The following is a 144,179-nucleotide window of genomic DNA, read 5'->3' as shown; positions in this document are numbered from 1 at the left end:
TGTATTGAAATTTAGTATTACAGGGACAATTATTTTTATTTAGTGTCACTTTTATTGTCCGCGCTCTAAAGGGTTTGCTCCATCACCTGATCCCTGGACGTATTACATAAGGCATGTTTTTAAACTTCTCCAGGCATGGGAGCCAAATGCCGAATTCTGGGGTGAACCTGAGCATGCTCGTCTCTAACAGGGAACTAAAAGGAACTGAAATATGTTCTATTGTAAACAAGAAAAAGTTTGTTTTGCTTTGCACATTGCCTCTGTACCAAATCATCCCTTTTCAGTATGATGTTTTAAGGGCAAAGTCCAGGGTCTGACTTTTTTTTTTTTCAAACAAGCTCCCCGGCTATAAGTGGGCCTGACACGTCACGACCCAGGTCCCCCGCTCAGACCAGGAAGCTGCTGGGGGACTGGGAACCGGAGCAGAGGACAACAGACGTGATCACTAGAGCTTAGTCAGTGGTGATTCCTGACGAAGTTCCTGTTGGGACGTGACGCATAGGGCATTATGGGTTGCCACGTTTTCTCCTTTCCCTCTTGAAATGGTGATATAAGTCATTCACTTTTAATTTTTTGTGTTCATGTGTGCTGGTATATCTTTTTTCTTCCTCATTTGCACTAGTTCACTATGTTCATACATGATAGGCTATGTTCACACGCCCCCCCTGGCAGGGCCCCCGGACAGTTATACAGTGTTGCCGCGGGACCCCCCACCCTTGCCACACTGCCCCCAATCACTCTTGTGACCGCAAGCAGTGTCTTGCTTGTGGTCACAAGAGGCAATCTTGCCCCCAGCTGATGCTCCTCTCCCTGAGAGGTGAACTTCCGGAACAGAGAGTGTGTTTTTAGCACCGGCTGGTAATCCCCGGGACCCCCCTCCCCCCCGGGAGCCAGCGGTTAGGTGAGTTGTGTTTTTTTTCTTTTTATCTGCACAGGGGGCAATCTATAAGGGGGCATCTATAAGGGGGATAACAGGGGGGCATCTATAAGAAGGCTAACAGGGGGCATCTATAAGAGGAATAACTTGTGGGGCATCTAACGGGGATAACACAGGGGCCATCTATCAGGGGGATAACAGGGGGGGCATCTATCAAGAGGCCATCTCTAAGGGGGATAACAGGGGGCCATCTATAGGGGAGATAACACAGAAGGAAATCTAAAAGGGGGACAACACAGGGGGCCATCTATAACAGTAAATACATGGGGGGCATCTATAAGGTGGCTTCACAGAGAGGGGCATATACTATAAGGGTGGTCACATAGAGTCAGCCTACCCTCTAAATAAGGACACAAAGGGGCCAATCCAGATATGCAGTTTGTAGAGACAGGGGGATGGTGAAGAATGAGGAGCCTAATATGTTTGGTAGATTCTGTGGATTTGTGGCTTGGAAAAGTTCTCATAATGGCCCAGGGCAGATGGAAAATAAAATAAAAAGGGAAAAACTCTGAGAAGATGTCCCCTGTGAGTCACTTGATATAACTGCACTGTAATTTATATGGTGTATAGAACCTGTGTAGAGCTGGCTCTCCCTCTATATGACTGTATGAGGTGATAGTGATCTTTGTACAGAGGATTTTATTCAGTATCAGTGGTGGTGTTAGTCAGCATGTGGTGGTATTATTTGTTACTTGTTATCTGGTTCTGTGTTTTATTGGTTTTAGTATACAGGATTTGGTCAGAAACAGGTATGGCGGTAATATGTATGGTGATAATATTTTCTTCCTATATACTGGTATTATTGGTAATATCGGTATTGATTTATATAAGCAGCATCGCTTGGTCATTAGTAAATGCACTGTTATCATTTATATAGTGTGCAGAGCCTGAGTACCATTGGTGTCTAAATGGGTCAGTGTATGGTTTGCGCTAGTGTACTGACACAGCCCCGCAGTCACTACAGTACACTAATGCCATCATAATTAATCTTGATGCTGGGAGCTCCCTGGTCCAGTCCACAGAAGTGTGTGACAGTATGGTGATAATATGGTAGGGGTAGGTGTTATTGTTCTATCCCCTATTAGTGATGTTCTGGGGTCACTTCCCTACACTGAGCCCCCACAGATCTATGTTTTCTTATATGCCCCAGTGTATAATGCACCTAGGACCAAACTACAACAGCTGCAGGCACTACAACTCCCAGCATTTACTGACAGTCTTCAGCCCTCAGGATATGCTGGGAGTTGTAGTACAGTAAGAAGACAACCCTCTAATAACTGCCGCCATAGAGAGATGTATTGCTGGACCTTCAGGGCTGATGGTTATGACCCCAAGATTGGAGCCACCGGGAGCCTCTGCACACAGTTATTTATTAAAAGGTTGTCCACTCAGTAACTACAACTCCCAGCATACCCTGAGAGCTGTATAAATGTAGGGTGTTCTGAGATTTGTCACAGATACAGATGAATTCAGGAAAGGACCGGGTATGCATGTCATGTCATGTCTCATGTTCTATATTGGTGGGCTCAAAGGATTATTTCCTCTGGTGGGCCCCAGGTACCCCAGTCCGACACAGACGGCCGATAATCACTTGGTGTAATAGGGCCTTTAGTCTCACCATTGGCAGCACGATATGACTTACAAAACACTCAAGGTAAACCCCATACCACAATTCTCCATCGCAGTGAAATGTTGGAAAATTAATATGAAATGAATAGCGCAATGCTCATAACATTTGCGTCTCCTGCAGGTCTTCAAAATTTATTGAGGTAAATGCGGCAAGTTCTAAGAGTATTCCTGCATGAAAACAAATCGGACAATTATGGGTTGAGTTAATTACAGAAATTCATTTGTACTCTGACAGCAATATCCGCACAGGCCATACTGTTCAGGGCACATGAGGATTGAAAATGACTATATTACTTTGCTGGTTAATCAGCTCAACATGTTCTTTATTGGGCGAAATAACACGCCTGGCACCTTTGTACACAGGCTGTATAACACAACCGCTGAAAAACTAATGGAGATTTAACAATAAAGTACAAGACTGAAAGTGTATTTGTTTTGTGTGTTTTTCCCCTTCAGTCTTGGAGGCAGCTGGAACATCTGGATTTCCCATCCAGACCAATATAGAGCCAGACATAACGGCCAAGCTTGAAATTCTCATAAAATCAAGAACTAAATTGAAACCGTTACTATTTTACTTTTGTAGAATATATCAACACATTTTGCAAATGTTTTATGGCAATGAATATTTTGGAAGCAAGTTATTACAGGCAAACTGAGCACAATTGTATGGCCATTTACAAGCACAGGCATATTCTCCCTCTACATGCAAATATTGGATTGTACCACTACGAAATCACGCATGAAGCACACTGTAACATGTTTCTTTTCCCGAATGCCGCATTCTGCCGCCATTCGTGATAAAAGTTACAATAACTCGGATGACTTCAGTTTTATTGTTTTATAAGGCACCTTGGGAGAATGATATAAACACTTCTGGAAAGCAGACATGTGTTGAACATGCACAGAACAGCTATGAAAAATCACTGACCTTCACCCTATCCTACATGTTAAAACTAGTAGACAGTGTTTGAGGTTGAACAATTATGGGGTCTTTAACTAAAGCTTTCTCATAGGTTGTCTCAGCACTTATATTCTTAAAGGGATAATATCCTCAACCATTTCTATATATTATGTTAGCAACCAAACATAGGTGCTAGGTTCTGTTCACATCATATCTACATTTTGGTATATACTGTACGTAAATAAACTAATATTAAGAAATTGAGTATCTTGTATTAGGTGCAAGCCAAATCATGGGAAGACATTCCTCTTATTCCATGTGGGGCAATGCATACCAGTGGTCTGAGGTCAGGTAGGCTGATTCAAAAACAACAACAAATTATTAGGATTGAATTTAACCTTTCAAATTACAAATTTGTTAAGATCAGTTTGGCTTAGGGTGAGAAATTATTACCTTGTTTATTTTTAAAACAATCACAGTCATGAAATGTTTATTTTTTTTCTAATTCATCTTCTAAGTTCTAAGTAAGATCGTATATACATAATTGTAATAAAGTTCACTTAACATCATAACAAAATTTACATAATCGCAGGTGAAGATACCAGATGAACTACTCCATCTGGTGGGGATATCTGGAAATACATCTATATAGGAGATTTTACTCTACAAACACATGTATATAATCGACAGTCATTAACCCCCTAAGGACAGAGCCCAAAATGGCCTTAAGGATGGTTCCAATTTTCAGTATTGCGCGTTTGTTTTTTCCTCCTTGCCTTCTAAGCTATAACTCTTTTATTTTTCCATCTACAGGGCCATGTGAGGGTTTTTTTCTTTCAGGAACAGGTGTATTTTGTAATGGCCCTTTTTTTTTGCCAATAGGTATATTGGTATATTGTGACTCTTATAGCGCTTTTATTTTTTGTACCTATAAGGTTGTATGGGGCATCATTTTTTGCGTCATGATCTCTAGTTTTTATTAGTACCACATCTGTGTAGATTGGATGTATTGATCACGGTTTATTAGTTTTAAATATATTAAATGTAATGAAAAAATCAGCAATCCTGGAGAATTTTACAGCTTTTTATTCACGCTGTTCACCCAGGAAAAATATCGTTTCATTTTATTAGATCGGACAATTACGCATGTTACAGTATATTATATGTTTATTTTATTATTTTTATGTGTTTTATTTATAAAATAGCAAGGGGGGGGGGGTGATTTAGACTTTTATTGGGGGAGGGGCTTTGGGGTATTTTTGAAAACAATTATTTATTTTTTCACACTTTTTTAATCCCCCTATGGAACTTTTACATACATATATTAGACTTCATACACTGATCACTGCTATGCCATAGCATAACAGGGACCAGTGTTATCTGTGATCTGATAGAGCCTGCCTGTGGCAGACTCTATCAGAGGGCAGAAGATCAGACTACACGGAGGTAAGCAGTATAACTCCGGCAGTCAGGCCATGCGATCCCATGGGTCCCGAACAGTTGACATTTGCTCCTGTCACTTAAACATGGTGTGATCTAGGTGTTTAAGGGATTAATGGCGGGCTGCTGCGCAATCGCGGCAGCCCGCCATTGACGGTGAGGGCCTGGCTGCTTATAGCAGCTGGTCCTCACCCATTCTGAAACTAACTCAGCTCCTGAGCTCGCTTCATAGCGCGGCCCCACTGGAGGGCGTACATGTACACCCTGATGTGTTAAGGCCCAGATGGCGTGTACACCATTCGTCCTTAAGAGGTTAATAAATACTTTCTCTAAATAAATAAATAAATGTTCCCCAGAAGAGCTTGCAAAGTGCCAGATTAAAACAGCTCCAAATGTGTCTTTCAGTAGTATTTTATTCTTTTCATATAGTACCTAACATTTAAGAAGCAGAAGTACATGCCACAGAGCAAAACTTATTACTTTTTTTCTACTATAAATCATATAATACCAATAGAGTTGTGTTCAAGAAAAAGTTTGTATAGCCCATATTTCCTGGCTTAACTGATAGTAAATGAAAAATTACATTGTGTGATATTTGCATTTGCAGGTCTCATTTTTAACATGTAAACCATACAGGTTAGGGGCATTTGTATCAGACAGGTTAGGGGCATGCTTCAAAGGAACGCTGCTCTGATATTTATTATGGACTGTGGTTAAGCCACTGAATCCAACCTATTTGGTTTCAGGTATCTAGTTTTTTTTTTTTTTTACGTCTTCTTTTTTGTTTTTTTATTGTTATTAAGAATTTTATTATTTTTTTTCCTTAACAGCTTCTTTACCATTATTCAAAATATAATATAATATACTATAAACACAGCTATCCTTTATACCCCCCCCCATACCACCCACCCCCAGCAGAGGAGAGGAAAAAAAAAAAATTCGCCTCTAATTTACCCACCAATTCCAAACTTTCTGAGATCTCTTAAAAGCTTTTTCCGAGGCCATCTTAGCTAAGTTCAATTCATATGATCTAATTTTATTCATAAGACCTTTCCATTCTTCTAAAGGGGGACCCTTACCCCCAAGCCAGTAGCGAGCTATGATCACTTTAGCTAATACAAATGCTTTATTTAATAGGGATCCTGCTCCACCATCTTCCACATACCCTTAGAGTAACATATCTGAGACCTTATCCCCCACTCTTAGTCCTAGTAGGCTCTCCAGGTGATTCCTCACCTGGACCCAAAATGTCTGTATCTTAGAGCATTCCCATAATGTATGTATGAAACCGACATTCTCTTGTAAACATTTAGGACATTCAGATGATTCTCTGCCACCTCTGAGGAAAAGATCGCGCAGAGAATAATATAATCTAAGCAGTATTTTCAATTGTATTAATCTGAATGGAATGTTAGTGATAGAACTGGCAATATTACCAATAATCACTCGCCATTCGTCTTCAGAAATAATTCCGATCCTCAGCTCCCATTTTTGTCTTATTTTCTCCAAGTGAGCCTTTCCTTTTTCTTGAACTAACACCCTGTATATATGAGCAAGATTTTTTGCGCCCCCAGATAAGCTTCTAACATAATCTATAATATAATGTGAAACAATTTGAAACAATTTTTTATTCTCAGTGCATCTGTAAGCATTCCTAATCTGTGCATATCTAAACACCTGTCCACTAGATAAGCCATACAAGTGCTGCAATTCCGTGAATGATAGCAATCTATCCTCTTCTAATATGTCTGATATATATATATCTGATATCTGATATATACCTCTACCTTCCCAAAAGCCTGAGTCATATATTTTATTAAATTCTAAAAGATTTGCATTGCCCCACAATAGGGAAAAAGACAGGCTACCATTAATTTTACATATTTTCTTAAGTGCTTCCCATATCTTTCTAAACATATTCACTTGTGAAATTAAATTAAATCCCCCAAATCCAGCCTCTGTCGCTCCAAACACTTCCCTATATTTGTGCCCAACCTGATCCATAATATATTTTACCTTCTCCTTTTACTAAGTTTTGAATACCAATTGTGAAAAAATATAATTGAAAATCTGGGAGGGCCATACCCCCTCCGTCTACAGGAAGTGTCCAAGCTTCGTATCCAACTCTGACTTTCTTCCCTGCCCAAATAAAAAAGTTCATAAGCCGGTTCAATTTCTTAAACCAGGATTGTGGAATCTCGATGGGACAGGCATATAGGTAATAAAGAACTTGGGGAAGGATCGTCATTTTGATAATAGCCATCCTGTCTGCCATGGACATAGGAAGCCTATTCCAAAACTCTATTTTCCTTCTTAGTTTCACGTAGAGGGGGTGTAAGTTCAACTCCATATAATTTTCCACTCTCCCAGATATTTTAATGCCCAGACATTCCAAGGGCTCCCCCTCCTTAACCACAGTAACTGCACCCCTGTAACGCCTGGAGTAGTGTATCCACTGGACCGTCACTAGCGATGGCACTAACCTCACCAGGGAGCGGAGTCTAAGGGGCCGCTGGTTTTCACCAGAGCCCGCCGTAAGGCGGGATGGACTTGCTGTGGCAGGCGACCCCCAGGTCGCTACCCCTGGCTTGGTTGCTAGTGACGGCAGGCGAGGCGTGGCAGGAGCAGTAGGCAGGAGATGGTGCTGGCAGAGGTCTGTAGGCGTAACCGCAGGTGACAGGCAGGAGCAATAGTGTAACAGAGGAGCAGGAACAAGGACTAGGGACCAGGTAGCGGACAGGAATCAGGAACAAGGACTAGGGACCAGGTAGTGGACAGGAATCAGGAACAACAGGGAGCTGGGCCAAACGCTATGGGAAGCATGTAGAGGCTCCAACACCTGTAGTGGGGCAGGGCTGGAATTTATAGGAAGTGATTAGTGCACCTTACAATAAGGGGCGGACTGGCCCTTTAAATCTGAGACAGCCAGCGCGCGCGCCGGCCGGCACAGCGGGTGACAAGAGTGGGGCGAGGTAAGGCGCACCCCGGGGCCGAACTAGTAGCAGCGCCGGGTCTCTGTACATGGACCCCGGCAGCTGCATGGAGAGGTCGCGTCGGCGGTCCGGAGCATGGGCCGCGGCCGCGGCCGTGACAGTACCCCCCCCCCCTTTGGCCTCCCCCTCTTTCTTGCTGGCAGATGGAGGCAAATCAGTGATGAAGTCCATCCCTATGTGGCGAGGGGATGTGGATTTGCGGATGAAACCCTTCTGTAAGTTCTCCCGGATGTAAGAGGACATGGCCTCAGTCTCGGGCACTGAGAGAGGGTACACCCGACCTTGTGGAGGAGAAGTTCCAGGAAGGAGGTCTATGGGATAATCGTACGCCCGATGAGGTGGTAGAGAGTCCGCCTCCGTGGCAGAGAAGGCATCAGGCAAGTCTTGGTATTCCGTCGGTAGGCCGGATAGAGGCTTGGCGGGGTCGGGTGACAACATAGAGTACTTGGGCTGAGGTGAACTCTGGACACTGGAACAGTCCTGACCCCAACTAAGAATCTTCCCGGTTCTCCAGTCCAGCTTATGGGCATGTAATCGCAGCCAAGGGAGTCCCAGGAGGATGGTGGAAGAAGAATGGGGCAGGACGTAGAAGGAGATCTTTTCCTTATGTGAAGTGCCCACCTGGAGGACTAGAGGTGCGGTCTGGTAATGCACATGGTCGGTAAGAATCTCGCCCGTGACCGAGGAGATAGTCAGGGGTCTGGCTAGTTGGGTAACGGGTAGCTGCCATCTTTGGACCAATGTAGCTGCAATAAAACTGCCTGCTGACCCAGAATCGAGAAAGGCAGTAGTCTGGTGAGTTTGTCCTGAGGGTGTCTGGATGGAGACTGGCACAGACAACCTTGGAAAGGTGGCATTCACACTACGGGAGACCTCTCCCACCGGACCTAGGTGCTGGCGTTTCCCGGACGCTTGAGGACGTTGGGGACATCTCAGCCGAAAGTGATCCGAACCAGCGCAGTAGAGGCAAAGATTCAGCTCCAGACGACGAATTCTTTCATCAGGCGTCAGGTGAGCCTGTTCCACCTGCATAGGAATCTCAGGAGTCGACTGGGACACCGGAACGTCAGGATTCTGGAAGACCGGCGCCAGCTGGTGATGGCGATGGGACAGGCTTAGTCGCCGTTCATGCCAGACCTCCTCCTCTCTCTCAGAAAAACGAGTATCGACCCTGGTGGCCAGTAGGATGAGTTCTTTCAGGGAGGTAGGTAGGTCTCGGGCGGAAAGCACGTCTCTCACCCGACTTGACAGGCCCTTCTTGAAGGTGGCTATCAGAGCGGCCTTATTCCAGTCTAATTCTGCCACCAGGGTGCGGAACTGGATGGCGTAGTCACCAACAGAGGAGCTCCCTTGAGAGAGGTTGAGGAGAGCAGTCTCAGCTGAAGAGGCTCCTCAAAGACGGAGCGAAACTCGGCCAGGAAGGTTCGGAGATTAGCAGCAACAGGGTCATCACTGTCCCACAGCGGTGTGGCCCAGGCCAGAGCTCTACCTTCCAATAGGCTGATGATGAAAGCCACTTTAGAGCGCTCGGTGGAAAACTGACTATTTAAAAGTTCAATATGCATAGTGCATTGAGTCAGGAATCCTCTGCACAACTTGGGGTCACCTCCATATTTACTTGGGAGAGCCAGTCGTAGTGTAGAAAAAGCAGCAGGAGGTGATGAATGCTGAGCTGTGGTATGCTGCTGTACGACTGCAGTCAGTTGTTGGATCAGCTGTGACTGTTGCTGGATCTGTTGAGCCTGTAGGGCGACCACTCGGGCTACTTCACGGATATCAGGCACCTCGCCGGGATCCATGGTTGGAGCCTACTGTAACGCCTGGAGTAGTGGATCCACTGGACCGTCACTAGCGATGGCACTAACCTCACCAGGGAGCGGAGTCTAAGGGGCCGCTGGTCTTCACCAGAGCCTGCCGCAAGGCGGGATGGACTTGCTGCGGCAGGCGACCCCCAGGTCGCTACCCCTGGCTTGGTTGCTAGTGACTGCAGGCGAGGCGTGGCAGGAGCAGTAGGCTGGAGATGGTGCTGGCAGAGGTCTGTAGGCGTAACCGCAGGTGACAGGCTGAACACAGGAGCAATAGTGTAACAGAGGAGCAGGAACCAGGAACAAGGACTAGGGACCAGGTAGCGGACAGGAATTAGGAACAAGGACTAGGGACCAGGTAGCGGACAGGAATCAGGAACAACAGGGAGCTGGGCCAAACGCTATGGGAAGCATGTAGAGGCTCCAACACCTGTAGTGGGGCAGGGCTGGAATTTATAGGAAGTGATTAGTGCACCTTCCAATAAGGGGCGGACTGGCCCTTTAAATCTGAGACAGCCGGCACGCGCGCGCCCTAGGAGGCGGGGACGCACGCGCCGGCCGGCACAGCGGGTGACAGGAGCGGGGCGAGGTAAGGCGCCCCCCGGGGCCGAACTAGTAGCAGCGCCGGGTCCCTGTACATGGACCCCGGAAGCTGCATGGAGAGGTCGCGGCGGCGGTCTAGAGCACGGGCCGCCACCGCGGCCATGACAACCCCCAAAACTAGATGCATCAGTATTTATAGGAAGTAACACAGATTTCTCCCAATTAATTTGCAGCCCTGCCACTGCTCCAAATTCAGACACTAAATTTATAACTTCATGGACGGCCTGCTCCCCTCCCCTCAAGAACAGCAAGAGGTCATCTGCGTACAGGAGCAGTTTTTCCTTAGAACCCTCCAGACCAAAGCCCTCTACCACTTCAGACTCTCTCACCCCAATGGCCAGTGGCTCGATGTAAAAGGCATACAACAAGGGTGAGAGAGGGCACCCCTGCCGAGTTCCCCTAGAGAGATTAAACCACTCTGTAGTTACATCATTATACGCAACCCTAGCCCTTGGCTGACCATATAATAGCATTGTCCAGGAAATAAAGCCCTCTCCCAACTCAAATGCTCTCAAAACACTCCAGAGGAACCCCCACTCCACCATGTCAAAGGCCTTCATTGCGTCCAAAGACATGATGGAGTGAGGGGCCCCCTCCCCCAGCTGTAGGTTGGCAAAAACCCTGGCCAAATTATCAAAAATAAGTCTGCCAGGGACAAATCCTGTCTGCTGTTTCTCAATTATAACTGGAGCAACTTTAGGTAGTTGCAATGCCAGGACCTTTGCCAAGATCTTATAGTCGGTGATGAGCAACGATATTGGTCTGAAGGATTCTATTTTATTAGGCTCTTTATTCTTTTTTTCAATTAAAATTATACTTGCTTCCCTCATGGAGCTAGGGAGCAATCCGTCCAAGCAGGATTCATTAAACGTATGGGACAGCGCAGGGAGAAGAATATCTGAGAATTCCTGATATACCCTAAAAGGGAGACCATCCGTTCCGGGAACAGACCGCCCAGAACAGGAGCTTAGTGCCTGTTTTAGATCGCTCACGGAGATCGGCTTATTAAGCTCCGATCTCAGTGAGGGATCCAGTTTCGGGACAGGAATTCGCCGAAGAAAACTATCCACCCCTTCGACTGTTATCTTGCTATTTGGAGGTATAAAGATCATTATAAAAATCATGAATAATAGATTTAACCCCATCCCTGTCATCTATTAACTCCCCCTGCTTATTATACAGACATGATATATAAGTTTTATTCTCCTGAGGGGTGATATTACGTGCTAACCATCTACCCGGTCTACCAGATTCCAAAAATTGAGTTTGACCTCTGAAAAAGATTTTTTGCTGGGCCTTTTCTCTCAAGAACTCAAAGGACTCCTCCTGGGCCCTTTCAAGATCTACCCCTAATTGAGTTGAGGGATCCTACTAAACTCCACTTCGGCTTCCAATACCTTTTCCTGTAGCTTGACCTCTTTTTTTCCTAAAAGCCATTTTACTATTTTTAACCTCCCGAAATAGTAATCCCCTCAGGAACGCCTTCATGGAGTCCCAGACTATTTGAGGTTTTGCTGAACTCTGATTAATCTCCCAAAAGATTTTTAGTTCCTCTTTTATACGTTCCTTATTGTCAATTATATCAAGCCAGTGAGGGTTAAACATGAACGCCCTCCTGGGGCTCGACTGCATCCAGGGGCCATTCAGGGACAGAACCATAGGTGAGTGATCCGATGCAGACCTGGCCTTGTACACCAACCCATACACCCAATTAAGTAACGCATTATTGCAAAAGGCGAGGTCTATACAGGAAATAGATTTATGGGAGCTACTAAAACAAGAGAACACCTCCTTTTCCCCATATAGATTCCTCCATATATCCAGCCACCCTGTTTCTTCTACCATTTTAGCTAACAGGGTGCGTTGGCCAGGCCTCTGGGATTTCCCTCTTCTATCCAGGAATGGGTCCACCACACAGTTGAAGTCACCGCATATTACCAAAGGCAGGGAATCCTTTTCATTAATAAACTCGATTAATTGAATCTGAACGTGCAAGGTGAACGGGGGAGGGATGTAGAGACACGCAAAGATCATTTCTGTATTAAATAACTTACAGTGTAAGAAAATAAATCTACCTTTACTATCTATCTTTTTACTAATAACACTAAACACAATGCTCTTATGTATATAAATAGATACTCCAGATGAGAAGGAGGTGAAGGTGGAGTGAAACTCCATCCCTGCCCATCTTCGCCGGATTTTGTATAAGCTCTCCTGAGTACTATGAGTCTCAAGTAGGCAAACTATGGCTGGTAAATGCAAATTAACCCTATCAAATTTAGCGCATCTCTTGGACCCCTCCCCCATCCCCCTCACATTCCAACAGAAGATTTTGCAACTAGCCATCCTTTAAAAAAAAGAAAAGGGAAAAAAAAATAAAAATTAAAAACCCTCCTCTGCCACCCACCCACCTCCCCCCCTCCCCCCCTCCCCCCCTCCATCCCTCCATCCCCTCCCCCCCTCGTCCCGTCCCCCATCCCCTCTCCCACCCCCTACTGACCGCCTTCCAAGCTAACCATTGGCAGTCTCTCACCATGGCCGTTACTCCTGTTTCGGCCAATTTCGGCCAAGAGGGAACCAATGTTTTGAGTTAAATCGGTAATTGCTTTACCACAATTTTTAATTTCCTATAAGATACTGTCCAGAGTTACAACAGGAATATTCTCTGCTCCATTCTCCTCCTCCAACCCCTCCTCACGTAAGATCTCATAACGTGATTCTGAGGTCTCAGAGCATGCCAGAGGTGATGTGGGCAGCCGATTAGTACGAGTTTAAGCACCCCCTGATGGCGACTTGAGATATTTATCAATTTTAGTTGCTTTTGGTTGCCCTTTAGGGAAAGATGCAGATGCCCCTCCCGATCTCCGATGCGCAGTTTTTGGCGGCATTTTTACCCCTTCCCCTTCTCTTTTTCCCCTTTTTATAGATTTACGTGTATATAGAGCAAAGAAGGGGCTATCACAATATGGCCCAGGACAGTCCAGGTAAAGACAGCTAAAAAAGGAGATAGAGGAAAACAGAGAGGAGGTTACGCTCATTGTCCATACCCAGTACACATATTAGTTTGACAAACAGCTGAGAATAACCCCTCCATTTCCTTATTGAGTGGTCTACCTGCTGACAGCCGCAGGATTCCAGGCGATATCTAAATGTGGATGAAATGGAAGAGCCTCTCTGGTTTGGAGTTATTCAGCGTGGCCCTGTTACAAAAGTCAATTATATGCCAGTGAGACCAGAGCAGTCCCAATACAGAAATCATTTTCAAAAACATGCAGCGTCCTATCTTAGATCAGTGTCCCTTCAGACCCTGCGCAGACTTCCATGTGGAGGAGTGTGGTGAATAGTTTATATGGGGCTGTAATGCTTCTAAGCCCCCTCATTAGTCACTTTAGCAAGCAAAAAATAGAATACAGGGGCTAAGCAAATCCAGTGGGGGGCGGGGAGGAGGGCCGCCAGCGGGACACCGCCGGCCAGAGGGCCCGAGCACAAGCAACACTCCCATGCTCTAGACGCTCCACCGGCAGGGCCCAGCAAGGGCCTCCACCACCACCGCCACCCACCGGCTCCCGCCCGCCATAACCAACCAGGCTTGCCATTCCCGGCAGGACCCCCAGTGGAAATCCCCACTCAGTCACTCCTCCAGCGCAATCGGGCCGAGACTCCAGAGTGCCGCACGGCCTCCTCACAGCGTGCGTCACGACGGCATCACATCAAGGACCTTTATGGCCGCGCCCATCCCGCTGCTGATGTAGGTGACCAGTTCACTGCCAGGCTCCATGCTTTTATCTTTTTTTTTTTTCCCCTCTTTACTTTCTCTCTTCTCTTCCTTCCCTCGCCAGATCTCATGCCGTGACCGCTGCTCCACTCATCGGCGGGTCCGGGGGTTCCGACTCCAGCGAGAATCATTCAACCGGAGCCCACAGAGCCCTCAGAGCCGAAATCCCACGAGGTATCCCCGTTCTTACTCGGGCATGTCCCGATGCCTTCCCATAGCGTAGCACAGCATCGGGAGGGGAGAACAGAGGGGGGTGGAGGGGAAGAGGAGGGGAGGAGGAGGAAGCAGGCGCCCGTCCTAGCTCATGACGCTACGGCCCCGCAGAACACACCTCAGGTATCTAGTTTAGTAGGGACTGTTAGAACTGTTAAACACAATAAATTTAATCCATATGATGATTTATTCCATGTTAGGGTGCGTTCACACCTACAGGATCTGCAGCTGATTTTCTGCAGCAGATTTCAGTTAAATAACTGAACACAGCATCAGATTTGATGCTGTGTTCAGTTATTTAACTGAAATCTGCTGCAGAAAATCAGCTACAGATCCTGTAGGTGTGAACGCACCATTAGGGTGCGTTTACACAGAAAGATTTATCTGAAAGATTTTTGAAGCCAAAGCCAGGAATGGATTTAAAAAGAGGATAGATCCCAGTCTTTCCTTTATGACCTGATCCCTGTTTATAGTCTGTTCCTGGTTTTGGCTTCAAAGATCTGTCAGATAAATCTGTCTGTGTAAACGCACCATTAGAGCAGATAATAATGCAAATTGACGCCCACAGGTATCTAGTTTAGTAGGGACTGTTAGAACTGTTAAACACAATAAATTGAATCCATATGATGATTTATTCCATGTTGGAGCAGATAATAATGCAAATTGACGCCCACAGCCCACAGGGCTGTTTGGTGGGTCGGGTGTGAAAGGGGGGAGGGAACATCGCCAAATAGGTAATAAGCAAACATTACAAAGTTATAAAACTTTTTAATGTTTGCTAATTAACCCTAATTAATTCTTTTCACCAACTAAACCTGCTGTACATAATCCAATATTATATAAAGGTCAAATTGTACCACCACACCATCAGGAAATAAATAGTCACCATACTGTTATTGCATAAAACCCAGTATACCAAGGAAAATAATAACACTATTAAAAGGACAAATAATACTGCCACTACAACCTGACCATATATTTTCTCTGCCTTCTGATCTTTATGACATAACAATATGGTGGTGGTATTATTCAATAAATAAAGTGCAGTTACATCCAGGGACTCACAGGTGAAGTCTTCTCTGGTCAGAGTCTTCCTCTTTTCTTTCTTCATCTGGCCCAGACTATCATAATGATTAGTAGATAGTGTAGTGTCCCTGGTTAGGTAGGCATCCCTTTAAATCCCTCCGTAGTAAGCCCACCAGTAAGTACTATAACCCATGTAGGCACCTCCTGGTAGTCCTCTGCTGTGGTAGTTAGCCTACATCTGAGTGTTTCCCCGATAGCCCCTTCCCCTCGTATGTTGTTATCTTCTTATATTCCCTGGTAGTTTGCCCACCTTCCATGTAGGCATCTCCCCTGGTAGTTAGCCTCCCCTCCTATGTATTCCTCTTTCTTGTACTTAGCCCTCCTCTCCCCCATCTAGGCATCTCCCCTGGCAGTTAGTGCCCCATGTAGGTATTTCCCCCTGTTAGTCCCCCGGCCCCACATGTAGGCACCCCCTGTATATTAACCCCCTCCCACATGCAGGCAATCCCCCAGTAAGTTAACCCCCTTCCCTAATGTAAGTATCCCCCTGTAATATAACCCCCCTTTCCCCCCCATGTAGGCGATACCCTGTAAACACACTCATCCCCATGTGGGCAGTCCTCTGTACGTTATCCCCCTCCCACCATGAAGGCATCCTGCTGTTAGGTAGAATAACCCCCCAAACAGGCATCCCAGTGTAAAGAAGCAGATGTTCGGCGACTCCTTCCTTTCCCTGCTCTGCGCCAAAGCACTGGGGGAGGGAGCAGGTTCTTGTGGCCAGAGGCAGAATGCTGCCTGCGGCCACAAGAGTGGTGCCTCATCCTGCCAATCAGAGCCAGATCTTGGCTATTTTGAGGAACATACGGGGAACTTTAGACCTACAAGATCATTTTCTCTTTTTTGGACTTTGGATCTTTGATAAATGTTTACTCAGGAGATTCCCTTTCTTTACTGGACAATGCACCATATGGAGGAATTAATTTGTGCACTAGGTTAAGTGCTCTTATATACCACCTTCTGGGAATTAATGCTGATAATCTTTATATAAAAATATATTTTATATAAATTAGGTATGTACTGTAAACCCTTTAAACTAATGACCTATATGTCTCTATTGATTACTTATGCAGTTATGTTTAATTGTTATTTAAAAGGTTTATCTGGGGAGCATGCAAAAGCCGCCCAAGTCTTTGCAACATCGCTATTGAACATCGTATGCAGGCATGGTTTCACCTGAATTCAATGCTTACAACATGCACCACTCCCCGTCTCACCTCAGATGGTTTACTTCCTAAATGATCAGTGGAAAGAAATGGGCGCCAGGCTGTGGAACAGAGGTAGGGCCTTTTCTCCATACTTTATACCAAAAACACATCAGAAACTCATGATACATAAGCAGGGGATCAGCCTTGAAAAGTTTCCATTGAGACCCTTTGTTTCTGCTGGGGCTGGTTTTGATAACGAATATAAAGCGAAGCATATCATCGCCACTTAACCCTCTGAGGGCTAAACTGTAAGCAGCAATCTGTGTCCAGCCTGACAAAAGGTTAAAGAGGACCTGATGGAGCATCGGACTCCCCAATTTATTCTCTATGAGCGTCGGACTCTCCTGTCAGCGCTGATATCTCCGTGACCCGACCGGCTCAAGAAGCGGGACCCGGCGGGATCACGTGAGTATAGGGGGCTCTAACGGGGGTCGGGAGCCTGTCACCCCGGCATGGGGGGTGACAGGTCTCCTTTAAGTCACGGATTGCTGCTAACTGTCTGGCCCAAAAAGGATTAAGTGGGTCAGTATGCCCAGCATTCCTGCCAAACTAGGCAGGAGGCATACAAATGTATGTCATCTGCTCAGCCTAAGTAACCACCTACCCCTCTCCAGCAGTTAGTTAAAATCCCCGGCGGGGCCCTCTCCTTACTTTCCATCACATCTGGGTCCAGTCTACTGGAGCGGAGCATGTATTTTAGTGGTGCGTGATGATATGACATCATTACATGAGGCCTGCAGCAGAAGACGTACGCTGCTGTACAGTACAGGAGTAGGGAGTCCTGGTGACTTCCTACTCCTGTACAATGGGGAGTATGCATCACCACTCACTTTACATTCCTAGGCACTATTTTAGTGCTGAGCCAGAGTGGGCATCTAAGCAAATATAATGTGGAAGACATTGAGCGCTTTAACCGGTAGTGTTATCGTTTGGCTGGTCTCCCTGAGATCAGCGATCTGTTTCTTATATAACCGAAGGCACATTAAGTAAAAGGAGGGATAAAAAAGGAAAGGCGCTAATATCCTTTAAATGTGCTGGGTATATGAAGGACATTAAAAGCCTGTAACAGAGTCCTCTCTCCGCCCAGGCAGCATCTGTGATAATATGAATGTATGAATATGCGCCGTGCTGTAATAGGGCAGCCGCGCAGTGCTGTCATTACAGTGCAGCACATATTCATACAGTTCCCCCGCTCCCAGCATCTGACAGATGCTGCCCGGGGGGGATGTGAATGCGGCCTAACGCAGTTACATGAAAAGACCACCGGGTCCATCAAACCTACTTACCTTCATCCTCACTGCTAAAAATACTTTGGGGTCTTAGAATCAGGAAAATTTCATAGGAACAATAATAGAAGAAAAAAACAAACAAAAAAAAACATATCATAACAATAAGTAGACATGAAGAAATAATGTGTGCAGGAAGGCCTGCAGAATTAGCTGAAAAGAAGCATTCATGGACCAGATTAATTGGGTGCTAATACTATAGGTAGGTCTTAGCAAGTAAAAAAAGAAAAAAAATGGCAGCACCTCTATGCCTCTGTTCACACTGCAGGTTGCATGCTGCATGTGGCTTAAAGGGAAACTCTGGCAAAAATCTTTTTCCCAGTAATTGAAACACATTACAAAGTTATATAACTTTGTAATATGCTTCAATCATCTATCTGCCCCCCTTCCCTATTTTTTGCCCCCTCAACCCCCCACCAGGAAGTGAAGTAAACTAATTCTTACCTAATGACTATTGACCCCAGGCTTTTCTGTAGCAGCCATTTTGTGACAATGACATAATCATGGGGGCAACTGTTAGGCCAGCCTCCCTTTGTCAGATGACTGGCTGAGCAAAGCTCCAATGATTCTAATGGAGCCGCATCAAAGAGGGGCGGGGGATTCTCCCACTGGGGGCGGCCTGGCCTGCCTCCAGTGTTTCAGCCCTGGCCCGGTACCCTTGGATAGAACAGCGCCTTACACGGGAATGGACCGCGGCATTGGCTTCCCTGTGCCGGCGCCGATCTATCCGTGGGTCATGTTAATATGTTATGAGTATAATTTGTTCTGGGACCAAGCTTGTAATCCAAGTCCACTCTTAAACCAAAGAAAATGTTGCCATAAGAAATCATTGACATGTAGACAATTGGTTCTACACCCAAAAACAATGATTTTTTTTTTAAAAAAAATTGTGAATAACATGTAAAACAAATGAAACAAACATTTAGAAACAGCTGAATATGTCATATTATAGGTTACTGTACAGTATAGCAATCAGCATGTGGAGTATAATGTATGGTAAGTGCATAAAACTGGAAATACAGCAGCAGTTTGTAGATACAGGATGGAACTGTAGATCCCCTTAATGGAGTAGCGTAGTAAAACAGGCTAGAATAGAAAAGCAGGGCTGCTGTCAGAGGGCTGCGTGGTCACATGACAGCAATGGGGAAAGGGGTGTGTGTCCAGCATGGGCCTATCAGGAAGTGAGAATCACAGAGCTGTGCAGGAGGACAGTGACATAAACTTAGGCACACTATAGCAGCAGCAGTGTGTATAGCTGAGTGTGAGTGTAGGCACACTAGCAGCGGTGTGTATAGCTGAGTGTAAGTGCAGGCACATTATAGCAAGAATGGGGAGGATTGGAAACACAAGGGCTGACAGAGACTGCAGGGAGCATGAATGAACAAGCAGGATATATGTAGGTACCAGAGGTGTAGCTAGGCTCTCCTGCACCCGGGGCAAAGATTAAATTTTTCTCCCCACCCCTTGTGTGCGCAGTAAGCACAGGGGGGCTCATGCCATCCTTTCACTGCTGGTATATAACATATATAATTTTTTTTTAATGAAGTTTAGATGAGCGATTCGCTCATATTTACTGCAAACCTGAAATGTTTTTATGAAGAATGATTATCAGGCAGCTCTGGGCCGTTACTGAAGCCGGCCGGGGACCGCTCCAAGAAGGCGCCGTCCCCGGCTCGGCACTCGTTTGTTTTCGGCTGCAGCAGCCGAAAGCAAATGAGTGCCGATCTCATTGCTCTTTGCTGTGTATCTATACAGCAAAGATCTCAATGACAGATCAAAGTGTATATACTAGAAGTCCCCTAGGGGGGGTTTCTAGTATATGTGTAAAAAAAAAAAAAAAGGGTTGTCATTAGTAAAAAGCCCCCTCCCCTAATAAAAGTCTAAATCACCCCCCTTTTCCCAGGTTTTAAATAAAAGTAAATAAATAAACATGTTTGCTATCGCCGCGTGCATAATCGCCCGAACTATTAATTAATCACATTACTGATCTTGCACGGTAAACGGCGTCAGCGCCAAAAAATCCCAAAGTGCAAAATTGCGCATTTGTGGTCGCATCAAATCCAGAAAAAATGTAATAAAAAGCGATCAAAAAGTCGTATATGCGCAATAAAGGTATCGATAGAAAGTAAACATCATGGCGCAAAAAATGACACCTCATACAGCCCCATAGACCAAAGGATAAAAGCGCTATAAGTATGGGAATAGAGGAATTTTAAGGAACGTATATTTGTTAACAATGGTTTGAATTTTTTACAGGCCATCACATACAATATAAGTTATACATTATGCAAAAATTCAGCCTGTCATTGCAAAGTACAATTAGTGACGCAAAAATAAGGGCTCATGTGGGTTTCTAGGTGTAAAAATGCAAGTGCTATGGCCTTTTAAACACAAGGAGGAAAAAATGAAACCACTAAAACGAAAATTAGCCTGGTCCTGAAGGGGTTAATGGAGGCGCCATTGTCTCCGCTCCCTGCTGTCTGTACCTGAGGAGGGGCCGTTGTCTCCGCTCCCTGCTGTCGGTACCTGAAGAGGCGCCGTTGTCTCCGCTCCCTGCTGTCTGTACCTGTGAATTCGGAGGCGAAGCTTTCTGATCTATTTTCAGCGTGACACCCAGTGTAATGTGATTCTGTGGTGCCATCTCCTAATGCACAGGTACACTTAGCAGTAGAGTCGATCAAACTTCAGGAAATCCTAGGTTCAATTGAACTCGAACACTCACGAACCTGCCGCATTAGATTGCTGATGCCTTCCCGGTTCCGTGGGGAGGGAGGAGACTGCCCGAGTCCCGCCTGGAATTCCGGGATTCAGCCTATTACCTAGGCTATTACCTAGGTTGGAATTTCATGTGGTCCCAGAGCACTCTCCTCCCTCCGCACGGACCAGGAAGGCATCAGCAATCAAATGCGGCAGGTTCATGAATGTCTATAAGTTCTATAGAACCTAGGATTTCCCGAGATTCCATCAACTCCACTCAGCAGCGGAGACAACAGCAGCAATACCTCCAGTAAGGTATTTTTAAAAATTTTTTGGACGATTCTCGATTTAAATCTCGATTTTTTTTCTAAATAAACACAACAGTTTTCCCCTTGCAGCGTCCGATACTATTTTAAGGATGTTTGAGACAACTGTATTGCTTTCCAGTGTAACAGTGCTCCCCCAGTGCCCCTATGTAGTATACAAGCCCATTGTTTGCCCCAAGTAGTTTTTCCAAATATGTGCCACTCTGTGCCCCCATATAGTATAAGAGATCTTATTTGTGCCTCCATATAAGTAGGATGTAGTAGTAGAGGTATAGTGGATATGGGGTGTAGTAGTACAGGTAAAGATGAGGGGTGACTGGGGCAGCTGAGTGGGACTGGGGGTGACTAAGGGGGACTGAGCAGCTGGGGGTAACTGAGGGGTGAATGGGGAAGCTGGGGGGGGGACTGAGGGGTGAATGGGGCAGCTGGGGGAGACTGAGTGGTGAATGGGGCAGCTGGGGGGGACTGGGGCAGCTGAGGTGGTCTTGGGGTGAGTGGGGCAGCTGAGGGGGTCTGAGAGTGACTGGGGGGACAGAGGGAGACAGGGGCAGCTGCGAGTGACTAAGGGGTGAGTGGGGCAGCTGGGGGGGACTGAGGGGTGAATTGGGCAGCTGGGGGGGACTGGGAGAGACACATAGCCCTCCTCCTCTTACTATACCTGGGCATGGGCAGTGTATACAGCAGCACAGGGAGCACATGGTCCTCCCCCTGCTGCTGCAGTCACCTTGCGGCTCTCCTGCTTGCTCGTGCTCCGCCAACTTCTCCCAGGCTCCGCTGCCACTCTTCTGCCGGTGCGGTTCTCTCACTTTCTCTGCTTGGGAATTTCCCCTACTACTAGTGCTGCCGGTGATGGCTGAGCAGCTGCTGGGGTGAGGTCTACGCGGAAAAGGCGCTCCAGCAGACAGAATGGATAAGGGGACATGCATGTCCCCTGTCTGTGGAGGAGGCCGCCGGGACTGCAGAATAAGGAGATAACGTCGCTGCGGTTCCTGGAGCTGTACAGCGGGATCGGGGGTTTGCAGGATCCCGCTGTACAGCTCCAGGACCCGCAGTGACGTTATCTCCTTATCCTGCAGTCCTGGCGTCCTCCTCCAAAGACAGGGGGCCTGCATGTGTGGCCAGGAGGGTAGAGGGACGCAGTTCAGCTGCGGCTCTGTTAAGAGGCTGGAGGCCGCCGGCACCGCATTTCTCCGGACCGCGCCGGCTGGCCTGCACCTCAAAGCGCAGCCCTGCACCTTATCCAGACCGCACCCCCCGGCCAGCACCTCACCTCATCACGCGCCTGACCTACACTGCACCTTACCGCGCCGCCCTGCACCTCTCTCCGGTCACGCCCCACACCGCTCTGCCCACAGTGATTTTTTGTGAAAATCGAATTTACAATTTTCATAAAAAATTTTATCGATTCTGACTTTCTGGGCGAATTAATCAAAATAATTTGATTAATCGCCCAGCCCTAACACAGATGCTTTATAGATTGGCATAGGGAACCTTGGCTCTCCAGCTGTTGCAAAACCACAACTCCCATCATACATGGACAGCCAAAGCTAAAACTTTGGCTGTCCAGACATAATGGGAGTTGTATTTCTGCAACAGCTGGAGAGCCAAGGTTCCCTACCCCTGCAGATGGTAGGTAAGGTTTATATATATGTGATATATATTTGGAGAGAAAAGTTATTAAGGGGTTAAGTATAGAATAATGTACAACTGACCAGACCCCTAAATAAACATTGGACCCCAACTCTCTTATGTCTCCCCCCCCATCCCAGACTGGTGTCACCCTGTACCCCCCTGCCGCCTTCCTCACTCCACACTGTGCACACCTGATTGTCCTCCCCCTCCCACACACCTGTATCTTCTTTCTTCTTCCTCCTCCCAAAGTGCAGTGTACATACAGGACCTGCGGTGACATCATAGTCACATGTCAAGGTCCTTCACCATCTCTTTCCTGTCATGTCTCCTGGCTGCTGTTTAGCCCTGATTTGCACAAAATCGCGGTAAAAAACAGCGATTTTGAGCAATTTATAGCTAAACAGCAGCCAGGAGTATGGGAAGTACCTCTTTTGAAGAAGTAAAAATCGCCCTCTGCCTCCTCACTCTGATAGAGGGCAGGACGCTTCCAGGCTGCCTCATCTACTGCAATCCTCTCTCTGCTCCCTGTGGCGCCCGGGGCAGCTGCCCCCCTTGCCCCCCCCCTAGCTACGGCCCTGGTAGGCACATACATGCAGCACTCTCTGTCTGGGGAGAGAGGGGTTACAGCTATAAAGAGATTACCTGTCCTGTCCCTTGATGCAAGCCCAGCCTGAAGTGGATCTGCTATGATTTGGAAGGTGAGGGAGACTTCCTAGGTCAGAGTACAGTGCTGTAAACCCTGCTATGCAGACCATGCCACTCCCCCTCCCACCCAGTACGGAGAGCTCTACATTTAGCAAAGTAGAGTTAGCGTGTGTGGCCTTGGAACAAAAACAGGACACATTACAGCTCACAGAGAGAAGCTGGTTTTGGTGCAGTAAAAATAAACATTCTACCTATATGGATAAGCTTATATCAGGTTTTTGCTGTCTAACACAGGTACCAATCAATATCTCATCAAAAACGGGATGCAAATACTGTGGTGTACAGCAATAGGTGCCAAGTGAGATTTGAAAGCCTTTAGGGTACAAACCCACTTGCCGGATCTGCAGCGAGTTTCCTTGCTGCGTTTTTGCAGCGAGACTCGCTGCAGATTCCAGCCGTATACTTTCATTAGCAGAGAAACTCGCAGCAGGGATGTTTATCCCTGCTGCGATTTTGTCTGCAGCCCTCCCCATTAACCCCCTAGCCGCCGGACATTATACATTACCGGGTCCCCGTTCCTGCTTGCTTCGGGGCGTCTGGTGTCTTCACGGCCCGCCCGGCCAATCAGTGCGCTGCGGCAGGGCAGCGCACTGATTGGCCGGGCAGAACGTGTCGGGAGCCGCCGAAGCAAGCAGGAGCGGGGACCTGGTAATGTATATACTGCCCACCCCCCCTGCAGCCCCGATCGCCCCCAGCCCCCGGCCGCATGATCGCCCCCCGCACCCCCGGCCGCACGATCGCCCCCTGCAGCCCCGATCGCCCCAGCCCCCGGCCGCATGATCGCCCCCGCACCCCCTGGCCGCACGATCGCCCCCTGCAGCCCCGATCGCCCCAGCCCCCGGCCGCATGATCGCCCCCGCACCCCCCGGCCGCAGGATCGGCCCCCGCACCCCCCGGCCGCATGATCGCCCCCCGCACCCCCTGGCCGCAAGATCGCCCCCTGCAGCCCCCAGGAGCACGATCGCCCCCTGCAGCCCATGCGGCCGGGGGCGATCGGGGCTGCTGGGGGCGATCATGCGGCCGGAGGGTGCGGGGGGCGATCATGCGGCCGGGGGGTGCGGGGGGCGATCCTGCGGCCGGGGGGTGCGGGGGGCGATCATGCGGCCAGGGGCTGGGGGCGATCGGGGCTGCAGGGGGGGCGGGCAGGATATACATTACCAGGACCCCGCTCCTGCTTGCTTCAGCGGCTCCCGGCCCGGCACTGATTGGCCGGGCGGGCCGTGAAGACACCGGGAGTCCCGAAGCAAGCAGGAACGGGGACCCGGTAATATATAATGTCCGGCGGCTAGGGGGTTAATGGGGAGGGCTGTAGACAAAATCGCAGCAGGCATGTACATCCCTGCTGCGAGTTTCTCTGCTAATGAAAGTATAGGGCTGGGATCTGCAGAGAGTCTCTCTGCAAAAATGCAGCATGGAGACTCGCTGCAGATCCGGCAAGTGGGTTTGAACCCTTAGAAGTGAGATTCTAAAGCCTTCAGCAGCTGACTGGAGATCAATTTTAGACTCAGGGAATCTTTTAAGAAGATTACTCCTGTAAGCCCTGTGCTTAAAATGTGCCACCTTATTGTACAGGCCATATACAACTGGGCTATAAGATAGTTCATTTAGACTAAACAGATACAAAATACAGGTACACTCCAATCAGAAATTGCCATTTGTAAACAGTTTGTACAGTTTTCGTATTGATCACTAGATGTCAGACTACACTTCAGATTGGCAGAAGACTCTCCTTTTACAGACTGCTTTAAAACTATACATTATCATTGCATTATTACTAGTAGATGGTAGTAGAGAAATAACATAACTGTTATACCTGATGCTACATTAGCAACTTGCACATGGTGGGTGGGTTTATCGGGAGAGTATTTGTGGTATCATAGCCACCACAACTGGATTTTTCTTTGAGGATCATCTGAACATTGACTAAACCTTATTAATAAATGATATACAGCGGTTTGCAATAAATTAGAATATCAACAAAAAGTTATTTTTTTTCCCAGTATTTCAATTCAAAAAGTGACCTCATATATTCTATAGAGTCATTACATACAGAGTGAACTTTTTCAATCATTTATTTGTGTTAAAGTTAATGATTATGGATTACAGTCAAGAAAAGTCAGTATTTCAGATTATTAGATTATTAGATTATTATATAAAACCAACTGAAAAAAATGTTTTTAACACAGAAATGTCGACCAAATGAAAAGTCTGTACAGTAAATGCCCTCAATACTTGGTCGGGCACCTTTTGCATGAATGACTGCATCAATGCGGCGTGGCATGGAAACGATCAGCTGATGGCACTGCAGAGGTGTTATTGAAGCCCAGGTTGCTTTGATAGCGGCGTTCAGCTCGTCTGCATTGTTGGGTCTGGTGTCTTTCATCTTCCTCTTGACAATACCCCATAAATTCTCTATGGGGTTAAAGTCTGGCGAGTTTACTGGCCAATTAAGCACAGTGATGCTGTGGTTAGTAAACCAGGTATTGGTACTTTTGGCAGTGTGGAGAGGTGCCAAATCCTGCAGGAAGATGAAAATTACATCTCCAAAAATCTTTTCAGCACAGGGAAGCATGAGGTGCTCTTAAATTTCCTGGTAGACGGCAGCGTTAACTTTGGTGTTGATGAAACACAGTGAACTTACACCAGCCGATGACATGCCTCCCCAAACCATCACTGATTGTGGAAACTTCACACTAGACCTTAAGCAGCTTGGATTGTATGCATCTCCACTCTTCCTCCAGACTCTGGGACCTTGATTTCCAAATGAAATGCAAAATGTACTTTCATCTGAAATCAGCACCTTGGACCACTGATCAACAGTCCAGTTCTTCTTTTCCTTGGCCCAGATAAGACGCTTCTGGCATTGTTTATTGGTCAGGAGTGGCTTGACACATGGAATGCAACACTTGTAGCCCATGTTCTGCAGACGTCTGTATGTGGTGGCTTTTGAAGCACTGACTTCAGTCCACTCTTCGTGAGTCTCTCCCAAATTTTTGATGACATTTTCTTTACAATCCTATTAAGACTGCGGTTGCTTGTGCACCTTTTTCTACCACACTTTTTCCTTCTACTAAACTTTCCATTAATATGCTTTAATACAGCAGTCTGAGAACAGCCAGCTTCTTTAGCAATAAACTTTTGTGGCTTACCCTCCTTGTGGAGTGTGTGAATGACTGCCTTCTGGACATCTGTCAAGTCAGCAGTCTTCCCCATGATTGTGTTGCAAACTGAACCAGACTAAGAGATCTTTTATAACACTTAGGAAGCCACTGCAGGTGTTTTGGGTTAATTATTCAGATTTTATGAAATACTGACTTTTGGGTATTTCTTGGCTGTAATCCATAATCATCTGTCAGGATCACGGAACGTGGGAATGCAACCTAAAGGTAACCGTAGCAGCAAGCAGGATTAATAGCAGGTTAATGAATTATGCAGTTCAGCTGTGCCAGGTGGAGTTGTCAGAAATAGTGGCCCAGAAGAGGATCTGGGTGTTCCTTTACATTTTTAACTTAGGGAATGGGAGGAGTACAGCAAAAATGTCCTAGTTTGCAGCATCCTGTGGAGTTGGAAAAAAGGTTAGTAAAAATTCCAATAAGCTGATTTCCCTTAATCTATTTTTTTCCATTTATTCTTGGCACTCCATTTAGCTTGCTACTTAGTTTATAACTCAGTCTTGTTGGGGCTGCCCTTTCTTTGGTGTTTAATGGGGCATTCAGAAAAGGTGAGGTGTTTTCTCCATCCAAGACCCAAGTAAGGTGAGGTGTTAGTGAAGACACTAAAAGGGCCCCAAGGGTCCTATTACACAGAGCAATTATCTGCAGAATCAGGCCAATTCAGGCAGATATCATTCCATGTAATAAAGACGCTCGGCCGAGGAGGCGATAATCAGCTGAGCCTTGTCTTTCAACATTTTAAAAAATCATGCCACCGACCGTATGCTTTGTGTAATAGGTATACATGGGCGACAGCTGATGACATTTAATGACACAAAATAATAAAGATTATATATACCTGTCCAGGCTCTCCTGGTTTCCTGCTGCCTTTTCCCCATATTTTCTCCACTTACTGCTGCTGCCGCTGATTTTATGTATTATTTTATACTGGTTCTTACCAATAAATCAGCTACTTCATTTTTATATACTGCACTTGTTGTGAAATAATTTTCTGCAGCGCCAGGATATCTACCCAGGCATTTTTTCTCTTTACTTCACTGCACGTATCTATGGGCCCTGACACTGCGAGATTCCCGTTCCCTGGATCCTTCGGCCTGCAGCCATCATCTAACGCTTCAAGCTACCCCAAAGCGGGGCGATACGCACAAAGTCCAAGGGGCTTAAAGAAGAACTCCAGGTAGAGGTAGGTAAAAAAAAAAAAAAACCTGCTGCAGAGGCTTAAGGCATTGCTTACCTGTCTAGCAAACTACCAAAAATCCATTTGTTTTAGGGTCTTTGTTTTGTATTTGTGGCTGTACTTCCTGGTTGAGCAGTTGTACACAGTACATCAGTGAAGTTGCAGCAACTGCTTCTGTCACTCCCTGTCTGCTCAGGTGTAGGCTGGAGAGGCTGCTCAGAGATGGGGGTGGGATGGAAGACAAGATCCAGCCAAGCCTCGTGTGACATCACGCCCTGCCCCCTGTCACGTCTCCATCATCATCCTGTGCTCAGCACTCAAACTCAATGTGAGACAGAGGTATGGAATCTCTGTCTTCTGAAAGTGGAGAGCAGAGGGAGCAGGAAACAAAGTGGATGGGCACACAGGCCAGTTTTCTTCATTTCCTGGATATTAATCAACTATCAACTATCAGTATAGGAATTAGATACTCGGCACAAGGAAATTGCAATTAAGGTAGTTTTATTCACATAAGTGTCTAAGCAGAAAATGAGTGACGTTTCGGTCTACATGATCCTCATCTGACTCTGCAAAACAGTATACAGAACAATATATCAGCAATGTGTTTGTCGGCATATACATGTGAAAATATAAGTAACAGCATGTATAAAATATATATGCTAAGAGTCACAAGTACCATCAAGAAATGAGCATATGGTTGTCAACTTCGATGCTGGATGTGGTCATCTTGGGAACACAAACTTATAGGTTCTGTGAAGTTTATGGAGAATCATTTAGAATATTGTACCAAAAGGGGTATGGGGTGAGTGGAGAGGACAGAGAGGGAGGCTGGCTGGTGAGAACAATCACGTGGACTGGCATGAGGGGATGAGGTGATCAGTTAAATTCAGAATATGCAGGTCCTGTGGGTTAGGTAGAAAACAGCTTGGAGGCTGTCATATCAGATGGGATGGGTAAAGGGTGAGAGAACCAGATAATGTAGGGAGACAATGGTGATGTAGGGAGAAGGATGCCATAGCCTGTCTATGAGAGAGCTTGCACGCCTCCGCTACCGCTGGTCTCCGTTCAAACAATTGACATGTCAGAGAGTGGCAGCAGCAGAGGCGTGCAAGCTCTGCCATAGACAGGCTATGGCACACTGGCAGACGGGATTCCACGGTGGAGAGCTCCGCCATGTAACTCCGCCTGATTTACTCAGTGTGAACATACCCTTAGTGTGGGAATTAACAGAAAGCAGGTAGTTTTTCTATTTTATCCAGCAGGTTAGAACTAATATAAAAAAAAATCATATGCTGTACAAGTAGGCAGATTATTGTCGACATCAGACTGTTCTGAAGAACCATACACCTCACTCAATTTCTTTTTATAATAAATCTTTTTATTAGAACAAAAAGTATTAAGCAATAAATTGCAACTGTATGGACCTCGAAGGGTGTCGCAAGTAACTGATGTAAAACATAATTGGGTAGTGGTTGTCAGCATTTGCATAAAAGGTTCATTTCACTAAAGCAGAAAAGGTCCATCTTTTTCATCAAACAGCATACTAAGTCGGCTGTTGTAGACACGTGGCAACAAACCTGTGATGGCTTTTTGCTTTTACAGACACACTTTTTCTCCTCTGCGTATACGGTTATCTTTGTCATTGAAGATTTAGCTGTTTTTGAAACCAGCAAGTCACTTTCATTATATGGCTGAAAATGATGACACATCTGAATTTGAGGGATGGGTTTTACATATTTCCATCTTTTGTCTAGGAATAAGATATTGTTGTCCACAGTAGCCTTGTCAACCCAAAGAGTTGCTAACTTAAAACTGTTGCTTTTGATGTAGTCATGAAATCCTTTTGCACTAGTGATAATAACTTTCCTTGATTTGACTTGCCCACACGCTTCTCTTCACTGCGCCCAACAATGCCATCTATTGCTTCTTTGCCATGTGAACTAGCAAAAAAAAACATTCAGCTGTCAAGCCAAAGTCATGCTTGAGCTCTGAATAAACCTGTTTAATTTCTTTTACAATAGCACGAAGAAATGTCCACACAGAATAATTACTATGTAATCTGTCATCGCTTAATAACAATATAGGACTTGACTTCTTTGTTCGCAAGCCACAAACAACAAGTAAAAAAATTGTGACTTGTGAGTGTGACCAATGGGCAGCTTGTATTTCATCTTGAGGCACAAGCGCAATTTGAATGACTTCCCCAACTACTTGTTTTTCTTTTTTATCATGAAAAAAAATCACAAAATTTTTTGAACTGAGGCAGCATTTCAGCAAGTCGTACATCACATGTTCCTGAATTTTTGCGAAGGAGAGGACAGCCATTTTCATCATCTACCCATTCCTTCCAGACAATGTGTTTGGACATTTCTGTATTTGCAGAAAAGTTTTTTTTCAAATCTATGTTACACTTTGGACACAAGCCAAACATGCAGTTTTCATTTGGTGGATGACAGCTTAGTTGATTTATTAATTCTTTGTGATCTTTTGGGATAGATGTTTTGGCTTTGTTAAGAGCTTGAAGAAAGTTAATGAAATTAAAATGATACGTACAGACAAAGACATTATGATGCACATCTAAGGACAGAAGAATATAGCAAGGACGTAGTAAATAAAAAATGAATTTTCCCACTGTTATGTCAGGATGGCAGTGTTTGAAAACTTGGTAAGCTTCACCTACTGACATAGCCATGTGACGTTTCTAGAACTACTCTTTACCTCCACTTTCTTTCCTTACTGTGACAACATCTTTTCTGCCAGGTGCTTGGCAACTAATGTAAAATTGTCTTTTATTTTTTCAGGTATGATGATAGGTCCCCTCGGTGTAAACTGAATACATCAGAGCCCTTTATGTTGTTTATTACCTTTTTTAGCACTGCAGTTTTTTTTTACTAGGGCTTTTTGGAAGAATATTTCCCCCCAATATTCTCCCAATATTAGATTTAGGGGAGACTGCAGGCATACGAGTTGCTTCTGTTTTTTTCCTTTCTCTAGAAGCCTTAACCCGGTCTCCTATTTTGTTTTTATTATCATGTTTCATGGAACCAGGTGATGTCACGGAGACCTGTCGGCGTCCCTAGCAACCAAGGGAGCCGCGGGTCTCGTGTTACTCAGTCGGCCGGCCGTGCAGCTGAAGTGCATTGCACTCAGGCTGAGTGACAGGTCACCCTGCCACTCGGCCTGCAATGCCTTTATAAAGTAAAGGTATAGCCAGTATGTGATCGCTGGCTATTAGGTTAATCCCCTGGTCCCAGCTTCCCTGTCTATTCCTGCGATCCCCGTTCCTAATCCCTCTGTTTTTGCTTGACTTATCTGACCTCCTGCCTGACTTTTTGACTATCCGATTGTTTGCTGGTTTTTTACTGCGTTGCCCGGGTGGTTTTGACTTGGCTTGTTTACCCTTCTCTATTGTGTTTGTCTGTCCGTCTTGTTTAGTGTTTCACATATCTAGCATAGGGAACGCCTTCGTGGTTGTCCACAGCCGCCTAGGGCCGACTGAGAAAAGTAGGTAGGGACAGTGGGTGGGATCAGACCTAGGGCCCAATGTCTTGTCGTGTCCATACCTTCTTGCCCTGACAGAATAGCCAGCCCACACTGTAGTTTTGTTTCATGGACAACAGAACAGCCATGGCCAATATAGTCGACTAAATGCAGCGGCTCAATACCATGGTTCAGGAGCTAGCTGTAAGGGTCCAGGATCAGGAGACGTCCCCTCGATAACTCACTGTGACCTCCCAAGCACCTCCTGAGCCGCCCGTCCAGCTCCCAGCCAAATTCATGGGGACAGGAGAAAATGTTGTGCCTTCCGGGAGGCATACAAGTTATTTTTTAGGTTATGTCCCCGCTCCTCAAGGGATAAGACCCAGAAGGTAGGCATAGTCAGGTCCCTTCTCCAAGGGCCACCCCTTCTCCTTATCATCTGACTCTCCTGACTTACTCTCACTGAACCAGTTCTTTTTGGCATTGGGGTTGCTTTATGACGACCCAGACAGTGCCGCCAATGCTGAGTGTCAGCTGATGGGGTTGAAGCAGGGCAGACGTCCAGTGGAGGAGTACTGTTAAGAGTTTAGGCAGTTTAGGCCTCTCCACCTGGAATGACTCTGCCTTCCGTTTCCAGTTCCGTGCAGTGCTTAGTGACCGGTTAAAGGACATGTTGCGGCTTGTCCCACCCCTGACTCTCTTGAGGAGAGTATGACACTAGCCATCAGAGTTGACTGACATTTGAGAGACAGACAGCGGGAGAGGGGTGTACTCCAGACCATCCCAGAACCTCTTTGTCTCCTGTCTCCTACCCTAAACCTTCCCCTCCTGCCTTACCCACACCAGAGGAGCCTATGCAGGTAGACTCCACCGATGCCAAGGTCTGACGAGCACATAGCCTGCAGTACAACCTGTGTTTGTATTGTGGGAAAGCAGGACACCAAGTTCGGCAATGTCCTTCCAAGTCGGGAACACTTCAGAAAACTTCAGCGCCTGAGAGGGGGGTCTCTCAGGCACACAGGTAACCTTCACCCAATAGAACAAATTACTGTTGCCTATTACTCTTGTGTTGGGGGAGAAAACTGGTTTAGGGTATGCCCAGATCAATTCCGGGTCCTCAGCTAATTTTGTTAATTCTAAGTTTTTTTCAGATTTAGAAGTATGTGCCCTACTGCTCAAGTGTCCAGTTAATGTCACTGGAGCAGACTCTGCCCCCTTTGCCCAAGGGGATGTATGGCACATAACTCCCTGCCTGGATGTCAAGGTGGGGTCTGTCCATGTTGAAAAAATGTATTTCCTACTTATGCATAATTTGTCATCTGATGTGATTTTGGGATTGCCCTAGTTGGAAGTACATAGCCTTGTCTTTGATTGGGCCAACAGGGAACTGGTGAGACGGGGGCCTAAGTGTGTTCCCCACTGTATTGCCGTATCTCTTGCAGAATGCTCCTTTAACCCCTTAAGGACAGAGCCTGAAATGGCCTTAATGACAGAGACAAATTTTATGAATATGACCAGTGTCACTTTATTCATTAATAACTTCGGGATGCTTTTACCTATCCGGCTGATTCTGAGATTGTTTTCTCGTGACATATTGTACTTTACATTTCTGGTAAATTGGAGTCGATACTCATAACAAATCTTTATGAAAAAAACCCAAATAATGTGAAAAAATGTGAAAAAATGCATTTTTCCAACTTTGAAACTTCTTTGCGTATACAGAAAGTGGTTATACCACATAAATTATATATTAAATAGCATTAGCAACATGTCTACTTTATGTTGGCGGTATTTATTAAACTATCTTTCATTTTTTTAGACGATAGGAAGCTTAAAACATTAGCAGCAAATTTCCAAATTTTCAGTAAAATTTCAAAATCAGATATTTTTAGGGACCTGTTCAGGTTTAAAGTGTATTTGAGGGGCCTGTATGTTAGAAAGCCCCACAAAGCACCCCATTTCAGAAACTGCACCCCCCAAACTCTGCAAAAGCACATCCAGAAAGTGTTTTAACCCTTTAGGGGAGTCACAGAAATAAAAGCCAAGTGTGTAAGGAATTTGAAAATTTTAATTTTCTGTGCAGAGATTTTATTGTAATCCAATATTTTTCATAATTATAAACCTATTACCAGAGAAATGCACCCCAATAATTATTGCCCCGTTTCTGCAGTTTATAGAAATACCACATATGTGGCCCTATTGCGCTATTTGACGCAACCACAAGCCTCAGATATAAGGGAGCGCCTAGTGAATTTCAACGCCTCCGTTATATTTGGTCATTTCTGACTGTACCACTTCAGGTTGGCAGAGGCTCTGGGGTGCCAAAACCTAAAAAACACCCCTAAAGGGACACCATTTAGAAAACTACACCCCTCAAGGAATGTAACAAGGGGTGCGGTGAGCATCTGGACCCCACAGGTGCTTCACAGATTTTCCCAACAATATGGCGTGAAAAAAGAAAAATTTATTTTTTACACTAAAACGTTGTTCTAGCCTTCAATTTTTCATTTTCTTAAAGGGATAAGAGGCAAAAAAAGACAAAAAATGTGTAGCGCAGTTTCTCCCGAGTACAGAAATACCCCACATGTGGCGATAGAGTGCCAAGGGGGCGCAGGACGAGCCTCCAAAGGGAAGGAGCGCCAATTGGCTTTTGGAAGCTGAATTTCACTGAAAAGGATTTCAAGGGCCATGTCGCATTTACAGAGCCCTCGTGCTGCCAAAACACTGGAAACCCCCCACAAGTAATTCCATTCTGGAAACTACACCCCTCAAGGAATCTAACAAGGGGTGCAGTGAGCATATGGACCCCACTGGTGACGGGCACAAATGTGGAACAATGTGACGTGAAAGGGAAAAATTTCATTTTTTCACTTTCATGGCACAAATGTGCCCGTCATCAAGGGGTCCATATCCTCACTGCACCCCTTGTTAGATTCCTTGAGGGGTGCAGTTTCCAGAATGGGGTCACTTGTGGGGGGTTTCCAGTGTTTTGGCAGCAGGAGGGCTCTGTAAATGCGACATGGCGTTCATCATCCATTCTAGCCAAATCCAACCTCCAAAATCCAAATGGCGCTCCTTCCCTTCGGAGGCTTGCCCTGCGCCCACATGGCGCTATATGTCCACATGTGGGGTATTTACGGACTCGGGGGAAATTGCTCTACACATATTGTGTGTTTTTTTCTCTTTTAACCCCTTGTGAAAATGATAAATTCAAGGCTAAACCAACATTATAGTGTAAAAAATGTAATATTTCATTTTCACGCCACATTGTTCCACATTTGTGCCCGTCACCAGTGGGGTCCATATGCTCACTACACCCCTTGTTACATTCCCTGAGGGGTGTAGTTTCCATAATGGGGTCACTTGTGGGGGGTTTCAACTGTCTTGGCAACACAGAGGCCTTTTGAATGCAACATGGCCCCTCGAAATCCATTCCATCCAAATCCAGCCTTCAAAAACGAAATGGTGCTCCTTCCCTTCGGAGGCTTACCCTGCACCCGCATGGCGCTTTATGTCCACATGTGGGGTATTTACGGACTCGGGGGAAATTGCGCTACACATTTTGTTTTTTTTCTCCTCTTTTAACCCCTTGTGAAAATGATATATTCAAGGCTAAACCAACATTATAGTGTAAAAAATGTAATATTTCATTTTCACGCCACATTGTTCCACATTTGTGTCCGTCACCAGTGGGGTCCATATGCTCACTACACCCCTTGTTACATTCCTTGAGGGGTGCAGTTTCCATAATGGGGTCACTTGTGGGGGCTTTCAACTGTCTTGGCAACACAGGGGCCTTTTGAATGCAACATGGCCCCTCGAAATCCATTCCATCCAAATCCAGCCTTCAAAAACCAAATGGCGCTTCTTCCCTTCGGAGGCTTACCCTGCACCCGCATGGCGCTTTATGTCCACATGTGGGGTATTTCCGTACTCAGGGGAAATTGCTCTACACATTAAATGTTTTTTTTTATCTTTTAACCCCTTGTGAAAATGAAAAAACATGACAAGATTAATGATTTAGAGTAAAAAATGTACAAAAATTACACTAAATGTTGGTCTAGCCTTGATTTTTTTCCATTTCCACAAGGGGTTAAAAAAGAAAATGAACACAAAACGTGTAGGGTAGTGTCCCCTGAGTACGAAAATACCCCACATGTGGACATAATGTGCCATATGGGCACAGGGCAAGCCACCAAAGGGACAGAGCGCCATTTAGAGGCTGGAATGGAGGATGGCGGCCATGTGGCAATTACAAAGCTCCTGTGCTGCCAGTACAGTAGAAACCCCCCACAAGTGACCCCATTCTGGAAACTACACCCCATAAGGAATCTAACAAGGGGTGCAGTGAGCATATGGACCCCACTGGTGACGGGCACTTACGTAGAACATGTGCCGAGAAAATAAAAAATACAATTTTTTTCATTTTCACGTCCCAAATGTGGCCGTCACCAGGGGGCCATATCCCCGCTGCCCCCCTTCTTAGATTCCTTATGGGGTGTAGTTTCCAGAATGGGGTCACTTGTGGGGGGTTTCTACTGTCCTGGCCGCACAGAGGCTTTGTAATTGCGACATGGCATCCTCTAATGGAAATGGCGGCCATACCTACTTAGCTGGGGAAAAGGGACAATTCTAATTTATTTGGGGGTATTAGGCCAATTATTAGTTTATAAGGTTGAAAATGACAGGTGTCCATCAAATTCAACCTGTGTTGATCCAGAGGAAGGCAAAAAACCCTTTTAAGGCAGACGACAGTAGCCTCATCACAGGGGAAAAATTCCTTCCCGACTCCATAATGGCGATCAGAATAATCCCTGGATCAACGTGACCCCTGAAATAGGAATAAGGGACAGAATTTAGATAATGTAGAACCCCAATGACGTGTGGTGCGCCTTGAAGCGATCCAGTATACAGAGGCCGGGGGGATCAGGACAGGCGTCACACTGGAAAATGTTGTCCTTCCTGATCCCCTGTTACGCCACACTCTGCACTTCTTCTGGGGTCTCCCGTTCTCCAGTGTGGGGGACGTCACCTGGAGAATGTTGCCCTGGTGCGATACGGGGTCCTTCATATCCAGAAGCGCTGGGTCCGCTCCATGGCTGCTAAATATTAGGGCTCTATTACTGCTTCTGATATGTTCGGATCGTGCCGCAAGCTACAGGGCAGCGAGAGACCAGAGGAGGGGGTGCTGGTATAAAAGTTATCCCCGTACAGGTGGTGACCTTTATCCAGCAGTGGGAAGATCAGTTCCCGAACGATCTCCCCACTAACTCCGAGGATGGGGGGGGAGGGGGCATCTGGGGGCTGGATTCGGGTGTCCCTTCCTACATACACTCTAAGGGTACGTGCACACTGCGGAATCGCGACAGATAACCCTTCGTGCATTCCACAGCTGGCACCCACCGGCGGACTGATGCAGGCGCACATCTCCACACGTGTCATAGACTCCATTCTATGCACGGGCGGATTCCGCTCTCCGTCCAACGTGTTCATTCTTTGGATGGACGATGGAATCCGCCCGTGCATAGAATGGAGTCTATGACACGGGTGGAGACATGCGCCCGCATCAGTCCGCCGGCGGGTGCCAGCTGTGGAATGCACAAAGGATTATCCTTCGCCATTCCGCAGTGTGCACGTACCCGAAATCTGTAAGTGTACCCTGAGGCACGCTCACAGAGTTTGTAGAATTTCACACCATACCGTCATCTCTTATTGGGACGGTACTGGCGGAAAAGATGTGTCTGGGGGGCAGCGTACGCTATGCTACCCCCAGACGTTACCGGATGATGAGGAGGATGAGGATGAATGGAGGAAAGAAGGACCCCCCCATTCATCCTCACTGGCTGTTTCGGTGTCGGAGGTAATAATAACGTATCCCTCTGACGCCGAAAACACCCTGGGGGCCATCTTTATACGGGGATTGGTATATGGGGTATGTAGTGGTGTAGTGTCAAACTTTATTCAATGTAGTGTGGTGTAATGTAGTGTTTTTTACGTGTTTTTTTACAGTAAGTATAAAAAAAAAACCTACGCCAACAAAGGAGTTGCTGATAAATGCCGCACTTATGTGCGGCACTTATAAGCAGACCGTGGCAGTAGAATATAGAAAAAAAACACCCTACGCCAAAAAGGAGGAGTTGCTGATTAGCAGCGCACTTTCGTGCGATGCTGATCAACACTCAGCGGCGATAGGGTGCGGAAAATAGAAAAAAAAAAATTTTAAAAAAAAAAAAAAAAAAAATTTCTACATTTGAACATCCCTGTAGCTGCTGATAAGTGTATTACACATATCAGCCGCTAGAGGGCAGCAGAGCGCAAAATACGGAAAGAGCCGACGCTGGAGCCGAAAATAGCCGAGAGAAGCCGAACGTGACGTCACGGAAGAAGCCGAAGACCCGAACGAAGACGAGGATGCCGCGAACCCGGAAGACGCCGATCAGGAGCCCGGGACAGGTGAGTAATGTACAAATACCTGCTCTGGACCCCTCGGCTACCTAGCTGAGGGGTCCAGGGCAGGTATTTACTATATTGTGGGACTCTGATCGCCGTGCCACCGGCCCGATCGCCGTGAATGGCCGGCCGGTACCGGCCGGCTGTTCACGGCGATCGGGCCGGTGGCACGGCGATCACCATTACTTTTTACAGTAATGGCGGTCGGTGCCGTCCTCGGACAGCACCGACCGCCATTTTTTTCCGGGTCATCGGGTCGCCGATGACCCGGAAAGGTTCCGATCGCCGCTATTGGCTGATCTGAATTGATCAGCCTATAGCGGCGATCGTAAGCACGGGGGGTGTTAACCACCCCCCGTGCCGTGAAGCTAAGATGGCCTGCTATGATTTATAGCAGGCCATCTTCCCCGACCGCTGTGTGTGAACACGCAGCGATCGGGGAAACATCGGGCGTAAATTTACGCCCTGATGCGCCAAGTACCAGGGCGCGAGGGCGTAAGTTTACGCCCGATGTCGTTAAGGGGTTAAGGGGTTAAGGGCGAGGAGATTCTGGAATTTTTGTCGGACTATTCTGATGTGTTTGATGAAAAGGCTGTAGACGCGTTGCCACCCCACAGACCATATGACTGTGCTATAGAGTTAGTTCCCGGTGCCAAATATCCCCGCGGTCGTATATTTAACTTGTCCTGTCCTGAGAGGAAAGCCATGCGGGAATACATAAAGGACAGTCTGCTTAAGAGCTTTTTTCATCTGTCCTCCTCTTCCTTGGGGATGGGGTTCTTTTTTGTAGGCAAAAAAGACAATGGGCTTCAGCCATGTATTGACTACCGGGAACTGAACAATATTACGGTTAAAAATCAGCACCCACTACCCTTGATTCCGAATTTATTTACCAGATAGTGGGAGCTAAATGGTTCTCGAAAGTGGACCTATGGGGGGCATAAAATCTTATCAGAATCAGGGAAGGTTATGAGTGGAAGACCGCCTTTAATACCCCAGAGGGCCATTTTGAATACCTGGTCATGCCCTTTGGGTTATGTAATGCCCCGGCGGTCTTCCAACACTTTGTAAATGACATTTTTCGTGAATATTTAGGTCGATTTCTTGTTGTTTATTTGGATGACATTTTGATTTTTTCCCCTGAATTGGGCTTCTTACATATTGCATGTCCGTACAGTAATGGAGCTTCTGAGACAAAATAATCTGTGTGCCAAGTTATCAAAATGCCAGTTCGGTATCCAGGAGGTCTAATTTTTAGGCTACAATATAACCCCCAACTCATTTGGTATGGATCCCCTTAAGGTGGTAGCCATTAAAAACTGGGAGCGACCCACTAACCTGAATGCCCTGCAGAGGTTTTTGGGATTCGCTAACTATTATACGAAGTTTATCAAAGACTTCTCACTTGTAGCCAAATCCCTTACGGATTTGACTAGAAAGGGGGCGGATCTAGTGAACTGGACCCCAGAAGCTATCAAAGCATTCGATAAACTTCGGCAATGTTTCTCAGATGCTCCAGTGCTGACGCAGCCGGATTTTGAGCGTCCCTTTGTGGTGGAAGTGGACGCATCCGAGGTGGGGGTGGAAGCAGTGCTGTCCCAGAGGTCTAACACCCTTAACAACCTTCCTCCGGTTGCCTACTTTTTAAGGAAGTTCACCCAAGCTGAATGTAATTACGACATCGGCAACAGAAAATTACTGGCTATCAAAATGGCGTTCGATGAGTGGAGGCATTTCCTGGAGGGTGCCAAACATAAGGTGGTTGTTCTTACTGACCATAAAAATCTGGTGTATTTAGACAGTGCTAAACGCCTCACCCCATGTCAGGCAAGGTGGGCCTTGTTTTTCTCTAGATTTTTTTTAAAATCATGTATCGGCCTGGTTCCAAGAACGTCAGAGCTGACTCTTTGTCTCGCAGTTTCGACATCGAGAAGTCCCCTGCGAACCAGCCCGATATGATTTTAAAACCTGGTGTCGTGTCAGTGTTGCAACCAGACTTGGTAACTCAGATTGCGGAGTCTCAGGCTCTGGCACCCCGTAATGCTCCAGAATCTCTCTTGTTTGTGCCTCCAAACCTTCGTCTCTGGGTTTTGGAGGAAATTCATAGTTCTGTTTTGGCCAGTCACCCCGGAGTGGCAGGAACTAAGTATTTACTTTCATGCCATTATTGGTGGCCAGCTTGGGCCCGGGATGTCAAGTCTTTTGTGGAGGCTTGTGAGACTTCTGCTCGGTCCAAGGTTCCCCGTAGGCCACCTGAGTGTCTCTTACATCCTCTGCCGGTGCCTACGAGACCTTGGACGTACATTGCAATGGATTTTATTACTGACCTGCCACTGTCTAAGGGTAAGACTGTCATCTGGGTGGCCGTGGAGAGTTCTGTGGTAGGCTGGGCACCTTTCTGTCCTTCTCGTCTGCCTTCCATCCTCAGACAAATGGACAGATTGAGAGGATCAATCAGTCCCTGGAGCAGTTTCTGAGGTGTTTCTTGGCTGATGCTCAGGAAAGATGGAGAAATTTTATTTCACTCGCGGAATTTGCTCTTAACAATCACGAACAACGTTCCATTAATATGCCGCTGTTCTTTTTTAATTATGGTTTTAACTCCAGATACTCATCCACTCACTCCGTCGAATCTGTGAACCCTTCAGCTGAAGCCATATATTCTAAACTGTGCACAGTTTGGGCCCAGGCTCATCAGAGCTTGGTTAAAGCCCAAGAATCATACAAAAAACATGCTAATAAAAGATGCATATCTGGCCATCAGTATGTACTGGGTGATAAGGTCTGGCTCTCGACCAGAAATCTGAGGTTGAGGGTGCAATCAGGTAAACTGGCGCCCAAATACATTGGGCCATATACTATTATGGAGGTCATTAATTCCGATACTTTCAGATCACACCTAGGGCCTACTGTCTTGTCGTGTCTGTACCTTCTTGCCCAGACAATATGCATGTTTATATTACCGTTGTTACGGGTGTGAATGGTAACACCTGTAGCAACAAATACCTGTAAGGCTATGTTCACACAACATTTTTTCAGCTCCGTTTAAAATGACGCCTGTCATTTTGAGTCTAAAATAACGGACGTCATTTAGCTGTCTGGCCTTTCCTAGGTGCAATGACGGCTGTTGGTACACTACTCTAGTTTGGGTTTACTAATTGCCCTTTGGGTGGGGCTTAAAGGAGAAGTTCAGTGAAAATTTTTATTAAAGTATTGTATTCCCCCCCAAAAGTTTTAGAAATTACCAATATACACTTATTACGGGAAATGCACATAAAGTGATTTTTACCCTGCACTTATTATTGCATTAAGGCATGAATTCTTGAATAAAATGGTGGTGTCGCGACCCGACTCCCAGAGCTGTGCGGGCTGTGGCTGCTGGAGAGGAGAATGGCAAAGGGATGCTCAGTGTCCCCCCAGTGCCCTGTGTCCCTCAGTGTCCCTCCGCCATCATCCTCTCCAGCAGCCACAGCCCACACAGCTCTGGGAGTCGGACATTACCATTTTATCCAGAAAGTGACGTTTTGATTCAGTAGTAAGTGCAGGGAAAAAAGCACTTTATAAGCATTTCCCGTAATGAGTATATATTGGTAATTTGTATATCTTTTTGGGGGTAATACAATACTTTAATAAGAAATGTTTGCCGGACTTCTCGTTTAGTTGAAAAGTCCATTCAATTTAATAGTAAAAACGGAGAAAGAACAGTGACAAAAGAAAAACTGTGTGTGCAACTAATTAAAAATGTCCACTGTTTGCAAAAGACTTCCAAATGGTCATTATTTTGACGTCCGCTGTGATAAATCCGTTATTCAATACATTGTGTGCATTGGACATCCATCTTTCCATTGACTTCAATGCAATACATTGCAGTCAGTTAAATCGTGGCAATAACGGACGTTATTTTAAATTGCAAAAGTGACCACCTTTCCTCTATTTTTGATGTTGTGTGAACATAGCCTAACACTGAATTGAGGATGAAAGAAATTTCAAAAACCTCAAACAATTTAATGTTGTTAACTGGCATGTCCATAGCTGTCATGAATGTGCCTGTGCTGAACTCTGTGCGCCTCTTGGCTCGTGCAGCTTGGCCGAGACGGTGCTGATATTTAGGGTTTTTGTATGCTTTGTGCAGTGTCTTCAACCCTGTCTGAACACTGGCCTGTTTCTATCTGGATGTTCAGCTCTACCCATTTGCTGTGTGCTCTGGCTATCAAGTTGTTACACTGCTGCCAGTTCTGGCCCACAGGTGATTTCATCATTAAATTATTATCTTAAATTTTCACCATTACAGCTAGAAACTCTGGCTCACTAGGGCTCACCTTAGATGTAAATTTCATATTCATTTTTTTAGTGTTATTTAAAAGGGATACAAACTAAGCAAACTGTTCTTGTGATCTTCTCCCAACATAGAATAAATCATCCACAAAGTGTACGTAACTTTTAACCCCTTAAAGGAGACCTGTCACCCCCCTGTGCCGGGGTGACAGGCTCCCGACCCTCCATTACAGCCCCCTATACTCACCTGATCCCGCCGGGTCTCGCTTCCTGATCCGGTCGGGTCACGGAGATATGAGCGCTCGAAGCCTGGCGCGCACGCTCACGGGAGAGTCCGACGCTCATAGAGAATGAATAGGGAGTCCGATGCTCCGTCATTCTCTATGGGCATCGTACTCTCCTGTGAGAGCGCGTCGGGCTTCGGGTGCTCATATCTCCGTGACCCGACCTGTGAGTATAGGGGGCTGTAACGGGGGTCGGGAGCCTGTCACCCCGGACACGGGGGGTGACAGGTCCTCTTTAAGGACACATGCTGTACCTACATAGCACGGGTCCACCAGGTGAATTCAGGGAGGGGTCATGATGTGACCCTTCTGTAAACCACCACGGCTATTAGAGGAGCATGGGCCGATCGCTGCACCAGCTAATTAGACACTTAAATGCAGCTGTCACAACTAACAGCTGCATTTACATGCCTTCAAGAGCCAATCTTTGGTCATATAGTGGATGTATCACTCCCCCCTGCGATGTGATCATTCTTCTGCGCGGGTGAGGCCTTGCAATGGCGCTGATCCTAGATCGGCACTTCACTGCTCTGCAGCACAGAGCAACACACCATTGATCTCATGGATCAATGCAATATGTAAATATTGCATTGATCTCTATGAGAGATCAGTGCAGTTGTATTAAAAGTCCCTAAGGGGCACATCAAATTACTGTGTAAAAAAAAAAGGTCTCATTAATAAAAAAAATCCCCTGCCCTAATAAAAGTTTAAATCACCCCCTTTTTCCTATTTTATAAATAAAAATAAATGAATAAATAACATGTTTGGTATCACCGCGTGCATAATTGCCTGAACTATTAAATTATCACATTCCTGATCTTGCGTGGTAAACGTGTAAACACAAAAAAAAGGCAAAGCGCAAAACTGCTGATTTTTACACATCAAATCCACACAAATTGTACTAAAAAGTGATCAAAAAGTTGCATATAGGCAAGCAAGGTACCGACAGAAAGTACAGATAATGGCACAAAAAAATAACACCTTACACACGGACCAAAAAATAAAAGCGTTAACAGGATGGTACTAAAGCGTTTATTTTTTTTTTTTTTTCAAAAAAGGATTTTTTAAAAGCAATCAAATAAAATAAAAGTTATACACGTTGCCTATTGTTGTAATTGTATTGACTTGAGGGACATAGCTAACATGTCAGTTTTACCTCATGGGACCCTCTAAAATGAAAATTTCACAGTGCAAATAATTACTTTTCTGGTTTCCTAGCAAGTCAGTAGTTGCAAACTACAATTGGTGTTTTAAAAACTGCAATTAATAAATTAGCAAACAAACATGCAGGGGGCGTACCTATAGCAGTACTGTGTTTTTGGCTATACCACATTGCTCCAAAGCATTATGGGTTAGCACAAAAAGTAAAGCCTCAAAAATAAAATTAATAAAGTCTTGGATTTTGCCACTGGTCAATAGCAATTCATGCACATTCCACTCCTAGAATAGAGGCCAATATGCACCCATCCTTAAGTTCTATATTATTTAAAGTTCTCAGGAATTCATTGAAACTCTCCCAGGAGGGCTCTGAGAAGCCAATCCAGACATTTAGATTCTGTGATAGATTTTTTTTTTTTAATGAGTTTTAGGCAAAAAGTACCAGCATGGGTAGTTAGAGTTATGTGGTATTAGCTTCTTAGCCACTCTCCTAGAGAGAGTGCCCCTCTATATGTAAGTTCCCAATAACATTCTCATTTGGGCCATATATTTATTTGTGGTGTTCTTTTTTAGCTTTTAGTAAGTTGAGATTTCATTTAACTGAAGCAACGCTTCACTAATATTGTAGTGTAATATTCTTGGACATTAGCACTGTGTTACCCCCTTGTCAGTTTTTTTATAACAATATCCTGACCATTTTTTTTAACCTTTTTAATGCTTTATTTTCTTCTATAGTAAGGTTACTGGGGTCTTGGGGGTAACACAGTGTTTTAATGTCTTCCATTACCTTGCAATGGAAGAGGTTGAGATTACTTGCTATTAGAATCTGTGGAGGGACAGATGATTTTAGCCCTCCTGTAAATTCTGCTATTTCTAACAATGGTTCTAGTTTTCCTAGCTCTTTTTCTAACAACTCAGTCATTATGGCTAAATATTCTCTTTCTTCTAGAACTTCTACTTCGACTCTCTCAACTACTCTCATTATATCTCATTATCGGCAAACTTTTTTCAGACTCAACTCATGCACAGATTTATATAAATCAACCTCAAACTCTACACAATCTAAGGCTTAAAGGACACCTGTCACCCCCCGTGCCGGGGTGACAGGCTCCCGACCCCCTGTTAGATCCCCCTATACTTACGTGATCCCGCCGGGTCCCGCTTCCTGATGCAGTCGGGTCACGGAGATATCAGCGCCCGAAGCCCGGCGCGCGCGCTGACAGCAGAGTCGGATGCCCATAGAGAATGAATGGGGAGCCGATGCTCCGTCATTCTCTATGGGCATCGGACTCATCTCTTCCGTGACCCGACTGCATCAGGAAGCGTGACCCGGCGGGATCACGTAAGTATAGGGGGATCTAACAGGGGGTCGGGAGCCTGTCACCCCGGCACAGGGGGTGACAGGTCCTCTTTAACGACTATGGGTGTACATGAAAGCCCTGCCAGGGGGCTGCACTGTAAATGTCTTTATTTTCTCTCCTTGTTACATCTTATCCTTGTTATGGTAGTTTTACACTTACCGTATCGCAGTAGATTTGACTAAATGAATGAACATAGCATTAAATCCGCACTGTCAAATCTGCTGCGGATCTGCTTCGGATCAGCAGCAAATTTGATGATGCAGATTTGATGCTGTGTTCATTCGTTTAGTCAAACCTGCTTTGGTTTCGCAGCAGAAAATCCGCTGCGATACGGTACGTGTGAAGCTTCCCCCTATACTATACTCTTTTCTACTAAATTGACTTACTTAACCATCTGTTTTCACCTCACTGGCCAATAATGCCTGTCAGGCTTTCCACACCTGCAAGACCCTGTGGACCAGGGAACCATCACTCAGACTTCCCCACTGACCTCCTTTACAAAATAAAAACAGGATTATAAGCATTCCGGGAATACCCTACCTGGTCACAACAGAATCTCAGTTTCCCATGCCTTGTTACTCTGTCTTATGGTATTATAACTCCTTCTCCAGGTACTTAACTTAACTATTAACCTCCCCCCACCCAAGGTGCAGAGAGGAAAATAACTACCAAAAATTAAATACATATAAACATACATATGCATACACATACACACGCATACACCCAGGGCCGTAGCTGGGGGGGGGCAAAGGGCGCCGAGACCAGGGGGGGTGCCATCACAGGGAGCAGAGAGAGGATGACAGTGGATGAGGCAGCCTGGAAGCGTCCTGCTCTCTGTCAGTGTGAGGAGGCAGGGGGCAATTATTACTTTATCAAAAGAGGTATTTTCTATACTGTACATATAATTTGTGCAAAATTTACCACAATTTTGCGCAAATCAGAGCTAAACAGCAGCCAGGAGACAGTACAGGAAAGAGATGGTGAAGGACCTTGACATGTGACTATGATGTCACCGCAGGTCCTGTATGTACACTGCACTATGGAGGAGGAAGAGAGAAGATACAGGTGTGTGTGAAGGGAAGGTCAATCAGGGGGGCCCAGTCTGGGAGGGGGGCAGGGGGGTACAGGGTGACACCAGTCTGGGATGGGGGGAGACACATAAGAGAGTGTCCAGTGTCTATTTAGGTGTCTGATCTGGTTGTACATTATTCCATACTTAACCCATTAATAACTGCCCTCTCCAAATATATATCACATTTATAACACAGGATGCGGTTAGTGTGAGTTCAACTGCTAATGACTTGACGAGGTTAACCTATGTCATGTCTATACCCTAAAGACAATGGTATATTTAGTAGAGGAAAAAAGAGAATCTAGGTCCTCTAGACAAGTCTAAAAAGATGGTGAATAATTACAAATAGTGAGATATAAAGGTATAATTTACTGGTAGATAATCAGAATATAGTATATAGTATATAGCATATAACCAATAGCATGATAAAAACATATGTTATATAGCAAGTGACATGATAAAATAAAAATAAACACAGACAAAATATGTAGAATATATAATTTGTACCAGAAATGAAAAAATCATAAAAAATGGCAAAAGATAGAAAAATGAAAAAATTAAAAAATTTAAAAAAGAAAAAATGAAAAAATAGTAGTAAAATAAAAGAGTTTATAAAGGTTATAAAATTGTGCACTTAATTGGTATACAAAATATCACTTCCCAGGTGATTAATCGTAGCTCAATTCATCAATTCATCAGCACAATATGGTAAAATTCATAATTGTAAATCATATGGTTATGACAGAATTCATAGTATGCTGGCGCTCATTTAGCACTTGGTTACGCCAAAAGTTCATGAATGTGCGCTACTTAGACCCAGTTGTGGAGTGTTAAATGGTAGCATTCATGTGGCGAACTGTTCATACGGCAAGTGAGCCTGATATGTAGCTAGCAGGAACAGGCTGAGTGATAATTATCGCATTAGTGTAGCGATGTGCATTCAGTTGCTAGTACATTCATGTGGTGTATATTACACCTCTCACCATTCCTGCGAGATGAAGGGTCCCCGGAGCGGCTGACTTGTGCGCTCGGACTTGCCGGTCTTTATTTGGCTGTTCCTATTGCTGGAAGCATGTGCCGCGCTCAGCCCAGGTATTAATGTAGATCGGAGCTCCGTACATGCGCAATGTGTTGTGTTGCCCGCGGGACCTCGTGCTGATGTTGGCGCCAAATAGATGTTTGAAAAGGCTGTTAATGTAGTAAGCCTTTGAGCATTAGTTCATAAGTAGGATATTGTTAGTAGCTGGACGCGTTTCGATACTTTCTTAGTATCTTTCTCAACAGCAAAAAAGTAAGTAATGGTCAAGTCCTGGTATTGGTGGGTATATATGTGTAGCGGGCTGGTCCTGATTGGTTGGATTTAATTGCAATCTGGTGATTATCAAAGCCCGGTGTGCATAATATATAGGCAATTTGTTGAGGTCCGGTATGCTTTCATCCTGGATTAATTATGATTGATAATAATATTGTAGATTAACCAGTAAAATGAAATTCAAACAGTACAATAGATCTGTACATACTTAATGCTTAGGATATGATAAATATATTTAGAACAAGTGTTTTGCAACAAGGAGACGTCACTACAAGATATTGTTCATATTGTAATAGTGCTCTAACCAATAGAATTTTTCAATGTGGATGGTATAATTGTACATAGATGGTATACCTTTAGGCTGTTAAATAAATACAGATAGTGTTTATATTATATCATTTAAAGTCTGTAGCTTATAATAGAAATAGTACAGATAGTTACAGTGTTATACATATAATCATGTTGAAAAAGTGGTATGGCTTGCAAGAACATAGGATTGTGTAGATGATGTTGTATATATATCTACTATGTAGATATTTTATCTTCAAACTTGAGTAATGTAATAGGGATAGTTTCCCGGTTGGGAAACGCTGCTCTAGACATTACCTTTTTATTAGAATTTGCTTCCATCAAATATGTGATACATTGAGAATCTGCCTTCACCTATCTCTCCTTGTCAACACTGCATATCTTAATTGTTAATTGTAAATAATTAAATTGAATATTACCCTCAACCCCAAACTCCAATTTTAAACCTTCTAAAGGTTTTAGCTACCTTCTTTGAAAAACTGTTACATATTTTATTCTATATTTTTTCCAAAAATGGCATTCTTGATTTTTACCCATCTCCTGTAAGTGAATATTATAAAACATAGGCGTGTACTTAAGTGCTCCTACTATACCTACTTTCTTTTAATTTTCATCCATACCATGTGCATTAATTTTTTAATTTTTTCGTTTTGTTTGAATTGTAAGTTATACAATATAAATAAACAAGATGACTTAAAGAGTCACTGTCGTGAAATGTTTTTTTTTTTTTTGCAGAAGTCAATTTTAAGAAACTTTGTAATTAGTTTTTTTTAGGCATATATGCAATTATCTGAATTTAAAAAGAGTTTTCCCTCCTCTCCTTTCTGTCATCCACTGCTTAGAATCAGGAAATCTCAATCAGACACGTCCTGTCTGTTCTATGTAGAGGGAAGAGGGGAAAAGAGAAGGAGGAGAAATGTCAGCACCAGAAAACAGAGATCAAAGGATTACTCAGCAGGGGGGGATGGAGAGAGTAGAGAGAACAGAGGGTAATGTAGCTTTTAATTAACTCTTTGTTGTCCTATTTTGGTGTCTCTTTTCCCTCTCTCCATAGGAGAACAATGGAGACAGGGGGAGAGCTTCAAACTGCTTTTTCATAATAAAAATTCATTTTTCGGCTAATAAACCCAATTACAAAGCTTCTTAAAATCGCCTGGACTAATGATTTTTGCAAAAAAAAAAAAAATTCACGACAGTGACTCTTTAACCTTGAATCGTGCAGAAAAGTGGCATACATACATGTAAAATAGTGTATAAACCCAAATATAATATACACATTTATAAGGAAAATGTGCAAGTGGTTTGTAAATGCAAGAAAAAAAAAATTAAATGACAGTGACACTTTAACTTAATAACCAGTGTGTGTAACCAAAGCACCTATTGAATTTAATAAATGTCAGTGTCTCAATGAGGTCTAAGGAGAGAGGAAGATAGGGAAGGGGAAGGGGAGGGAGGTGGTGAGTCCTGAATCAGGAGAGGAATCTGTGTGTATTCATCAGATTCCTTGAACGCAATCCAAGGTGTCCTGCATTTAGTAAATTTCTCTTCACAATGGTAAGAATCCGAGAGGAGTTCCTCTATTTGGCAGATATGGTTTACTTCTTTAGGAGACTTAGGAGGTGTAGGAGACTTCCACTTACGGGGGATGACTCTGCGGATGGCGGATAGTAAGAAGCCTAAAAGAAAAAGTTTGAGACGATACAAAGGGCCAGGGATCATTGATAGTAGAGTATGATTGTGTATATTTTGTATCTTGGAATTGGTAATTTTGTTTATTAATCTGACCACCTCCGACCAGAAAGGTTGCAAGGAGTGACATTACCACCAGATGTGAGTCATTGAGCCCCCTGCTCTTCCACATCTCCAACATACATCAGTTAAATTTTTGCTTGTACATTTTTGCAGCATAAATAAAATTATCTATTTAGGTCTTCTGGTGAAAAAGCAGAATTTAGTTTTTTCTCCCAATTGTGGATGTAGTTAGGAGGGGATTCTTGTATGTTATTAAGTAGAATCCAGAGGTTTAATCCCATTAGTGCTTCGGACCTTTAAGAAAGTGATGCCTTGAAATTTAGGAATACCTAAAAAGATTGTGTGTGGAAGGCCAGTATAAATCTAGGATTGACGCATATGGGCATTGGAAGACTGTCAGGATAGAAAATGTGGAAGAGTAGTTGTTGCGAAGTGTTGAGAGAAGCAATAGGGACACTTTTGGCATCCAAAGAATGGCCGCGGGGTTGAATTTCATTATGTCCGCTTCAATGGCAACCCAAAGTTTAGAAGAGCGATTGTTAAAGCTGTCAAGAACTCTACTAAAAATTGCAGCTTTATAATAAAGTCTGCAATCTGGAAGAGCAAGACCCCCTTTAGACTTGGTTCTAGAGAGGAGTTTGAAAAAAAGTCTAGGGCATTTAAAAGACCATATGAAGTAGGAGAGGACAGAATTAACCTTAGTCAGGAAGGAATTAGATAGAACCGCAGGAACTGTCTGAAAGATGAATAGTAGCCTAGGGAGTACTATGTTTATACGGCCAATCCACAAAAAATCATTTTGACTAGATTTATTCCATCCACCATACTCATCGGCTTTCCCAGCTAGATCTTAACCCTAGCTCCAATCTTCTGGAGAGTTTGAACAACATTTAAGTTCAAATATTTCCTCATATCCTTATCAACCACTACACCTATATATTTAAATGTACCCCCCTTTTTCAGACAATTGATTTAATCTCTCTATCTAGAGGCACCAGAACCATTTTTGTCCAATCATTTCCTAACCCTGAAAAGAAACCAAACTTTTCATTTCATATATCCATTATTAGGCCCAGAGATTCAGTAGTATTTCCCACATACAAAAAGATGTCATCAGCATACTGGGAAATGTTTTCCTCTCTCCCCAATTTCCTCCATTGCTGTAATCCTAATTGCCAATCGCTCTATGAAGAGGGCAAAGATGTGGGGGGAGAGAGGACAACCCTGACGTGTCCCACTGGACAGCGAGAACCTTACTATAATGATCCATTAATCAGGATTGAGGCAGTTGGATCCTTGTATAAAATCTTGATCTACTCTGTAAACTTTTTCCCTAAACCATACTCCCCTAACAGGTGCCAAAGGAAAAAACACTTTACCCTGTCTAACAAATTCACCGCATCCAACGACAGAATGGAGCAGTCCCCTCCCCCCTCATCCTGAAGGTTACCAAATAACATTATCTGCCACTGATCGTCCAGCCCTAAAACCACACTGATCCTCCTAAATAAGAAGGGGTACTGCCTTTGCTAATGTGCTCGGCAACACCTTTGACAATATTTTTATATCAGTGTTTCACAATGAGATTGGCCAGTATGATCTAGGATCTGCTGCCTCTTTCCCTTTCTTTAAAATCAGAGTTATGGTAGCCTCATTCATTGATGGTGGTAACTTCCTTCTTCGTTGGGCCTCCCTAAACATTGACACCATCCTGGGGACTAGTACCATACTTTTTATAGACTTCAAAAGGGAGACCATTGGACCCAGCCGCTTTAGCACTAGGCATCCCCCTAACGACGTTCCAAACCTCCTCTTCTGTAATATCCCCTTCCAACTCCGTTCTTATCACCTCCGATTGGGCAGCTCACTTGTTTTTAAATATTCACTCAACTCTACTTCACCCGTCATTAAAGGGGTAGTGCGGCTCTAAACAATTATTCACTAAATAACACACATTACAAAGTTATACAACTTTGTAATGTATGTTATGTTAGTGAATGGCCCCCTTCCCCGTGTTTCCCGCCACCCACACCACCCCAGAAAGTGTAGTGCTCTATACTCACCTGATCCATGTCGACCCCCGTCCGCCATCTTGCGACAATGATGTAATCTTCGGATGGACGGCCGAACCGCTCCGACCGTCCCTTGTGCCGGCCACCCTCTGCCGCGTCATCAGCTGCTCAGCCGCGATTGGCTGAGCACAGTTACCGACATGAGGGACGGCCGACACGAGGGACGGTCGAAGTGGTTCGGCCGGCCGCCTGAAGATGACATCATTGTCGCAAGATGGCGGACGGGGGTCGACACGGATCAGGTGAGTATAGAGCACTACACTTCCGGGTCTGGTGTGGGTGGGGGGAAACACGGGGAAGGGGGCCATTCACTAACATAACATACACTACAAAGTTGTATAACTTTGTAATGTGTGTTATTTAGTAAATAATTGTTTAGCGCTGCACTACCCCTTTAACTGTGAACTATATAATATCTTATAAAACGGCAACCTTCTTAATCCCCACACTTCCCTGTCCTTAATTACAGAGATTATGGTCTGTCCTGTTTACCTTCACCATTGATGACAAAAACTTGCCAGGTCTCCCTCTTTCTATATATCTTTGTTGATCCGAAAAGAAAATTGCCTGTTGTGCCTTTCCATCCAGAATTTCTTTGTTTCTGCACTAGGGATTCCCATGCCTTCTTATCATCCTCTAACCTTGTCTGAACAAACCTGGCTTCTGCCTCCTACACTTCTCTTTTAATCTGTTCTTTCTCCCTCCTGGCACTCTTCTTCCTTCTTACTATTTTTCCACTTACTATTTCACTGGTTAAATACCCTCCTCTTCAGTGACAAGTACAATGTGAAGTATAAAGAGCTAAGTATAAAGAGCTATTACATACATTAAAAAAAACAATTAAAAACATTACGTATGAAAGCTAAAGCAAAGTGGATTTTGCAAACAAAGGAAAAGAAAACTTAGATTTAAATGACAGAGTTGAATGAAGTATATTTCTATAGATATAGAGAGTAAGGTTTTATATTGTTTTTTAAATGTTTTTTTTATGTATATCATAGCACTTAGTAAGTCCTGCTGAACATGCCACTGAAAGGAGGGTATTTAAACAGTATACAGGGTCTAGAGAAGCGCATACCAGTGCGAAACAGCTGTCACTTGTAAAAGCCTGATTACATGCTAGCGTCTTCCTCTGCTGAAGCAGCTATGAGGTAACTGCACGATATTGGAATAAAAAAATTTTTTTTTTGTGCTGAATATTAGATATCATATGGATATTTTATACAATAACTAAGCTTTCGAATGCAAAGCACCAGGCGCATAGCTAGGATTAATGGAGCCCCATAGCAAAAAAACTGTATGGGGGCCCCCCTCCCCTACACACAACAGAAAGCAATGTATATACACTGTGTGTATATATATATATATATATATATATATATATATATATATATCTATATCTATATCGGGTGACCTGATCTGGCCAAAAAATCTCTTCCTGCCTGCAGCCACAAGACTGACTGTCAGAGCAGAGAGCCAATGGCTGCTTGCTCTGTCAGTCGACTGTATTTAACTATAAGGGCCTTTATAGTTAAACACATAGGTGCAGGAGCAGACTACCTTCTGCTTAACCCCTTATGTACTGCTGCGTGTAAGTGACCCAAAGTTCACTTACATGATGCAGCACAAAAAAGGTTAAAAAGCAGAAGACAAGGAGATCTCTGCTTCACTGCTCCTGCACAGATAACCCCTGACCTCTGTTCTCAGAGTTTCTGCAGAGGTCAGGGGTTATCAGAGCAGTGAAACAGCAATCTCCTTGTCTTCAGCTTTTTAACCCATTTTTGTGCTGCAGCATGTAAGTGAACTTTGGATCACTGACAAAGCAGTACATAAGGGGTTAAGCAGAAGTACACAGGATGGTTCTTATCTTCCCTGTGCATCCCCAGGCCCCCCTTCTGCACAGGCCCCATAGCAGCTGCCTGACCTGCCTCTATGGTAGCTAAGCCACTGCAAAGCACCACCTAATCTGTATCTTTGCCTGCTCTTGGAAATCTTGCACATTGTAATTAGAGACAAGCGAATCGCTCATCTAAACGGAGCGAAGCGCTTCATTTGATCAGCACTTGGCTCATTAAGTCAGCTGCCTGTAAGCGCTGCTTCACTCCCTGCCGCTCCACCATTAATAAGGCCATTCTACCCGATCAAAGGCATTGGTGGAGTCTAACCTGGATCTCCCATTTCCAATTTGCATATTCAGATAAGCCCACTTTATGTTATTAATTGTTGTTCTACCGGGCATTAACCCGCTAAGGTCTCCATCACTTTTCCCAATCGTTTAGACAAAAATTTTGCAAAAATTTTGTAATCGGTGTTTAACAGTGAGATGGGGTGTTAAGCCTTTATCTCAGTGTGATTTTAGCTTCTTCCATAGAGCTTGGTAATATCCTCTCTCGCAGGATTCATTTACAAACCTGTAGCAAATCATAAGGTAGCCCAGTGGCTTAGCTACCATGAAGGCAGGGAAGGCAGTTGCTATGGGGCCCAGCACTGCGGGGGCCCGGGGGCCCGCCTGGCCCGTCTCCCCTGTCTTCAAGGTAGCTACTCCACTGATAGTAAAGCACCCTGGCAGAGACGCAGAAGGGAGCATCTGCAATCCCCTCTTAAACACCTCCGCACCTCTCCCTGACACAGGCTCAGAGTGTCCTGCACCAGTGTCCCCCTCTCTACAAGTGGAACAGTCCCGGGACGTTCCGCTAAGCCCCGCCCCCATCGTGGAAACCCCGCCCCCAGTGCCCACCGCGGGTGGGATATTCGCTCATGGCAGAGTGCACAGGGCCTGAGGAGAAGACACACGGGAGGAGGATGGTAACTATCACTGCCAGCTGGAAGTCACCAGCTTCCTTGGCATCCTGTATAATGAGGGTCACTTAGCTTCCCTGGCATCCTGTATAATGGGGTCACTCAGCTTCTCTGGCATCCTGTATAATGGGGTCACTCAGCTTCCCTGGTATCCTGTATAATGGGGTCACCAGCTTTCCTGGCATCCTGTATAATGGGGTCACCAGCTTTCCTGGCATCCTGTATAATGGGGTCACCAGCTTTCCTGGCATCCTGTATAATGGGGTCACTTAGCTTCCCTGGCATCCTGTATAATGGGGTCACTTAGCTTTCCTTGCATCCTGTATAATGGGGTCACCAGCTTTCCTGGCATCCTGTATAATGGGGTCACTTAGCTTCCCTGGCATCCTGTATAATGGGGTCACTCAGCTTCCTGGCATCCTGTATAATGGGGTCACCAGCTTCCCTGGCATCCTGTATAATGGGGTCACCCAGCTTCCCTGGCATCCTGTATAATGGGGTCACTCAGTTTCCCTGGCATCCTGTATAATGGGGTCACCCAGCTTCCCTGGCATCCTGTATAATGGGGTCACTCAGCTTCCCTGGCATCCGGTATAATGGGGTCACCCAGCCTTCCTGGCATCCTGGATAATGGGGTCACTCAGCTTTCATGGCATCCTGTATGATGGAGTCACTCAGCTTCCCAGGCATCCTGTATAATGGGGTCACTCAGCTTCCCTGGCATCCTGTATAATGGGGTCACTCAGCTTCCCTGGCATCCTGTATAATGGGGTCACCCAACTTTCCCAGCATCTTGTATAGTAGTATAATGGCGGTCATCCAGCTTTCCCAGCATCTTGTATAGTAGTCAGTATCTTGGAGGTCACCCAGCTTTCCCAGCATCTTGTATAATAGGGTCACCAAGCTTTCCCAGCATGTTGTATAATGGGGTCATCAGCTTCCCTAGAATCTTGTATAGTAGTCAGTATAATGGCGGTCACCCAGTTTCCCTAGCATCCTGTACAATGGGGTCATCCAGCTTCCCTAGCATCTAGTATAGTAGTCAGTATCTTGGAGGTCACCCAGCTTTCCCAGCATCTTGTATAATAGTCTCACCCAGCTTTCCCAGCATCTTGTATAATGGGGTCATCAGCTTCCCTAGAATCTTGTATAGTAGTCAGTATAATGGAGGTCACCCCCCTGGACTCAGAGCACCCCCCAGACCTGCAGGGACTCAGAGCAGCCCCTAAACCCTTCCCCACACCCACACACTCTTAAAGCAGCCTGCACCCCACAGGTGTCTCAGAGCTGCCCCAACCAGCAGGGACTCCGAGCGGCCTGCTACCACTCACCCCACCCCCACCCCAGGGCACAGCGTCTCAGAACTGGGGGGACAGCTCCATATCGCCGGTACAGGTAATATGTTGGGGGCCCCATACACTTTTTTTGCTATGGGACCCCATGAATCCTAGTTACGCCCCTGAGGTAGCCCATCTGAGCTGTGAGAGGAATTTCCTTTATTGGAACCGAGTGCCTTTTCTACTAATGTTATTGGTCTCTCCAGTAGTTTTTTTTGGGCTTCCTTTAAACTAGGGAGATTAATTTGCTCAGATAAATCTCTATGCAGTTCTTCCACACTTGTATACAAACTTGAATAATACTTAACAAATTTATTTTGGATCTGATCCTGCATTCTATATAACCATCCTCCCTCCCCTTTATTAACTTAATAAACTGGGCATCTTTCTGGTTACGTATATGTAACCGGTTGCTTTTGATAATAGTCACAGAAGGCTATAACCACACAGATTTATAGAAAAATAAGATATTTAATACAGAAAACCATACTTAGCTGCAGTAACAGATGGTACAGGTGCATAGTTGTTTCATCCACAATGAAATGGGGAGCCCCTTTGTATATTATGCGCTAATATATGCCCATTTCCCTCGATGACCACCAGGGTGCTGGGCACCTTCCATCCATGGTCCCAGCTGAGTTTGACTAGAAGCTACAAACCCCCGACCTTTATAGTAAGTTTGGGTGGGGGTGATGTGCTTCTAGAAATGTCGGTGTAGACCACTGATGACCATGAATGGAAGTTATCTGATGTTTCCCCGGCCTTGTACATATTTACCAAGCAGAATGGGTACACGGTCTCACAATTACAGCTACAAGGTTCTTTCAGCCATACAACAATAGCAACAAACAACTGTATCCGCCAATTTTTACACTATTGTGAAGGTATATGGCTGGACAGTTGACATAGGTGTGACAATGACTTTTACATATAAAATATATATATATATATATATATATATATATATATATATATACACATAGACACAAGACATTAAAATAATACATTCCTTCTCATCACATCAATAAGACACTTTAATTTTCTAAAATAAACCCATCCGGTTACACTCCACCCCTTGTCTTATTGATGTGATCTAAGGAAGTTACAAAACATTAGCCACAAGTAGTCCTGGCATTACAATCCACCCCTGGGCTATTTGAAGTCAAACAATCATCATATTAAAATATTTTTCACCCGAAATATTATCTGATTATTACACTAAACATTTCACCATCTACCTCTCTTACATTGGTCGGTTGCTACAAACTGAAACTAGTGCGGTCACGGCGTAGAATTATAAAATGTTCAATAACACAAAATACAATGTCCATTCTGGTGGGAATCTTCTTTCTTCTGATCTTCTTAGACCCCAAACTCTGGTGCAGGGAAGCAAGGGGATTATTGTGCCCTCACCACAAGGGCCTATTGCTCAGGTAACGTCACTACTTCCCTGGTTGGCCAAAGAACAGACCCTCAGTAGGCATCTGCCCCCACTCTTTACAAGTTCAGAAGTCTGTCTCATTCCTCCCCTCCCCCTCTGTATCTCTGGTGAGGGGTCGGGGGGTTGCAGGTATGGCTGGAGGTGCAGACAGTAGAGCCCCTCTTTAACTCTTTTGATGGGTCAGGGGGGTTGCAGGTATGGCTGGAGGTGCAGGCTGTAGAGCCTCTTTAGCAGTGCTGGGCCAGGTACATTGTCTTCCTTCACTCATGCATCATCTTGGCACCTTTGAAGACAATGTACTGTAGATCTCGGGATGTCAGCTCTTCAGGCTCTCTGCACTTGTTGAGACTTAACAAGGGTCAATATCCAAATAGAAATAAATCAATGAATTTACAGTAGATAGGAAACATGGTGGCTTTAGACTAAGTCACATGAGAACAGACAAAAATAAAAATCCAAATGTCATTCTTAGAAAAAAGCAACAACAAATCAAATTCCCAGGAAAGTGTTTCTGTTGATAGCAAGGACATGTAACAATGGCTATCTACCTATCCGGTTACAGTACAATATCAGCAAGAACCTTACCTGGCCTGTTGCTTTCGCAAAATGCCCTTTTGTCAAGAAAGAGGCTTTTATTATATGCTTTTTCCCCTAATATAGTTAGCGTATTCTTCCTTGGCTTCTCTTAGCTTATCCAAGATACTGTAATCTCCTCAGATTTCTCAGAATATACCATATGGGCAGCATCTACCCTTTGTATCAGACCCTCCTTTGCCCTAAAGTACTTTTTTTTTAATTACTATTGCCTTAATGTCCCTCTCCCTTCTCCCTCTTATGTAGGCTTGTAGTGTATCCCGCACTATCTGTAATTTGGCTGTATTAGTGTTACTTTCAAGGAACTGTTCTATTTCTTTGCCCACTTTCTCCTCATTCCAATAAATTCGTCAAGTGTGGGTTAAGCCTGAAAGTTCTTGCACTGCCCCCTAGCCAACCCTCTCCTTAGTTTCCCAAATCAGGGAAGTATGGTCCGACACTGTCCTAGGGGCATAGTTAAAGAGGTTATCCAGTGCTACAAAAACATGGCCACTTTCTTTTACAGACAACATGACTCTTGTCTCCAGTTCAGGTGCAGTTTGCAATTAAGCTCCATTCACTTTAATGGAACTGAGCAGCCAAACCCCCGCCCAAGCTGGAGACAAGAGTGGGTCTGTCTCTGGGAGAAAGTGGCCATGTTTTTGTAGCGCTGGATAACCCCTTTAATTTTAACAAGCTCCCTTAAGACTAGATGGTTATATAGCAATAGGTCTCTTTGTGATAGTACTAAAACAGGAGAATACATTTGTCAAAGGATGCATCAGGAGAGCCTACCTTATTTACTTTGTTTATTTATTAGGCTTAGAGAGAAAGCACAACACATGTTGTTTTTTCATGGTAAAAAAAAAAATTATTCATGGGGGAAACCAAACAAGTTATTAGCAAGGATCCTCACTAAGGCTTCATTCCCACTGAGCAAAACTAGCAGAATTCCGCGGCGGAATTGTCTGCCGCGGAATGCCGTTAGCTTCCCTCTCATAATGGGAGTCTATGGGAGGCGCGCGCTCCTGCTTTGCCCGCGCTGAAGAATGAACAAGCACACAGGTTGCACACCCCAAAGGCCAGCCCTGGGTATTTATAAAGTTGCTTGCAGAACCAGAATCCAGGAAAGCAGTGGTCTGATACTGTTGTCCAGAAGAGACTGACAAAGACAGGCAGTGAGAGGTTGCGTTCACATCTAGGTAGGCCTCTCCTATGTTGCCTAGGTGCAGGGGTTTCCTGGACGTGAGGGAGGCTGTGGGCAGTTTAGTCAAAAATGATCCGGACTGCCACAGTATAGGCATAAGTCCAGTTCATAACTACGGGTTCTTTCTTCTTGTGTCAGAAGAGCTCTGTCCACTTGCATGGGTTTCTTCCTTAATGATTTAGGCAATGGAGAAGGTGGCCTTTGAAAGGCTGGTGCCAACCGAAAGGAACCAATTTGTGCTCTAGGTGGCTCTCCTCTTCTTCTTTGGAGAAGCAAACGTCGATCCAGGTAGACAGATGGATCAAGTTGTTCAAGGAGGAGGGAAGATCTCAAAGCATATCCTTCACACAACTGGCGAGTCCAGTGTTAAAAGTTTCGACAATGGCAGCATTGTTCCAGTTGAGCTGCAGCCAAGGTTCGGAATTGTACTGCTTACTCCCTAACACAAGAGTTTCCTTGCTGCAGCTTTAGGAGACACCTGTGCAGTCTCCTCATAAATACACCAGAACTCCAACAAGAAGGCTTGGAGGTTGGCGGTGACTGGATCATCCCAGTCCCACAGGTATAGCCCATGCTAGCACCTTTCCACAGATTGTTCCATGGTAAATTGAGTTGCCATGAGCTCTATACACATGGTGCACTATGAAACAAATCCCCTGCACACCTTGGGGTCCCCATCATATTTGGATTGAAGCACTAGACATAGATTCGTTCCAAGGGCAGATGCTGCAGTCAGTGGTGGTGATGGAGGCACAGGCAGAAATTGTTGAGCCACAAGGAGTTGCTGCATTTGTTAAGACTGCTAGACAATCTACTGACTCTGCTGGGCGACTACTCTGGAGATCTCACACACATCTGCCACCTTACCGGGATTCATGTTTCAAGCCTACTGTAACGGCTGAGATAGTGGATCCACTGGACCACAGCAAACAATGAGCTTGCTATGGCCGGTGACCCCCAGGTGGCTACCCCTGGTTTGGCATTTTTGCGGTGGTGGGCAAGGTGCAACAGGAAGCAAAATAGGTAGGACACAGTGGCGTAGCTATAGGGGTCGCCGGGGTCGCCATGGCGACCGGGCCCCTACGCTAGGGGGGCCCGCACGGCCCCCCTTGCCACTTGTGACAGTGTCACTTTAAGCATCCCGAGAAGCTGCGGCTGCGCAGCTTCTCGGGATGCACAGATCGCTTTGATGTTCCGCCCGCACAGTGAGCGGGCGGAACATTAAAGCGATCAGAATACAGGAGAAGGACCTGTCAGCGTCCTCCTCCTGTATTCTCTCCCATAGGCTGCCGGCACTTCATACCAGCAGCCTATGGGAGGCCGGGCCGTGACCTCTCCGGCAGGCGTGAGGATGTGACGTCATCACGTCTGCCGGAAGTTCCGTCCCTGCGGCTCGCAAGATGGAGCCCGAAGAGGAGGAGGAGAGCTGCTGCCTGCAGCTATACAGCGCCGATTAGGTGAGTAGGATGTTTGTTTTTTTAGGGGCACCTCTGGGGGCATTATTAGTATATGGGGGCACCTCTGAGGGCATTATTAGTTCTTGGGGGCACCTCTGGGGGCATTATTATTGTATGGGGGCACCTCTGGGGGCATTATTATTGTATGGGGACACCTCTGGGGGCATTATTATTGTATGGGGGCACCTCTGGGGGCATTATTAGTTCATGGGGGCAACTCTGTGGGCGTTATTAGTTCATGGGGGCCACCTCTGGGGGCATTATTAGCTCATGGGGGCACCTCTGGGGCATTATTAGCTCATGGGGGCACCTCTGGGGGCATTATTAGTATATGGGGGCACCTCTGGGGGCATTATTATTGTATGGGGGCACCTCTGGGGGCATTATTATTGTATGGGGGCACCTCTGGCGGCACTATTAGTTCTTGGGGGCACCTCTGGGGGCATTATTAGTATATGGGGGCACCTCTGGGGGCATTATTATTGTATGGGGGCACCTCTGGGGGCATTATTAATTCATGGGGGCAACTCTGTGGGCGTTATTAGTTCATGGGGGCCACCTCTGGGGGCATTATTAGCTCATGGGGGCACCTCTGGGGGCATTATTAGCTCATGGGGGCACCTCTGGGGGCATTATTAGTATATAGGGGCATCTCTGGGGGCATTATTATTGTATGGGGGCACCTCTGGGGGCATTATTAGTTCATGGGGGCACCTCTGGGGGCATTATTAGTTCATGGGGGCCACCTCTGGGGGCATTATTAGCTCATGGGGGCACCTCTGGGGGCATTATTAGTTGATGGTGGCAACTCTGGGGGCATTATTAGCTCATGGGGGCACCTCTGGGGGGCATTATTAGTATATGGGGGCACCTCTGGGGGCATTATTAGTTCATGGGGGCACCTCTGGGGGCACTATTAGCTCATGGGGGCACCTCTGGGGGCACTATTAGCTCATGGGGGCACCTCTGGGGGCGTTATTAGTTCATAGGGGGCAACTCTGGGGGCATTATTAGTTCATGGGGGCACCTCTGGGGGCATTATTAGTCCATGGGGGCACCTCTGGGGGCATTATTAGCCCATGGGGGCACCTCTGGGGGCATTATTAGCTCATGAGGGCACCTCTGGGGGCATTATTTGTTCATGGGGGCACCTCTGGGGGCATTATTAGCTCATGGGGGCACAGCAGGGAATCCTACATACAGGGGGCATCCCACATTCCTACTCACTTTACTGCACATTACACCAAACAGTGCAGTTACTATGGGAGCCTACAGGAGGGAGGAAGGGAAGGAAGTTGCTAGAAATGTGCGGAGCCTAAATTGTTTGTCTCGCAGGTTCTAAGGGGATGAAACGTATCTGGAAGGAATCATCTTGGAGGACTGAGCCGGATGGAGAGGAAAAGGGAAAGTGACGCCTCAGATCAAAGAAGACATCACCGGTGAGTCACTGTATGACGGTTTTCTTATTTTGTAGAACATCATTTAGTAGGGGTGCCCCGAGGTGGAAAAGGTTGGGAAGCACTGCGCTAATTTGTCCCGCTGCGCCCGCTGGCACATGCTGTCATCTGATTGGGCCTCTTACCTAATCAGATGACAGCAAGTACCAGCGCCCCCTCCTCCAGACATCTGCCTTGGCGGCCCAAGCTGTGTCCTATGGCCGTATCTTTACCGCGTTGAGCTCCAGCTTGTGCTGCATCTACATTATCTGTACTCAGAGATATCACTGTGTTATCTGTGGTGTTACATAGGACTGCAGGGGACATCTACTACATGATCTGTACTTAGAGATATCACTGTGTTATCTGTGGTGTTACATAGGACTGCAGGGGACATCTACTACATTATCTGTACTCAGAGATATCACTGCTTTATCTGTGGTGTTACATAGGACTGCAGATGACTACTACATTATCTGTACTCAGAGGGATATCACTGTTATCTGTGGTGTTACATAGGACTGCAGGTGATATCAGGTGACTTCTCCAGGTTGCAGAAGTTCAAACTTCATCATGCCTTGCTGACAGTTTATTATGGGAGTTGTAGCTTTGCAGCATGTGGCTCTTCAGGTTGCAGCACTACAACCCCCATCGTTTCCAACTGGCAGTTCATGATGAGAGTTGTAGTTTTTCAGCTGGAGAGTCAAAGATTGGAATACAATGATTAGACAATGACACAGTACAGTCCATTAATTATAGGGGGCAGTAGTGCAGTACATGAGGTGGAGGCAGTGACAGGGCATTAGAACATGGTGGCACATTAGAGTAATTGGATATAACGTTAGATAGGACTTTGCCTGATCGGGGTGAGATGGGGGGGCCCCAAGCTAACATTTTGTACCAGGGCCCATCAGCCTTTAGCTACGCCCCTGGTAGGACAGCAGCATTAGACTGTTCAACACGGGCAGGGACATGGAAGAAAACACGCCCAGGTAACCCATTATGGGTCAGGGACACAGAGGGTTTAGCAAGGTAGCCATGACAAGGCTGTGCTTAAATACATGCACATAGCAGCCAATTAAAAGCACACTAACCTTTTAAATTTTACTGAGCCAGCGCACGCGTGCCCTAGGAGGCGTGCCAGCAAAGAGGTAACAGAGCAGAAGCGGGGACAGGTAAGCAGACCCGTGGAGGGGCTGGACTGCAGACAGACCTGTGCTCCAAAATCTGGGACGCGGCATCCGCGCAGCAGTTGAGGAGGTGGAGCAGGGACGGCTGTGGCCCAAGGTACGGGTTGCAGCCACGTCCGTGACACAAGTTAAACATTTTTTCAAATACATTTACCAAACTTACCTCCTTCTACTGATATATCCCCTACTGCCCTCCTATTTTTGACAGTTTATTGTCTAGGTTATCAACCACCACTCTGGTGTAATTGTCTGGTGTAATCTGGCTGGTTTATATATAGCTATAGTATTCTTTTTTATACACTGAGTATTATACAGTATATATACACTATGGTCCAGATTTATCAAATTGTAAAATAGAAACTGGCGTAAACTACCTACAGCAAAATCAGTCCGACCTACTGTACTCAAAAACCTAGAAAATGAGCTGTCAACACTAGGGGATAAAGAGCAGACATAACAGGTGAAGGGGGCAAGTTTGCTAAATAAATGTATATGTAAAATTATTTAACTTGACGAATCCTACAAGTTTCACTACATTAGCTGAGATGGAAATACCTTATAATAATAGTATACATCTTGGCTGCGGTAATTAAAGGAGAAGTCTGGGCAAAACATGTATGTTATTGCCCAACAAAAATTATAGGAATTCTTAATATACACTAATTATGGGAAATGCACATCTACTATATACATATACAATTATTGCTGTATTCCTTCATTCCAGGTTGAAGTCTTCTATTCCTAGCAAAAGTGGTGACATCACGACCTCATACGGAGGTGCGGGCTGGGCTGTGCAGGAGCGTGAAGCAGGGTTACCTCCAGTAACAGCACCAGTGTGGGATTTTAGAGAGACCACCGGGAGGATGTGACATGTAAATCATCTTTATCCCGATGGTCTCTCTCCTGTCACTGCATCGGAGCTGTTATTATTTGTATTGTGTGGGCGGCCAGTAGACCTGCATAGACGACTGCTCTCCTCTTCTTCATCAGACCTGTCAGCCCGTGGTCCAACCATGCTGCCCATGTAGCTTACCTCGCCCAGCAGTCGTCTATGCAGATCTACTGTGATGTGGAGCCAATCACTCTTTTGGCTGTAGGCAGCACTGTGCTTCTGGCCACAAGAGAACACTCCCCCCCCCCTCAGTGCTCTGGCACAGGAGTGATGTGGAAGCACTAAGTGGCAGGGGGAGGGCCCAATCAAAAGTTTGCTATGGGGCCCAGTCATTTCTTATTACGCCCCGGGTTTTGCTTCTGTGATTGCAATCATTTCTTGCCACTCTTGTTTCTCTTGTTCCTCTCTGTGTGTGGCTAGGATGTTCAGGGCTGGTCCAATCACTCCTGGGGCAGATTCCGGACATTCAATAAACAGTTCTTTAGCCCAGATTTCAGTGCTTGCATTAATCTTTTTTGAGCTTGCTGGAGTTTTCTCCTGTCTTTCATATCTTGTATATTCTGATCCTCTATTGCTCTTGACTATTCTCCCAGTTCTTATTTTGTATTTCGTTGTCCAGGGTTCTGACCCTTGGTTTGTTTACCATATTTATTTGTTTGTTTTGGGTTTTCACCTTTGACGCAGGGAGGGCACGTCGCCCAGTTGTCCAGTACCACTTAAAATAGTTGTGGTAAGTAGGTAGGGAAAGCTGGGTGGGTCTAGCTTTAGGGCCCACTGTCCTTCTCTCCCCATTCCCTCCTAGTTGTATGTCAGCAGCTGTTGGCATTACATCATCTGTATATTTCCTGGATGTTACTACCACTGACAACTTTACAACAGGAAGCTTTAGTGCCAGTCAATATTGTAAACCTCAGGTAGTTACCACCCAGGGCTTCCTCTAATTATACACTTTAGGCTACATGCTGTCATGATATTGACACACATCTTGTTCAGAGGGGCGTATTGTAAAAATATACTTTACATGGCTAAAGCAATAACTGATTCTAAACCAAGGAATCATTACTTATGTTAATTGAAACATATTTAAAATGTACAGGCATTTATTTAAAGGAATCATTTGAGAGATATAAACTCTCTAATCTACCATGTGCCTGCTTTGTTTTCAGAATCTGTTGCCTTGGCTACGGATTGCCGGGCATCCACTAATGGTGTTTAACACAGAGAGATTAATCTGACAGATTTTTTAAGCCAAAGACAGGAATGGATTTGAAATTAGGATGGATCCCAATCTTTCCTTTAGGACCTGTTCTCTGTTTATAGTCTATTCCTGGCTTTGGCTTCAAAGATCTTTCAGATAAATCTCTCTGTGTAAACACACCATAAGTCACTCATGCTCAGTTCAACTGCAGTCTCTTGATCTATCCCTTTAGTACTGGCAGCTGATTTTCACATGCAAGGTGGATTGTGTGAAAGTGTCTGCACTTTTGCATGTTGCCCATTTGTTCTCCTTTACATATATGTATGTAGTAGCCATCTGATTTCACTTTCTTTGCCGCAAGACACAACCCATTTAAGGTAATGATTTGAATCTATTGAATGTTATTAGGTGTGATATGTTGTTTTTTTTTGTACTTTTTGTTATCCCTGCATTCTCCTTTGGCATTTTAAGTCATGGGGAGCGCCACCTTGTTCTAGCCTTCACGTTTATGTATATAAGATAGTATTGTGATACTCTTTGGTTATGCTATGATTAACAATGATCATAGTTAAAAGCACATTGGACTTTCATTTGCATTTTTTATGAACTTTCCCTGTGTAGGATTTAAGACTTGTTAGGCAGGGTTCACACCATGATTTGTGCCTCTGAGGTACAGTTATGTCGGGAGACTGTATAAAGGACATGAGAACTTATCCCTGCCTATTCATTTCAAAAGCCTGAGCTTAGTCAGCTTGTGACCAGATTTGATTTAGAGTTTTATATCAAACTGAAAGCAAAAGACTGGTTGTAAGGGGTTAACCAAAGATTATGCATGAACTCCGTGAGATAGTCCCTTTTTATAGAGTTCCTGTTTACAAACAAGGTACGGCCATGTAGGATGTCCCTCAGAAACCCTTCATATTCTTATTCAGATAATGCTTTATACAAGTACGGATGCTTCACAAGTCTTCTGACTTACCACTCCGTGTTTCCTGCCCCTACCCCTCCTTTTTTCCTGTCCTAGTACCACCTCCCATAAGACAATGGTGGACTGGGGGGGAAATGATGCTGGAGCAGTTGCAGATTGCCCTCTAAGATTTTGAGGGGGCTCAAGCCAGCATTATGGCCTCTGTAGGACTGCTGCATGCTCAGAAAAGCCAGATAGCCTCAGTTGGACTGCTACGCACTGGAAGGCCTCAGTAAGACTGCTGCATGCGCAGGAAAGCTGGACTGCTGAACCCTGGTCCGGTAAGTGTCAATTACTAATGTTGTTAATGTCCGTACACCACTTTGACTCCCAGTATCATGGTGGTAGTGGATCATGTTGAACTGCCTCCTCTTTCCATGCCAGAATCAGTAGCCTTTTTTAGTAGCTGGGCATTGGTGGAAAGGGCCATGGTGGCATATCCTCCTTTTCCCCAGTCCACCCCATAAGGACTCATGGATGGCCGGGGGTAAGCACCCCGCTTACAAGCACCTGCACCATGCTACCAGCCGGTCGCCATATTTTTCTCAACTCTAGTTCCACTTTCTCCCAGGTGCAGAGACACAGCTCCCTATTGGTGGAAACACAGGGGTGGAGATGCCGCTTTCTACCGGTGTTTTAGCAGGCCTTTCTTGTTCTGGTTTTGATGCATTTTTTTTTTTGGGGGGGGGGGGGGGGGGGGGTTGATGTCGCCAAAAGTGCAAGAAGAAATTATCCAAAGAGCTGCTTCTGCCACTAAAATTAATGAGCCATTAAAAATATTTTTTGCCAAAATTGTACGCTGTTTTCGCTGATGATGATTGGTCCCACTAGTGTAGCTGCCAAAATTCGATGAACCTTTTAAACTGAACTTTTGCCCATCTCTACCCCTTTTAATAAAGATTGGATTTTTAAAATCTTTTTGGAGCTGGACACCACAAATCTTCTGTTGCAAGCATTTAATTTGGACAACTACTCCAATGTTTTAATGCCTGGAAGCTGGAGTGCAAGTTGTGCTGGGACCTGTGGTGTTTTGGTCTTCCATACTGTGATGGACCTTATAGTAAAACCTATATCTCTTGATCAGGCAGAAAAGATTTTGAAATTCACAACACCATTAAAGGGGAAGATTCTGATAATATGAAAGAGTTGCTATTTATTCAATTTTCTGATATACATATAAAATTGTTCATATCACTATTAAATCTCAAAAGCAGGGACTGTTATAGCTACTAACACTGTCACTTTTATGACTTCCTTTCTAAACATACTTAGAACAACTTAGTAAGACTCACTTGTCTGTGAATTCATGACTTGCACTACATTGGAGAGTGACACAATATGCAGCATGATCACTGCCAAGACTGCCATTTCCCGGCTCCCTTGTGAGTCACAGTGGCTGGCCAGATATTTATGAATGGCTCTCACACCCGCTGCTGCCATAGCCACCCTCCAGGTCTCATGACTAACAGGTTACCCGGCCACGGGCTAAATGCAAGTCCAGGAAACACGACCTTTCTTAGCATGCACACAGAGAAGACCATAATTATTTCCTTGTTAGTCATTTGCCAACCATTGTCTCACCAATGATCTTCTGTCATCTGGTCACCCTCCTTTGTATTACACAGCTTGTATGGCTGATTTATAGCATTTAGCTGCTTGTGCCTCTGAAATGTGACTATTTTGTTTTCTTCTTTGCGTATAAGAACACCTATCAGTCAGTGTTTGTGTTTTACTTGAATAAACAGTAAAGAGATAGGAAGAGATGATCATGTTAAAAGAAAGAAAAAAATCCTAAAAACTCTAAAATGCCACCGGAGGAAAAAATGCTATACAAGAAGAGAAGGTGGGAGCTACTAGAAGTCTCTAAATGGGATGCTGCCAATGTCCTTATACCAGAACATATACCAAACAAGACAGAAAGACAAAAAATGGCGCACCCGCAATATGATAATGAAAAAATCTGATATCTTTATTCTCAAAACACATAAACAAAGCAGCAAATGGACATACACTTAAAAACACCTAAAAACCCAATCCGGGTAAACCATCACAGGGAATACTCGTAATAATATACGTGTCCCTCTAGCCGCAGCCCCAATAGCAAATAAATGTCAGGGTCTACGACTCAATTGTTTAGACAGGATACAGGGCCTGACATTTATTTGCTATTGGGGCTGCGGCTAGAGGGACACGTATATTATTACGAGTATTCCCTGTGATGGTTTACCCGGATTGGGTTTTTAGGTGTTTTTAAGTGTATGTCCATTTGCTGCTTTGTTTATGTGTTTTGAGAATAAAGATATCAGATTTTTTCATTATCATATTGCGGGTGCGCCATTTTTTGTCTTTCTGTCTTGTTTGGTATATGTACCGGAGGAAAAAATAACACAAAATAGGCACCTGGAAATCTGAAAGATAAAGGCAAAAAAGAGAGAAAAATACTTTTACATTTTATTTGCTCTTACCATTTTGTATGTTTCTATCTTCACATTTGTATTTGTTGTAATTCTTATTTGTTACTTCTTGCTTTTATTATCATCCGTATTCAATTTTTTCTGTTTTTTTTAATTTTATTTTCCTTCTATAACGTTGAGCTTTCCTGGGTCAGTGCATTATGTTCTTTTACATCTCGGTATATTAATTAAGAAAGAAAACACCCCACCCATGGCCTTAGGGTCTCTTTTGTATTTACAGTTGAGGAGTTGAAGAATGGGGTTGAATGTCTGTTTCATTCATATAACTAGAAGAAAAAGCAGAATCAAATACTTGCTTTCTATCTAACTAGTAACATTTTTGTAGGAACAGACATTAAATAATGCTATCACTGTGATTTACCCATATGTAGTCACCCACAACAACCAGTAAAAGATTCCAACTAATGTTTTGCTGCAAGGAAAAGAATCATTTTATTGGTCACACTTTTTTTTGCATTTTCATATATGCTTATCAGTGAGCCACTCTTTTGGGATCCATGATATGTTGATAAAAAGTATAAGTTGTGGCATATTAGGAGAAGGGGATAAAAGTGACACAAACCTATATATTAAAACAGATGGTCATTGTGTGGGACAACATACAGGTCATTACAGAACAACCTGTGACTTTTTCACCTGGATAGTTCCTGTTTCCCTGTCTGAGTATTAGGAGAAGGAGAGAGGTCTGTGTTTGGATATCTCAACTTATTATGCCATTAAGTGTATATCATATAAGGACCTGTGTATGCTCAAGAGATACGTTTTTGTGAATTGTAGACAAGCCAAGAAAGCATATGCCTACATTGAGACAGGGCCATTAATTAGCCATGCCTGTCTTGCCTTCTTGTTCCCTTTCACCTCTCAGCTTCTCATAGACTGATAACTTTTTTTCCTTTCTCTCCCTCCCTTTCTTCCTTTTCACTTCCTCTCTCTCTCTTTTTTTCTGTGGTTACTTATATGACGTCAGGGGAGAGGCTCCAATTCTCTCTCCCTCCCAAAAATTCCTGCTTCCCCCCCTCCTTTCTCTTCCATTCGCTTTCTCCTCCTCTCCCTCCCCCTCCCACAGATCACCCAGTCTGGCTTTAAAGGAAGGTAGGAGCAAGAAATGGCACTCTGTGCCCTGGCTAGAAAACAGAGAGCTGGGCTACCAGCAACCAGCAACCACTAACTTTCCTGAGCCTCGACATGCTGCTTATCACAGGTACCCAATTTCCTCAAACTTTTCTATACATCTTTATTCCTTGCTGTGCATCTGGCTGGGCCGTCTCAGTCTGCACCTCCATCTCAATACTTTCTGACTTATTCCCTCTTCCTTTCTCGCACTCGTCTCTTCCTCCTTCATCAGTCTTCTGTCTTGAGAGCACTCTATGTCTTCATCACAAGTATTCTTTAAAGCTGTTGCATATTTTATTCATTGTTCTCAAAGTATGTTCTTGTCACAAACCTAGCTTGTGTGACTGTATGAGTTCTCTTGTCAAACAGCTTTTAACTTTTATGTATAAAGCTAAAACATATTCTACAATGTTTTTCCATTTGAGGAATTAGTACACAATATTGATAATATTGCGTCAGTAATGTATTGCAGTGAAATGATACAGCCAACCCTGCCCAGTAGAGAATACTGTGTCCTTGCAGTACTCCCAGGCAAGTTGTTATAAAAATGACCTTTATTTCAACTTCTATGACTTTGCTTTCAGTTACATTTACTGTGCAAGTATATACATATTAATAATAATACACATGGTGACACTACAAACACATAAGGACCCATGAAATTTGGTAGAAAATTAGGTGTCTGAAAAGGAAAAAATAAAAGGTGTAGGAGACATAATAAATGCTCTGTGTCATTTGAGGGTGAAACATGAGAAAGGCCCTAGAGACAGACACTTGTAGAAAAGTGTCAATATCAAAGACAGATTGTGACATCTCTCAAAGTTCCCCACCCTGAGCATTGACAGACAACACTCTGCACACAGCTTACCTAACATGCTGGGTTCACCACCCCCATCTTATCCTGATTGTATGTTTTATTTCATTCTACTGCTGGTTAACATGAAATTTCTTTCCACCTTGGTACATTTCATCTGACTTTTTTGTTTGGCTTTAATTCTTCTCATCTGCATTTAGCCTTCTGTCAGCATATACCTGGGATTTCATAACTTTTTTTTCTACCTGGGATAGACTGCTTTTAATCAGCTCTTTGCAGTCTCTTCTCTGATTTGCCTTTCCTACCTATTTCTGAGGTCTTCTACCTTTTCCAATTTCTTCCAAATTCTTGGCATGTCCTTTTTCCATTTACTCATCTTGGTATTATCATGTGCTCTTAACTATCACATTCCTCATTATTATCTGCAACTTCCCTTTTTTAGCATGCCCCTCAGCTTCTCTCTGTCCATCTTTCACTATTTTTTTTAACACAACCCTTGTTCTATTGACTATTTCTATTTTTGTTTTGCTTTTTTCAACCTAAGGTAAATGTCCTCCTATGTCTTTCAATGTGTATAAAATTGTAAAGATTGTCCATCAGTATAAAATAGTTTAAGGAAACATACTGAAATGTATAAATTGTGCCACAAACTAGGAATAAAACAAGGCCTACGTTTCTACCTTTTATGAAACCATCTATGGTTCATTGATGCGTTTGTCAGTTGTAAACTTGTATTGACCTTTTTTTCAACTCAAATGAGATTTTCTTTTCTGGAATTCCTCTGGAATGATTTTGTTAGTTGTACAAAGTTTCTTAATTCTTCTATAACTTATGATGAAAAGTTCTTGGACTATGTTGTATTCGGCTATACATAGTTTTGCTCAAGAGTAGCTACATAGACACATTTATCTGGCCTTTTTATACTGCCCTTCAGACTTCTGTGTTGTCCTCTTACATTGTTTTTGCCATTTTGGTGAATGTTTTCTATATCTTGCTTTTTTATTACTTGTCCCTTTTTTAGCTTGTTTCCTCTCATTTCTACAAACCTCACATGTGCTTTCTATTACAAGTAAAAACAGAGTTCAGAACCAAAATAGAGAGATAGACGTGTCAAAGAAAATACGTAATGAGAAAATAGGTCAATGGATTTATTTATTTTTAATTATTGTCAAAATTCCATGTCAGTGACTTCATAATTATAGTTGTTTGCATACAGATTTAAACTTTAAGCTAGGCGCGCTAGATACATAGAGTAGATGAGTAATGTGAAACTAGTATTTCATGGGATGCTTTTCATATGCAAAAAAATACAGTATACGTAAAAATACATATTTTTGAAATTATGAGTACAAGATACCTTAATGTCCCTAGATACTCACACATGAAGATATAGTATGATCAGTATGTTACATAAAAAAGAAAAAAAATTATACCTTAAAGTTAATATATGTCCTAAGCGAAGATATCTATTTTCTTATAAATCCATTTATTTTCAACAGTAATGTAGTGACCTAGGTTACAATAAAACCATGTTATCACATTTTTTTTGTAGGTTTCATTCATAATTGTTTTTTTTTAAACAATCTTTTCTCAATTTTCAAGCTATAGGTGTTGCATGCAAACTATGCATCAATAAAATTATTTAACCTATGTGGCCTTTAAAAATCAATTCCGCAATACTGGAACTATGTCTGAATTGATAATTACATAGGCCAGCACTTGGCAGTCATATATTCCTATTATAATGTGGCTTTTCATCTCTGAAATAAGAATTGAACAAAGAATCGCAGATATACATTTTATAAATTATTCATGTGTCTTACTAAGAAACAGAAATGAAAATTCACGCTGGAGAAAAATCTACCTTAAAACAACTTTGCTGTTTCTCAAGTGTAATATTCACTGTCAAAGAGGTCGGGATCTCAGAAATGATTATTTTGATTGTAATAATCATGATCATTTATTTTGAATTATTTCTGTTGCCTTGTACTTAAAACAGAGTATATAATTGTTACATGTTTCATTTCAAGTCTATTTGATATTTACTGGCCATTTTCGCACTGATTTTAATGTTCTTTTTTTTTTTTTACTTTTTTTTTTTCTGCTTGGCCTCTTTACTGTCATTTCACTTTATTTTATATTCATAACTATACTTTCTGTTTTCAACCTGTACTTGTCACTTGAATAACTAATTTCTTGCTGACCCATCTCTCATAACCCTCTGTATTTTAAGAGGGCTCCCAAAGAGTCCTATATGCTATGCTGGTATCTCTCTTGCATGCAGTTTCAATTGATGCTCTAAACATAACAGACCCTCTCGCTCGAACTTCAATTCAAAAAAGCTACGACCTCACAAAATACCTGGAACACCAACTGCGCTCTCTGGCTGGACCATATGTGAGTAGTATCTTCTTTTACTATTTTGCTTCCACTTTTTTTTTTTTATTTGCCAGTTGTTGGCCAATTAAGTCCTGTATATAGTTAGTGACATGAAACCTAATATTTTTGGAGGTTTTAACACCAAACTCCTTTCCTGGCTTATTGTATACAGAGAGACTTAAACTACTTCTTTGCTATACTGAAAGATGACATTTTTACTGATACTGAAAGCTGACTTTGGTTTCAAACTGAAAAAGGATAATTTACTCTGTAAATGTAGCTTGATAAAAAAAAAACTTAAGGCATAAAATCAGGATATAAGAGGAAATGTAAGATGCAAACAATTGTGGAAACAATTTAAAAATTATAAGTATCATTATAATATTAGAGAGTGACAAAGGTTGTATATGAAGATTAAAAGGTTCTCTGGTAAAGGCAAACTGGTTAGAATGCAACAGCTATTGTATCAACCTCTCTGCTTTCTACAATGCTCCATCAACCACACAGCCACCTACACAGACTATGATGGCAATACCACACCCATGTGGAGGAGTCGGCAGCCTTATTTTGGGGTGTGGTGCTCCTATGTAGCTTATCCAGATGGCTTGTGTGGCTTCCTCCATATGATAGTGCACAAAAACTTAGAATGGGCTTTAACATATATATGTTTGTTTAAGGGTACAAACCCACTTGACGTATTTGCTGCGTGAATCAGTCTTAAAAATAAGCAGGCAAAACGCAGGTTGGCTTTATACAATTGTTCTGCGTTAAAATACGCAACTGCGTGTTTTTGAAGCGTGAAGCTTGTTGTTAGCAAAGCATCAGTTGTTAACAACCTGTGCGAAAAACGCATGTAGCTTCACGCTTCAAAAATACGCAATTGCGTATTTTAACGCAGAACAATTGTATAAAGCCAACCTGCGTTTTGCCTGCTTATTTTTAAGACTGATTCACGCAGCAAATACGTCAAGTGGGTTTGTACTCTATGAGTGTGAATGTCTTTACCACAACTATCTATATTCATGATACCATGATGGGTCATTTTGTGAGTGTTGCAAAATGCCAGTGCTTCCAACCTGATGAGAAAGCAAATATGTGTGCAGACCCACAGGATTAATTGTGTGATCTAAAACATGGGTATAGCTATCCTATGGATTTATTCTAGCCATTCCACATGTTTGGTTAACACTTTATGGTTAGGATACTAGAATTTACATTGTGCTCTATATATGCTGATGATTTTAAATAATTCTTTTAATATATATGACTGTAAATAATTACCACGGTTTTCAGAACTTGCATGGTTACTGTTGTTTCAAGCAACTTCCTTCCATTTAATTATCCATATGATGTTTTAACATACATTCATTCTGTTACCATAAAAGACTACTTATCCCAGAAAAAGGCTATAAAGCTTTGGTTTTAAGGTCATCACCCCTCCACAAATTGCTGTGCACTGGCCGTCAAGCAGGGAGGAGATCGCGCTGCCATGCACTCCTCTCCTCACTCTGTGTCTATGAGAACTGGAAGTACCTATAGTCCTGCATGGACATCTACAGTAGATCATGTGACACAGAACCGTGAGTAAACTCACTAAGTTTGTACTTCTCAGGACTTGTTCTCCTGATCATTTGTGGTCTAAACACCCCGATTGATTGAAACTTTTGTTATGTCTCTATGACATATCAAAAGTTTTTGTTAATGACAGGTATGTTTTAAAAGGGTTTTCCAATTTAAACTTACTTGTCTCCTGTGTCCACTTATCTTGTGAGTTCCTTAGGGCGATACTGTAGAGTTATTAAGAAAATCCTTGTGTTGAGGTGATGTGGACACAAGGATCTTTTGATACACCAATACAAGGCTGGATCATGTTTCACTAGTACAGTTTTTATATGTTAGTTTTTGGATCTGAGTTGTGAAATGTGTCAGTACCAGATGCTTGCTTAACGCATTATATCACTAAACGTACATGCTTTGTTAATAAAGTGCACCTTTATTACCTTCATATAACCAGGAAACTTAATGTACCATATGCTGTAAATGTATCTTAGCCTTATCTATAATACTTATGCATACTGTACTTTCTTCTGTTAGTTTTTTTTTTTGTGTACGGATTATCTGAGATACAGTAATATACAGTAGTATATTGATCCCTACTAAAGAAAAACAAAAACCAACATTGGGTTGTTATGTGGTACTGAAGGTTTAACGTGGCCCCTAGTGACCTAGGATATGCACCATTGTTGTATATAAGGGGTATTGAAATAAATAAGGATCTGTCCAGGATAAAATTATGTTTAGGTATGCTGTGGAGAGATGTCCACTGCCGTCAGAGATTTCAAAACATCCTGTCACTTGCTGTTCCCTCCGACAATGAAAGCTCAGCAAAGCCAGTATAGGGCCTATGCTAAGCTTCCACTTCTTGTGGGAACCGCACGTTACAGAATGTTTTGAATTAGCTGACAGTGGTGGAGAATGGGCGCCCCAGAATCTGGCAGGGCTGAAACAGCAGTTAAGTATATATCACTAATATCTCAGCCGCCACCCTGGCAGCTTAGTTAAATGCAATTTTATCCTGGACAACCCCCTACAATTTAAAGGGAACCAATCAGCCCGTTTGGGCTGATATGGTTCCCTTGAGAATTGTATAAAGCACCTGGAGCGGCCCCGGCACGTACCGCGGCCGCAGCAGGTGCTTTGTAACAGAGAAAATGACTTTTATTCCCCGGCTCGTGACTAGATACCGCGGGGAAGTAGTCATGGTGGGCGGCTCCCCGCTCGTATCTAGTCACTGCGCTCTGCCTGTCAGCGCGCTCAGAGGGGATGATTGACATGCAGAGAGGTCCGTTACTGGCCTCTCTGCCTGTCAATCATCCCGCCGAGCGTGCTGACAGGCAGAGCGCAGTGACTAGATACGAGCGGGGAGCCGCCCACCATGACTACTTCCCCGCTCGTATCTAGTCACGAGCCGGGGAATAAAAGTCATTTTCTCTGTTATAAAGCACCTGCTGCGGCCGCGGCCGGTACGTGCCGGGGCAGATCCAGGTGCTTTATACAATGCTCAAGGGAACCATATCAGCCCTAACGGGCTGATTGGTTTCCTTTAATATGTAGAAAAGTATAAGAAAGTATAAGAAAGTTATATGTTAAGATGTTTTTTTTTTTTTACCTCACACATTTTTTTGCTGTGCCTAGTGGAAGGGAAGCAAGGAAGGGATTGAGCAGCATAATGCAGAAGGAGAGGTGTTACAGAACAGAGTACACCAATGTCACTAACACAACTCTTTGGTGCTTTAAGGCAGGGATGAATGCATGAATTTGGAGTCTCAGACTAAACATACAAAGAAAGTGCTACACTATATACACCATACGCTTGTGGTGATATACGAGTTTTGGACATGACAGATTCTCTTTAATAAACTCTTAAGCCCCTATTACACTGGGCGATGATGAGGAGCAAACGAGCTCTGTCAACCCTCACTTTCTACTCGTTCCCCGCTCCCTAGGGTAAGAGCTGGGGGGGGGGGGGGGGGTTGTCACGAGGAGCTGCCTGGGTGATCTCTAAATCGTCCGGGCAGCCCATAAAAGATAGCTGCGGTCTGCTGCCACCACTTCTGTTTCATGGAGCGTCCGCAGCAGATCGTCGCTATCTTAGTCGTTTGTTTTTCAACATGTTGAAACACAATGACAGACAACGATCAGCCAACATCGTTCATGTACTTATCTGTAGTTAGCTAAATGTTCTTGAACAATTACACAAGTGTACTTTTAATGACTTTTTGCCATCGAGGATCATATCATCTGACAAGCCTCTGTTGTAATTTGAACTAGGCGGGCCCAATCTAAGTGTTCATGCAAAGGCTTTAAGGGTTTACAATAGTTCTTTTGGGCAATGTCATCTCTATGTTATATTAATATCTCTCCATAGACCTTTCATGTGCGCTAATCCGCACTGTGACTCATAATAACATTTTATAGGATTACATAATAACCGCTGTGTATAAGCTACAGATTCACAGCATCTCATTGCCTTGTATGTTGCCGGTTGATTTTACAAAATGTGCAGAGTATACTTTGGAAAAACATCCCTCAAATGTTGCAAAAATGGTCTTGGCCAAGTAATAGAAATAGGCACTAGGCATACCTCGGAATGCAACCATATACAGTATGTTTTGAAACAAGGTAAAGTTTATTACAGTCAACATTCTACATGTTTTTTTTCACTCTCCTAAATTCCTTTTCAGTAAGGTAATTCTTGTTGCTTATGGCTATCATTGTTAAGTTTCAACAGTCTGCCTCATTGTGTTGGTGATTCTTTTGACAACAGAGGGTAGTATGTCAGTCTTCCTAGTATTAGCCATACTTAGAGTTTCTCATATTATCCCTTAAAGCAACTATTACGATCACAGTAAAGATGTCCTTATACATGCAAAATGTACACTAAAAATACCCAGTGCCTTCCTTTATGACCTTGTTGCCATGGATAATCCAATTCGTAGTCACTTCTTCATGATATATGAGGGGCACTAGATTCCCACACTATCCTTGCTTTATCTGTTTAATTATTGCCTGCATACACAAATAAAGATTATTGTGGTGATCAGGGGTTGCCAGGTGGCGTAGATAAGCTGGCCAAGATGGTGTACCCGAGACACTTGTCATGGTGGCCAGGAGTGGTATGTGCCTACCCCTGGATGTGCCAACAAACACTTTTTAGTTAGAACTGGTGCAGGTGTAGTGTGAGGAAAACCAAGATTTTGGGGAACTTAAACAGGAACAAGTTTACTGTAGGAATCATTTTGTAGAGCAGTATACAATACAGAGTATTTTCACCAATACAATGCAATACAGGCAATAGTCTGCCTCACAGTTTCCTTAGTAATAATAGCAAACAAATATATTCAGCTTCTTGTTGGTTGAATCAGACAGAAATAGATAAACTCTTGACAAGAATCCTTGAGCCAGGTACTTGGGTTATGGAGTATAATACTTGTGAGAATCTCAGTTTCTCACTAGAATCAGTCTCTAGGTGCGCGGGACTTGTAGTTAAGACTTGTAGCTGAGGAAAGGGGGTTACCATGGGGTCTGGCCTACGTAGTAACAGAACTCTGCTTTGCTGACCTGACTGAAGATGACTAAGTAGAAGAATAACCCATACTCGGTCAGTCAGGAGAAGTGTTGCCAGAAGAGATCACGGAGTGCTGCAACTAAGAACACAGGCCCTAAGCCTATACAACCGGGGAACACCTAATCCCTCAAGATTACCTGAGTAGGCCAAGTTAAGATCAATGGAGTCTGGGACTTTACAGCACTTTGCTCCACTGGGGATAAGGACTTCCTAAATAGCATAACTGAAGAAATGGTCACCTCCAGACGTAAGCAAGGTTTATCCCTTTTTAGGTAGTTGCCCCTTGCTAGGTTTTAGCACTGCATGCTACTTGTGACAATAGCTCCTCTGGACTAGACTACCTAGCAACAACTGACTCCAGCTGTCGTTTTACCTCAGTAAATATCCTGTTCAGTGATTGGGCAGAACTACACTGGAAGTCCCTATATACTAGCTTGGGTGAGGTGTGTGTGGTACCCAGTTCATGGATTGGCTACAGCAGAATCACCTGACAGTGGCTGACACAGCATTAACAAACAGTTATAATTAACCCTTTCAACATATATCTCCTGCAGCTGTGCATGTGGTATACAGAAGACAGTGACACCAAGTGGCAGAAAATAGGAAGTGCAGGCAGAAATGGGAAATGCAGGTAGAAACAGAGGGTCCTATACAAAGCAACCTTACTACAGGTGGGCAAGAACATAGCAGGGGCTGCACTCGCTCTGGACACTGCATGAACAGTTTAAGTCAACCGATATATCAATTTTTGTATTAGGGTATTAGATTACCATATGCAGAGTGTGCTGGGGTAGTCTAAGACACTCCTCCAGTCTCCTATGGATTAGAATTAAAAATGGTCCCTCCAAAGGCAGGGGTGGGTGTTCAGACTACCAAAGCACACTGTGCGTATGGTAGTCTAATGCCCCTAGTACACGGAAAGATTATCGTGCAAAAATTGTTATATTGTTCAACTTTAAGTTATAATATTTCTGTGTGTATGCAGGCAATGATCAAACGACTTATAAAAATTTGGTTGTGTGTCGTTGATCGCATCTTTTGAGCAGACCATAAAATTGTTGCTAATCGTTCGTTAATTGTTTATAAATCTTTCCGTGTCTGTTTACATCATTTGTTTGTTATTACAATTGTCCTTATTATGGGGTATAAAAATGATTGTAATAGCGATTGGAATTATGATTGTAATTACAATCTTAACTAATGACTATTTTTCCATGTATTATGGTAAATGATTTCAGGTTATTCACAAAAGTGCTAGTTTACAGCCGTTTATCGTTGAAATGAAAAATCGGTCTAATAGGACCCTTTAAAAACTAGTGGCCATATTACATACTGTACATGGAAAGGGGCTGAGAATGGGACCAGTAGAGGCTGCAGTTAAAATTCTACAACTCCTAAAAGATTTTCCAAATCATTATTCTCTCCTGGATCACAACCCATTTAGAAGTCTCAATCGCTTCCCAGTGCTCAGAGACCTGCACCACACTCTTTCCACTTGCGTTAAATGCCTGCAGGGTCTGACTTTATTTTTAAAAGATAGCATGTTGCCAGGATTTTGGAATACCAGGCAGAATACCAAAATAATTGTACTGTGGATGGTCTGAAGCATAAAACATATCAGGAAAAACTTAAGCAGTTGAATCTGTATAGTCTGAAAGAAACAAGGGAAAGATGGGACATAAATAACACCTTTAAATATGTTAAAAGACTAAATAAGGTCCAAAAGGGAAGTGTTTTTAGAAAAAAATGAACTCAAGAATAAGGGGACACAGTCAGAGGTTAGTTGGGGGAATGACCAGAAGCAAAGTGAGAAAATATTACTTTACTAAAAGAGTAGTAGATGCTTGGAACAAACTTCCAGCAGATGTGGTAGGTAAATCTACAATAACTGAATTTAAACATGCCTGGGATTAAAGCGGCTCCGTACCCACAATCTGACCCCCCCAAACCACTTGTACGTTCAGATAGCTGCTTTTAATCCAAGATCTGTCCTGGAGTCCGTTCGGCAGGGGATGCAGTTATTGTCATAAAAACAACTTTTAATCCGGAAGCGCTGTGTCTAACGGCCGGGGCTTCCATTTGTATATGCATCAGGCAGGCACAACCTCTCTGTCCTTCCTCCCCACCCTCCTCATCATTAGGAATACTCCAGGCAAATTGCTTCCTATTCCCCACCTGTGGCAGCACAAAGATATCTATTATATATACAAAGTTTTCTTGTGCCCAATAGAAGTAGGCATTTTACTGGTAAAGCCTGGTATAACTGAAGTGCATTCACTGTCTAGTAGCGCCTCTCTCTTTCTCAAACCAACTAGAGCCAGAAAGTGGCAGAGATTTGTAATTTACTTCTATAAAAAAAAAAACAAAAAAAAAAAACTTGTCATCCAGTACTTATCAGCTGCTGCATGTCCTGCAGGAAGTGGTGTATTATTTTCAGTCTGACACAGTGCTCTCTGCTAAAACCTCTGTCTGTGACAAAAACTGTCCAGAGCAGTGGCAAATCTCCATAGAAAACCTTTACCACTTCCTGCAGGACATACAGCAGCTGATAAGAACAGGAAGACTTCAGATTTTTTTTATAGAAGTAAATAACAAATCTCTAGCACTTTCTGGCACTAGTTGATTTTAGAGAAAAACATTTTTGGTGAACTACCCCTTTAAGTGATTTGGTAGCTTTTTCTGTATTAGTTACCTCATTAGTTTTTCTTTTAAATCTTCAGGTTTCTCCTATTTTGGAATGACAGTTTTGGGCTTTAATGTTTTCCATAGAGTTTTGTTCTCAAGATACAATATTCTCAACAAAGAATTGTTGTCCTGGAACCAATTAATATTGTAACTTGAGGGACCAATGTATTAAAATCTTGTAGTTTTCATTCTGGCCCCTAGTCCTATTAATAAACTGACACTTCCTGCCCTGTATGGATCAATATCCTCCTTATTGTTACAGGAAAGAGTACAGCGACTGGTGACACCAGTGTGTAGATGAAGCACAATCCATAAAAGTCCTGAGCTCAGCAGTCATCCTCAAACCAGCTCAATCCCACAGAAGATATCTGAATAGGTCACAGAGTGTACTTAGGAAACTCTCCTATACAAATGAATAGGGTTTGCCCCAGACTAAATATGCATATATAGATTAGAGACAAACAACTTATTTCAGTGTCTAGTTGTGATGATCAGTAAAAAAAAATAATCTAGGTAATAAATTCACATTATCACTCATATTAAATGTATTTAGAAGACATATACAGTGTGAGACAAGTACAAGTAAACTACACATAAGCTGCTCGCTAGCTTTAATTTATGATTATGCCTTTCCCCCCACCACCACTTTCCAGATCTTTAACAGCTCCTCTGTGCAGATGCATCTATAGTAAAATCCTTCAACAAACCATGATAGACTGCCAAATGTTATCCCATGATGTGTTGTACTTGGAGGAGCAATGAGGGACCCAGACAATGGTGGCAGGCATGCAGAGCATAATTATGAATTTAAACTGTCCCATATGAAATTTCATATGCCTGGAAAACCCCTGTATATGAATTTAAGGAGGAGGAGACTGGGAACTCTTTCAGGTTAATACCCTAAAAATCTTATTGGTCCTATAGTGACAAAAATTAGCTATTATCTGGGATCCTTTGATAGTCCAGAGCTTCCATGAACAAAAGCTAGAATTCTAATTACAGGAAGCCTTGAAAAAAGACCTGAGGTGTTTAGTGACAGTAAACGTCTTCTCAATGGCAGATGTTAGCTCATGTAGGATTGCTCTACAAACAAATGCATTCAAATTTGTGGTCCAGATTATTTTTTCTCCTGTCTATCTACTTATCAGGCTATTCCAATGCTTTTTCCTCCTCCTAAACTCATCCTTCACTGTGAAAAACTCAACTTACTCAAATCGTTGATGGATCAGTTTGTATGCTGCCCCTTGAAGTCTATGAAGAGGGGATTAAAGAGGAAAGGGAGGGGGAGAGAGTAATTTGAGCAACCAGAGGCAAATTGAGCAATTGAGAAAAGGTCCTCTAATAACTATATTCTCTTGGGTGGTGCTGGATTTGCAGTTTATGCTGCTCAGTACTGCTAAATAATGACCTATATGCTGCTGTAGCTTCTGAGTTTGTGCTATAGTGATATATGGTTTGTACTTACCAAAATATATCCAAGGATGGTCAACCAGCAAACAGGCAATTGGTTTATAGGTGCATCAAATGAACATTAAAAATCAACAGGAAAAAAAATTATATGGTAATTTTACATTACCTTTACTTTGTGTGGACAGCCTTGTGTGCATATGTCCCTGCTCTGAAGAAGAAGTGTTACTATGGGAAGATGCATCGGATGGGAATAGTCATGAGCAAGTACTAAAATGCTCGGGTGCTCGTTACTCGAGACAAATATCTCCCGATACTCGGCTGCTCGTTTCGAGTAAGGAACCCTATTGAAGTCAATGGGAAACTCGAGCATTTTTGCAGGGGACCCAAGTTCGGTAGAGGGAAGGTCGTGTGAAAACCTGTCAACCTCAGAAAATGATGGAAACACCACGGAAATGGACAGGAAACAGCAGGGGCAGCATGTATGGATGCCCCTGAGGCTGCCTAATCGCACCATTATGCCAAATTCTGGGCAACAGCCTGGTTAAAATAGAGGTAGGCATATAAACCACCCAAAAGCTCAGCCTGACACAGCATGACAGTGAGAACACAGGGAACCATTAAAACAGAGTTAGCATATGATGCACCACCCAAAAACTTTGCCTGACACAGCAGAGCGGTAAGGACACAGAGAACCATTAAAATAGAGGTAGCATATGAACCACCCCAAAATTTAGGCTGATACAGCATGGCGGTGAGAACACAGGGAACCATTCAAACACAGATAGCATATAAACCACCCAAACACTTTGCCTGACACAGCATGGCGGTGAGGACACAGAGAACCATTAAAAGAAAGGTTAGCATATGAACTACCCCAAAATTTAGCCTGACACAGCATGGCAGTGAGGACACAGAGAACCATTCAAATACAGGTAGCATATGAACCACCCAAACACTTTGCTTGACACAGCATGGCGTTGAGGACACAGAGAACCATTAAAAGTGAGGTAGCAAGTGAGCCTCCCAAAAATAAGGCCTGACAAGGCATGGCGGTGAGGACACAGAGTTCCATTAAAGCAAAGGTAGCATTTCAACCACACCAAAATTTAGCCTGACACAGCATGAGAACACATGGAACCATTCAAATACCGGTAGCATATGGACCACCCAAAAACTTAACCTGACACCACTGACCCAGACCAAGATGGACAATACAATCATCCAATTAAAATAGCCGGATTATGGCTAGGTTTAGCCTCACACCCTCATGCAGTTTTGCGTGAGAGGCATATCATTGGAGGTAGGGACAAAGAATAACAATACAGTCTTTTTAAGAGGCCCCGGAATAGCCTGTCTATTAAAAAGACCTGGTCAATCCTGCCTTCAAAAAGGCTACAACAACATCCACAGATTGTCTGGACAACACAAGGAGGATGCTTAATTAGGATCTACCGTTTTCGCTGTCTGTTCCTTTGAACAATGACGTGTATTTTGGAGATACAATAGATGACCAGACAGCCCTGCAAAATAGCACTTGAATTGAAGTTGATTTGATTTCAAAATTTGAATTGACGATTAGAAAAAAAAGACCATAAAGAAGTGGCCTTTACCAGCCTTTAGATGAGGCAGGCGTGGAACCTCACAAAAATTAGGCCTGACACAGTAGAGTACCAAGGGGCAGCAACCGCCATGAGGTTCCTAAAAGGGAACACAGGGAACCATTCAAACACAGGTAGCATATGAACCACCCAAACACTTTGCCTGACACAGCATGGCGGTGAGAACACATTGAACCATTCAAACACCAGAAGCATATGGACCGCCCAAAAAGCCTGACACCACTGACCCAGACCAAGATGGACAATACAATCATCCAATTAAAATAGCAGTATTATGGCTAGATTTAACCTCAAACCCTCATGCAGTTGTGCATGAGAGGCATATCTTTGGAGGTAGGGACAAAGAATAACAATACAGTCTTCTTAAGAGGCCCCGGAATTTGATTAAAAAGACCTGGTCAATCCTGCCTTCAAAACAGCTACAACATCCAAAAAAGGTAGAAGGTATTGGTGAAAGGACGGCAGAGGACACCCGTAAGATGACATCCACACATAATATTGTTTGAAATGGACAAGACAAGGATGCTAAATTGAATTTGACTTTGATTTTGACTGTAGCAGTTGGGGTAACATGCCCTGCATAATGTGACTCCCCACTTCTCCCCCTACTGCTGTTTTGACTTTGATTTTGACTGTAGCAGTTGGGGTAACATGCCCTGCATAATGTGACTCCCCACTTCTCCCCCCACCACAGTTTTGACTTTGAATTTGACTGTAGCAGTTGGGGTAACATGCCCTGCATAATGTGACTCCCCACTTCTCCCCCCACCGCTGTTTTGACTTTGAATTTGACTGTAGCAGTTGGGGTAACATGCCCTGCATAATGTGACTCCCCACTTCTTCCCCCACCACTGTTTTGACTTTCAATTTGACTTTCAAGCAGTTGGGGTAACTTTCCCTTGTTGACTTGCTGAAATGCGCACAGATGCGGTGCACCTTGGTGAGCAAGTCAGCCAAATTGGGGAAGGATTTAAGGAACCGCACCAACACTGGGTTGAAGACGTGGGCCAGGCATGGTACATGTGTGAGGCTGCTTAGTTGCAGAGCCGCCACCAGGTTCCGCCCATTGTCACACGCAACCAAACTCACTGCTAATTACACAGGGTAATACAATAAAATCTTCTTAAGAGGCCTCAGAATTTTATTAAAAAGACCTGGTCATGGTCAATCCTGCCTTCAAAACGGCTACAACATCCAAGGAAGGTAGAAGGTACTGGTGAAAGGACGGCAGAGTACACCCGTAACATGGCATGGTACATGTGTGAGGCTGCCGAGTTGCACACCCGCCACCAGGTTCAGCCGTTGTCACACGCAACCAAGCTCACTGCTAATTACACAGGGTAATTAGCAGTGAGCTTGGATATGGCTGCAAATTCTGCAATAAGAAATTAAGAAATAATAAAATTAATAAACGTCAGCCTGTCAGCGCTGTCAGTTGACAGGTGGGTTATTAGTGACTGATGATGCCACCAGCTGCACTGAAGACCCGCTCTGACAACACGTTAAGGGCAGGGCAACCCAGCACCTCCAAGTCAAACTGAAACTTAAAATCGAATCAGCGGTGGGGAGAAGTGCTGAGTCACATCCCAGCTCATTGCTAATTGCCCTGTGAAAGATGGTGGCATATACTATATAGCTGCAGTTACCCACAGATTGTATACGACAACCTCCAGAAACTAGTGTGACCAGTATATTTTCTTATTTCTTCATTTAGGAAGTCACATCAAAGCTCACTGCTAATTGCCCTGTGAAAAATGGTGGTATATACTATATAATAGTAATAATAATATAATAGTACTGAGGACTTCTTAGGGGTCTGTATGAAACACCTCCTGTCCCCTTTCTGCCAACAGCCGATCACCACTGTGTGCTGCTAAAATCTTGGTAACTGCACTGCATGTCCCAGCCAGCAGTCTGGAGTCTGACTTTGAGTATAGTGGAGCTGAAGGGGTGGGTGTAGGGCGGCAGGCGCTTGTGACTGGGGCCTTGGTGGGGGGACAGACAGAGCCAGAATGTGACACAGGGGAAGGAGCACTAACTAAGGGAACAGCCTTGGTTTCACTGAGTGGGGGGTTTAGCACTCATATGCCTACGCATGCTGGTAGTGGTTAGCCTGGTTGCGGTGGCTCCCCTGCTGATCCTGGCGTGGCCCAGGTCGCACACTACAGTCCATCGGTCATCCGCAGTTTCTTTAAAGAACCTCCAGACTTGCAAACATCTAGGCCTGGCCACGGGAGTTAGAATCCGTGAAACAGTTGATGATCTACTTGCTCTGGCCCTGCTTCTCCCTCTGCCCACCCCTCTTCCTCTTCCAACCTGTCCTGTGGCTGAACTTGACTCCCCCTCGGAAGCACTGTCACTAGGCTTATTCACCCAGCTAGGGTCAGTCACCACGTCCTCATCCACCAGCCCTTTCTCCAATTCTGAATCCCTCCTTTCCCTAGAGGGGCCAGGCTGTGGGGAAGAAGGCTGAGCTTCTGGAGCAAGGGTTCCACTCCCTTGGCTAGCATGGAAGGGCTGCGTGGAAGACTGGGTGGTGGATAAGTTATCCGCTATCCACGTCAGCACCTGTTCATGCTGCTGCGGTTTCAATAGTGGTGTACCCTGAGACCCCGTAAGTTGCGAGAAGAAGCTAGGGATTGAATGTCTGCGGTGTGCCACAGCTCCCTCCCCAACGGGTGCTGCTGTGTCACCCTGCCCAGAATCACGGCCTCTGCTCACTGCATTGCTTGGAACCCAACGCCCTCATCCCCGACCCTTACCCCTGGGCTTCACCATTTTATGGACACTGCACAGTCAAGACTGAGATAGCTGCACTACAGATCACAGCAAGCCAAGAAAATATATTACTCAGACTACTTTTAGAGGTAGTCGTATAGAGGTTGCGTGTAAGTGCTGCTATATGGTGTATAGCAGCACTTACACAGGGCAATTAGCAATGAGCTTGGATATGCCCTCAGTAAGAAATACAGAAATAAGAAAATATACTGGTGGTCACACTAGTTTTTCGGAGGCTGTGGTATACAATCTGTTGCCGACTGCAGATATACACTGTATGAGACCCCCTAACACAGGGCAATTTGCAGTGAGCTTGGCTTTGCCCTCAGTAAGAAATACAGAAATAAGAAAATATACTGGTGGTCAGGTCCCACTAGTTTTTGGGAGGCTGTGGTATACAATCTGGTGGTGGCCGCACCTATACACTCTGTGACACCCCCTTTACACTGAGCAAGCAGTAGTGAAAGTGAGTGACCCTAGCTGGGTGAATAAGCCTAGTGACAAATCTCCAATATACACTTATTACGGGAAATGCTTATAAAGTGTTTTTTTCTCTGTACTTACTGCTGCATCAAGGCTTCACTTCCTGGATAAAATGGTGATGTCACGACCCGACTCCCAGACCTGTGCGGGCTGTGGCTGCTGGAAAGGATGATGGCAGGGGGACACTGAGGGACACAGGGCACTGGAGGAACACTGAGCATCCCTCTGCCATGATCCTCTCCAGCAGCCACAGCCCACACAGCTGTGGGAGTCGGGTCGTGACATCACCATTTTATCCAGAAAGTGAAGCCTTGATGCAGTAGGAAGTGCAGGGAAAAAGGACTTCATGTGCATTTCCCGTAATAAGTGTATTGGGGTGATTTGCATAACTTTTGGGGGACAATACAATATTTTAATACAAACTTTCGCCGGAATTCTCCTTGAACTTAGATATGGCTTGAGTAAGAAAGACAGAAATCTGGAAATATACTAGTGCTCCCACTAGTTTTTGGGGGGCTGTGGTATACAATCTTTTGGTGGCTGCACCAATACACTCTGTGACACCTCCTTTACACTGTGCAAGCAGTAGTGAACTTAGATATGGCTTGAGTAAGAAAGACAGAAATCTGAAAATATACTAGTGGTCCCACTAGTTTTTGGGAGGCTGTGGTATGCAATATGCTTCTGGCTGCATCTATACACTGTGTGACACCCCCCCTACACTGGGCAATCACTACAGAGCTTAGATATGCCTTGAGTAGTAAATACAAAAATCATCAAATTTACTAGTGGTCCCACTAGTTTTTGGAAGGCTTTGGTATACAATCTGGTGGTGGCTTCAGCTATACACTACTGTGTGACACCTCCTTACACTGGACAAGCAGTAGTGAGCTTAGATATGTCTTGAGTATTTAATACAGAAATCAGCAAATATACCAGTGGTCCCACTAGTTTATGGTAGGCTGTAGTATACAATATGCTGGTGGCTGCAGCCAGTGGCGTAACTACCAGGGTCGCAGTGGTCGCCGCTGCGACCCGGCCCGCCACAAGGGGCCCCTGAGGCCCCCCCTCATCAATCACTCTTGTGACCGCAAGCATTGTTTTGCTTGCGGTCACAACAGGCCGCCTTCGCCTGCCCCCAGATCATGCCCTGCTGCAGGGGGTGTCGCGTCCTATCCCTGGCGGCGCACGCATCATAGAGATCCCTGTACGCCTGTTACCTCCGGCACAGGGAGCACACATTAGAGAAGCTCCCTGTGCTGGAGGTCCCAGCACAGGGAACTCTATGCTGCGTGCGCTGCCGAGGATAGGACGCAACACCCCCGGCAGCAGCGCATGATCCGGGGGCAGATGGAGGCTGAAGAAAAAGAGGATCGCCGGAGGAGTGAGTTGTTAGGTGAGTTGTGTGTGTTTTTTTTTATTTTTTATTTTTTTCATAAAGGAAAGAGGGGGCTATCTATAGGAGGGAGGGGGAGAGGGGGCCATTTATAAAGGGGGGGAGAGGTGGCCATCTATAAAGGGGGGCAAGAGAGGGGACCATCTATAAGAGGGGTGAGAGGAGACCATCTATAAGGGGGGGAGAGGGGACCATCTATAAGGGGGGGAAGGGGACCATCTATAAGGGGGGGAGAGGGGACCATCTATAAGGGGGGGAGAGGGGACAATCTATAAGGGGGGAGAGGGGACCATCTATAAGGGGGGGCAAAGGGACCATCTATAAGGGGGAGAGGAGAGGGGACCATCTATAAGGGGGAGAGGAGAGGGGACCATCTATATAAGGATGGGGGAGAGTGGGCCATCTATAGGAGGGGGCCATCTATAAGGGGGGGAAGGGGCCATCTATAGCAGAGGGGGCCATCTATAAGGGGGAGGGGCATCTATAGGAGGTGGGAGAGGGGGCCATCTATAAGGGGGAGAGAGGGGGCATCTATAGGGGGGCAATATATAAGGGGGGAAGGGGCCATCTATAAGGGGGGCATCTATAAGGGGGGAGAGGGGGCCATCTATAAGGGGGACAACATAGGGGGAGAGGGGGCCATCTATAAGGGGGGGGATACACAGAGGGGGACCATCTATAAGGAGGCTACATATAGGGCATACACTATAAGGGGGTCACATATAATTAGCCTACCCACTAAATGAGGGCATAAAGGGGCCAATACAAATGTGCACTTTGTAGAGAGATGAGGATGGTGTCAGTGTGAGGAGCCTAATATGTCTGTCTGGCAGATTCTGTGGATTCGTGGCTCGGAGAAGTTCTTATGATGGCCCAGGACGGATGGAGAAGAAGATGAAAAGGGAAAAACTCCAATCAAAGAAGATGTCCCCTGTAAGTCACCTGATATAACAGCACTGTAATGTATATGGTGTATAGAGCCTGTGTGGAGCTGCATCCACCTCTATATGACTGGATGCGGTGATACATGTACAGTGGATGTTATTCAGTAGCAGCAGTGGTGTTAGTAGGTGGTGGTAATAGTCAGTAGCAGCGGTGGTGTTAGTCAGTATGTGGTGGTGTTAGTAGCAGCGTTGGTGTTAGTCAGTATGTGGTGGTGTTAGTATGTGGTGGTGTTATTCAGTAGCAGTGGAGGTGTTAGTCAGTAGCAGTGGTGGTGTTAGTCAGTAGCAGCAGGGGTGTTAGTCAGTATGTGGTGGTATTATTTATTACTTGCTATCTGGTACTGTGTTTTATTGGTCTTAGTATACAGGATTTGGTCAGAAACAATATGGCGGTAATATGTACGGTGATAATATTTTCTCTTCCTATCTTCCTTATATGCTGGTGTTATTGATAATATCTGACTTGGTGTGTGTATATATATATATATATATATATATATATATATATATATACATACCAATAGCATCACTTGGTCGTGAAAGGAGGGGGGGGGGGCAAATTGACCTCTCGCATCAGGGCCCAGGAGTCATTAGCTACGCCCCTGGCTGCACCTATACACTGTTTGACACCCCCTTACACTGGGCAATCACTACTGAGCTTAGATATGCCTTGAGTATTTAATACAGAAATCAGCAAACATACTAGTGGTCCCACTAGTTTATGGGAGGCTGTGGTATACAATATGGTGGTGGCTGCACCTATACACTGCATGACACCCCCTTACACTGGGCAATCAGTAGTGAGCTTTGATATGCCTACAAATGTACTACAAATCACAGCAATACAATCTACGCCAGCAGCACCACTAGCCACAAAATCATAAAATAGCACTGAGCATTTCTTAGATGTCTGTATGCAACACCTAATGTCCCCTTTCTGCCAGCAGCCGATCACCACAGTGTGCCGCTGAAATCGTGGTAGCAGCACTGCAAGTCCCAGCCAGAAGTCTGTAGTAATACAAATTAAAAACGCTTTGAAGCCCTGAAAAGGGCTGTTTGTTTGTATTGCTAGCATTCCCTACCTATTGGAACACTATTTTCCTCCCTAACGCTCTCCCTGACAAGCAGCAGCTCTGTCCCTAATCTCTTCCAGCATACGTCTGAAGCGAGCACTGGCGGCCGCGATTTTTTATATGGCAGGGTCATCTGATCTGGCCAACCAATCGTTGCTATCGACATGTATAGGTCCCACGTGATCGCAGGATGTACCAAAGAGTCTCTTGCATGTTGATTGGCTGAGAAATTGCGCCCAAACTTACAGGAAACGGATGATGAGATTTTCTCGAGTATTGCGAGATGCTCGTCCGAGTAACGAGTACCTTCGAGTACCCTAATACTCGAACGGGTACCTAGCTCGGACGAGCATGTTCGCTTATCACTAGATGGGATGTAGATAAGTTGTAAGTGATAGTATAAAGCTTGGGGCAGTGTTCTGCTGGGAAACTTAGAGACTTAGCATGTGGATATTACTTTGACATGTACCACCTACACCTAAACATTGTTGCAGACCAGATACATCTCATGCTACCAGTATTCTCCCAATGACAGTGGCCTTTTACAGCAGAACAATTTTCCCATGTTCAGGAACATGGCAAAGGTTTGCAATAATACCGATATTACCACAGCCCAGACTGTTATGAAGGCTTCTCCCGGTGATCAGTTATCTCTGCAGAATCTGTCAGACAAAATCTTAGGTTCTGCACTTTTCCAGCACCATCCTCACCTTTCCCCATCCATAGTGTGCCAAATGGTAATAATAGTTAGATAGTTAGTTGCCCCCAGCAGTAAAAATTTGCCCCCTAGTAAAAAGAGAGCTGCTTCCCAGTAGGTAGAGCTATCCCCAAGCAGAGAGAGTTGACTCTTACCAGGCAGAGTTCATCCATAGTTTGCCCTCGGTAAGGAAAGAGTTGTTCCTGGTATTAAGGATTGCTCCCAGTAAGAGCTTCTCCCAGTAAGTAGAGCTTTCTCCCAGTATGTAATGATGGATGTCATCTTGTGTGCATCTACGCTGCCTTTAGCCTCCAAGAAGGTTGGGAAAAAACGTCAGTCATTGAATGTCCGAAATACTTTTTTTTATCTCTTATTCCCATTGCCCACAGTAAATCATACAGGAATGTAGTAGTGGCACAACACTGATTTAGTGGTAACAGCCTGTTGGTTGTGAGTGTAACTCAATCAGTGCGAGAGGCGTGAATAAGTGGTGCAACAGCAGTGCTGTAGGCCTTAATGTTGCCCTCCAGGGACCCAGAAATCTGCCCCCGGTATGAGAATCTCTGCTCGCCTTATGCCAATTATGGCTCTGCAATCTTGCAACTTACAGGACTTAGAATAAGTGAATAGGTGCAAGATATCAGAAGGCATCTTCAGAGGTTTTGTGCAGTCTATGTCACTTCTGGTCAGAGCTGTTTTTGCAGCCCAAAGAATATCTACATAATATTTAATACAAGGTAATAGTACTTTAATTTTTTCACCTAAAAATGGCACAGTGATGACCCACAAACCAAGACATTGTTTGGATAACTTTAAAATGAAACGTACCTTTAAAGGAAATGTTTAATCAGAAAATTACCTATTGTTCAAATCAAGTGAAATCAAATCAAGTTGTTTTTATACTAAACATATTTAAATTTTTTGTAGTGGTTTCCATTTTAATATGTATATTTTAAAATAATTTAAAAAAATAATTGCGCCTAAACTTAACTTAGCCTAAAACTAAGCTGATAGTTCCTGTTTGATCTGCGATAATAAGGAGTCTGCTCTAAAGTGAACTGTACAGAATTACAGCATAGTAGATAGAGGAGACAACAGATGATATTCACATGTTACGTTACTACTCCCTGTGGAATGACCTCTTCAAATATTAGTGAGTATGCCCAGAAACATTTCCTAGTCATGTCAGTGGGGCAGGTCCTGCTGTCTATGTCCATGGGGTGCAGTAAAGCATATCTCTAAATGCTGTTAAAACAGCCCAGGCAAGGTGGCTGCCTCCGTAATAATGTATAAAAAAATGAAATATAAAAAATTGCAAACAGAAAATAGTAACAGATTAGAAAAAAAAGAACATGTTTTAGTATCTGTCTCTAATCAGTGAAAAAAAAAATCTAGGCGATACATTCCCTTTAAGTTCCCTTAGGCTTTTTTCCTGCTGGGTTTTATGTTACACTTTTAATTAAAAATATGCTAAATGTTATCCTCTGTCCACAATAAACATATAAACATGCAGTCTTCACAACAGATCTAACAAGAAACTGAAAGCCAAAAGTTTACAGGAGACAATAAATTCAGATATGTCTTGCAGAAGTGAGCTTTTATATTTTAGTATGGAAACTTAAAAGGACTTATTGTGCGATAGGGGCCTAACTCGTACTGCTTATTAGCATTTAGCTGGGCCTAATGGATAATCCGTGTCAATACTGATAGGGAGAAGTGACATATGGTAGAATAGTGCAACGTTAATATCCTGACCCGTATGTGTATTGCAGACTGTTTACAGTCTTTGTGGAAAAAGCTGTGGATGCATTTAACAGTTTTGTAGCCTGGGTGGTAATACATAAAAAATAAAAAAAAATATAAAAGTGCAACACTGTTCTAATTCAGATAGGCTAGATATGGTTAAATCTTTGTAAAACACTACCAGGGGTTATAGATGGAAAAGCTATTTAGAGAATTAGAGAGATATACGTAAAAGGGTTTTATTGGAAAATACCAGGAAATATGCGAGTCGGTTATATAAAGGGGTGGGTGGAGCTAGTAGCACATAAACCCTGCAGCATACATGTCCTTAGTGGTGTGTACACATAAACACAGGTGCAGATCAGTATACATCGCTTTATAAGACCCTCTCGTCTCCACGCTTTTCACTCTCTCCAGTTCTCAAGATGTTTGGCACAGTGCGGTCTAAAAATGAGACCGCTTCCGTTACACTGAGCCAAAAAAGGGCGCGAAAAAGAGAGACAGATGTACAGAGAAAAATGGAGAGTCAAAAAAAAATAGAGGAGATGCACATTCAGTGTAAAAAAGTCTATGGTAAAGTTATGATGTCAGGAAAAATCTAATAGAGCATTTCGAAAACTCCACTGAAGTAAGAGGCGGCTGTGTTTTGGCTTTGATAGAGCCTGGTTACAATATGAGAAATGGCAGCGGTCTCGCTTTTTACACACTGTGTAAACTTTGTGTGATTAAAGGCAGCTCTCCCTGTCTGTCTCTCTTCATAGACCTCTCCAACTTGGCTCTGTCTCTCTTTCCATCCTCCCCCCTGCTGTAGATTTTCCCACTGCCGTACTCCATTCTTTACTTTGTTGTCTTCTTCTTGTCCTTTTTTCACGTTTTCATTTTCCTTCTCTCCCTGTGTTTTATTTCTTTTCCTGTACAGTTCTGTTGCAGTGCTCTGCTCCTTCCTGTCCTGTAAATATATCTGTACAGCCTTGAGCTTTGGTACAAATTACAGGACCCTCCTGCATTATGGGATCTGAGTCTCCTTACTGGGCAGGGCCTGGAGAAGCCTAGGATATTGTCACAATGTACACTATTTATACTTACAAGCTCTCTTCTCTTACACTCCAATACCTTTTAGTCTTGATTCACATGTTTATGTCCTGCATATAAAAAGATGTTTGTATGCGTTTCTTACACAATCAACAACAAATATTATTTGTATGGGGGAAAAATGAAAATAAAAAATGTTCATGTTTTTTTTTTTAACACAGTAGCTTACACCAGTAGTATTAAAGGGGTAGTGCGGCACTAAATAATTATTCACTAAATAACATACATTACAAAGTTATACAACTTTGTAATGTATGTTATGTTAGTGAATGGCCCCCTTCCCCGTGTTTCCACCCACCCACGCCAGACCCGGAAGTGTAGTGCTCGATACTCACCTCATCCGTGTTGACCCCCATCCACCATCTTGCGACAATGATGTAATCTGCGGATGGCCGGCCGAACCCCTCCGACCGTCCCTTGTGCCGGCCGCCCTCTGCCGCGTCATCAGCTGCTGAGCTGCGATTGGCTGACTTTTTTGATTGACTTTTTTTGCTAATACAAAAGGGTACAATAAACACCATTGCCCTGTTCACCTGAATGGGAAAGCATAGTGGTACCTTGCACCACCACTACTACAAAAAGAGTGATGCAGGTAAAAGTGCTGGTACTCCGGTACGTCTGATACTTCCCAATCGGACACAGTACTCTCTGCTGCCACCTCTGTCTAGAGAAGGAAATGTTTTCTATGGGGATTTGCTACTGCTCTGGACAGTTCCTGACATGGACAGAGGTGGCAGCAGAGAGCACTGTGTCAGACTGGAAAGAGTACACCACTTACTGCAGGACATACAGCAGCTCATAAATAGTGGAAGACCAGAGATTTTTAAATAGAAGTAATTTACAAATCTATATAACTTTCTAAAACCAGTTGATTTAATATTAAAACAAAAAAATTGCTACAGTACTCTTTTAATATAATGAGTGATGAAAACCAGTCCAGGGTCCCTTCTTCAGACCATTTACAAACAAGTGTGTTTCTGGAGGTCATAAAGAAATACAAAATTCAGCTTGTCCTAGGTGGACAGAGGTGTGTTACCTTTTACCATTACCTCAAATTTTAATGTTTGTAATAGGACCTTCTCACTCATGTATATGACTTTGTATTGTCTTAACAATGTGAGGATGCAATGCACCACAATGGTGTAAGCCTAAGGGTATGTCCACACTGAGGAATCTGGGCACACTGAGAATCACCTGCCGTGGATTTCACAGTTTACCCCCGCTCACGACCCCGCACATCTCCGTCTGTGCCATAGACTCCATTTTATGCAAATGCAGATTATGCCATCTGCCTGAAAAATAAACCGGATGGCAGAATCTGCTTTGCATAGAATGGAGTCTATGGCACAGGGGTAGATATGCGTGGCTGCAAGCAGGGATGAGCTACAGAGTCTGCAGCAGGTGATCCGCCCGGATTCCTCAGTGTGCACATACCATTTAAGGGTACGTTCACACTTACCGGATCCGCAGCGTATTTTCATTTAAATAACTGAACACAGCATCAAATCTGCACCATCAAATCTGCTGCGGATCTGCTGCAGATCTGCTGTGGATCCTGTAGGTGTGAACGCACCCTAAGAGGTTTTTCAGCAGAATAGCTCATCAGTCAGTCACTGATCGGCAGGGTTTCAACACCTGCCACCCCTGCTGGTCAACTGTTTGGCTGTCCTGTGGATAGCTCAGCAGTATGTTTTGCCTGGTAAACCACTTCAACTTTTATTGTAACTTACATCTTCCATAAATAAAGTTACATCATAAATTGTAGCATAGCAGTAATGTTTTGGACAATAAATGGTCTTTTTCAAGCCAACATAACAAACATAGCTCCAAATGTCTTAGCTAGTCATTACAGAATATGCTAGTAACATATCTAATGACATAAATAGATAGAAATCTTGAAATCACCATTTCATCAGACTTTGATAAATTTGGTTAGGCTAGATTGACATGTAACGTACCCGCAGCGGATTTCACGCTGCGAGTTTACAGCAAAATCTGCTGCAGATACCTCTCCTGTCAGTGTCAATGTGATTACATACTCACAGCGGTAACAGGTTCCCTTTAAGACTATGGGGGACATTTATTAAGACCAGCCTACACGTACACCGGTCTAAAATTAGGCCCTGCCCTTTTTTCCCTGGCTGGATTCACTCAGAGGCGCACGCCTCTTAGTGAATCTGGCCGGCCATGTGCCTAAACCTGGCCGGTTATTGTTTTTTTTATGACGTACGTTAATAATAATAATAATAATTATCATTATTATTATTATTTACGGTCACAATTATAACATAATGGCCATTAACTCAAGCTGTTCATTTTCTTATGTCCCATGGGCAGAGTGGCTGTTTGTTGGCATCAGATTGTTACATCGTTTTAACTTCTTAAGGTCAATTATCATTTTTGTGTTTTCGTTTTTTCCTCCTCGCTTTCTAAGAGCCATAACTTTTTTATTTCTGCATCTACAGAGCCATGTAAGGACTTTATTTTTTAAGGTTTTTTTTTTAATCAGAAGTGTACTTTGCATTGGGGCCTTTCAATCTACCATAAAATAAATGAGGAAACCCCCAAAATATTATTTCTAAGGGTAAATTGAGAAAATTTAATTTATGGGAGTTCCCATGTTTACGTAATGCACTTTAAGTAACTTTACATGTTATCTTTATTCTATAGGTCAGTCTTAATACAGCAATATGCATGTTTACATAGCTTTTTTAATGTTTTACAAATTTTTTAACAGTAACTTTTTTCTTTTTGCAAATAGGTGTGATTAAAATGGCCCTATTGTGACTCATAATGGTGCATTTACACGGAACGATTATCTTTTAAATTTTCACAAAAACGATCGCATTTAAGCGATAATCGGCTCGTGTAAACACAGTGAGCGATCAAGCGATGAGCGAGAAATCGTTCTTTGTAATCTTTCAACATGTTCTCAAATCACCGTCGGTCGTTCACAAAAAATTTGCAGATCGCTTCGTGTTAACAGTCTTTCACTGATTCACCCTATGTGTGAGATAGACTTATGCAATCTTAAAACGATGAGAATACCGATTTTTCCAAACAATATATTGTTACACCTAAACGCTAATCGTTCTAAAAAACAAATTGTTACTTCGAAATCATTAATCGCTCGATTAGGCAAATTATCGCTCCATGTAAACGAAGCATAACACTCTTATATTTTTTTCATCTATTGGGCTGTATGGGATGTTATTTTTTGCACCATGATTTTTTGCCCCTCGTTTTTGTTATCATATCTGTGTAGATTTTTTTAATGTAAAATGTAATTTAAAAAATTAGCAATCCTGAAGTTGTTTTTTAAAAATGCTTTTTGTTTACGTTGTTCACCACGTGGGAACAATATTGTTTTATTTTAATAGCTCAGACAACTACGCACACTATGATATATACTATGGATTTTTTTTTTATTATTTTTTGGGGGTTTATTTTGAAATGGGAAAGGGGGGGGGGTGATTTACTTACCATAATTGCAATCTGCATACCGTTTGGTATTTTTTTATTTCTAATGTGTGCAATCGGTATAAATACTGCTGCATCAATATTTAATTTCTTCTTCACAATATTGTGCAAATAAAAAAAGAGAGGAGTTTAGCAAATAAAGTTTTGCATATAAAGTCCACTGCCCATCTAGGCTAGTATTATTAGTCCATGTTCACATTGGGACATCAGCTGCACTCACAGAATAGCGTAGCAAGGAGAGTTCCACGTCCACATGTCTGCAACGTTTTGAAGCTTCCACTTCTTTCTCAAGCATGATTGTGTTACACCCACCATCAACATATAAGCCTAGGAAGTCTTGTGAGAGTTCTTCCACGGCTGCTAAAAACAAAGACAACGGGATCAATCTGTATCATACATATATACAAAATTCTATACAAAGAACATATTATCATTGCACTAAATTACATATTGCACCAATTAGAAAGTGCTATTACATACTATTTAATAATTATAAAAACTAATACCTTATGTCAGCAGTCCAAAATCCAGACCACAAACCATAGTGTACCTACTGTATAAAAACACACTAAAATTACACGTTTCATTTAGTCCTTTAGGACTTAAAGTGTCCCCCCCTCCTCTCCTTTCTGTCATCCACTGCTCAGAATCAGGAAATCTCGACTGTTTTTTTTATCAGTCGGATCCTGTTTGAGCTACGGAGAGAGGAGCAAGATTAGTGGGCAGCAGAGAGCAGAGAACAAAGGATTACACAGCGGGGGAGCTATTCAGAGTGCTATTCAGAGGTCAGAGAGGTCAGTGGTGACATCAGAGGAGAGAGCCTGGTCATGTCTCTGTAAATTAACTCTTTGTTGTCCTGTTTTGGTGCCTCATCTCTCCCCTCTCCATAGGAAAACCATGAAGACAGGGGGTGAGCTTTAAACTGCTTTTTCACAGCAAAAATTCATTTTTCAGCTAATAATCCCAAATACAAAGTTTCTTAAAATCGCCTGGACTAATGATTTCTGCAAAAAAAAAATTTAAGGACAGTGACACTTTAAAGTGTCCAAGGACTAAATCCGGAATACTTTGCGTTGCAATAGTTTTTTCTTGACCACTTCTCATTATCCCCTTCTGGCTCTTCCAGACCATCCATTTTAGTTCGCTCATGTTATGTTTAAATTCAATAAAATGTTGGACCTGTTTCTCCATATTTTTTCTGTCCTTCTTCTGCAAACCCTTTTAATGGCTGCTCTATGTTCTATGTTCTATTTCAGTAAGTACACAGCTTTTTTGCTACCACAGGAATACCAACCTTTAATTTTTATGTGGGTTCCCTTTCATGGCTATGTTCAAACAACATTTTTTCAGCTCTGTTTACAATGACGTCCATCATTTTAAATCTTAATTAATGGACGTCATTTAGCAGCCTGGCCTCCCCTTAATGCAATGAAGGCTGTTGGTACATTATTTTATTTTAGGTTACTATTTGTCCTTTGAGTGTGTATTAATTGAAAAGTCCATCTAATTTAATAGTTAAAACGGAGAAAGAATGGGATTCCCATAGAAAGCCTTTCTTACTCTGAACAGTTCTTGGCCAGAGATGTTAGCAAAGAGCACTGCCTCAGACTGAAAATAAAACAACATTTCTTGCAGGACATACAGCAGCTAATAAGTACGGGAAGACCAGATTTTAAAATAAAAGTAAATTACAAATCTATATAACTTTCTGACACTAGTTGATGTAAAAGAAAAAGATTTTCGCTGGACAACCTCTTTAAGGACCCATGATGTACCTGTAAGCCAGAGGGTCTGGGGGATCTATGAAGTGAGCTCATCTCCACTGAAAATAGATAAAGGACATAATATGGTTAGAAATTACAAACTATATTGTTTACCCTTATAGGGCCCCATGCAAATATTAAAGGAGAAGTCTGGCAAAAAATTATTAATTAAAGTATGGTATTGCCCCCCAAAAGTTATACAAATCACCAATATACACTTATTATGGCAAAATGCTTATAAAGTGCTTTTTTTCCTGCACTTACTACTGCATCAAGGCTTCATTTTCTGGATAACATGGTGATGTCACGACCCGACTCCCAGAGCTGTGCGGGCTGTGGCTGCTGGAGAGGATGATGGCAGGGGGATAGTCAGTGTCCCTCCAGTGCCCTGTGTCCCTCAGTGTCCCCCTGCCATCATCCTCTATAGCAGCCACAGCCCGCACAGCTCTGGGAGTTGGGTTGTGACATCACCATTTTATCCAAGAAGTGAAGCCTTGATGCAGTAGTTAGTGCAGGGAAAAAAGCACTTTATCTGCATTTCCCGTAATAAGTGTATATTGGGGATTCGTGTAACTTTTAGGGGGCAATACAATACTTTAATAAAACATTTTTACCAGGCTTCTCCTTTAATTACAGTACCTCAATAGTGCCCCACATGGTGACTCCTGTAAGTTTGCTTTCCCTGCATAGGTGAAATGGCAGGACTTACCTTTCCTAGCTCCCATGCCATCATCATCTCAGGTAGCACGTGTCTCTTCCAGACCATTTTCAAGTGCTTAGCAGAAGGAAAGTTGTCGTCATGGCTCTGTGTGTCCTGCCATTGAAAGCCAGCTACCATCACCTTTGTTTAAAGTGCTATTGGGGCATAGAAAGCTGGACTGCTGTGGACTGAAACCGTAGACAGACAAATGCAGACTATGTCTGGGAGCCGAAAATAGATTCAACTATGAAGGCCTTGTGATTAATGCTTTAATCCTACCTTTGCTGTGAAGCAACACACTGATCCACCACTGGTGTGATGATCTGGGGAGCCATCGCACTCCAGTCTGTCATCCTTAGTAGTGATACAAGGGACATTAACATCTCATTAATATGTGCAGAACATTATATGGCCATATGTGCCTCTTCTCGTGGCAAGGCATCCAACTAGCATTTTTATCAGGATAACACTCACCCACATACAGCAAGGGTTTCCCAAAAATGTCTCAGCAAGATTTTAATACTTTCCTGGCCTGTCTGCTTGCTAAATCTGCTTGCTAGATAGATCACCAAACAACTTTTGGCTCTTAAAAAATCAGGGGTACAAGCCCCAAGGCATATGTTTGAAACAAGAAAAAAAAAAACAGGACCTCCTGTTTACTGTGTTCTAAAAATTCTCTTTCATTAGTGAAGTGAGCATACGCCTTACATAATCAGTCGTCGCACTCCACTCCTACTGTGTTATACAACATTGTTTTCATTAGTGAAGTGAGCATACGCCTTACATAATCAGTGGTCGCACTCCACTTCTAATGTGTTATACAAGTTTGTTTTTATTAGTGAACTGAGCATGCGCCTTACAGAATTAGTGATGACACTCCACTCCTACTGTGTTCTAAAAATCCATTTTCATTAGTGAACTGAGCATGTGTTTTACATAATTAGTGGTTGCATTCCACTCCACTTTCATTAGTAATGGGACAATCTACGTCTACATTAAAATAAAACAAAAAAATCTATTGAAATCAAAATAAAATTGGCACTTATATTGGTGCAACTTAAACTTAAAGGGGATACAAAGGGTGCCACAGAAGGGGAGGTGAAAGGATACTTGAAGGGGGATTGAAACGTGTTAAATGGTTTATTAGAAAGTTTATATATTTTGTGCCACTGTTTCACCAAGGTCCACTGCTGTCCATGTCTGAAATTGAATGATTGACATTTTTTTTAATTGGGATTTTCCCATTTTTGACACTTACAAGAACATATGTTAAAGGAGAAGTCTGGCCAAAATACATTTTTGATATGTTGTTACTTATGAAAAGTTATACAAATTTCTAATGTACATTAATTATGGGAAATGCACATATAGGGCTATTTCCCTTAATTTAGTAGATCAGGGAGTGTTAGAATTCTCTCAGATCCAGTGAAGTCACGACCAAAGGTGTAATTCCTATGGAGTGTCCAGCAGAGGGCGATCTATATATAGAAGTCTATGGGACTTTATTGTGTCTATAGATGTCTATGTAAAGTAATGTAATGTAGTGTAGTGTAGTGTACAGTATGCTTTATTGAATGAATACATCTATGGAATATTTTGGGGAGCAAGGGTACTTGCTCCCCAAAGTATTGCATAAATGTATTCATTCAATATATTAGGATATCACAGTAAGCTCGCCGATCCGCCGCATTCCTGCCGCCCGCCGATCCGCCGCATTCCCGCCGATCCGGACTATATACACTGAACTACAGCTCCCATAATCTGCTTATAGTATGAACAGGTGATGGGAGCTGTAGCTGGGTTATGGATATGACTTGCCTGCCGCCGCTGATGCCACTGCTTATGCCGCCGGGCGCAGGGGGGAGCCGCTCAGTACACAGGAGCGCTCCCCCCCTCCTCCTCCTTCTTCCGGAATACCTTCCCCCCTATACCACTGCTGACTCCCCGCCTGGCCGCCGCTCTCCGCTCTCTTATACCGGCTCCCGATGCATCAGTGTGGACACCAGGATGCATCGGGAGCCGGTATATGAGAGCGGAGAGCGGCGGCCAGGCGGGGAGTCAGCAGTGGTATGGGGGGAAGGTATCCCGGAAGAAGGAGGAGGAGGGGGGAGCGCTCCTGTGTACTGAGCGGCTCCCCCCTGCGCCCGGCGGTATAAGCAGTGGCATCAGTGGCGGCAGGCAAGTCATAGCCATAACCTAGCTACAGCTCCCATCACCTATTCACACTATAAGCAGATGATGGGATCGGCAAAAATGGGGCGTATCGGCGGGCGGCGGGAATGCGGTGGATCGGCGGGCTTACTGTGATATCCTAATATATTGAATGAATACATTTATGCAATACTTTGGGGAGCAAGTACCTTTGCTCCCCAAAGTATTCCATAGATGTATTCATTCAATAAAGCATACTGTACACTACACTACATTACATTACTTTACATAGACATCTATAGACACAATAAAGTCCCATAGACTTCTATATATAGAAGAATTACACCTTTGGTCGTGACGTCACTGGATCTGAGAGAATTCTAACACTTCCTGATCTACTAAATTAAGGGAAATAGCCCTATATGTGCATTTCCCATAATTAATGTACATTAGAAATTTGAATAACTTTTCATAAGTAACAACATATCAAAAAATAATTTTGGCCTGACTTCTCCTTTAACAAATTTGTCATTCTCAACACAAAAAGATTTTTAAAGCTTCTTCACTGCATTCCTGTTTTTTTAGCTTAGTTATTTATTGCCTCCTTTACATTTTTATTCATCCACATTGGCTTGACTCAGGGTAATGCTGAGTTCACTCCGGTTACTCTTAACCCTTCTTTATAACCCTCTTTCCCCCACCAATCTCAACCTCTTTCTCCCCTTTTCAAACAGACCACAAACTCCAAGGACATTGAGATAATGTTGGAAAACTTGGTCATAACAGCCTCTTTATTAAAGTACTTCAATCAGACAGGATATAAATAACATAACATTAAATAACATGGTAAAGCCAAATCTAGAGAGGTCTAGCAAGGCGCCTTCCAGCAGCATCAGTACTTAAAGTGAAGGTACCACTAGGTACATCACTTTTTATTTTTACATGAACAGACTGGTGGCGGTGCAGAGACGCTGATGCCGCTGTCCTTTTTTTGAACCTCCACCCGATTCCTGCACATGGTGCCAATCTATTACCGAGTACCAACCGGGCATGAAGCAATGGAGGCAGGCCCGCTGGCCCCAATGTCACAAAACCCCTCTACTCTGTGACATGGCTCCATTAGAATCAGTGCTTCATTGCTGGCAGGTGCTCGGTAATAGACTGTCACCGTGCACAGGGCGCCGGTTCAAACAAACGGCAGCCCCCCCCCCCCTCCAGCGCCGGTCTGATATACCTAGTGGTACATTCACTTTAAAGTGTCACTGGCGTTACAAAAATCCTTTGACATGTCATAGAGACATTGCTGCAGCAAACTGCAAGTGTCAGGACTAATCATGTATACTTCCCTCAGCGTACACATGATAAAAAACTGTTCTAGAATTTTTGTTTAAAAAAAAAATGACTTTCTTAGAAAACCATTGGAACAAATAGAACTGTGCACAGTTAAAGAAGGTAGCCACATTCCCTACCTCCTTTTAGCCATGCACTCCATCCAGCTCCTGTGGGTGTTTTACACAGAAATTAGTAGATCCTATATGCCCAGGTTTGTAGCCTTACAGTCTGAGAGAGGCCAATAGCTAAGTATAGGGTCCAACTCTGGCATTCACCTTTATGTGGTGAGTTGGTAGATTATATTTGATCAAATGGTTTGCTAGGAACCTCATTTTTTTTTTTTAACAAAAAATCTAGAACAGGTTTTTATCCTGTGTACGCTGGGAATAGTATATATACGATGAGTACTGACACTTGCAGTATGCTGCAGCAATTTTTGTGTTTGTTAGCATCAGCAGTGTGCAAACTGCATAGTGTGAACAAATGTGAGTGGGTTGCTGGCCATTCATCAGCTTTTTAAGACATAGAGACATGTCAAAAGAGTCTGAGTGTTCAGACCCATACTGATTGATAGAACGTGCTGCAGTTAGAAAAGAAAAATTGGACTTGTAATGGAGCTCTATAGAGCTTGACTCTTTTTCTAACACACATCTTCTCCCACATCTTCTCCCCACTCGTTCTTCCGTTTCATATGGTTCTGAACACTCAGACCCGGACCGATTAAAACTTTTAACATGTCTCTAATTTTTGTAACAACATTGACACTTTAAATCGAAAGTACCACTAGTAACATTGTTTTTTTTCCCCACATGAACAGACCCGCACAGGCTGATGCCCGTGCCATTGTCCTTTTTTTGAACCGCCGTCTGGTTCAAAAGTTTTTTGTGACAACAGTGACACTTTAAACTTCTCCCCCAGTCACACCCCGCTGACTCAGAAACTTGCAATCTGTCATCTGATGCTGCAATTCCGTTCCTTGGGTCCTACCCCAGTGGGAACCACACCATATCTTTACAACTAACACCACCAAAAGAAGTGGGGGAGTACCATCCCTTTGACGGGTTCCCCTCAGAATGGCTTCATCTTTAAGTGCACTGCAAGACCTCCTGAGCCTTCAGCTCCTCCCTGGTAAGTAACCTCCCCTAGCAACTCCTGCCTCTCCTTGTCAGTTCCTCCCTGCCCCTTTCTGACCTAACCTTAACCCCTCATTGCCCACCCTCCTGTCTCTCCATTAATCCCTTAGGGTACATGCACACTACGGAATGGCGACGGAAAACCGTTGCGGATTCCGCAGCTCGCACCTGCTCGCGGACTCTGGCGGCCGCGCATGTCTCGGTCCGTGTCACAGACTCCATTCTATGCATGATTTCCACCGTCCGCCGAAAGAACAGACATGTCAATTCCTTCAGTGGATGGCAGATTCCGCCTGTGCATAGAATGGAGTCTATAACACAGGCGGAGACACCCGGAGAGACCGTGAGCGAGTGCGAGCTGTGGAATCCGCGACGGGTTTTCTGTCGCTATTCCGTAGTGTGCGCGTACCCTCAGGCTTCCTATCCCAGCTGACCGGGTCATGCCAGGCCCCCTGTTCCCGACCTTTTTATTCCCACAAGGTCTGTACCTGAAAATTCAAAGCTGTCTGTACTCTTATTTTTGGAGACATTATCATAGTCCATATTGTAGAGGGCTTCTCTAAGCTGATCGAAAGATAGGGAAAGATAATTATTAGTGATGAGCGAGTACTAAAATGCTCGGGTGCCCGTTACTCGAGATGAATATCTCCCGATACTCGAGTGCTCGTTTCGAGTAACGAACCCCATTGAAGTCAATGGGAGACTCGAGCATTTTTTCAGAGGACCCAAGTTCGGTAGGGGGAAGGTTGTGTGAAAACCAGTCAACCTCAGAAAATGATGGAAACACCACGGAAATGGACAGGAAACAGCAGGAGCAGCATGAATGCATGCCTCTGAGGCTGCCTAATGGCGCCATTATGCCTAATTCTGTGCAAAAGCCTGGTTAAAGCAGAGGTAGGCATATGGACCACCCAAAAACAGCCTGACACAGCATGGCAGTGAGAACACAGGGAACCATTAAAACAGAGGTAGCATAGCTTGAACCAGCCAAAAATTTCAGCCTGACACAGCATGGCTGTGAGGACAAAGTGAACAAGGTAGAAGCGGTAGCCAGTCAGCCTTCCAAAAATAATACCAGACCTAGCATTGCAGTGAGCACACAGAAAACCATTAAAAGTGAGTAAGGAAGCAAGTGAGCCTCCCCAAAATTAGGCCAGACACTGCATGGCATTGAGCACACAGAGAACTCCCGAGAGCAGCAGTAACCAACATAGATGCCAGTGAAGGCCCAGCAGTAGTCAACATGGATGCCAGTTAAGGCCCAGCAGTAGCCAACATGGAGGCAAGGGCAGGAACACCAGTAGTCAACATGGATGCCAGTTAAGGCCAAGCAGTAGCCAGCAAGGAGGCAAGGGCAGGCACAGCAGTAGTCAACATGGATGCCAGTTAAGGCCCAGCAGTAGATTACATGGAGGCAATGGCAGCATGGTGGCTCAGTGGTTAGCACTGTAGCCTTACAGCGCTGGAGTCCTGGGTTTGAATATGACCAAGGACAACATCTGCAAAAAGTTTGTATGTTCTCTCCGTGTTTGCGTGGGTTTCCTCCAGGTACTCCAGTTTCCTCCCACACCCAGAAACATACAGATAGGTGAAGCGCTGCGGAATCTGTGTGCGCTATACAAATAAAAAAACAAACAAAAATAAAACAAAAAAACAAGGGCAGGCACAGCAGTAGTCAACATGGATGCCAGTAAGGGCCCAGCAGTAGTCAACATGGATGCCAGTTAAGACCCAGAAGTAGCCAACAAGTAGCATTCTACCCCCAGCACCCTTTTGATTTTCAATTTGACTGTAGCAGTTGGGTTAACATTCTGTCGAAGTTTTATGCAGGTGTACTACAAATCCCAGCAATACAGTGTAGTACCCACTAGTTTAAGGGGGGCTGTACGGTACAATGTGGTAGTGACTGGACCTAGATACACACTCTGTGATACCCCTTTACAATGAGCAGTGAAGTTCTATGCAGGTGTACTACAAATCCCAGCAATACAGTGTAGTACCCACTAGTTTAAAGGGGGCTGTACGGTACAATGTGGTAAGGGCTGGACCTAGATACACACTCTGTGATACCCCAGTGAAGTTTTATGCAGGTGTACTACAAATCCCAGCAATACAGTGTCGTACCCAATAGTTTAGTGGGGGCTGTACGGTACAATGTGGTAGTGGCTGGACCTAGACACACGCTGTGATACCCCTTACAATGAGCAGTGAAGTTTTATGCAGGTGTACTACAAATCCCAGCAATACAGTGTAGTACCCACTAGTTTAGGGGGGCCTGTACGGTACAATGTGGTAGTGGCTGGACCTAGACACACGCTGTGACACCCCCTTCCAATGAGCAGTGAAGTTCTATGCAGGTGTACTACAAATCCCAGCAATCCAATGTAGTACAGCAGGATCACCAGCCCCAAAATCAAAAAAGAGTACACTGAGCACTTCTTAGGGGTCTGTATGCAACACCTAAAGTCCCCTTTCTGCCAGCAGCCGACCACCACAGTGTGCTGGTTAAATCGTGTAGCAGCACTGCAAGTCCCAGCCAGCAGTCTGTAGTAATACTATTAAAAAACGATTTGAAGCCCTGAAAAGGGCTGTTTGTTTGTATTGATAGTATTTCCTGTCTACTGGAACGCTAAATCCTACACTCTCCCTGAGAAGCAGCAGCTCTGTCTCTAATCTCTCACAGCATGCGTCTGAAGTGAGTAATGCCGGCTGAGCGTTTTATATGGCAGGGTCATCTGATCTGGCCAACCAATCGCTGCTATCGACATGTATGGGTCCCACGTGATCGCAGGATGTACCAAAGAGTCTTCTGCATGTTTATTGGCTGAGAAACAGCACCCAAACTTACAGGAAACGGATGATGAGATTTTTTCGAGTATCGCGAGATGCTCGTCCGAGTACCATCAAGTACTCGCTCATCACTAATAATTATCTTTAGCAATAGAAAAAAATCGATTTTCTTTACTGGAACCAGTGGTTTCTGTTTCCCAGTTTATATCAGGGTAGTTGAAGTCCTTCATAATAATGACTTCAATAACTGATGGACGAATATACACTGGCGGCTGGTATGGCCGACAAAATTATAAGGTGACCTTTAGACAGGAATTTTCATAAAGGCAGCTCAGCCATTCAGGTGGGACTCTGCTACGGCCGCTGAATGGCTGATCTGCCATGTCTCGTGCGGCAGCTCACACCAGGATGCGGCCGCAGGACGGGTGTACTGGGCGGCGTAATCCGGGACCCGTCGCTGGAACCAGGGAGGTAAGTGACCTCTGCTGTCCATAACCACCCCCTCCCCAGCAAGAGCAAAAAAAATACCCCCGGGCTAGAGTACCCCTTTAAGCTCAGCTCGCTCTTAACAACTACACTGCAGGGGCCCAAGTGGGTAAAAACTCACCAAATACATCCTACCCACACCAAAGGGATCTGCTAGAGAAAGGCAACACGGTCTTCCTTTGTCATGATTCTCCCTCCTGAAATCTACAGTGATTTATTGAACCCCTGATTAATAATTAACACCTTAAAAGACACCAAGTAAGCAGTGTAAAAAATATAGTTTGGTTTTTAGATCATGGGCCCATTTTGAGACCTGTTGTCTGGTTTTTTTTTATTTCATAGAAGTGCTTAAATGTTAGTCTCAGAATGGAAAGTAAACTTTGGGGTCCATAAAGTATGCCTGGAGCAAAATAGAGCCTTGATTTTTTGCCTGGAGCAAAATAGAGCCTTGATTTTGTACTTAAAAATACAAATGAGACTCTTATTTGTACTCATGGCGAACCAGTGTGGTCTGTGTGATGAGACTGACCCCGGTGTTTGTTTCAGGAATGTCAATTCATAAACACGAAAGCTTACTGGATAGATCTCCCTGTACTTTTGTATGTACACACAGATACCCTTACACAACTACACACTCCCCTAGGGCAACAATCAGCCATTATGTATACACAGGGTAGACACAAGGTGTCATTGGATCCATGTATCTATGGGTATGTTGACATAAACACTCACTTCTGTATATACACAGACATTCACAAATAATTATCTTTTCAAGGTCACTCCCCTCCTGCTCTCCTATTCAGTTTCTTTTCCCTCTCTGCATCTTTCTCTACACTTCTAAGAACACGCCATGACTTCCCCATGGTCTGATTGAAGAATTAGTGTGTGTGTGACGGATATATATTGTACATTGTCAGATACATACAGTTTATAACATGCAAATAAACAAGCCAACACAATCTTAGGTAGACAGAATGACACACATCATTTTCTAGTCATGTATGTGTCAGGAACTTATCTTACCAGGGTCCTCCTCCGACTAGGCTCCGGTGGCCGGGACGGGAGTGCGCCTGACAACCAGGGACGCCGCGGACTCACGTGACAGGCGGACAGCCGGCAACACAGCTGAGCGGCTTCTTTGCTCAGGCTGAGTGACCGTGTCTATTCCTGCGTACCCCGTCCTTATTCCCTCCGACTGCTCGACTCGTGATCTGACCTCCCACCTGACCTGTGACTATCCTATTGTATTGCTGATTCTGTACTGCGTTGCCTGTGTGGTTTGACTTGGCCTGTTCACTACTCTCTATTTTGTCTGTCTGTCTTGTTTAGTGTGCCACGTACTTAGTGTACAAACGTCTTTGTTGTTGTTACTGGCCGCCTAGGGCCGACTGAGGCAAGTAGGCAGGGATTCAAACCTAGGGCCCACTGTCTGATTGTGTTTGTACCTTCTTGCCCTGACAGTATGCATAAGGGACACAAGACATGCTGCTACTGTCTCTGAAACTGTATCATATTTGACACTGAGTAAAACACAGACCCTAGAAATTAGTCATAGTCCTTCATGCTATACACTTGGGAGAGAATGTGCAGTGTAATTGCAGCATGGTCCAGTTCAGGTGAATGGGACAAGGCTTAAGAACTAAACTACAATAACAATCATTTAGTGCTGTCATAACCTTTTGGTAGGCAGAGTAAATACCTGTCTGCCACACAAATAACAATAAGAGAAACAGATTGCTGAACTCAGGGAGACCAGCCAAACAACAACACTGCCGGCTGCTAGTGAAAGCGCTCAATGCAGTGAAGTCCTAGGTGCATTGCCCCCTGGGAAACATGAATATGCAAAAAAGGAGCCCGTGAAGCCTCATTGAAGAGTCTCAAAACACAGGACTAGCCAGATATCCTTCCTCTAGGAGGAATATCTGGCTAGTCCTGTGTTTTGAGACTCTTCAATGAGGCTCCACGGGCTCCTTTTTTGCACACAAATAACAATACTGATAGCACATAAGTAGTAACTAGTAACACTATAGTGCAACTTCAGGCACAACTAACCTATAGCTGTTAAGAGCAATATGTAGAGATGATCAAAGCAGCTGAAAATTTGTTTTTGTGAATCAAATACAAACAAACCAATCACATTAAAGCAAACTAAAGTAGCAACAATAGTGGGACTATTACAGAGTAGTGATTTTTTTCAACAGTTGTTATAGTTTAAAAAAACGGAAAATGACATTTAAAATAAAAAAAAAAAACGTCAATCAGCCAGTAAATTATTCTATTTCAGCCACGGACAGCAGTGGAACTTGGTGGATCAGTGCCAGGGGACACCTTGTTTAGGGGACCCTTTTTCCAACTCTGCCTAGTGATTGACGAGGTTTGACTGATCAAAACTTTTGATGTCTCTATGACATGTCAAAAGTTTTTAAAGTGAATGTACTAAGTTAAATACAAACCACAATGAAAAACCACATCAAAAGCAGCACCAAAATCCTCTGATTTTGATGTGGATTTTTCAGCGCATGTGAACATAAAGTTAAAGTTTTCTTATACTAGAGGCTTATCCCATGAGAGTTTTAGGTATCTAGCACTGGTGCTGGTTACATATGCACTCATCAGCCATATTACAAGTAGACTTATGTTTAGTCTGTTAAAGCCTACTCTGTATATTAACTCTGTACAGACAAGGCATGATGTAAATGCCCCTTATTTTCTCCACCAGACAGTAGTTTTAACGCTAAAGCAAATATATATAGTATATATATTTCAAAGTAATTGTAAAGTGTCTATGATCTACTATTCTGTTTGAAAACGGTATGTAGTGTTTACATAGATTTTGTGTCACAACGGTAATGGAGAAAGAGTGATATTTTTCTGTAGCAACTAGGGTTCATGTTCTGTTTATTTTCAAGTGCAGTTAAAAATTAAAGGTGAACATAGAATGCAACTAGTGATGAGTGGACATCAACTGTAAGGTCCAGGTCTGTGCCTGAATCCATGTGTACATGGTCCCAATCAAGGACTTTGCTGTGAAAGTCAGTGTTGGGGTATGGTGTTCATACAAACAATAACATTCGTTGAGACTTGCGGGGGGCAGATGGGAAGAGGGTCATAGCATGGAGGTGCAGGGGCAACTAGTTGTGTGACAGTGACAGTTGTGTGACAGTTCGAAGACGGAGTAGAGGTAAGAGTGCCAGGGAGGCTATTCCTGATCTGGCACACCACATCAAGTTTGCCAAGTTCGAGAATAAGGAGGATGTTAGTTTAAGAATGGCATTTCTGTAGCAGGACATGGTCTTTGACAGCCAGGGGGCCTCTGACAGGTGTCAAATGGCAGAATATCCAAGGTAGAGGTGTGTGTGTGTGTGGGTCACCTAGGGTTTAAGGGTTTTCTAAGAAATGTTATATTGGAGTATCTTAATGAAAATAATCTCATAACACAACACCAGCATAAATTTATGAGGGATAGGTTCTGCCAGACTAATCCGATCAGCTTCTATGAGGAGGTCAGGAGGTGGGATACCACATACTCAAGAAGGTGTCCCACATTGCGACCATGCTAGCCCTCCCTTCCAAGGTGGTGTCTGCGCCCCAGCTCCATTTTTGACTTAATCTCCCGTGCCTTGTGCTTCCACTGAGCCCTCGCTGTCAGATGGGAAGTGTGCCAGTAGTGGGTCCTCCAGCGTGTGTTTTTATTAACTGCTCTTCCAAATATGCCCCACTGATGGAAATAAGGACAGAATGTTGTCCTTGTAGCGGGGATCAGCAGAAGGGCCACCCATTAATCAGCACTGATCAGAATGTGGGCCATTCACAGGTCATTGCACAGGTATCGTTTCTCATGTCACCCAGTTCTTGCTCAGAGGCAAGGACAAGCTTTCCACTGTGGGCGCTGCTTTCTATGGGTCCTCTGCATCCCCCTGCCACACTCCAGTTACTCATGAAGTGGTGAAATGATTTCCGCTCTGTGCATTCTGCAGATGAAACTCCACTACCTCTTGCTCCTACACTCTCTGCAGCATATGTAACATGGCATTGGACCTTGTGGTTATGTCACATATGAGAGGTGGGTGGGAAAGCCAAAGTTATGCTGTAAGCAGCAGGGTGATAAAGTCTAAAATGCACACAACTGGCACTTTATGCATCAGCTGAGTCTTATGTCAGGGTAGTATCTCAGGAAGTTCTTCACCACCAGGTTTGTCAAATGCGCCAGGCAAGGGATGTGTGTCAATCTGGCTCAGCCAAGAGCTGCTACAAGATTTCCACCTTGCTGGGATTGAGGTTCAGCTACAGCAATCACTCGTCTGTCTGCTGTTTGATACCATTCTGCAGCTCTGCTGAGGTGTATGATTTGTCCCCCAGACAGATGAGTTTGAGAACGGCTTACTGTTGTTTCCCACTGGCTGTGGTGAAGTAGGTGGTTTAACTGGTCGGATGAGGAGGTGGCGAAGTAGAAAGCAAGATGTTCTTCTTTAACCCTGTACCCTTGTATAGCGCTCTGGAGTCACTTTAAAAATAAATATTAATAACGGGAAGCAATGACTGATATCCAGCAATCGTGGGTGAGGGTAGGACATACACAAAAATGTAGTTGTCACTACCTTAAAGGGGTAGTGCGGCGGTAAACAATTATTCACAGAATAACACACATTACAAAGTTATACAACTTTGTAATGTATGTTATGTCTGTGAATGGCCCCCTTCCCCGTGTCCCACCACCCCCACCCGTGTACCCGGAAGTGTGGTGCGCTATACATACCTGTCACGTCCCTACTCATCTCCGATCTTCAGTCAGTGATGTAATCTTCGGACGGCCGGGCTGAATCCCTCCCTCCGTCTGTCCGTCCTGAGTGCCGGCCGCCCTCTTCAGCGTCATCAGATGCTCAGCCGCGATTGGCTGAGCACAGTTATGCTCAGCCAATCGCGGCTGAGCAGCCGATGACGCGGCAGAGGGCGGCCGGCACTCAGGACGGACTGTGGGATTCGACCGAAGACGACACCGCTGACTGAAGATCGGAGACGAGTCGGCACGTGACAGGTATGTATAGCGCACCACATTTCCGGGTACACGGGTGGGGGTGGTGGGACACGGGGAAGGGGGCCATTCACAGACATAACATACATTACAAAGTTGTATAACTTTGTAATGTGTGTTATTCTGTGAATAATTGTTTACCGCCGCACTACCCCTTTAAGCTAGTAGTCAGTTAGGGAGATGTAATGTCCCTGGCCTCACTTACTGCTAGAGGTATCAGTGGTTATGGGGACCTTTCCAATGATGGCATGGTACAGCAGACACCTTATTTGCTCCACAACCTCTTGGTGCAGGGATGGTCCACCTAGAAAAGTAGTAGCGGCTGGGAATCACATAGAATGCTAAAGTGCTGTTAAATATGTTTGTCCTGTATGAGCACTAATAATTAGTATTACTACTGAAGGGGCAGCTGCCACAATCAGTTTCCGTCTTCACTAGCCAGAATGGGAGCAGTTCAAAGACTAGCAATTTTTAAATGCTCCCATTATAACCAGGACTGATGGGTGTGAAGGGGGGTACCTCCGCATGATCCTCAGTGTTTGGGGGATGGAAAGCTGAACGCTTCCCTTGGACAGCGTGGAGATGCTTGTTGATGATCGTGTACTATCTCAACACTTGGATTATTAGCCACAGAACCAATTGCCTAACGCCAGGCAACAATCTTTTTTTTATTAGCCAACACTTGGATTATTAAACACAGTACCCAGTGCCTAACTTTGGCAACCAGTGGCGGATTATAATGTGGGCAGTTTGGGCGGCCACCCGGGGCCCGAGGCTCCGGGGGGGGGGCCATGCCGCACCGTCCACAATACAGAGCAGCAGCACATCACTTTTGGTGGCCCAGTGGGCCCCTGAGTGATGTTCTGCATTGGCGCTCTGTCCCTGGAGTCCCGGCCCACAACGCTCGTCACCCCCGTCTGATGTGCGGCTGCCGGGGGTGTCGCGTCCTATGCCCGGCAGCGCGCGCATTATAGAGCTCCCTGTGGCCGTGACTTCCGGTACAGAGCGTCCCTGTGCCGTAAGTCCCATCCCCGGCGTACAGGGAGCTCTATGATGCGCGCGCTGCCGGGGATAGGACGTGACACCCCCTGCAGCCGCACATGAGACGGGGACAGACGGAGGCTGGAGAAAAAGAGACGATCGTCAGGAGAGCGGGTTGTTAGGTGAGGTTTTTTTTTTTTTTTAATCTGCCTTGCACGGGGGGAGGATAAGAGAGAGGGTACCATCTATAAGGGGGGGGAGAGAGGGGACCATCTATAAGGGGGGGGGGGGGGGAGAGAGGGACTATCTATAAGGGAGAGGGGACCATCTATAAGGGAGGGGGGATAAGAGAGAGGGGACCATCTATAAAGGGGAGGGGAGAGTGGGGGACATCTATAAGGGAGGGGGATAAGAGAGAGGGGGCATCTATAAGGGAGGGGGGAGAAGAGAGAAGGGTGCATCTATAAGGGAGGGGGGGTAAGAGAGAGTGGACCATCTATAAAGGGGGGAGAGAGGGGGCCATCGATAAGGGAGGGGGATAAGAGAGAGGGGGCATCTATAAGGGAGGGGGGAGAAGAGAGAAGGGGCGCATCTATAAGGGAGGGGGGATAAGAGAGAGGGGGCCATCTAAAAGGGAGGGGGGATAAGAGAGAGAGGGGGCCATCTATAAGGGAGGGGGATAAGAGAGAGGGGGCCATCTATAAGGGAGGGGGATAAGAGAGAGGGGGGCATCTATAAGGGAGGGGGGGAGAAGAGAGAGGGGGCCATCTATAAGGGGGGGAGAAGAGAGAGGGGGCCATCTATAAGGGAGAGGGATAAGAGAGAGGGGCCATCTATAAGGGGGGGACAAGAGAGAGGGGCCATCTATAAGGGGGTGAGAGAGAAGGGGCCATCTATAAGGGAGGGGGGATAAGAGAGAGGGGGCCATCTATAAGGGGGGGAGAAGAGAGAAGGGGCCATCTATAGGGAGGAGAATAGAAGGGGCCATCTATAAGGGGAGGAGAAGAGAGAAGGGGCCATCTATAGGAGGGAGAAGAGAGAAGGGGCCATCCATAGGGGGGGGATAAGAGAAAGGGGGCCATCTATAAGGGAGGGGGGATAAGAGAGAGGACCATCTATAAGGGGGGCGGAGAGGGGGCCATCTATAAGGGGGGGGGAGGGGCCATCTATAAGGGAGGGGGGGAAGAGAAGGGGTCATCTATAGGGGGGGAGAGAAGGGGCCATCTATAAGGGGGGGACAACATAGGGAGAGAGGGGGACATCTATAAGGGGGCTCCATAGAGGAAAGCATATACTATAAGGGGGATCACATAGAGTCAGCCTACCTTCTAAACGAGGGTGTAAAGGGGCCAATACAGATGTAGAGAGATGAGGATGGTGTCAGAGTGAGGAGCCTAATATGTCTGTCTGGCAGATTCTGTGGATTCGTGGCTCGGAGAAGTTCTCATGATGGTCCAGAGCAGATGAAGACGAAGATGAAACGGGAAGAACTCCGATCAGAGAAGACATCCCCTGTGAGTCACCTGATATAACAGCACTGTAATGTACTGTATATGGTGTACAGAACCTGTGTAGAGCTGGGTACCTCTATATGACTGTATGAGGTGATAGTGATCTGTGTACAATGGATGTTATTCAGTAGCAGCGGCAGTATTAGTCACTATTAGTGGTGACATTAGTCAGTATGCGGTGGTATTAGTCAGTATGTGGTGGTGGTGGTGTTAGTCAGTACGTGATGGTGGTGTTAGTCAGTATGTGGTGGTATTAGTCAGTATGTGGTGGTATTAGTCAGTATGCGGTGACATTAGCCAGTATGCAGTGGTATTAGTCAGTATGCGGTGACATTAGTCAGCATGCAGTGACATTAGTCAGTATGTGGTGGTATTAGTCAGTATGCGGTGACATTAGTCAGTATGTGGTGGTATTAGTCAGTATGCAGTGGTGTAAGTCAGTATGCAGTGGTGTTAGTCAGTATGCGGTGGTGTTAGTTAGTATGTGGTGGTGGTGGTGTTAGTCAGTACGTGATGGTGGTATTAGTCCGTATGTGGTGGTATTAGTCAGTATGCGGTGACATTAGCCAGTATGCAGTGGTATTAGTCAGTATGCGGTGACATTAGTCAGCCTGCAGTGACATTAGTCAGTATGTGGTGGTATTAGTCAGTATGTGGTGATATTAGTCAGTATGCAGTGGTATTAGTCAGTATGCAGTGACATTAGTCAGTATGTGGTGGTATTAGTCAGTAGGTGGTGGAATTAGTCAGTATGTAGTGACATTAGTCAGTATGTGGTGGTATTAGTCAGTATGTGGTGGTATTAGTCAGTATGCAGTGGTATTAGTCAGTATGCAGTCACATTAGTCAGTATGCGGTGGTATTAGTCAGTATGAGGTGATATTAGTCAGTATGTGGTGGTGTTACACTCAGCACTGTGACTGGGGCCGGAAGCAGTCTGTCTCTGTACACTGTGTAGGGGTGACGACCTGTAACTGCAGCACCGCTACACAGTACAGAGACAGAAGCTTCTGACCCCATTTACTGTGTTATTATCTGTAATTCCAGTCATGGCCGTGATAATACAACATGTAGCCATGCTGCGCTCACAACATCCTCTCATAACTTATCACCGCGCGGCGAGTGGACCTGTGTGCTCTGGAATGCCAGGGCTGATTTTCAGTCCCAGTCCGGCCCTGCTAACATGTAAGCAGTGTGTGTTGGCACTGGGGGTGCTAGGACCAGAACATGGACCATTGGGGGCTGGGGGGAGGGGAGACTGCCTAGCAGTGGGACCGGACAATGATTATTGGGGTAGGCTGCATAGGGGGGCCAGATGGCCATATGTTAAGGGCAACAACAGAAAACCAGGTGGCAAGTTGTTTATGGGGGGGGGGGGGGTGCCCAGGTTGGGTGGACAGCCCGGGGCCCAGGGTACATTTAATCCGCCACTGTTGGCAACACTTGGAATATTTGGCCACTCAGGAAAGTATTGTGAACAGCAGTGAGCTAAACACAGTTTTCTAGCTGCTATTGCCCGAAAAAGGGCAATTCAGCAAGCAGGTCTGTTCCACAAGCAGGTCTATTTACAATCTTTGTTGTTTGCAATAACAGATACTGAGCTAAAGAAACAAGATTTGCTTTTAAAAGAAGTTATCTTTTTGATACAAATCCTTTAAAGGGACTCACCAACTTTCATTAATTCTGCCTAACAGCATTTCCTAACATTAATCTCATCATGGAAGTGTTTCAGTAATTATTTACAAACTCATGAATGTGGATTTTTCACCTGTATAGAAACAAAGCTTTATAATTCAGCTGGTTGTTTCCGTCTTCTACATTTCATGTTGCATTTTCTTTTTCCTTCAGCTAAACTACCTTGGCCCACCTTTCAACGATCCTGACTTCAACCCTCCACGTGCTATAGGGCCAGAAACTATTCCTAGTGCCTCAGTGGACCTTCACATGTGGCGGAACCTGAATGACAGTCTGCGATTGGCAGAAAACCACCGGGCATACAGTGTTCTCCTTTGCTACTTACGTTCCATCGATAGTGAAGTGGCGAGAACTGAGCTACGAAGAAGCTTGGGTCGCTTCTGTACCAGCTTACAAGGCCTTGTTGTCAGTATTGCTGGAGTAATGTCTTCACTGGGCTACAACCCTCCCCCTGAACTGGCAACTTCTTCTCCTCCACCAGGATTAGGATTTGGAAAAGGTAATGACTTTTTACGCAAGATGGAGGACTTCTGGCTACTAAAGGAGCTGCAGATTTGGCTTTGGAGGTCAGCAAAGGACTTTAATCGATTGAAAAGGAAAGTACCAGCAGTTGTGTCGTTCCGAATGGAATCTCGTGGCTTTTGAAGATATTGGGATGATAAAACATAAGTATAGTATGAGCTTACGGTTTATTCAGTGACAAGAGGAAAGTGTAAAAAATGCACTCTCTGATAAGTTCAGAAATATGGTCCTTGGGCATTTAGCGTTCCTGTCATGACCATACAAGGATTAAACAACTAAAAATGAAGAAAATAGGCAGAGAGGAAAGATGTTTACCAGAATGGCTATAGCTTTAGCTCTTTCCCAACTAAGAGAAACAAAGATGCAAAAAGACAGAAGGTGAAGTCATTAACCTGTGCACATTTCTAGTTAATTGATGGTTAAAGAGCTTTATCAACCACTCTATTTTTAATAGTTTTGTGCTTAAGACTTGGATTCCCCCTTTTATTTTTTAAAATATTTTTGTGATGTTTTATAAGAAGAGCTATGACCCAATGTCACCGTGGTCTTTTAAAAACCTGTTGCTGTTTGTTATGAGTGAGCAGAAATATGGCCTATGAATACATAAGTAATTCTTTCTTTACAAGGTTGTTAAAACAAACCAAAATGATGTACCTTCTATTGATTACCTATCAACAACACTCTTCATAATACATTGATTCCCAAGGCACTGAGACCTTATATTGTGCAGTCTCTATATTGTATGAGGCTCTTCTGTGCAGTCCCCCTATACAATATCAGTCCTCTCTGTGCCCCCTATATCTAGTTTGAGACCCTTCTCTGCAGCCCCCAAATAGTATTAGGTCCTCCCCACCGTGTTTCCTCCATTTGGTAAAAGCCCCCTGTGCGTCACTGTCACACAGTGACATCAGTAAGAGAGTGCCGGAGCAGAGAGGTAAAGAGCGGCCTGTTGTGACTGAAGGCATAACACTGCCTGTGGTCACAAAAGTGATTGAAAGCCCAAAGAGCCAATGGCTTCTCATGTTGCCAATCAGTGCGTACTGTAAGTTCTGACCCGTGTGGATTCAACCAATAGGAGAAACTCACTGAAGTGCTGCTTTCCTCAACACTGCGGCCCTAGGCACAGGACCACGAGTGCCTAATGGCAAATATAGCATGCATGTAAAAAAAACTGTAGCACTGACAGCAAAAGCAATGGTTATACAGGTTGCTATGGCATATAACATTTGAACAAACTTTAAAATAGAAAGTTGATGTTTTAAAAATGGATTTGGCCAGGTTTTACATATCGTTACATTGCTCCTCCTCTTTCATAGTACCTTCTTAAATGGGTTGTGCAATTTAGAGAACCCATTTTTTGTTGCCCTATTACAGATTACTGAGTTAAGAGGGGCATTTTCTATTCTCTTTGTAAGATCTGTCCTGTTTTGCATTATACAGATTGATTACACATTGAGCATTATGGTTTAAGGGTGCTGTCCTCTGTATAGGGCTGTCAGCATTTTTGAGCGCTCAAAATTGCTGACAGGTTACTTTAAAGGGGTTATCCCAAGATAATGACCTATATAGGTGATAAATGTCTAAACAGTGAAGGTCTCACCACTGGAACCTCCAACAATGACAAGAAAGGATGTGCACCCCAACACCATTTAAATTATGGAATTGCAGAAGATAGTCGAGAGTTGTACTCTGCCATCATCAACAGTCCCATAAAGTTTGAATGGAGCAGAAGGCTGTATACTCAATCCCTGCTCTTTTGATAATTAAGGATAACAGTGGTTGTACCCCAACTGATTAGATATTTGTCACCCATCCTGTGAATTATTGATAAACTTAATCTTGGAATAACCCAAAAATATGATTTTTGGGAAGAATTTTAACACAAATATAGGCAAAAGGAGAAGAGGAGCTGAACCATTTCACCCCTGGATAGATCCCCAATACGTACCCCCTCCTGTCGCTCCCTATGCTGGGAAATCGCCTTCACTGCTCATTATGCAAATAGGCTGAGTCTGATGCGCAAAGGAAATGACTGGAGCAATATGGGCGGGGGGGGGTTGTTTAGCCTACTCTCCCAGGGTGACAGGTTCCCTTTGACAATATGTAAACATAATTCACTTATTTATTTTATAGTCAATTAAATTTTACATATGTTGAGCATATTTCTACCCAAACTGTTAATTATCTGTACAGTAACTTTATGGTTGTTGCTGCTATGTGATATTGACTGATTTTGATAGTAGACATTGATCAGGGTCACCTTTTCTGCTTGGAATGAAGTTCTTCTCTGAAAATAATGATAATAACATAATTTCCAACCACATACAAAACTTATTGCATATAACACCAGAGTGTGAGAATCCTCCAATAAGCCAATAAGCAGGAGTCCATGCATTCAAACTGATCTGCTAGATATAGTGTAAGCAACATATGTCATATATGGTCCTTATGTATCCAGCATATCAGCTTGAAAAACTTACAGTTAATTTTGTAGAAAGATTGGTCTTCAATCAACATCAGGCTTCTGGTTAATACTGATTGAATACTGCTGTTAATTTGACAGTTTACTTTTTAGTCTTGGTTGTACACATATATGTTTTTAAAAGCTATTTTATAAATATTTAATATAATGAAGCATGCAAAAATTTTTTACTAAATATACCTTACATGCATCCCGATTTCATCAAGGCTATTATCAGACATATCTGGGTTCATTATGTCCCAATGGCCAGGGTTACCGTGGCATTATTGTGTCAATATAACTCCTATTTGCACCCTATTTTGTACATTTGGTGGGAACCTGAGAAACCCCTCTGAAGCACAGTGGTCTGGAACAGTACAAAGGAACAGAATTCTGATTTGGACACTGCTTATACCTATTAATATACCTATAATTTTTAGGGAAGCAGGTTAGCCCATTATTACAACATAATAAATGGGGCCCTTTCTGTCCATAAGGGAAACCTCATAACTCCCATGCTGTTATGATTAGATGGAAGGTTGGTGGCAGCTTGTGGGCTTTCCTGTACATTGTTCATGTTCATTTACCTTTACAACTACAACAGCTTCAATAAGGGTACACCAAACCAAAAAGATACCTTGTGAAAAACAGTAACTAGTTACTAGTGTAAGGGAGAGCTGGATATTTTGGCTGAATGTGTAGACAGTCAGTCTGTATACAATCCACCTGCCATGCACTTGGACCAGTTTTATCTTTTCTACTTTAGTGATTTTGTGGACCAAAGCAAGGGTACAGAGTGCAATATTCAGCACTGAGGCACAATAATAAATACTTAGCACTTTAAGCCATCTAATTTGCCACCTAATCTCACTGCAGAAGTCCAGTCTATGGTGGAAGTCTTTGATTAGTATACAAGTTCAGCAGCAAATTGGTTTTACAATGGGTTTATCCAAACAATCATATTAAAGCCTTTCTCTGTATTTGATAAGGATTGGTTTGGAGGCTTGAGGCTGTGTTCATACATGCCTGCTGCGGTCAGACAGGGGTTAAGTGCAGCTAAACTAATGAAAAAAACAAACAGTTAACTCCCCAGTTTTTTTAAAACTGAAAGGATTGCTATAATTTATATTGTGAAAAGTACATAAAAGGACATAACAGACCAAGGTGTCCAAAAGACTGCGATCTTCTCAAAGGGTGCAAAGGTCTATTTGACAAGTGGAATAAATCCATTTAAGGCTACATTCCCACTAAGTATAAATAAAGGTCATTCTTTTCATAAAAAGTACACTGTGTGAACATAGCAATAAACTTTACTGTTTTTATTCATTAGAAAATAAAAAGGTCCTTAAACAAAAAGGAAAAGCTATTTTTTTTACCTTATCCAATCAATGGGGCAGAGAGAAAGAAGACTTTGATTACTTATTTGTGAAGCCATGCAAGGGCCCACTCTCCAGATTCCAAACATGTATACATTTGTTAACCATGTCTGATTGTCTATCCATATGCCACTTGGCTATTGTATATCTGTGTGTTGTGTACATGTCATCTTTTTCTGCTTTGTATGTACATATTTATTTATTACATTTGAATTGTTATTTATTTTATTTTCTCTTTGTATTTATTGAGGCATCTCTTGAGATACTGTACTTTCAAGTATGCAAAGATCGCTTATATATGCCTTTGCCTATGGTATATCTATGCCAATAGGGAGGTCTAAGTGTATATACCTAAATGGGTCATTCTCACTATCTGTTGTATTGGCATCCATCCCTAGTGTCATAAATGTATGTTTCATTAAAGAGGTAAGTTTCTGTGTATGTACACACAGGTCCTAGAGTTACTGTATACATATGTTTCAGATTGTATAAAAATGTACTTAATAGATCCGTTTCAGTGGTTCTGTATGGATACAGGCACATCATGTGTCTCAGGTTGAGTGTTTAATAAACTGAGTATTCTTTACCTTTTTGCTTGTTTAATCCTGACAGTATTTTGTTTTCTGGCATGTACGTTATACACCTGTGTAGATTAAACCTTGTGACTATTTGAGGCACAAAATGAAATCATGCCCTTCTCATTCCTTAATGGAATCTCCACCCAGTGTCAGATTTCTTACTTCCAGCCAAGTTCTTTTAAAACAAATAAATGTCCATGATGCAACTGATAGAGCAGAAACCTACCTTGATGTGTAGTAATTGACCTGTTAAGGCAACAGCCTGGAGCAGCAATCAAGGGTGGTTCTGTCAAGTGTACCATAGAGACTGTAGTCAAGGCACTGTATATGTTGTCTACACATGTTAAAAGAACCAGTTTAGGTGGAAATAGGATAAATGTGAACTCTAAATTTGCATGTGTAGTGTACCATAAACAGACACTGAGTTATCTGTTTATCATTTCAATCATTGAAATCCCTTGAGATCTTGGTTTTATTGTATATAGGTTACCTTAGTTGTTGAAAAATCAGTGTTTGCCAAAAAAAAAAAACACTTCAGTCCATCAGAATCTTTATCTCCATAATATATATATATATATATATATATATATATGTAAAAAGAATCCAAACTACATTTTAAATACATAAAACATTCCGCTGTTTTCCACTAAAATACATTTGTGAAGAAAGGGGTGTGAGCGTCCTGTTTCTTAATGTAATATGGTCTTAAAGTTACCTTAGTTACCTTAGTTACATCTTAAATCTTATGGATCAACAAGTCTTTTATATTAGTTTTCATGAATTGTCATGACTGAAGGATAGACCACGACCCCACCTTCCCCATAAAACAGAACACAGAAACTCTTTGGTGCGAAGGCCAAAATAGAATAAATATAGAATAAATAAGACTAAATAACTCTATAATGGTGCGTTCACACCTACAGGATCTGCAGCTGATTTTCTGCAGCAGATTTCATTTAAATAACTGAACACAGCATCAAATCTGCTGCAGATCTGCTGCAGATCCTGTAGGTGTGAACGCACCCTAACACTATATATAACTATATAACATCTTTTTAACATTTGGTTAATAAACCATCCCTAAGTACCGCCAATTAGGGATGAGCGAACCGAACTGTTATGAACCAGTTTCGTTACGAACTTTGGAAAAAGTTTGGTTCGGCGCCGAACCGAACTTTGAGAAAGTTTGTTACAAATCTGGTAAAAATAACAACGCCGACGCAAAATTGTACTTTTTTCACAGAAAAGACCAGGATACAAGGGATTATTACTCCTATAATCCCTTGTATCCTGGTTTTCTGTGAATATCAAGATGTGTGACGTCACCCCTGTTAGGGTGAGACCTTAAATTAGTCTCCTCAGATATACCTGGGTGCTGCCTAATCAAAAATGTAATGTGACAGCTGTCTGTATTAACCAAGACACATGAAAGCAACTTCAGTGTTCAAGCTTATCGAATTTATTAAGGGAAAATCAGTTCATACCTTTACAATCAGGTTCAAAAAATAGGAGAACTCCGTTTAGTCGCAACAACAAAAAGTAAAAAAAAAAATCCAAAAAAAGTCTCATCACTGTCCAAGACACAAAAAAAGTCCAAAAAAAGTCCCATCACTGTCCGAGAAACAAAAAAAGTCCAAAAAAAAAGGCCCATCAGCTGTCCCATTGGCTGTCCCATCACTGCACAGTTGTGTAGAAAAGTGTTGGCGACTCATTGAGTATCTTGGTGTCCAAGACCGTGCACCCCAGTGCTGATGTCTGGTCCTTTAATTATGGGCAAGGGCAGTACATGTCTGTTACTGCCCATTGGGTCAACATTCCCCCAGAAAACCACCAGAAAGTTAGCCCATTCTTGCCACTGTCACTTCCCCGGTGCTTTAGGGGGCCAGTTCTGGAAACGTTCTGCCTCCACCAGCTTGCAACCATCCACCGCTTTGACTGCAGTCCAACCTGCCCGGGGTCTTACCAACGATGTCAGGCCCAGTGCTCTCAGGCTGTCCTCCATTTTGTGAGCCTGGGTGAACAAAGCCACAGTGGGAAAGAGCTCCTCCGGACTATCAGGTAGGAGATATATGAATGGCTGAGCCAAGGTCAACTAACAGTGGGAAGTGTTGTAGCCCACAAAGGGAGGAACCTTTTCTCTGCACTTTGTATGGCACATGTGATAAACCTCATAGTGCACAGGTTTCTTCGAACATGTTGTGCCAATTGTTGATCCCTTTTGAGGACGCGACTCTGTGAGCAGGCATCAACGACATCATCCTACTCGTCCATGTTCTTAAAAGTGCGGTGAACAACATCATCAGCGAGGAATCCCAGGCAACCATTCCATAGCAACTGCAACTAAACAAAACTATACCCTATCAGACTCCCACTATTGTAGCTGCAATTATTCAGCCATTATTGCAAGGTTCGTTTTAGGTTCGGTTCAGCCGAATCCGAACTTCACGAAAGTTCGCTGGATCGAACCGAACTTTTCAAAAGTTCGCTTATCCCTACCGCCAATAACAAAAGGAACTTGAAGGTACCCCTATCACAAATTGCACTATAAACAAGAGTCCATCAACTTTACCCCCAGTCATAGGGACCTGACCTGGGGGCACTGCATGTTGGAGACATAACCACCTGTGACCTTTTCCGGCGTAAGGTGACTGGGCGTATAAGACGACCCCTGACTTTTAATCAGTTTGTCAGGGCTTCACCTTATACACCGGAAAATGTTAACCCCTGCCTGACCGCAGCCCTGCTGCGGTCAGACAGGGGTTAACTGCAGCTAAGCTAATGAAAAAAACAAACAGTAAACTCACCCGGGCCCGTTCCCGGCCTGTGCGAGTCTTCTCCTCCGCCCTTGTTGCTGGCACAGTCAGTGTGATGTACACTGACTGGGTCGGGGATGCCCGAAACTCTCCCCAGCAGCTGAGCTGCTCAGGAGAGCATCGGAAGAATGACAGAGGCTTCGGGTACTTCCGGAGCCTCCCGAAGCCTCTGTCATTCTTCTGAAGCTCTCCCGAGCAGCCGAGCGTCTCCTATGAGACGCTAGGCTGCTCAGGAGAGCTTCGGGCATCCCCGGCGCAGTCAGTGCACCTCAAGAAGGGGTGTTACACTTCCACCTAGCAAGTGACCGGCCGTCCCACCGCTACAACACCATCCAGGGGTTCACCACACTGAGTTCTCTTCTCTGACATGTTCCTGGATGAGGGTGGCTACTCTCCCTGTTGTGTGCTTGCACTGCATAGTAGATATACTGGTTTGACTGAAAGAACAAGTTGGTTCTCTCCGCAGGAACTTGGCTTTGATGTGTCCTCTCTCCCTGAGAATCAGACTAGGACTAAAGTGTACTTCCTCCACCAGTGATACTCCTTCTACAGGAGCCTGTTGTGTGCTTGCCTGTAAGTCGTGTGGATAAGTGAGCTCCTATTGGTCAGCATAAAACACATGGTACAACCTAAAACATTAACCCATGACTTACTTCAGCTTTGCAATACATATAGATACAAAACACTGGCACCTAGTGGGGAAACTGTAAATACCTCATCCACCACTTAACCTGAGAGAAAAGCTTTTTGATAGGTGAAAAGAAGAAGAGAAAATCACCAGTAATGGACACAACAGATGGTATGTGCAGCAGTGACATCATTGCTTCCCTCCAGAGAGGAGCCCTCTTTCTAGCAACGCAGCTGGTTCTAGCACACCATGATTGGCTGCCCTTAGCTCAGGACGTACCGGTATGTGCAGGGTTGTCTGGGCACAGACTTCCAGGACGTACCGGTACGTCCTAGGTCGTCTAGAGGTTAATATGTTCATTAATGACATTGTAGAGGGGCTACAGTATAGAATCTCTATCTTTTCAGATGACACTAAAAGTAAACACTATAGAGGAGGATAATGTAATATTACAGAGGGATTTGGAAAAGCTAGAGGCTTGGGCAGAAAAATAGCACAGACACACATGGAATGATCTTACCCCACTTTCCACCTCTAGGCTGCTCACCACCTCCAGTCCTAAGTGGGGAGCCTCAGTCATACACCTCTGAGCTCTACTGGCCTTTGGTGTGTTTCAGTGCTGTCTCTCACCCAGCACTGCTCTCCTAAGCCATTCAGCTGTGGCCTTTCTCTCTCCCCAGCATGATGTCTTTACAGGACGATGACCTCAGTGCCTGACCAAGAGGTTCCGGCCATCCTGCTCACCGCTGGGAATCTCTTCGCCTCTCTCCGTGCTCCAAATGTGTTGGCCTCTCGTCTCACCTAAGCTTGGCTCAGCCAACTGCGTCAGTTGCTGATTGATCCTCCTGCAGGCGCAAGCCCTCCAGTCAGCACCTCAGTTACCGTTGCATCTGGCTGCCTCCTAGATCCTGCCATATGTGTCAGAGGTGCTTGCTTCTTAATGGGAGCCCCGTGTCAGACTCCGTGATGGATTCGGACTTCCCAATTAGCAGGTGCTTTCCCTCCTTTTTTCTATCCTATCCTCTCTTCTCTTTCTCCTCACACACACAGCCCCACCAATCACAGGCAGGTTTAGTTAGACCCCTGTAGGAAGGAGTTAGTTCCTGGTGGGAGGAGTGTAGTTAGTTGTCTGGAGTTAGTGTGAGAGGGAACAACACAGACAAGTCTATGCTGAAGTAAAGCCAGGGCCTGACTTTGGCCTAGTCCTCTGACAGGGACACAAGCAAGCAAGCCACAGATTCTTCCTGATGAGAAACACAGCCACTATGCAGTGCTAAGGAAGTACCAAGGGGAGAGAAGCCACACAGGGATCACCTTGTCCATGCCAGGAACCTCTCTAAATGTGCAGGGCAGTCACCTCAGCAGTCACAGGAACTGACCCCAGTGGATCAAAGTTACGGAAAGTCTTAGGTATTCCACTGTGCAGTTCAGGATGACTGGGAAGTCTCAGGAGTCTGCTTAGCCCAGATAACTAGGCCTGGGGCTTGTACTACCCTGACAGGACGAATAGCTCCCAACTGTAAGGCAGAAGGTGGTCAGACTGAACTCTATACGTTAGTAAAAGTGTTCTCTGTATTTCTTCTACAAACCTCTAACTGTTCCAGGCAGAGTACACTACTACATTGGACAAGGCCCTTCAGGTACCCTGTCTCCTCTGCTCTCTCTTCTACCACACTCTGTTCTCAAAAGCACCTGATCTCTACCTCAACTACAAGATTTTTCCCTGGATTGCACTGAAATGTATGTGGTGGGTGGAAGAGAGACAGATGGATGAGACAGCTCAGCCAGAGGTGATATTGTTGTGACGCCAGTGCTAGTCCAGCACACAGGTGTGATGTTGGTACCTGCTTTGTAGAGCGACTGGCTGTATTCCCCAGAAATGGTCTGTGACCTAACGGGTTGCAAGGGGTCCCTTGGGCTCTTGTCACGGTAGTCCTGTGTGGTAATTGACCCAGCCGGACTATTGATACATCCACCACCAGAAAGTGGAAAAATAACCCAAGGTGTACGGATAGTGTGTATAGGTGCTGGTACAGAGGAAAGAAGTCCCAGTGATGTAAAAATATAACAGCTTTACTGTACAGTCTCTTGGTAGTACAAAACACAGCAAATAGATAAATCTTTACACGGACTGTAGTGCCTAAACTTGGTTCTGATAAGAAGATGCTTGAAGAAGTAGAGTAGAGGTAGTTGTAGCAGTGCTTGAAGAGTTGAAAGTAGAGTAGAGCAGCGTAGAGGAGAGGAGTTTGTCAAGGGGGTCCCAACCCAATATAGAACTGTACTCTGCCGGAACTTGAGTGAATACTTGAGAGTGAGAGATACTTGTACCCATGTATAAACTACAGTCTGACCATCTTCTGGCCTACAGTGTCGAGCTACTCATCCCAATAGGGTGATACAATCCCCAGCCGTAGTTATTTGGGTGAAGCTAAGCTTCCATGTCTTCCCGGTTACCTGCACTGCGACATAGGATATGTAGATCCTCTGGTAGCTTTGTCCTATCCAGGCTAGTTCCTCTTGTGTATCAGGATACTGCCCTGCACCTTTTAGACTGGTTCACGGCTTGGGCTGGCATATTCCCAGACTAGTGATGAGCCAGCATGCTCGTCCGAGCTTGGTACTCGATCGAGTATTAGGGTACTCGATGGTACTCGTTATTCGAGAGAATCTCATCATCCGTTTCCTGTAAGTTTCCTATTTCCTATTTCTCAGCCAATAAACATGCAGAAGACTCTTTGGTACATCCTGCGATCACGGGGGACGCATACATGTCGATAGCAGCGATTGGTTGGCCAGATCAGATGACCCTGCCCTATAAAACGTGCAGCCGGCAGTACTCGCTTCAGACGCATGCTGTGAGAGATTAGGGACAGAGCATCTGCTTCTCAGGGAGAGTGTCAGTGTAGGATTTAGCGTTCCAGTAGGCATGGAATACTAGCAATACAAAATACAGCCCTTCAAATTCAAATTGTTTTTTAATAGTATTACTACAGACTGCTGGCTGGGACTTGCAGTGCTGCTACCACGATTTAACCAGCACACTGTGGTGATCAGCTGCTGGCAGAAAGGGGACATTAGGTGTTGCATACAGACCCCTAAGAAGTGCTCAGTGTACTCCTTTTTGATTTTGGGGCTGGTGGTGCTGCTGTACTACATTGGATTGCTGGGATTTGTAGTACACCTGCATAGAACTTCACTGCTCATTGGACGGGGGTGTCAGAGAGTTTGTCTGGGTCCAGCCACTACCAGATTGTACCGTACAGCCCCCCCTAAACTAGTGGGTACTACATTGGATTGCTGGGATTTGTAGTACACCTGCATAGAACTTCACTGCTCATTAGACGGGGGTGTCAGAGAGTGTGTCTAGGTCCAGCCACTACCAGAGTGTACCATACAGCCCCCCCTAAACTACTGGGTACTACACTGTATTGCTGGGATTTGTAGTGCACCTGTATAAAACTTCACTGCTCATTGTAAGGGAGTATCACAGCGTGTGTCTAGGTCCAGCCACTACCAGATTGTACCGTACAGCCCCCCCTAAACTAGTGGGTACTACACTGTATTGCTGGGATTTGTAGTACACCTACATAAAACTTCACTGCTCATTGTAAGGGGGTATCCCAGCGTGTGTCTAGGTCCAGCCACTACCAGATTGTACCGTACATCACCCCAAAACTTGTGGGAGCACAAGCATTTTTCCCGATTTCTGTATTTCATACGCAAGGCCTATCTAAGTTCCATACTGTGCAGTGTTCATAAAATGGTGAACCCCAGGGGTAAGGGTGGAGGACAAGGGCGTGGGCCTAATTTTTGGGAGGCTCACTTGCTTCCTCACTCACTTTTAATGGTTCTCTGTGTGCTCGATGCCATGCTGTGTCTGGCCTAATTTTTGGGAGGCTCACTTGCTTCCTCACTCACTTTTAATGGTTCTCTGTGTGCCCAATGCCATGCTGTGTCTGCCCTAATTTTTGGGAGGCTCACTTGCTTCCTCACTTACTTTTAATGGTTCTCTGTGTTCTCACTGCCATGCTCTGACGTCACACTACGTCTGCGGAGGCCGATCGTGCCCCCGCCAACCAGCCAGCTGTTTTATTTCATTTTTTTTGGTCTAGCCGTGGCCGGGGCCTCACCGCCCGCGGTAAGGAGGCATCAGGTGTTCCCTTGATGGTGACTGACAGCTGGCCTAGCCAGTTAGCTGTCAGCACCCGGGTTCGTGTGTAATTAGCAGTGAACTTGGTTGCGTGTGACAAGGGGCGGAACCTGGTGGCAGCTCTGCAACTCGGCAGCCTCACACATGTACCATGCCTGGCCTACGTCTTCAACCTAGTGTTGCTGCGGTTCCTTAAAACTTATCCCAAGGTGCACCGTATCTGTGCGCATTTCCGCAAGTCAACCAGTTAAACTAACCCCAACTGCTACAGTCACATTCAAAGTCAAATTCAAAACAACGGTGGGGGGGAGAAGTGGGGAGTCACATGATGCAGGGAATGTTACCCCAACTGCTACAGTCAAATTCATAGTCAAATTCAATTTACCTTCCTTGTTTTCTCCATTTCGAACCATATTATCTGTGGATGTCATCTTATCTTACGGGTGTCCTCTGCCATTCGTTGACCAGTACCTTCTACCTTTTTTCGATGTTGTAGCCGTTTTTAAGGCAGGATTGACCAGAGCAGTAATGGACATCCATGTTGACTACTGCTGGGCCTTTAATGGCATCCATGTTGACTACTGCTGGGCCTTTACTGGCATCCATGTTGACTACTGCTGTGCCTGCCCTTGCCTCCATGTTGGCTACTGCTGGGCCTTAACTGGCATCCATGTTGGCTACTGCTGGGCCTTAACTGTCATCCATGTTGACTACTGTTGACTACTGCTGTGCCTGCCCTTGCCTCCATGTTAGCTACTGCTGGCTCTTAACTGACATCCATATTGACTACTGCTGGGCCTTTACTGGCATCCATGTTGACTACTGCTGTGCCTGCCCTTGCCTCCATGTTGGCTACTGCTGGGCCTTAACTGGCATCCATGTTGACTACTGCTGGGCCTTAACCGGCATCCATGTTGACTACTGCTGACTACTGCTGTGCCTGCCCTTGCTTCCATGTTGGCTACTGCTGGGCCTTAACTGGCATCCATGTTGACTACTGCTGTGCATGCCCTTGCCTCCATGTTGGCTACTGCTGGGCCTTAACTGGCATCCATGTTAACTACTACTGGGCCTTAACTGGCATCCATGTTGACTACTGCTGACTACAGCTGTGCCTGCCCTTGCCTCCATGTTGGCTACTGTTGGGCCTTAACTGGCATCCATGTTGGCTACTGCTGGGCCTTTACTGGCATCCATGTTTACTACTGCTGTGCCTGCCCTTGCCTCCATGTTGGCTACTGCTTGGCCTTCACTGGCATCCATGTTGACTACTGCTGGGCCTGCCCTTGCCTCTATGTTGGCTACTGCTGGGCCTTAACTGGCATCCATGTTGACTACTGCTGACTACTGCTGTGCCTGCCCTTGCCTCCATGTTGGCTACTGCTGGGCCTTAACTGGCATCCATGTTGACTACTACTAGGCCTTTACTGGCATCCATATTGACTACTGCTGTGCCTGCCCTTGCCTCCATGTTGGCTACTGCTGGGCCGTAACTGGCATCCATGTTGGCTACTGCTGGGCCTTAACTGGCATCCATGTTGACTACTGCTGACTACTGCTGTGCCTGCCCTTGCCTCCATGTTGGCTACTGCTGGGCCTTAACTTGCATCCATGTTGACTACTGCTGGGCCTTCACTGACATCCATGTTGGCTACTGCTGCTCTCGGGAGTTCTCTGTGTGCTCAATGCCATGCAGTGTCTGGCCTAATTTTGGGGAGGCTCACTTGCTTCCTCACTCACTTTTAATGGTTCTCTGTGTGCTCAATGCCATGCTGTGTCTGCCCTAATTTTTGGGAGGCTCACTTGCTTCCTTACTCACTTTTAATGGTTTTCTGTGTGCTCACTGCAATGCTAGGTCTGGTATAATTTTTGGAAGGCTAACTGGCTACCGCTTCTTCCTTGTTCACTCTGTCCTCACCGCCATGCTGTGTCAGGCTGAAATTTTTGGCTGGTTCATGATATGCTACATCTGTTTTAATTCTTCCCTGTGTTCTCACTGCCATGCTGTGTGGCTTTTTTGGGTGGTCCATATGCCTACCTCTGTTTCAACCAGGCTGTTGCACAGAATTAGGCATAATGGTGCCATTAGGCAGCCTCAGAGACATGGATACATTCTGCCCCTGCTGTTTCCTGTCCATTTCCGGGGTGTTTCCATCATTTTCTGATGTTGACAGGTTTTCACACGACCTTCCCCCTACCAAACTTGGGACCCCTGCAAAAATGCTCGAGTCTCCCATTGACTTCAATGGGGTTCGTTACTCGAAACGAGCACTCAAGTATCTCGAGTAACGAGCACCCGAACATTTTAGTACTCACTCATCAATATCCCAGAATCTTCTCCCTCTGTAGTGGCTAGCACTGCATAGTAGATATAGTAGGTATACTGAAATAACTGGTTGTCTCTAGCTGCATCTGCATACACGTTTGTCTTCAACTAAGACTAGACAGTCGTGTCCCGGAAAAGGGTCCTGGCAGAGCCAGGCCCTGGCTTGGCTACAGCAGGGACGTCTGCTCCGTGAGTCCTTCTCCCACGAGAATCTGGGTGAAACTTATGCTACACCTCCTCCCACCAGCTAACTTCCTTCAGGGGCTAAGTAAGGGACCCTGTGAGTGGTGGAAAGAAATGTGTGCAAGAGAAAGAAGAAGAGTGATAGGTTAGTAAAGAGCATCTCCTATAGCAGGGACAGCCAGAGACAGTCCCACTCTTGTCTCCAGCTTGGGTGGGCTTTTGCTGCTCAGCTCTATTGATGTGAATGGAGCTTAATTGCAAACCGTAACTGAACTAGAGAATTGTATTGTCTATGAAAGAAAGTGGCCTTTTTTTATAGCACTGTAACCCCTTTAAAAACTGGACAAAATTGCAGGCCAACCTTGATAATTATTGAAGTGCAAATGCGGCGGTCCTGGCATTGTCAAAGCAGCGTGCGGTGTTCCTGGAGCTGTCAGTGGTGTGTGTCTCCCAGCGATGTGCACTATGATAAATGACATGACATGATAAATTGCTATGACATGATTAAACCCCAACCCATGTAACAGCCAACACCCCCAATATTGCGCCAGTAACCAACCCAACCAAAACTGCCCTACATATTAGCCAGCCCTCCCAATAGTGCCCAAATAGTAGCCAGCCCCCAAGTGTCCTATATAGTAGCCAGCCCTCCCCCATAGTCTGATATAGTAGCCAGCCCTCCCCCATAGTCTCTCTTTCAGTAGCCAGCCCTTTCCTATAGTATGTTATATAATAGCCAGCCCTCCCCATAGTCTCTTAGATAGTAGCGAGCCCTCCCCCATAGTCTGATATAGTAGCCAGCCCTCCCCCATAGTCTCTCTTACAGTAGCCAGCCCTTTCCTATAGTATGTTATATAATAGACAGCCCTCCCCATAGTCTCTTACATAGTAGCCAGCCCTCCCCCATAGTCTCTTATATAGTAGCCAGCCCACCCCTATAGTCTTTTATATAGTAGCCAGCCCTCCCCCATAGTCTCCTATATAGTAACCAGCCCTCCCCCATAGTCTATTATATAGTAGCCAGCCCTCACCCATATCATAATCTAATGCGATGTCGGCGGGCCAGATGCAATTCAATTTGTGAACTGGTTGGCACGCCAAAAATAATGCCACTGCGGGCCAGATTTGGCCCGCGGGCGAGAGTTTGGCATTGCTGTCCTATAGGCTGGCAAAAGCACATGGTACACATAAAACAGTAACCCTTTACCAACTTCAGCTGTGCAATGCATAAAATCATACATATAGACTACTGACATCTTGCGGTGAAACTATAGACTACTACCTTCATCATCACTGAACCTAGAATAAGAAGCTTTTGCGGCAGGTGTAAGATAAAAACTCGAAACACCCATGGTGAGACACCACATACTCCCTCACTTGAGAAAAGCCATCCACAGCTTAACACCTGGAGAAAAAGGTTTGCACGAAAGGTTAAGGCACAGCATGGGCTACAATAGAGCAATATAAAATAAATATAAAACATTATAAGTAACTTTGGCATTAGGCAGTGGTTAGATCATCCATAGTGCAAAACATTTGGGGTAAATTGGAACAACAGGATGCATCAGTTCATTTACACCCTCAACGGTGCTATGATGCGCCAGTCTCTTTTTTTTTTCCAAAGTAACAACACAAGTAGATGTGTGAGGTCCTTGTTCCTCACAAGAAAGGGGATTAAAGGGAAGGGGAACACGGCTAGGCCGAGCACGACAGCTTAAACAGGGGTGTTGCTAACTGGGGACACACAAAAACTTGGGGAGCCAACGTGGCTCAACTTAGCTCAGCTCAGCAGAGTGTCCATCTTTCTTGCTCAACAGTAGAGCGTCCTTTCTTTTGGAGTGTCAGGGACACTCTTTACTCCTGCTTGGAGGCTGGAGGCACAACAGGTGCCTTCTTCCTGGGTTGTGCCGGTAGCAGTCGTTTGGGTACACTTCACTTGCAGCAGATACATGTCTCCCATGTGGCTGATGAGGCAGTGGTTGTCACAAGAGTTGGAGCAGATGTCACAGCAACATTGTAGGTGACTTGTGGTTGTACTTGAGAAACAGTGCAGACTTCTGTTGCAGCAACTGGTGAGGCTTGACAATTTTTTCTGAAGGCATCTTTTCGAGGGGCATCTAAGAAGGTGCAGATGCTATTCTGTGGCCCAGAAGGCTCAGATGTGAATAAATATATTTGCAAACACTTTTTATTTGCATCCTGTCCCTCTGCTGCACTCAAGCCAGAGGGGCAGGGAGGGGGCTCAACAAGGGGGGTGGGTTACAGCCGCATTTAACATTTTTCTGGCAGAAAAATGTTTAAGAAACATACTCCAGCTCTGAGCAGAGAGGCTCCAGCGTGCTCAAGATTTATGTAGAGGCATTGCGTCTGTATATATATCTGGCGGGATTCAGTGCTGCAGGGACATTTGTAAGCCCAGCACTAAAAATGCCAAACTTAATAAATGCTGCCACCACCGACACCCCCCACCCCGATAGAATTTTGGTCAATATTTTAAGCCGAGGCCAGGAGTGGGTCTGAAACACAAAAACCTGTAAAATTTTTCCTTTATAGTTTTCCTTGTGTTGTCTCTTCCTTAATATATTAAATAAATACTGACCAATAAGTACTTATTTTTTTCTCCATGATTTCCTTTAAACGAAGTTCTATGATTTCTTCTACTTTTTTTTTTTTTCAAGAAAGAACCTAAAACAAACCTTTACATTGTGCAGAGGCAGTCTGTTATGCCCCACTAATTCCTGCAAAATACAAAATATATTGGAGGTGCAGCAAGAGTAGAAATAAGACAAATCTATAAATTCGGGTGGAGCTGTGCATGACTAGATGATATTGGACATATGCAATCACCCAGAAAGTGCGCTGTAATGAAATTACAAAAAGACAAGATGTTCTAAAGAACTGGACCATTTTTGGCTCCTTGAGGTCAACTTCCCTGAGCTGAAATCTGGTTTCTCTAAGATCTCTTCCATGCTGTCATCCTGTTGAGCATTGTGTAAGCAATGGACTTATACTTCCAACTTGCATTTTACAAACATGTAATCACTGGTGCTCTCCAATGCAATTTACTCATTAACCTTAGACCCAGACAGCCTGGTCTTTAATTTAGACCAGCCAGGCACGCAGGATAGGGCCCAATTATGCTCAAATTGCATGTATTTTAGAAATTTAACTGTATCAGACAATGATGCAAAATCTGCAATGAGTAATATATATATATATATATATATATATATATATATATATATATATATATATACATACTAAACTGAAATGTCAGTTTAGTGGTGCCACAGTTATATACACTGCTCAAATAATATGGGGAACACCTAACACAATATAACTCCAAGTAAATCTATAAAATCTGTGAAATCAAACTGTCCACTTAGGAGTATACAATGATTGTCAATCAATTTCACATGATGTTGTGCAAATGAAATAGACAGCAGGTGGAAATTACTGCCAATTATTAGCAACACACACTTAATAAAGGAGTGGTTTTGCAGGTGGGAACCACAGACCACTTCTCAGTACCAATGCTTTCTTGCTGAGGTTTTGGTCACTTTTCAATGTTGGTGGTGCTTTAACACTCATGGTAGCATGAGATGGACTCTACAATCCACACAAGTGGCCCAGGTAGTGCAGCTCATCCAGGATGGCACATCAATGCGAGCTGTGGCTGTTTACTATGTCTGTCAGCGTAGTGTCCAGAGGTTGGAGGCGCTACCAGGAGACAGGCTAGTACACCAGGAGATGTGGAGGAGGCTGTAGGAGGGCAACAACCCAGCATCAGGACCCCTACCTTTGTGAAAAGAGGAATAGGAGGAGCATTGCCAGAGCCCTGCAAAATTACCTCCAGCAAGTGTGCTTATGTAGTGACCCAGTATGGGCCCCTAAACTTTTATTTCACCTGAGAAAGTTTCACACAAGTGGGATTAAATATCCATGTCAGTTAGTGTTTTTCCCACTAGGTGTCACTAAAGTGTCTGTTATCTTCTATGCATGGCTGAAGGAGGCTAAGGGTTAACTGTTATGTGTCACATGTTATTCTTCACCCACTGAAAGGTGCATGTGCTTTCCCTCCTTTTTCTATCCTATCATCTGTTCTCTCTCTTCACACACACACACACACACACACAGCCCCATCAATTCACAGACAGGATTAGTTAGACCCCCGTAGGAAGGAGTTCGTTTCTGATGGAAGGGGTGTAGTTAGTTGTCTAGAGTTAGTGTGAGAGGGAATAACACAGACATGTTTCTGCTGAAGTTAAGCGAGGGCCTGGCTTTGGTCTGGTCCTCTGACAGGGACACAAGCAAACAAGCATGCAAGCCACAGATTCTTCCTGATGAGAAACACAACCACTATGCAGTGCTACGGAAGTACCAAGGGGAGAGAAGCCACACAGGGATCACCTTTTCCACGCCAGGAACCTCTCTAATCTCAGCAATCACAGGAAATTACCCCAGTGGAACAAAGTAACGGAAAGTCTAGGTATTCCACTGCGCATTGCAAGATGACTGGGAAGTCTCAGGAGTCTACTTAGCCCAGATAACTAGGCCTGGGGCTTGTATTACCCTGACAAGACGAATAGCTGTAGGGCAGAAGCCGGTCAGACTGAAGTCTATACATGAGTGTTCTCTATATCTCTTCTACACACCTCTAACTGTTCCAGGCAGAGTACAGAACTACATTGGACAAGGCCCTTAAGGCACCCTCTCTCCACTGCTCTCTCTTCTACAACACTCTCTTTCCAAAAGCACTCGATCTCTACCTTAACTGCAAGATTTTTTCCTTGTATTGCACTGAACTGTATTTCTGCAAATTATCATTGTATTGCACTAAGACAAGTAAACTGTTCTATTTTTATTCTAAGTATTGGACTCTGGCCTATTCTTGCGCACCTGCTCCCACGCACCTATACACTTGGCCTCAGCACACATGTGTCTGCAGAAAAGGTTCAAAACTGACTCTATGCAGATGATATGAGGGCCGATAGCCACAGATGGGGGTTGTGCTCACAGCCCAACACCGTGCAGGATGCTTGGCATTTGCCAGAGAACACCAGGATTGGCAAATTTGCCACTGGCGCCCTGTGCTCGTCGCAGATGAAAGCAGGTTCACACTGAGCACATGTGACAGACATTACAGAGTCTGGAGACATCGCGGAGAGCAATATGCTGCCTGCACCTGTGGTGTCCCACCACGGGTGTTTTTGGTTTATACAAGCCTCGCAAAACCCTGTACAAGTTAACGAAGTAATGAAGTGATACTTAAGTTTTACCACTAGCGAGTGCGCTCCTCCACGCATGGGCAGTTGCATTGTTTACAAACAATCACAAGCACATTACCGAGCATGGAGGAGCAGCGGATTATTCATCATCATCAGTGAGAGAATGGCCCCTTCCATTAACCCACGAGCTTCCAGCTTAGGAATTTTACTTCTGATTAAGAGGACTATGATATTCCTAATTAGACCGGACATTAATTTCACTATTATGGTGTTACACAGTTCACACATCAATGATGAGTAAAGATGTATATAATATCTAACACTGCTTTTTATATATTGTTTACACTTCTATGCAATTATGATGTCACTGATAAACCCCTAGACGACCCTGGACGTACAGTTACGCCATGGAAGTCTGTCACCAGATGACCCAGGGCGTAACTGTACGTCCTTGGTGTTTCTCCTTCTATGAAGCGTGCTCCGGAGCAAAGGAGGTGGGGGCCGGCTGCAGTGAGCAGCCTACACCTCACCGTTAATGACAGGCTGCAGCGATCACTTAATGGTGATATTACATTAGTAGAACTAAAAGAGGCCTTGGGGACCTTCTCGGGTAACTCCTCCCGGGGCTTGGATGGCCTGCCCTTCCAATTTTATAGAAATTTAGCGGGTGTCATCTTGCCGATTCTTTAAGAGTTTCTTAATGAATCCTTGAGGGGAGGGGGACATCCCCTCTCTATGAGGGAAGCGCATATTGCTTTGATCCCAAAGAAGGGTAAGGACCCCCTTGAGATTCCTTCTTATCACCCTATTTCACTCCTAAATACGGATTCCAAAATTTTGGCCAAGGTGTTGGCCTTGCGATTAAATCAGTAATAGCTTGAATAGTCGGCGATGAACAAGGGGGGTTTATGCCGAATAAGACCGTACATGACAACATCCAAAAAGTATATGCTACCATTTAGACGTCTGACGCTCCTTTCCGCTCTATCCTGTCATTAGATGCTACTAAAGCATTTGATAGGGTGGAGTGGGAATTTTTATGGACAGTTATGAATGAACTTGGGGGTCATTTTCAGAATTGGGTGAAGATTATCTATACTAATCCTGTTGCTAGAATTCAGCTTAATGGTGGTCTCTCCAGTCCATTTGATTTGACGAGGGGGACACGTCAGGGATGTCCCCTCTCCCCATTACTTTTTGCTCTTCATATGGAGCCTCTGGCAGAGTGGGCAAGATGGCACTTAAAGTATGAGGGGTTCAGGTTAACAGGGGTCGCCAATAAAATATTGTTGTGTGCTGAAGATATCCTTTTCTTTATCAAGGAACCGGAGTAGGTCCTCTGCATACATACAATTGCAGATATGGAGGAGTATGGTACTCTCTCAGGGTTGCAAATAAACTGGGAAAAGTCTTCTCTTCTTCCTTTGGACTCTGAGGTTGCTGTACAGCTGGGGAAATTAAAGATCCTTAAACCCACAGATTCCCTAGAATATTTGGAGGTACAAATAACTAAAGATGGGAGGAAATTTGGTACAACAAATCTAATTCCCTTTGTATGGTCCCTGGAAAAACGGATTGATGTCTGGGTAAAATTGCCTTTATCCATCACTGACAGAATTGCAATCATAAAAATGGTGATCTTGCCACAACTTCTTCTCCTTTTTGGGGCTGCCCCAATCTGGATAAATAACTCCTGGATTAGAAGGATAGAGGTGACGCTTGGTAACCTCATTTGGGGCAGGAAACATGTCTGACTTATGGGCCGTTTACACAGAAAGATTTATCTGACAGATTTTGGAAGCCGAAGCCAGGAATGGATTTGAAAAGAGGATGGATCCCAGTCTTTCCTTTCTGACCTGATCCCTGTTTATAGTCTGTTCCTGGTTTTGGCTTCAAAGATCTGTCAGATAAATCTGTCTGTGTAAACGCACCATTAAGTATTCAGCTTTTGCTGCTCCTCCTTGAAGGGGGGGTTTTGGGTTGCCAAATTTACGTTTGTATTTTGCTTCTTGCCATTTTTCACGTATGTTTCCACTGGGGTTTTTGCACATCTACTTTTTCAGAGTAAACATAACACCTGGTTGGAACGCTTGGATTCAGGCAATTTGCTTGAGGATATATGTTAAAATTGGTTGTTCTGTTCATTAATTAATAAAGTTTGGAGTTTTTTTTAGAGATAAGTGTGGGATAGAGGGAAGTTTGCACTTCACTCCACTTTGGAATAACTCTTGTCTGCCAGAATTTGGGAAAATCCCAAACACCCAGTTCTGGAGGGATAGGGGTATCACTAAGGTCAGTCAGATGTTTGAGAATGGAATTATTATTAGTTTCAAAAGGTTGAAAGAGGCATATGGGTTGGAGGAAAAGCACTGGTTTTACTATAGGCAAATAGTTTTTGAATTCACACTATTGACACGAGTAGATTAAAAATAGTTAGGTCTGTTTTGTTTGACAGGTTTATTAATGAGTCGCCACGAAAGAAACCTCTTTCATTGACAAGATGGTGGATAAAAGTTTAGCTGGCTAGTATAAGTATTTGATTGTTGGGAATTTAAGTAAAATGACGTTAAGTGAAGCACACAGATTTGTTCAATTTAGGATTTGGCACCAATATTATTATTCACCCAAGCAGTTTTCCCGAATGGGCATCACTTCCAGTGTGGGCAGGAGGAGGTTGATCTGCTGCACATGCTTTGGACATGTACCATAATTGATAAGTTCTGGGATGAAGTATGTACTACTCTAGAAGCTAAATTGCACTGTTTAGTCCCTTGGGATCCTTTATTGTTAATCCTAGGAGACGCAAGTAGGATTAATGATCACAAAAAGCTTATTATAAAGGTAATATTTTGCGCCAGATTAACAATCCTTAGAAACTGGATTTCACAGCATCCCCTCTCTCTCTCCAGGAATGGATTAATGTGGTTAATAATATTATTAATTATGAAAGGATATGGTTTCGCCACAAGAAAAGTGGAGTGAAAAAATTTAATTCACTAATTGGAATTACTAATGTGCTGAGTGGAGGTGTGTGTTTTGTTTGTTTTTTCTTTCCCTGTCCAGGTGTGTGTGTGTGTGTGTGTGTGTGGGGGGGTGATAAATTATGTTGTATATATTGTTGTATTATGTTGTGTCATTATTATGTATTTGTTGTAATGCGTAATAAATCTTTTTCAAAATAATAAAGTAATTTAAAAAAAAAAAAAAGACCCTGATCCTGCCCTTTTCCACACATCCATCCTGGAGAGCACTCGACTGTCTATGGAGAGTGCACAGAGACTGTTTATTGCATCTCCATAGTCAACGGGTTTTATCACTAAGCCAGGAAAGGGTTACTGTGTTATGTATAAGTGTAACGCCTGGAGTAGTGGATCCACTGAACCGTCACTAGCGATGGCACTAACCTCACCAGGGAGCGGAGTCTAAGGGGCCGCTGGTTTTCACCAGAGCCCGCTGCAAGGCGAGATGGACTTGCGCGGCAGGACGCACATAGGTCTTACCGGGAGGCAATCTTTGAAGAGTGGATGTGGCGACTGGCACTAGGCGATCGGGAGGTATAATGTGGCGAGGAGAGTCCTCTTGTCCCATGACGTCAGATGCCCGGGAGAGAGCATCGGCTTTCACGTTCTTCTCAGCCGGACGGAAATGGATAACGAAGTTGAAACGTGAAAAGAAAAGCGACCACCTGTCCTGCCGGGGATTGAGACGTTGGGCCGATTGGGGGTAGAGGAGATTCTTGTGGTCCGTGTAGATATTTACCAGATGCCTAGCCCCCTCTAGGAGATGACGCCACTCCTCCAGTGCCAACTTAATCGCCAAGAGTTCTCGGTTGCCAATAGTATAGTTCCTCTTGGCAGGGGAGAAAGTCTTTGAAAAGAACCCACAGGTTCGGGTTTTGCCTGATGCGTCCCTTTGCGAGAGGACGGCTCCAGCGCCTACTGAAGATGCGTCGACCTCAAGTGAAAACGGCTTGGTGGCATCCGGGCGAACTAGCGCAGGAGCAGAAGCAAAGGCTGACTTTAGGCTAGTGAAGGCTTGCTCGGCCTCAGGTGGCCAATGCCTGGGATCCGCCTTCTTCTCAGTGAGAGCCACGATGGGTGCGGCCAGGGTAGAGAAGTGTGGGATAAACTGCCGATAGTAGTTGGCAAATCCTAGGAGGCGTTGGATAGCTCTGAGTCCCACAGGACGTGGCCACTGGAGAACAGCTGAGAGCTTGGCCGGATCCATTTGTAGACCCTGGTCGGAGACGATATACCCAAGAAACGGAAGACTGCGCTGATGGAAAACGCACTTCTCTAGCTTGGCGTACAGATGATTGGCCCATAGTCTTCGTAGGACCTGACGTACTTGTGTCACGTGAGTCTGCTGGTCAGGGGAGAAGACCAAAATGTCGCCAAGATAGACAATGACGCAGACATAGAGGAGGTCTCGGAAGATGTCGTTAACGAATTCCTGGAAAACCGCTGGGGCATTGCATAGGCTGTTGTACGCTCCACTGAGGTCCAGCTTAGAGAATATCTTGGCTCCACGGAGACGATCGAATAGTTCAGGGATAAGTGGAAGAGGATAACGGTTCTTGACTGTCTCCTTATTTAGGCCCCTGCAGTCTATGCAAGGGCGAAGAGAACCGTCCTTCTTCTGCACAAAGAAGAATCCTGCGCCAGCAGGGGACGTGGATTTGCGAATGAAACCCTTCTGTAGGTTCTCCCGGATGTAGGAAGAAATGGCCTCAGTCTTGGGCACGGAGAGAGGGTACACCCGACCTCGTGGAGGAGAAGTTCCAGGAAGGAGGTCTATGGGACAATCATATGTCCGGTGAGGGGGTAGAGAGTCCGCCTCTTTGGCAGAAAAGACGTCAGCCAAGTCTTGGTATTCTGCCGGTAGGCCGGGTAGAGGCTTGACGGAGTCAGGTGACATCACAGAGCTGAGGAAGCTTCAGACACCGGTTAGGACAGTCCAGACCCCAACTGAGAATCTCCCCGGTTCTCAAGTCTAGCTTATGTAATTGCAGCCAAGGTAGACCCAGCAGGATGTCGGAAGAGGAATGGCGCAAGACGTAGAAGGAGATCTTCTCCTGATGTAAAGCGCCCACCTGGAGGACTAGAGGTGCAGTCTGGTAGAGCACAGCTTCAGCAAGAGTCTCGCTCGTGACCGAGGAGATAGACAGGGATCGGGCTAGCTGGATCACGGGTAGCCGCCATCTTTGGACCAAGGTAGCTGCAATGAAACTGCCCGCAGACCCGGAGTCGATGAAGGCAGTAGTCTGGTGAATTTGTCCTGAGGGTGTCTGGATGGAAACTGGCATAGCCAATCTTGGAGAGGTGGCATTCACACCTAGGGAGGCCTCTCCTACCGGACCTAGGTGCGAGCGTTTCCTGGACACTGAGGACGTTGGGGACATCTCTGCCAGAAGTGATCAGAGCCACCGCAATAGAGACAAGAGATTCAGCTCTAGTCGGCGAGCCCTCTCATGAGGATGGCGACGGGGCAGGCTTAGTCGCCGTTCTTGCCGGACCTCCTCCTCTCTCTCGGAAAATCGGTTGTCGACTCTGGTAGCCAGTAGGATTAGATCGTTCAGAGATGTAGGGAGGTTGCGGGCGGAGAGCACGTCTTTCACCCGACTGGATAGGCCCTTCTTGAAGGTGGCTATTAGAGCTGTCTCATTCCAGTCTAATTCAGCAGCCAGGGTGCGGAACTGGATGGCGTAGTCACCAACAGAGGAGCTCCTTTGAGAGAGGTTGAGGAGAGCAGTCTCAGCTGAAGAAGCACGGGCAGGTTCCTCAAAGACGGAGCGAAACTCGGCCAGGAAGGTTCGGAGCGACAGGATCATCTCGGTCCCACAGCGGCGTGGCCCAGGCCAAAGCTCTACCCTCCAATACGCTGATGATGAAAGCAACTTTAGAGCGCTTGGTGGGAAACTGACTATTTAAGAGTTCAATATGCATGGCACAACTCGGGATCGCCTCCATATTTACTCGGGAGAGCCAGTCGAAGTCTCGAAGAGGCTGCAGGAGGTGGTGAGCGCTCAGCTGTAGTATGCTGCTGTAAGGCGGCTGTCAGTTGCTGGATCTGCTGCGACTGTTGCTGGATTTGTTGAGCCTGTTGAGCGACCACTCTGGCTACATCACGGAGATCAGGCACCTCGCCGGGATCCATGGTTGGAGCCTACTGTAACGCCTGGAGTAGTGGATCCACTGAACCGTCACTAGCGATGGCACTAACCTCACCAGGGAGCGGAGTCTAAGGGGCCGCTGGTTCTCACCAGAGCCCGCCGCAAGGCGGGATGGACTTGCTGCAGCAGGCGACCCCCAGGTCGCTACCCCTGGCTTGGTTGCTAGTGACGGCAGGCGAGGCATGGCAGGAGCAGTAGGCAGGAGATAGTGCAGGCAGAGGTCTGTAGGCGTGATCGCAGGTGGCGGACAGGACTCAGGAACAATGGGGAGGCAACGGGCAGGGACTAGTGACAAGGACTGCGGACAGGAACAAGGAACAAGGACTAAGGTCAGGAACAACAGGGAGCTGGGCCAAATGCTATGGGAAGCATGCAGAGGCTCCAACACCTGTAGTGGGGCAGGGCTGGAATTTATAGGAAGTGATTAGTGCAACTTCCAATTAGGGGCGGACTGGCCCTTTAAATCTGAGACAGCCGGCGCGCGCGCCCTAGGAGGCGGGGTCGCGCGACGGCTGGCACAGACGGAGACAGGAGCGGGGCGAGGTAAGGCACCCCCCGGGGCCGAACAGGTAGCAGCGCCGGGTCCCTGCACAAGGACCCCGGCGGCTGCGTGGAGCAGAGAGAGGTCGCGGCAGCGACCTGGAGCACGGGACGCCGCCGCGGACGTGACAATTAGTTGGTCCTGTTGCTGTGTACTGTTATGCCCTCCTTTGTTTATTCCTCCTATCAGATGGTTTCCCGGGGTTTTGGGACAATCCAGAGGCGTGACGTCACCCTCCATTCCTGCCTGATATATGCTAGCTGCGTCATCAGCCTACAGTCCATGGATCATCACCGTTGGGTTTGGTGGACGCCGTTGGGTTTGGTGGAGGCTGATGCGCAGTTATTGGCTGCGCTCTGGGCACGTGCTGTTACGGAGGGTGAGGGATGGCTGGAAGGATTTCTTTCTGGGCTCAGCTCCCCTCCGGTTTCTACTGCCGAGGTACCCAAGCCCTGGCTCGGGTCAGCCATAGCTCTTCTCCTAGCCTCCTCCCCATCCCCAGCTCCTTACTTCCGGTTTCGGCACGTCCTCGTGCTTCTGCACGCAGGCGCTGACGAAGCGGCTCCCGTGCCTCTTCTTTCCCTCTGCCACGAGTTCTCCTGCTTCCCCTCAGTTCCCCTTCTGCCAGCTGTGTCAGGTGTGGGAGGCCGGTCATCCCTTGCACGCACGGGCATTAGAGCAGCCGGCAGTGTGTCACAGCGTCCTGTGTAAGTG

The 144,179-nt window shown here is 44.5% G+C and overlaps 1 protein-coding gene and 1 long non-coding RNA gene across 2 annotated transcripts; one reads left to right on the top strand and one right to left on the bottom strand.

Moving 5' to 3' along the window:
* The first annotated feature begins 69,129 nt into the window (after positions 1-69,129).
* Positions 69,130-121,432, top strand: CLCF1 (cardiotrophin like cytokine factor 1). Its single transcript, XM_069980780.1, has 3 exons — positions 69,130-69,280; positions 72,240-72,403; positions 116,641-121,432. The coding sequence occupies exons 1-3, from the start codon at positions 69,265-69,267 to the stop codon at positions 117,130-117,132; spliced, it is 672 nt and encodes a 223-aa protein (XP_069836881.1). The 5' UTR covers positions 69,130-69,264; the 3' UTR covers positions 117,133-121,432.
* Positions 97,140-99,731, bottom strand: LOC138799500 (uncharacterized). Its single transcript, XR_011364270.1, has 4 exons — positions 99,656-99,731; positions 99,386-99,564; positions 98,689-98,735; positions 97,140-97,270 (listed from the first exon to the last, which is right to left on the bottom strand). It is a non-coding gene; the product is annotated as an uncharacterized lncRNA (long non-coding RNA).
* Positions 121,433-144,179: the final 22,747 nt, after the last annotated feature.

The sequence above is a fragment of the Dendropsophus ebraccatus genome, chromosome 8, assembly GCF_027789765.1.
Source record: "Dendropsophus ebraccatus isolate aDenEbr1 chromosome 8, aDenEbr1.pat, whole genome shotgun sequence".
NCBI lineage: Eukaryota > Metazoa > Chordata > Amphibia > Anura > Hylidae > Dendropsophus > Dendropsophus ebraccatus.
The sequence above is the reverse complement of the archived record's forward strand: the minus strand, read 5'-3'. Positions and strand labels throughout refer to the sequence as shown.

Excerpts from the sequence above, each read along its gene's own strand:
- CLCF1 (XM_069980780.1), top strand. Across the intron at positions 72,404-116,640 it reads GCTCTCTGGCTGGACCATAT|CTAAACTACCTTGGCCCACC; the intron begins GTGAGTAGTATC and ends TTTTTCCTTCAG.